At 44.9% G+C, this 144,179-nt stretch overlaps 1 protein-coding gene across 1 annotated transcript; it reads right to left on the bottom strand.

Moving 5' to 3' along the window:
• Positions 1-11,293: 11,293 nt before the first annotated feature.
• On the bottom strand, positions 11,294-97,508 carry LOC141126378 (uncharacterized). Its single transcript, XM_073612327.1, has 5 exons — positions 97,404-97,508; positions 91,245-92,750; positions 18,889-18,990; positions 12,829-13,790; positions 11,294-11,816 (listed from the first exon to the last, which is right to left on the bottom strand). Exons 1-5 carry the CDS (start codon positions 97,506-97,508, stop codon positions 11,294-11,296), a joined length of 3,198 nt encoding a protein of 1,065 aa, XP_073468428.1.
• Positions 97,509-144,179: the final 46,671 nt, after the last annotated feature.

Genomic DNA, 144,179 nt, shown 5'->3' on the forward strand with positions numbered 1-144,179 from the left:
AGTCCGATGTACCTGTTCAGCCTGTTGCGCCAGTACCTGCTGTTCTGCCTGATGTGCCAGCGCCTGTCTTTGCTGTCCAGCCTGAAGTTCCAGCACCTGCTGCCCGGTCTGATGTCTCGGTACCCACTTTCCAGCCTGATGTGCCCACTGTTCAGCCTGATGAGCCTACTTTCCGGTCTGATGTGCCCATCCTCCAGCCTGATATCCTGGTACCTGTCTTCCAGCCTGATGTCGTGATGTTGGTATCTCAGCCTGAGGTTTCGGTGCCCGTGTCTCTGCCTGAAGTTTCGGTGCCCGTGTTTCAGCCTGGAGTTTCGGTGCCTGTGTCTCAGCCTGCTGAATCGGCGCCCGTTACCCGGTCTGCTGAACTGGTGCCCGTTACCCAGTCTGCTAAACCGAAGTCCGTCACTTTGCCTGTCAAGCCAGTATCCGTTATCCGGCTTGCCGAACCAGTGCCCGGTGTCCAGCTCGCTGAGTCGGGGCCTGTTACCTAGCCCACTGGGCTGGGGTCCGTTACCCAGCTTGCTGAGTCGGTGCCTGTAATCCGGCCTGCCCTTACGGTGCTCGCTGTTCGGCCTAATGTTCTGGAGCCTGCTGTCCAGCTCGATGACCCGGAGCCTGCTGTCCAGCTCGATGACCCGGAGCCTGCTGCCCAGCTCGATGACCCGGAGCCTGCTGCCCAGCTCAATGACCCGGAGCCTGCTGCCCAGCTCGATGACCCGGAGCCGGCTGCCCAGCTCGATAACCCGTAGCCGGCTGCCCAGCTCGATGACCCGGAGCCTGCTGCCCAGCTCGGTTTGTTCCTGTCCGCTGCCCAGCTCAATGACTCTGATGTGCCAGCTGTCTGCCTGGATGGGCCTGATGACCAGCCTTCTTCCACCATTCTGCCTGATGCCATAGACTATGGACAATTAAGACTAGTTGGAGATTCCGGAGGCCGCTCCTTTAGGGGGGGGTACTGTCAGGAAAGGATTCATCCGCTGGTAAGATATATCGTTTGGCATGCAGTACTGGGGTCCACCAGCAGGTGTCTCCTGGCAGTGTTGAACTGTCGGGAGAATATTTCCCTGCTGGTGTCATTTCATCTTTTGGCCGCAGTACTGACGTCCACCAGCGGATGGATCCTGGCAGTATGGAGCAGACAACACTCCCTGCGCTCAGGTGTGACTTGAAGTCAATCACAGTCAGTCCTATAAATACCCGGCAAGCCCTCATATGCTTGCCTTGGTATCTCTCTCTTTGAGCCCTGACCTTGTTCACCTGTTACCCGATCCTGAGCCTGCATCTGACCTTGTGCCCGAGCTTATCCTGACCCGATCCCTTCTGTGTTCCTGTACCCTTCAGCCCGATCCATCTCCTCTCTGTCCTGTTGGTTCCCTGTCCCTCATTTACTGATCTTCCTGTGTATGACCTTGGCTTGGCTAAACGTTTATGTCTCTGGTATATCCCTTGTTCTTGCTGACCTGCTGTGTATGACCCTGGCCTGGCTGACATCTGTGATTCCGGTATTGCCCCTTGCTGTAGATATTGTTGTTTGTAGTGGGTTTGTTGTGTTGGTGTTGCACTGTTTGTATTTCCTGAATTATCACCTATTTTAATAAATATCACTATTCACTTACATGTGTTTTGGGTTATCTCTGTGCAGTCCACACAGTCTGGTCTACTAGTCTCCTGACAGATGGCACTGACAGTTGCCAATCTTTGTATCCCTTTTGTTTTTGTGTTCCCAATGGCGGCCTTCTTTTTGCTGGGCGCCGGAGAGAGCACTTTCCTGCCGGCGGCATCCTGGGATCACTCTGGGCGTCCTTTGGCATGCTGCGCATGCGCGAGCTGAGTCTCAACGTTCGCAGAATATTATGACGTCACACGCATTGCGGAGGAAGTGACAGTGGCGGGTTTTCCCTTTCCAGGACGCTGGGGAGACCACGTGGGAAACGCCCATGATGGCGGCTCTGTCCCCCATTACTTCCCATAGGAGGGGGGTGGGTTGGATGGTTGGGAGGGGGGCGGTGCTCTAGGTCTAGGATCTCATTCCCTCCTCCACTCTAGACCAATATATATAAGCTCAGGGGCACCCAGGACCTTTCTCAGATCCCAGGCAGCGACGACCAGGAACAGACTCACATTCCTAATTGTGCTAAAAGTAAGTAATGTCCTTCATATCGATGGGTAGGCACTGAACTTTTGAGCATGTCTAATAGATTTACCCATAATTACTATATATCATTTGTTCTCTAGGTCCCTAAAATCGTTGGTCTATCCTATATTATGCAGGATGTGCGGCTTTTATGCCCTGCTACCTGCATGCTACTATTGATGAATTAATACTACTACCCTCCTCTATTAGGTAATCCTCCTTTGCTCTTCTCCATTTTCCCTTTCCCATCCATACATTCCGTCATTTTTTATAGTCATTCACTTTCACCTTTACTCTTTGTCCAGGATAAGTGATACCTTTTCTAATTCATGATTATTATTATTATATAATTCCACAGTGGCCCTGGGGATTGATTTTTGGGGTCTTGTTCCTGGTTCCCGGCCCCACCTCGCTCTCCCCCCCCCCCTTGGTGGGGCAGCCTCGTGTGGGCCCTTTCATTGGCTTTTTGGATGGCTTGCTTCTGTGTGGTCGTCCGGGGGGTTCTGGTCGTACAGCCAGGATCTTCGAGCAATCTCTGGGCACAGTACCTAGGAGGCGACCTTTACAGCCGTCAGTGGTAAATAGGATCTTATAACTGCACTTGGTGTGTTAATATCATTTTTATTTAAATGTATGCATTTTTACAATCCATTCTTTTTGTAGAGTTCTTTTACTCCTTTCCCTCAGAAGAAGACCTCTACTGTTAATGGTCGAAACGCGTCGGGGTTCACCAGTATGACTGTATATACCTATATCATGCTATGTTGTTTATGTACCTGTACGGTTGTATCACCATGATGTATGTGCAATGGCCTCATCCACAGAGCTCGTGTTTTAACATTTTTTCATGCAATTGTATGATAATACTTTTTCAATAAAATTTATTTCAATTTCAATTTGAATTTTTGTCTGCAACACAAAACCCCATGGGGACATTTCTTTCCAATCTAATTTTTTATCCTCCACTTTATTGGCTCCCTTTGAAGGACTCCTTTGCCTCCCCTCCAACACTATATTTACCAAAAGTATTGGGACACCTGCCTTTACACACACATGAACTTTAATGGCATCCCAGTCTTAGTCCGGAGGGTTCAATATAGAGTTGGCCCACCCTTTACAGCTATAACAGCTTCAATTCTTCTGGGAAGGCTGTCCACAAGGAGTGTGTCTATGGGAATGTTTGACCATTCTTCCAGAAGCGCATTTGTGAGGTCATTCACTGATGTTGGATGAGAAGGCCTGGCTCGCAGTCTCCGCTCAAATTCATCCCAAAAGTGTTCCATCGGGTTGAGGTCAGAAATCTGTGCAGGCTAGTCAAGTTCCTCCACCTCAAACTCGCTCATTCATGTCTTTATGGACCTTGTTTGTGCACTGGTCCCAATCATTTGGTGGAGGTGGGATTATGGTGTCGGGGTTGTTTTTCAGGGGTTGGACTTGGCCCCTTAGTTCCAGTGAAGGGAACTCTTAAGGCGTCAGCATACCAAGACATTTTGGACAATTTCATGCTCCCAACTTTGTGGGAACAGTTTGGGGACGGCCCCTTCCTGTTCCAACATGACTGCCCACCAGTGCACAAAGCAAGGTCCATAAAGACATCCATTACCCCTGATTGGAGATCTCATTGGCACCTAAATGATTTGTTGCTCAGATTTGAACCTACTAAATCTCTTATGGGAAGCACATAAATCAGTCATTAGGGGCCTCCACATTCAAGAAGCATCCAACATCATGAAAGTTCATTTATCATCCCAACTCATTCTCCAACTCCAGATCTCAGAAACTAGATTGCAGGCCCGTCCGGCACTCCTTACATTATAGAAGATTGTATATAGCTAAAGTATGTCGATCTAAGTAAATTTAAAAAACACATTTACCGTGATATTTCTATGACAAAAGTAACATAGTTACATAGTAGGTGAGGTTGAAAAAAGACACAAGTCCATCAAGTCCAACCTATGTGTGTGATTATGTGTCAGTATTACATTACATATCCCTGTATGTTGTGGTCATTCAGGTGCTTATCTAATAGTTTTTTGAAACCATCAATGCTCCCCGCTGAGACCACCGCCTGTGGAAGGGAATTCCACAGCCTTGCCGCTCTTACAGTAAAGAACCCTCTACATAGTTTGAAGTTAAACCTCTTTTCTTCTAATTTTAATGAGTGGCCATGAGTCTTGTTGAACTCCCTTCCATGAAAACGTTTTATTCCTATTGTTGGTTAACAATTCCGGTATTTATGTATTGTAGGGTCACCAGTCCGGTATTTATACATTGAAATCATATCCCCTCTCAAGCGTCTCTTCTTCAGAGAGAATAAGTTCAGTGCTCACAACCTTTCCTCATAACTAAGATCCTCCAGACCCTTTATTAGCTTTGTTGCCCTTCTTTGTACTCTCACCATTTCCAGTACATCCTTCCTGAGGACTGGTGCCCAGAACTGTAACAGAGTGAACTCGCTTTAAACGAAACGACTCAAAGACAAAACCCGCCAGATCACACCACACACCATTAGGGACCATACTGGTTCCTCTCGAGTTCTCCTGTTTACAGAGCTGATCGAAAGTGAAAGTGATTGAAAATTCCACATTTTGAGTTGTCAACAGAACAGGAATAGAGGGGGAATCTTCCAATAGGGACACTAGTTCTGGTGACACGCCGGGATTCCCTCACTTTGCAGGTATTTCCTCTCACTTCCTGTATTGGCAATGGAACAGGAAGTGAAGGGAAATCACCCCAATAGGACACTGAGGACAAAAATTAAAAAATAACTGACAGGGGTTATAACCCTTCCTTACTTTATCCAAAATTTAGAAAAAAAAGTTTTTGACCCTTCTATCATACATGCAAACATCTACATTTTTTTGCTAGAAAATGGCTTAGAACCTGCAAACATTATATATTTTTAAAGAAGAGACCATAGAGAATAAAATGGTGGGTTTTGCGATATTTGAGCAGTTTTTTTTCAATCGCGTTTTATTTGGAACAAATACACTTTAATGAGTTATAATGCAGACAAACACAAAATAATTCCCACATTTCTGGTAAAATACAATAAATGATGTTAAGCTGAGTAAATAGATACCTAACATGTCAGGTTTTATAATTGCACACGCCCATGGAACTGCGCCAAACTGCAGTACCTAAAAATCTCCATAGGAGGCACATTAAAAGCCTTCAGAGGTCACCAGCTTAGAGTTGCACAGGAGGTCTGGAGGGAAATTTATTGCTCCGGCTCTGATGTTCGTGGTGATATCTCTCATGTGTGGTGCGATCGCCGTTCACATGAGAAAAGGGGGCGGGGATGCTTTCATTTTTTTTAAATTATTTTATTTATAACTTTTTTGGCCCAAAATCTGCATTTTTTCACTTGTAAAGCAGAACTCCGGGAAAACATTTTTTCATGTTCTCGTTGCTGATCTCCTACCTTTGCCAACTATTATTATTATTATTATTATTATTATTATACGAGATTTATATAGCGCCAACAGTTTATGCAGCGCTTTACAATGTATAAGGGGGACAACACAATTACAGTACAGTTCAATACAAAAGGTACCGGAGGGCTCGGCTCCTAGAGCTTACATTCTAAAGCAGGGGTCTCAAACTGGCGGCCCTCCAGCTGTTGCGGAACTACAAGTCCCATCATGCTTCTGCCTATGGGAGTCATGCTTGTAACTGTCAGCCTTGCAATGCCTCATGGGAATTGTAGTTCTACAACAGCTGGAGGGCCACCAGTTTGAGACCCCTGTTCTAAAGGGAGGGGGAGGTGGTACAAAAGGTAATATCTGCAAAGAATGATTTGATGGGGGTGGCTCAGGGACAGTTATGTGGGTGTGGGATAGGCTTCCCTGAATAAGTGAGTTTTCAGGGATCTCCTAAAGGTGGACAGGTTAGGGGCTGATCGGATATACTGGGGCAGGGAATTCCAGAGGATAGGAGAGGCTCTGGAGAAGTCCTGAAGACGAGCATGGGAGGAGGTAACAAGGGAGCTAGAGAGCAGGAGGTCCTGGGAGGAGCGGAGGGAACGATTTGGGCGATATCTGCAGATGAGGTTGGTGATGTAGATGGGGCGATGTTGTGAATGGCTTGTATGTTGTGGTTAGCATTTTGAATTTTACACGGTGGGGTAGGGGAAGCCAGTGAAGGGATTGGCAGAGAGGAGCAGCAGTCATGGATCGATTAGTGAGGTGTATTAGTCTAGCAGCAGCATTCATAATAGACTGAAGGGGGGAGGAGCCTGCTTAAGGGTCGGCCATTAAGGAGAGAGTTGCAATAGTCGAGGCGGGAAATAATCAAGGAGTGAATAAGTTGCTTTGTGGTGTCATTAGTCAGGAAGGGTCGAATTTTGGAGATGTTGCGGAGGTTAAGGCGGCAGGATTTAGCCAGTGATTGGATATGGGGGCTGAAGGAGAGGCCAGAGTCAAGGATTACACCCAGGACCCTGGCATGTGTGGAGGGACCAATGGTTGTGTTGTTGATATTAATGGTGAAATCACAGGAGGGGGACCGTGAAGGAGGAAATATAACAAGATCAGTTTTAGAAAGATTAAGTTTGAGGAAGTGGTGTGACATCCATACCGATATGTCATTCAGCAAGTTTGAGATCCGTGAGGAAATAGTGGGGGTGAGTTGGGGAGTGGAGAGATAGATCTGTGTGTCATCGGCATAGAGATGGTATTGGAAGCCATGGGAGGTGATCAACTGGCCCAGGGAAGAGGTATAGAGTGAGAAAAGGAGAGGCCCAAGGACGGAGCCTTGGGGTACCCCAACAGAAAGAGGAAGGGGAGCGGAGGAGATGGAGTTGTAAGTGACACTGAAAGTGCGCTGAGATAGGTAGGAGGAGAACCATGTTCTTCTGAGCTCTGTAGTTCCTCTGCAATAACCTGCTGATCTTGCTGATAAACCGTTATTGCCTGGTGATTTCCTGTTTGTAAGACCGCTGGCTGCTATTCCTCCTGTACTCCCAGCCAGCGGTCTTGTCACTGCCCACCTGTAGTTCTGTAAAGTGGGGAGAGGGACTTGTATTTCCGCCTGGCTCGCTGTAGTGGGTGGAGGGGGTCTCCCCGGTCTGTGCCGCCTATTAAGGTGGTGTCCTCCTCCTTTGCTCCCTGCTCCTCCCTGCTAGCACCGCCCCCCCCATCACCACCGCCCGCCTGCCATCTCTGTCCAGTGCAGAGCGGGGAGAGTTACCACAGATCATCGAGATGACAGAGCGGATCTCGGGCTGACAGTTGTTGTTGGTGAAAACACCTCCCTGTACCAGCATTGGAACAGTGTGCTCTGCGCTGTCTATCACAGTGCTGGTACAGGGAGGCGGGGCTGTATGGCGAGCGGTGATTTCACCAACAACAAATGTCATCCTGAGATCCGCTCTGTCATCCCGATGATCTCTAACTATCCCTGCTCTGCACTGATGAGCACTGATATGCTGCACTGATAAGCTGCACTGATGGCCACTGATAAGCTGCACTGGTGAGACTGCACTGATGGGCACTGATAATCTGCACTGATGAGGCTGCACTGATGAGCACTGATAAGTTGCACTGATGAGCACTGATAAGCTACACTGATGAGGCTGCACTGATAAGGCTGCACTGATGAGCACCGGTAAGATTCACTGATTAGCACTGATACACTGCACTAATAAGGCTGCACTGATGAGCACTGATAAGCTGCACTGATGAGCTGCACTGATAAGCAGTGGACACCATCCACTGCTTTACTGGCACCGTCCTCTGCCAAATATCTGTAGGAGGGGTTTCCACCATCCCTGCAAAGTTTAATTTTTTTACAGTATGTCTTATTTTCAGCTTGATGTGTATTATATGTGACGTTACATATCACAGAGACCGATGTTGTGCTAATATTGAAGTTTATTGAGATTTTCATACATTAGAGGGTTCCACTATTATTGATTAGTAAATTAGAGCTGCACTTTTTTGTTTTTTTTCTCATGATGACATTTACTTGTATCACACACTGATGTAAAGCAGCATGTCCCGGCTCTCTCTGTGGTGCGGATAGGGATGTGCTCCTATACATCATACAAGCACTGATTACTGATAGAAAGATCTCAAAGCTGCATGAGGAGGAGGAATATTTCTAATACTGAATTACAGCAGAGTACAGAGTGTATAATATATCATTATGGGATGTGTGTACAGTTCAGTAATGATTACATAAATCATGTAAGGTAAATATGTTGCTGTGTCTGGAGAGGAGATCACAGACATGCTTTACAGTTATAAGAATTTCCCCTCACTGTCTGTGTTGTGCTCAGCAGTGTGTCTACAGAATGAGGGGCGTGATTTATGGTGAAGTGGGCGTGTTCACATTTACATGTACAGGCCTCGTGTCCCCTCCCACAGTCACTGCAATTTGCAAAGCATGGTGGGAAATGTAGACAGTATAAATAGAGGGGAGAGGATATGATGTCATCACTGTTCTAACAGATCCTCCCGGGCAGAATACAGGAAACATTTTTTGAACTGCAGAGCTGAAAATTCAATTTGACTTTTCTCTTCAATGGTAAAGAATTTCACAACTGTTTAGTGATTTGTATGTGGGGGGAGGGGGGTGTACTAATGGGGGATTTTTTTTTGCCAATCCCGGAGTTCTGCTTTAAAAATACAAAAAGACCTCTGGCAGTAAAGGAGGTAAGGTGAGCTAGATGGGATCACTCTTCTGTGGTCACACTCTAAACATTAGAGCTCCCCCTAGCTGCAGCCTGGTAATAGCATTGCTAGGAGGTCTATTCGTTGAGCTGCTCCATACTTCCCGTCTTTAACCACTTCCCACCCACCATATAGCAAAATGACAGCCAGGAAGTGGTTTCATTATCCTGACTGAGAGTCATGTGACATCCAGCAGGATAAGCCGCGACACACCGAATTCTGACACACCGTAAATCCGATCGAGGTAAAGAGCCTCTGATGGAGACTCTTTACCACGTGATCAGCCGTGTCCAATCACATCTAATCACAGTGTAAACAGGAAAAGCCGTGTATCGCACTGACAGGTGTGAGTAGAGGAGAGCCAATCGGCTGCTCTCCTAACAGGGGGGTCAGCGCTGATTGATTATCAGTGCAGCCCCTCGAAGATGCCCACCCAGGACCACCAGGGATGCCCACCCATGGCCACCAAGTAAGCCTACTAGAGCCCACCAGGGAAGGCAATCATTGCTCATTAGGGATGGCACTTTGTGCCCATTAGTGATGCCTGCCAGCGCCTCTGATCAGTGCTGCCTATCCGTGCCACCCATCAGTGCCACCTCTACGTGCCCTCCAGTGCCACCTATCAGTGCTGTATATCAGTGCTGCATATAAGTGCCACCTCATCAGTGCCAATCAGTGAAAGAGAAAACATATTTATTTACAAACTTTTGTAACAGAAATGAAGAAAAACATTTTTTTTTTATTTCAAAATCAATCGCTCTTTTTTTATTTGTAGTGCAAAAAATAAAAACTGCAGAAGTGATGAAATACCACCAATAGAAAGCTCTATTTGTGGGGAAAAAATGTTGTTTGGGTACAGCATCACACGACCGTGCAATTGTCATTGAAAATGTGAGAGCGCTGAAAGCTGAAAATTGGTCTGGGCAGGAAGGTGGATAAGTGTCCGGGATTGAAGTGGTTAAAAAAAAAACATCTCCTGACATTTAGGGGTCTTCTAGTAAAATCAGCACACAGTACACACATTACACATTGTTAGGCACATAGGTATCCCTTTCAATGCCCCTAGATGTTGTCCCCTTCCCAGCCAGTGTCATTAGTACAGTGACAGTGTGTAGTATTAGCAATGATCTCTGTATTAGTGTCACTGGTGATGTCAGTGTCAGCTAGTCAGAGCAAAATATTACAGCGCACACATGCAAAAAAGACATTTACCTCCAGCAAGACTAGTTTAAAACACCTAGACAGCTTCAAAAAACATTATAAAAAAATATGGGGATTTGGTCACACCATATTGCTATATGGTGCTAAGCTCAGTTACTTGAGTGTCAGCTAGTCAGTTCCCACCCAGCGTCCGCCGCACTATCACAGTCACTGATCACCACCATTACCGGTATAATAAAAAATTCCAGTATATATCCCATACTTTGTAGATGCTATAAAACTTTCACACAAACCTACATATAAAATCTAAATAAATATATTAAAAATTATATATATATACACACACATATATATATCTATATCGATAGATAGATAGATAGATAGATAGATAGATAGATAGATAGATAGATAGATAGATAGATAGATAGATAGATAGATAGATAGATAGATAGATAGATATTTTTATATGTAATTAAAAAAATGTTAAAAAGTTTTGCATAAAAAAGCAATTTCCAGCGCTATTTAGCACAGCCCTAAATTCAAAAAAATATCCTGGTCATAAAGGGGAGGGGAACCTTCCAGAGCTGAAGACGTTAACAAAGTGATTTCCTATGATGGTCAGCTCCCTCTAGTGGCCATAATGAAGTATTTTTCATAAAAGGCTTCACATCAGTAAAAATACAACAATACCGCACTGTGGTCACTAGAGGGAGCCAGTGATCATAGGAAATCACTGTATGAAATAAAATATGGACAACATTCATCACAGCTGGGTGAATTCTTGTCATATTCATTCAACAATTAAAAAAAATGAGAACATTAAGTGATTGCAAAGCTTACATCACATATCAATGAAAGGCAATGACTCCATTTTTATATTTTAATTGTTTTTATTGGAAGTTCTCTTATTGAACAATCAGTTACAAAATACAAAGTGTTACAAATGACAAGTGACATTGTCCATCCTTGTTTAGATAGACATAGCACATTGACATGGAGTGATAAAACACAATATAAGTGGGATATTTGTGAGACAAGTCCTCCCTGTGTACGGGCCAATAATAAAGGACATCCAGGGACTCACACCCCCCTTCACACACTCACCACAAATATATCCCCCTGCTTCTTATATGATGGAGATCAGCCATGGAGTATATCTGAGGTGTATATCAGGGTGTACTTCTTCCCCACATGAGAGCTGTGATGTCCAGCAACATTCATATAGAAGACATTTCCCACACTCAAGGCACTAATACACCTCAAGGGTTGTGTGGGATCCCTGATGTACAGGAAGACAGGACTTCAGTGAGAAACAATTCCCTCACTCAGGACAGGAATATGGCTTCTCCCCCGTGTGAGATCTCTGATGTGTGGAAAGATAGGACTTCCTTGAAAAACATTTCCCGCACTCAGGACAGGAATACGGCTTTTCCCCTGTGTGAGATCTCTGATGTTTGTAAAGATTGGACTTGTCTGAAAAACATTTCCCGCACTCAGGACAAGAATACGGCTTCTCCCCCGTGTGAGATCTCTCATGTGTGGAAAGATTGCACTTGTCTGAAAAACATTTCCCGCACTCAGAACAGGAATACAGCTTATCCCCCGTGTGAGATCTCTGATGTGTGGAAAGATAGGACTTCCTTGAAAAACATTTCCCGCACTCAGGACAGGAATATGGCTTTTCCCCCGTGTGAGATCTCTGATGTGTGGAAAGATAGGACTTCCTTGAAAAACATTTCCCGCACTCAGGACAGGAATATGGCTTTTCCCCCGTGTGAGATTGCTGATGTTTGTAAAGATTGGACTTGTCTGAAAAATATTTCCCGCACTCAGGACAGGAATATCTAACTAAGTTAGAATATTAACTAAGCTAAGCAGGGCAATAACTTCTCCGCAGGATGTGGAAATCTTGCAAAAAGACCTGAACAAATTAATGGGAGGGGCGACTACATGGCAAATGAGGTTCAATGTAGAAAAATGTAAAATAATGCATTTGGGTGTCAAAAATATGAATGCAATCTATACACTGGGGGGAGAACCTCTGGGGGAATCTAGGATGGAAAAGGACCTGGGGGTCCTAGTAGATGATCGGCTCAGCAACGGCATGCAATGCCAAGCTGCTGCTAATAAAGCAAACAGAATATTGGCATGCATTAAAAGGGGGATCAACTGCAGAGATAAAACGATAATTCTCCCGCTCTACAAGACTCTGGTCCGGCCGCACCTGGAGTATGCTGTCCAGTTCTGGGCACCAGTCCTCAGGAGGGACGTACTGGAAATGGAGCGAGTACAAAGAAGGGCAACAAAGCTAATAAAGGGTCTGGAGGATCTTAGTTATGAGGAAAGGTTGTGAGCACTGAACTTATTCTCTCTGGAGAAGAGACGCTTGAGAGGGGATATGATTTCAATTTACAAGTACTGTACTGGTGACCCCACAATAGGGATAAAACTTTTTCGCAGAAGAGAGTTTAATAAGACTCGTGGCCACTCATTGCAATTAGAGGAAAAGAGGTTTAACCTTAAACTACGTAGAGGGTTCTTTACTGTAAGAGCGGCAAGGATGTGGAATTCCCTTCCACAGGCGGTGGTCTCAGCGGGGAGCATTGATAGCTTCAAGAAACTATTAGATAATCACCTGAATGACCGCAATATACAGGGATATGTAATGTAATACTGACACATAATCACACACATAGGTTGGACTTGATGGACTTGTGTCTTTTTTCAACCTCACCTACTATGTAACTATGTAACTATGTAACTATGTAATATGGCTTTTCCCCCATGTGAGATCTCTCATGTGTGGAAAGATTGCACTTGTCTGAAAAACATTTCCCGCACTCGGGACAGGAATACGGCTTCTCCCCCGTGTGAGATCTCTGATGTGTGGAAAGTTCGGACTTCTGTGAAAAACATTTCCCGCACTCAGAACAGGAAAACGGCTTCTCCCCTGTGTGAGATCTCTGATGTGTGGAAAGTTCGGACTTCTGTGAAAAACATTTCCCGCACTCAGAACAGAAATATGGCTTCTCCCCCGTGTGAGATCTCTGATGTGTGGAAAGATAGGACTTGTCTGAAAAACATTTCCCGCACTCAGAACAGGAATACGGTTTTTCCCCCGTGTGAGATCTCTGATGTAAGGAAAGATGAGTCTTCTGTGAAAAACATTTCCCGCACTCAGGACAGGAATATGGCTTCTCCCCCGTGTGAGAGCGTTGATGTGTGGAAAGATCTGACTTCACTGAAAAACATTTTCCGCACTCAGAACAGGGATACGGCTTTTCAGCCGTGTGAGATCTCTGATGTGTGGAAAGATTGGACTTCTGTGAAAAACATTTCCCGCACTCAGAACAGGAATATGGCTTCTCCCCCGTGTGAGATCTCAAATGTGTGGAAAGATGGGACTTGTCTGAAAAATATTTCCGGCACTCAGAACAGGAATACGGCTTTTCAGCCGTGTGAGATCTCTGATGTGTGGAAAGATTGGACTTCTGTGAAAAACATTTCCCGCACTCAGAACAGGAATATGGCTTCTCCCCCGTGTGAGATCTCAAATGTGTGGAAAGATGGGACTTGTCTGAAAAACATTTCCCGCACTCAGAGCAGGAATACGGCTTTTCCCCCGTGTGAGATCTCTGATGTTTTGAAAGATGAGTCTTCTGTGAAAAACATTTCCCGCACTCAGGACAGGAATACGGCTTCTCTCCTGTATGACATCTTGTATGCTCATTAAGCTTTGATTTATAATGGAAACACTTCCCGCACTCAGTACAGGAAAATCTCTTCTCTGTTGGGAGGACGGCACCGTCCCTCACAGTCTGAGGTTCCTCAGGATAAGAGGAAGACGATGGTCCATCTACACTGTGTGGTGCCGGATGGACATTTGAGGTAGTCGGGTTTTCTCCTGGACTATACTGTGTGATGTCCTCATCTTCTACTTTACAGTCTGGAGACAAAGTGAGACAATCCTCTGAGGTTTTCCTCATCTCCCGTCCATCTACTAAAATAGAAATACAAAGATTATTACTAGACATGAGCAGATTGGTTCCCCTAAATCAGGACTCCGCCCACATCAGGCAGCTTTGTCTCTGAGGATCTTACAATTCCCCCTCAAGGTAATTAGTAAATGGGTCCTCTGATCTCCTACCAGTTCATTTCTTTATTCATGGACCTTAGTCAGAGAGTGAGGACACAACGAGAACTGTCTTTTATAGGAGTGACAGTGATGAGGGGATTATAGGATGAGTGTCCCCACCCCCTCTATCACTCATTGCCATCTTCCCAACACAAGAAGTCCTGAACTCCCTGATTTAGTCATGAATAACAGCGGGGCTGAGCCCCACCAGAGGTCAGAGAGTGAGGATGGGGGGAGAACAACCAAGATGAAGACTGGACTGATCCTGAAGACCACCATCATTGGGTTATTGGCTCCTCCCTCATTATCACTTTCTATTTAAGGTTAAAAAGTTTATTATCAACATGTTTAAGTCTGTGCCCCAATCACATCGTCAGATATAAAATCAAACCACTATAATCTGATTCCACCCTGAAATGAAATAAGTAATCAGGAAGCTGCTCACATAATACCCAGATATGAGATATAACAGAATTCCTCCAAAATATGCAGCGCTGGCCCTTTAAATCATATACAAAAAAGTTCCACATGACGTTTCTGTAATGAGTCACAGATGATGTCATCAGAGGCTTGATCACTGATCTAATCCCTGATGTGATGATGTCAGCACGTTGGGCGGAGCATAACACTCTAATGTCATCACGCCCATTGCGGCTGGACCGAGCACCGAGGAGATACACTGTGCATGTCTACTGATGTGTGTGACAGATATTTCTATGTAATAAAGTGAGAGATGTTATAGATCTATACTATATGGAGAGTTCTTCTTGTCTCGGGTCTGAGACTATACAGCGGGGTCAGCAACCTGTAGATCACAACTACGTGACTGGTAGATCTCGGTCTGAGCTTGCTGACCTGCCGATGTCTCCTCTGTAGTGCCACCTCCAGTGCCATGTGGAGTGATACCAACTGCACTCCACCTCTAATCCCGGCTAGTGGTCTCCAGAGTGGTGCCAGCAGCAGAAGGAAGAGATCTTCAGGTCAATGTGAAGCAATACACCGAGCATATTAGTATAAGGCTGCTTTCACAGTGATGTGCTGCTGTTTACCCACACCGTGGGTGCAGTGGAGTGTACCTGCAGCTTTCCTGGGGGAAAGACTTCTTATCTATAGACTTCTTTGATATCCTGTGGGTTTGCTGCACTTAGCCATAGACTTCTATTATATCCTGTGGGTTTGCTGCACTTATACATAGACTTCTATTATATCCTGCGGGTTTGCTGCACTTATACATAGACTTCTATTATATCCTGCGGGTTTGCTGCACTTTCTGAATGCAGGAGATTTGATACGCTTTCAGAAAGTGCCCCACACCTGCGGGATATAATAGAAGTCTACGGCAAAGTACAGCTAACCCAGGAAAGTTGCAGATGCACTGCGTTGCACCTGTGGTGCAGGTAAACTGCAGCACATCAGTGTGAAAGAAGCTCAGAACAGTAAGGGTTCATTTACATTTGTAGTTTGAGGGGTGGTAAAACCCCATAGTAAAAATGTGTTTTTATCACCCCTGCCCCAACCACATCCCCTTTAGCTGCAGTGGCCAGGGGTGTACATGTCATAGCCGCAGCAGGAGTTATATGCATTGTCATGGTTGGTGGGTTTCATGATTGGTGGGTGTCATGGTTGGTGGATGTCATGGATGGTAGGTGTCATGGTTGGTGGATGTCATGGTTGGTGGATGTCATGGTTGGTGGGTGATATGGTTGGTGGGTGACATGGTTGATTGGTGACATGGTTGTCATGGTTGGTGGGTGTCATGGTTGGTGGGTGTCATGGTTGGTGGGCGTCATGGTTGGTGGGTGTCATGGTTGGAATGGTTGGTGGGTGTCATGGTTGGTGGATGTCATGAATGGTAGGTGTCATGGTTGATGGATGTCATGGTTGGTGGGTGACATGGTTGGTGGGTGACATGGTTGATTGGTGTCATGGTTGGTGGGTGACATGGATGTCATGGTTGGTGGGTGTCATGGTTGGTGGGTGTCATTGTTGGTGGCTGCAATGGTTGATGGGTGCATTGGTTGGTGGGTGTCATGGTTGGCATGGTTTGTGGGTGTCATGGTTGGTGGGTGTCATGGTTGGCATGGTTGGTGGGTGTCATGGTTGGTGGGTGTCATGGTTGGCATGGTTGGTGGGTGTCATGGTTGGTGGGTGTCATTGCTGATGGGTGTCGCACCTACCAAGCATAACCCATTCAAGTGAATGAGGCCACTCTGCAAGTGCCCTGCAACCTTGTGCAGTACAGAAAGGAAGGGGTTAAAGCAGGCAGCATTGTTGCTTTCTCATCACCTGCTTTAACCCTTTGGACCTTAGGGTTGGACTTGATGGACTTGTGTCTTTTTTCCTTGTCAAAAGAAGTTTATTGAGTATACAATGTTATAAAGATACATAAAGTAAGTTTACAAGGATCTATAAAGTAAGCTCATTGTTTTACAGTAGGGTTTATATAGGTAAATATCATGAAATTTCAAATATTAAACATTGGGTTCACGTAAACCTAAATTAAAGATATATATCATTTCCTTAGTTACTTTTGTAGGTATTTAAATGATTTATACCTACTATACATATTGTTTACAAGTAGAGTGTATATAGGTCAAATAAATTCTGATAATGAGCTTTAATCGTAAGGTGGAGAAAAGGAAAGAGAAAGAAGAAAAAGGGTAGAAAGGTAGATGTATGGTCCACAAGGTTGTCCCGCTCGTCAGTTTATTATTCTTTTTAGTTCTCTTTGAAGCCTTAGAATGGGTGTCTCTGTAAGTCATTTAATCTGTTACCATGGCAACAGGACAGAGTCATTGAAATTTGACAGGAACTGTTGTTTTATCCAAGGGTGCCAAAGTTTTTCAAATTTTGGAATTTGATTTTGATCGATGGCTACCATCTTAGCATGGGACATTGTATTATTCATTCTGTGAATTGTTTCTGCTAGTACCAATGTAGGAGATTTCCATGCCTTGGCCACTGTTTGTTTTGCAGCCGTTATTAGTTGGATCATAAGTTTGAATTGAGAGAGTGTTAACCATTCCGGTTTTAGATTAAGTAAAGTTAAATATGGATCTGGTTGTATTATTTTTTTAAATATTTTAGATGCAATCACGAAGACTTCCTTCCAGAAGGTTTGGATTACTGGGCACGTCCACCATATGTGTAAATATGTGCCTATTTCTGGGCATCCTCGAAAACAAAGAGCTGAGGTATTAGGTGAATATTTTGCCACTCTAGCGGGTACAAGGTACCAGCGAGTTAGGACTTTATAATTTGTCTCCAGTGCTAAGATGTTGGGTGAAGATGACTTAGATGTGAGCCATATGTTAGACCAGTCCGTGTCTTCTAAAGTTCGTCCCAGGTCCTCCTCCCACCTCTGAATGTAAGAGGGTCTATTAAGATTTGCTACTCCATATAATTGATTATAAAGTGATGAAATTGTACCTTTAGCAAATGGATCTTTTGTACAGATTGATTCAAAAATGGATAATTGGGATAATGGTGTATCCCCTTTAGGAATGGTGTATAGAAATTTTTGATTTGGAGATATCTAAATATCTCAGAGTTTGGTATATATTTTTCTCTAAGCGATGGGAATGAAAGGAATGATTTAGATGCTATGAAGTCATTTGACTTGTGTCTTTTTTCAACCTCACCTACTATGTAACTATATGTAACTATGTAACTATGACCTTACAGAAGCATGAATTTTTGTGGGGCGCATGCAGAGTGCCCTTATTTACTTAAATGGGTTAAAATTGGCAGGCAGTACACTGCTGCTCTTCTGAACGCGATCCAAGTGTATTTAACAGGTGGTGAGGAGGTGATATGTTGCATCCTCACCACCCGACATCCATGATTGCGGTGCAATGCACACTATTGTGACACAGTAGTATGGCAATTAGAGGTTTAAATCAGGTTTGAGGAGGTGACACTGGGCAATACTGTGCCCGGTGATCTTTGACTTTTCCCATGTTGTTCAGGTAGATCTCCTCCTCGTTAAGGTTGCCTACCCCTGCTATACAGACATATCCCTCCACCCGGCACTGCCAGCAAACAACAGAACTAGTAACCCCGGGAGAATTCCTCCGTCAGAGATCTCGCTAGATCCGGGTATGGGACAGAATGTAAGACACATACCTCAGATATCTAAGACAAGCAACACCTATAGAGCAAATCAATATTTTACTGCCAGCTGAACCCCCAGAATCTCCATAAATCCATCCTAGAAACATGAACTGTGTCTGCAGCACAGAGAAGGAAGATTATCCGAGAGAAATACAGGAATACAGGATGACAAACACAGCTCAGGAAAGTGACCAGGGTATTACAGACTGATATAACCCAGTCCCCACCCTACTCTGGACCAATCAGTGAGAAGTATGGGTGGAGAAATGTATTTTGTGTTAATGACCCACCTGTGCTGATCTCTGTAGGAGTGTCCTCCTCTATAAATGTCCCCGTTATTCCATCCTCCTCCATAGACTGCTGATCATCCCTCACATACATCTCTTCTTCTTCTGCTTTAACACCAAATTCTATATCGATTGGATCTCCACTCTAAATCAAGAAAATGAGAGAAAATATCATCTGTAACATATAAGCTGTATTACTGTGACATCACATATATAAAATCCACACATCTCCATCCATGTTCTAGATGCTCCATCCCACCAACATTGTAATAATGATCGATGGTGTAATCTTCCTGTGTGGTATCCCATTAATACAGAGGATGGGAACATCTCTCTGGGGGGTTCATGTGGCTGGATGACTCCACCATGGTGTCCTGGTACACATCTTTGTGTTCTATTAGGAACTTTGACTCCTCCATAACCATCATTCTCCTCTTTTATCTCTTCCTTAACATCAGCTTCAGAATCACTGAGTTTTCCACTCTGAATATATAATAAAAATGACATCAATTATAATGTAGTGAGGTCCCGGGCCCCCTTTGGTCTAATAAGAACCACCAGAGTTAGGCAGAGCTGACATCCTTCTATGCAGAGTATGTTAAGAGGCATGGTGGGTGCAAGATAAGGTAGATTAATGGGCAACAGAGACTTCTTGAATGCAAAGAGATTTATTGTTTCTTGAACAGAACTGTGGGAGAGAGGGTTAGGCCAGGACACCCTTAGTAGTTGTAATGTTAATTGGCAGATTCAGAGACTTCTATAGGTAGACAGCCATGCAGAGAAAGGCATCCAGCAAGACGCCACATCTGCACAAGTAGGGCCACCATCTTCTATGGCAACAGTCTTATAACAGTTTCTAACACGCGTTGTAATGAACTTCTTCACTTCCTCTACAATTTCCCCTTATAATACTTCACTCCACTGAGCTCCCAGTCTCTCTCACTAGACTCGCTGATCCACTGCCACTGGATCCCCTGAGCTCCTCCAATCTTCTTACACAGTATCTTCCTCAAGCGTCACCCCCGCCTCCCTGCTGGGTCCCTAGCTTGGCACTCACAGATACTCCTCAAGTGTCACCCCGCTGGCCGGCTCAGTCCCTGGCTTTACACACAAGGCTTCTCTGCAAGCATCACCATCGCTGGCTGGGTCCCTGGCTTGGAACCTGCTGAAGTTTCCCAATTCTTCACCATCCCCGGTTGGTGAGAATGCTGTTCCAGTACTTGCTTCAGCTACTCACAGTGGTCCCTGGTAATAAGGTGGATGGTCCATTAGTGGTGACAGCTTCCCCTCTACCTCCGTCCATGACTGGTTCTCTGGCCGGCAGAACCGTCACTTCTGGTTGGACTGCAAGCCAGAGTCCCAACCCTTCACTGCTCTCTTGCTTCTGGATAGGCCCTCAGACAGCCTAGCAGCCAGACGTCCCTGAGATAGGCCTCAGGCATTGGCCTAGCAGCCCGGGGCAGCACAACACACATCCACCTAGACAGCCGTCCAGGTGGCACAGAACACCGATCTCTTGACCTAACCCAAATAAATAGGCTCTCCAAGCAGGCCAAGGAATTCAAGAAAATCCCTGCCCATTGGCTGAGACACCTCATCTATTCCTAATTTGTCCTTGCAATGCCCTTTTCTTAAATAATGCCACCGGATACCCGGCCACCTAGTGACAGAAGAGAAAAGTGCAGCAATTCTAGAATTAGGCTGAGATCAATTAACCCCTAACAATTGACCAAGGCAACTATCACTCAGCAAATAAATTTAGGAGCAACCCTGCCTAAACATCAGGGTGCTACATCCTCCCCCTGCCTAGAAAACTACATCTCGGAGTTTGCAGAAAAAAAAAAAAAAATTTGAGCCATCAAGCCTGAGAATGAATGTCCTGGCAAAAACTGGGATGGGTGGCGAAACAAGGAAAGGAATAATAATAACAGTAATACAAGGGGCGTACCACATGAAATAAACATATGTAACACATACATAAGCTATTGGTAGTTCTCAAAAGGCAGATAAATATCAGACATTATGTACAATTTATGTGTGGTATACCACCCAAACAACTGAGGGAATTCTGCGAACAGGCAAAAGTCTATGGGACCCAACAATCAAAAATCGAAAGTGCTCATTTTAAATGCTTATATGTAAGTTATTGTCATAAAAAGTGTTTGGACACCCGGGTCCTACCCCAGGGGACATGTAACAATGCAAAAAAAGTTTTTTTTTTCAGGAGCAGTGATTTTAATAATGCTTAAAGTGATACAATTAAAATGAAATATTCCTTAAAATATTGTTCCTGGGTGGTGTCCTTAGTCTGCCTTTAAAGTAGCGCATCTTTCCCGTGTTTATAACAGTACCACAGCAAAATGACATTTCTAAAGAAAAAAATTTCATTTAAAATTGCTTGCGACTGTAATGTATTGTCGGGTCCCAGCAATATACATAAAAATCATCCCCCCCAGTCCATTAACAGGCCCTTTTTGTCTGGTATGAATATTAAAGGAACCCTGCACCAAAATTTAAAAAAAAAAATGTGTGGGGGACCCCCAAAATCCAAACCAGGCCCTTCAGGTCTGGTATGGATTTTAAGGAGAACCCTGCGCCAAAATTAAAAAAAGAAAAATGAAGTGGGGATGCCCCCAAAATCCATACCAGACCCTTATCCGAGTATGCAACCTGAGAGGCCACAGGAAAAAGGGGGCAAGAGAGCGCCCCCCTTCTGAACAATACCAGGCCACATGCCCTTAACATGGGAGGGTGCTTTGGGGTCCTCCCCAAAAGCACCTAGTTGTGGGGGTCTGCCCAGTGGTTGTGGGGGTCTGTGGGCGGGGGGCTAATCAGAATCTGAAAGCACCCTTTAACAAGGGGACCCCAAGATTCCGCGCCCCCTATGTGAATGGGTATCAGGTACATTGTACCCCTACACATTCACCAAAAAAGTGTCAAAAAAGGAAAAATGACAGTAAACAGTTTTGGACAATTCCTTTATTAAACAAAAAAAAAAAGTCCCATGATGTAGATCCATCTTCATTCACAGCGCCGACGACCAGAGAAAAAAAAACGGAAAAACTTTGCCTCGATGGGAGGCTCCCGCCGACTGCAGCCTTTTTGCATTGACAGCTGTTATATAGCTGAGGGCGGAGCCACCCGGCGACATAAGCGGGTGACCATGCCCCCTTCTGACGTGATGTGATGTCACGTAATGTCAGAGGTGGGCAGGGTCGCCTGTTCATGTCACCGGGTGTCCCCACCCTCAGCATTATAACAGCTGTTATCACAAAAGGGCTGCAGTCGCGGGGACGCCTCCCATGGAGGTGGAGTTTTTTCATTTTACGTTTTTCTCAGGTTGTTGGCGCTGTGATTGAATGTTACCCTATGGTATGTGGAGATTTCCCACACTGCCCTGGGCTGGAAGGTGCCTTAACCTGGCCACTAGGCCTTCCCACACCTAAGAGCTCACACCTCTGTTGTACATAGTTGCATGTGGAATAATGTGTTCATTAGTTCTAATTTTGCCAATGAAAGCAGCCACACTCATGAGGGTTTTTACCGGTTGAATTGGATATACCTTAGATATCAACTCATTCTCTTCACTATCAAACCCCAAAAGTGTTTGATTTCTTTCAGGAGAGGAGAGGGTCTGGATCCTACCCGTGATGGGGAACTTGTCTTGCTCCTCATTTGTGGATAGCTGGTCCCTATTGTCTGGTGGGTCTGTGACCATGGTGCATTCTCGATCCTCCTGTGGCTCTGCGATTTCTCCCATCGCCACAGGAAAAGTAGAATTAGGACCCATATCTTCACCTCCCAAGTACTCTTCATATTCCTCTGTGTCCCCAATTTCATAGACACAAGTAGGTGCCGTAGCATTAGCATGTTCACATTTGCTAGCCACAGCTGCCTGTCCTTTAAGACTTGAAATTGTTTGTAGCAACTGTGACTCTGTGTGTGATCTATAAATGTTCCTTTCTTAAAATAAACCTTTGAGATTTTTATCTTTTTTGGTTGTTTTAAATTGTTCTTCATAGGCCCAAGACGATCCTTGTAATCTAGCATCACAGGCAAATTCATTGCTCTTATGTTTAAGAGTATAAATTGCTACAAACTTTTCTAGACAGGACATGGCTGCCATTTTCAACAAATAATATGCACAATTTGTAAGCTAGATTAAGTTAAATGTTCCCCTGCACTATACAGTCACTTTGAGATTAGCGTATAGAAGGAGGGAAAAAAACAATAAACAGAAACTCAAATAGAATAAAATTCAGAAAATACGGTAAAGTGGAGAAAAAAAAAAAAAATATTGTTCCTATTGTCCCCCGGGTCTATTGTTTTGCGGGTGTAGGCTCAGACAAGGTAAACTACAGGCTATTGTGAGTAGATTTGGTGTGTCTCCAGTAATCTAAAAGATTGTTTTTTTTTGAGAGTTAATATATATATATATATAATCTACTCACAATATCCTGTAGTTTACCTTGTCTGATGAGCCTACACCCGCAAAACAATAGACCCGGGGGACAATAGGAACAATAGTAAGGCCACTAGGATCAAATAGGGTGGGTAGCCCTCTAGGTTTACAATAGAAAGGTAAACACAGCCGTGTTTACACCAATGTTAAACCAAATCCAGTTTAAAAAAAAAATGAATCTACCACAAACTCAGATTATCAAATTTTTGGTAGGGTTTATCCTTAAAAAAATGTCAAGGTATAATCCAGTATGCTGAATGCACCTTATACCCTATAAAAATAATCTTTCTCAGATATTAGCTTCAGCATTCAGCAACAAGACTTCCACAGTTTTGTACTTTAACTGACAACAATGAGAATATTACTGCTTGTAAATTCCCACAGCTAAAACAAACAAACTACTCTCTTGTAGCTATTTTCACTGTCCTACACACAAATATTATGCCTTTAGTGGACACACCATTTAAATTAAAACAGAAATCTGTTGAACCTTTTCAACAAAACCAAGACCACGCTCAATCGGTGTCTTTCCCATGAAACCCATGTACTCACCATACAGCACACTCAAACACTGGTTAGAGAGAGCAATGAAGCTTGGTGAGCACAAAAGAAACATAAAAAACAAAAGAACATTTTCCCGCCAAGTTACTTCCTCCCCATTACATTGACCGGTTATAATGGTACTTCCAAAGAACTTTTTCAACGAAAATTATGGGATATTAAGCAAAACAAAATATGTGGTGTATCCTCCCTCCTTTTTAGAGTTCATCTAATACCCACTAATAAAACAAACATTTACCTATTTTTTTCCCTAGATAAAATTACGTAACAGGTGACCCCGCCCCCCTCTGACATCATGGGGAATGCCACAGGGAAGTCCCCGTGCGTCAGAGGGGGCGGGATCACCAGTTGGCCCCGCCATCCATTATTGAAGAAGTGTCAGAAGACGAGAAGCGTGACACAGCGGGAGCCTCCCATCTTGGATGTGGAGCGGCCCGAGAACGAAGAAGGGAAGAAGACGCTGCGGAGGAAGAAGCCGGACGAGAACACCGGAGCAAAAAGCAGAGGATCGGAGGAAGAACCAGAGGGAGAAGAAGATGGAGGAAGAAACCAAAGGAAGATAGAAGAAAGAAGATGGAAAGAAGACTTTAAATAAAGGAATTGTCAAAAACTGTTGGTCATTTTTAAGATTTTTGACACTTTTTTGTGAAATGGTAGGGGTACTTTTGTACCCCATTACCATTTCACACAGGGGGGCAGGATCTGGGGGTTCCCTTGTTAAAGGGGTTCTTCCAGATTCCGATAAGCCCCCCGCCCACAGACCCCCACAACCACCGGGCAAGGGTTGTGGGGATGAGGCCCTTGTCCCCATCAACATGGGGACAAGGTGCTTTGAGGGCATTTGGCCTGGTACGGTTCAGAGGGGGGTGCTCTCTCGTCCCCCCCTCTTTTCCTGCGGTCTGCCAGGTTGCGTGCTCGGATAATGGTCTGGTATGGATTTTTTGGGGGACCCCACGCTATTTTTTTTTAAAAATTTTGGCGCGGGGTTCCCCTTAAAATCCATACCAGACCTAAAGGGCCTGGTATGGAATTTAGGGGGACCCCCACGCCATTTTTTAAAAAAATTTTGGTTCGGGGTTTCCCTGTGGGGAAATCCCATGCAGTTTTTATCAATGAAATTTTATGTTTATTGTCGGACCGGAAATTCATTAATAGCCGCGGGTAGTTTTAAATGATTTTTTCCTTTGAAATGTCATTTTGCTGTCAGACTGTTCTAAACACAGGAAACATGCGCCCCTTTACAGGCATACTATAGACACCCCCCAGGCACGAAATTTAAAGGAATATTACACTTTTATTGTTTCACTTTAAGCAATATTAAAATCACTGCTCCCGAAAAAACGGCTGTTTTTAAAACTTAATTTTGCATTGATCCATGTCCCCTGGGGCAGGACCCAGGTCCCCAAACACTTTTTAGGACAATACAATGCAAATTAGCCTTGAAAATTAGCACTTTTGATTTTGAGCGTTTGAGTCCCATAGACTTCAATGGGGGTTCTAACGTCCGTGCAAAGTTTTGGTCCGTTCGCAAGTTCTGGTGCAAACTGAACAGGGGGATGTTTGGCTCATCTCTAGTTGGCATAGCGTGACTTCTGTTTGGTTAGCTTTCCAATACCTTGCCTAAGCCAACCCCCTTGAATGCAAATCCTAGTGATTATTCTGAGCAGGAGGATGTTGCCGGGAAGTTAAGAATTGATTCCGGGGTGGGCCCCCTTTTGCATATCCCAGCATGAGATGCTTTGAAGTGAGTTTGTCTAACAATGAGGTAGGAAACCCATTGTTTGTACACAAAAGCCTAGGCCCGACTTGTCTCAAGCTATATGTGAAGATTAATACATTCTGGCCTGCATGGATACAGGCTAAATGTAATAGATTCTTAATTACAATATTTTACAGCTATTAATGGAGATTTCACATAAACTCATAAGGCAACATGAAGATGAATGGACATCGCAGAACACTTTTTATTTTTTAATAAAGGAATTGTCCCGAACTGTCTGTCATTTTTACTTTTTTTACACTTTTTTGGTGAATGGGTAGGGGTACAATGTACCCGATACCCATTCACATAGGGGGGGCCGGGATCTGGGGGTCCCCTTGTTAAAGGAGGCTTCCAGATTTCGATAAGCTCCCCGCCTGCAGACCCCCACAATCAGCGAGCAAGGGTTGTGGGGATGAGGCCCTTGTCCCCATCACCCTTCCCATGTTTAGGACATGTGGCCTGGTATGGTTCAGGAGGGGGTCTCTGTTGTTCCACCCTCTTTTGCTGTGGCCTGCCAGGTTGCGTGCTTGGATAGGGGTCTGGTATGGACTTTAGGGGGGACCTCAACGACATTTTTTAAAAAATTTTGGCTCGGGATTCTCCTTAACCACTTGACGACCGCCTCACGCCGATGTACGTTGGCAAGGCGGCACGGACAGGCAAAATCACGTACATGTACGTGATTTGCCTTCCGCGGGTGGGGGGTCCGATCGGACCCCCCGGTGCCCGAGGCGGTCGTCTTTTGTTCCCCGGTGATCGGAGGTGAGGGGGAGGCCATCCGTTCGTGGCCCCCCCTCGCGATCGCCGCCGGCCAATGGGAACATTCCTTTACTGCTGTATGCTGAACAGCAGCAAAGGAAATGATGTCATCTCTCCTCGGCTCGGTAGTTTCCGTTCCAGCGCCGAGGAGAGAAGACATCACTGTGAGTGAAAACACACTACACAACACAGTAGAACATGCCAGGCACACAAAACACCCCGATCCCCCCCCGATCACCCCCCAATCACCCCCCCCGTCACAAACTGACACCAAGCAGGTTTTTTTTTTTTTTTTTTTTTTCTGATTACTGTATTGGTGTCAGTTTGTGACAGTTACAGTGTTAGGTCAGTTACTGTTAGCCCCCTTTAGGTCTAGGGTACCCCCTAACACCCCCTAATAAAGTTTTAACCCCTTGATCACCCCCCGTCACCAGTGTCGCTAAGCGATCATTTTTCTGATCGCTGTATTAGTGTCGCTGGTGACACTAGTTAGGGACGTAAATATTTAGGTTCGCCGTCAGCGTTTTATAGCGACAGGGACCCCCATATACTACCGAATAAATGTTTTAACCCCTTGATTGCCCCCTAGTTAACCCTTTCACCACTGATCACCGTATAAGTGTTACGGTTGACGCTGGTTAGTACGTTTATTTTTTATAGTGTCAGGGCACCCGCCGTTTATTACCGAATAAAGGTTTAGCCCCCTGATCGCCCGGCGGTGATATGCGTCGCCCCAGGCAGCATCAGATTAGCGCCAGTACTGCTAACACCCACGCACGCAGCATACGCCTCCCTTAGTGGTATAGTATCTGATTGGATCAATATCTGATCCGATCAGATCTATACTAGCGTCCCCAGCAGTTTAGGGTTCCCAAAAACGCAGTGTTAGCGGGATCAGCCCAGATACCTGCTAGCACCTGCGTTTTGCCCCTCCGCCCAGCCCACCCAAGTGCAGTATCGATCGATCACTGTCACTTACAAAACACTAAACGCATAACTGCAGCGTTCGCAGAGTCAGGCCTGATCCCTGCGATCGCTAACAGTTTTTTTGGTAGCATTTTGGTGAACTGGCAAGCAAGCACCAGCCCCAGGCAGCGTCAGGTTGGCGCCAGTAGCGCTAACACCCACGCACGCACCGTACACCTCCCTTAGTGGTATAGTATCTGATCGGATCAATATCTGATCCGATCAGATCTATACTGGCGTCCCCAGCAGTTTAGGGTTCCCAAAAACGCAGTGTTAGCGGGATCAGCCCAGATACCTGCTAGCACCTGCGTTTTGCCCCTCCGCCCAGCCCAGCCCACCCAAGTGCAGTATCGATCGATCACTGACACTTACAAAACACTAAACGCATAACTGCAGCGTTCGCAGAGTCAGGCCTGATCCCTACAATCGCTAACAGTTTTTTTGGTAGTATTTTGGTGAACTGGCAAGCACCAGCCCCAAGCAGCGTCAGGTTAGCGCCAGTACCGCTAACACCCACGCACGCAGCATACGCCTCCCTTAGTGGTATAGTATCTGAACGGATCAATATCTGATCCGATCAGATCTATACTGGCGTCCCCAGCAGTTTAGGGTTCCCAAAAACGCAGTGTTAGCAGGATCAGCCCAGATACCTGCTAGCACCTGCATTTTCCCCCTCCGCCCGGCCCAGCTCAGCCCACCCAAGTGCAGTATTGATCGATCACTGTCACTTACAAAACACTAAACTAAACTGCAGCGTTCGCAGAGTCAGGCCTGATCCCTGCGATCGCTAACAGTTTTTTTGGTAGCTTTTTATTGAACTGGCAAGCGCCAGCGGCCTAGTACACCCCGGTCGTAGTCAAACCAGCACTGCAGTAACACTTGGTGACGTGGCGAATCCCATAAGTGCAGTTCAAGCTGGTGAGGTGGCAAGCACAAGTAGTGTCCCGCTGCCACCAAAAAGACAAACACAGGCCCGTCGTGCCCATAATGCCCTTCCTGCTGCATTCGCCAATCCTAATTGGGAACCCACCACTTCTGCAGCGCCCGTACTTCCCCCATTCACATCCCCAACCAAATGCAGTCGGCTGCATGAGAGGCATTTTCTTTATGTCCTCCCGAGTACCCCTACCCAACGAACCCCCCAAAAAAGATGTTGTGTCTGCAGCAAGCGCGGATATAGGCGTGACACCCGCTATTATTGTCCCTCCTGTCCTGACAATCCTGGTCTTTGCATTGGTGAATGTTTTGAACGCTACCATTCACTAGTTGAGTATTAGCGTAGGGTACAGCATTGCACAGACTAGGACACACTTTCACAGGGTCTCCCAAGATGCCATCACATTTTGAGAGACCCGAACCTGGAACCGGTTACAGTTATAAAAGTTACAGTTATAAAAAAAAGTATTAAAAAAAAGTAAAAAAACAAAAAAATATATAAAATAAAAAAAAATAGTTGTCGTTTCATTGTTCTCTCTCTATTCTCTCTATTGTTCTGCTCTTTTTTTACTGTATTATATTCTGCAATGTTTTATTGTTATTATGTTTTATCATGTTTGCTTTTCAGGTATGCAATTTTTTATACTTTACCGTTTACTGTGCTTTATTGTTAACCATTTTTTTGTCTTCAGGTACAGCATTCACGACTTTGAGTGGTTATACCAGAATGATGCCTGCAGGTTTAGGTATCATCTTGGTATCATTCTTTTCAGCCAGCGGTCAGCTTTCATGTAAAAGCAATCCTAGCGGCTAATTAGCCTTTAGACTGCTTTTACAAGCCGTGGGAGGGAATGCCACCCCCCACTGTCTTCCGTGTTTTTCTCTGGCTCTCCTGTCTCAACAGGGAACCTGAGAATGCAGCCGGTGGTTCCGTCAGCTGACCATAGAGCTGATCAGAGACCAGAGTGGCTCCAAACATCTCTATGACCTAAGAAACCGGAAGCTACGAGCATTTTATGACTTAGATTTCGCCGGTTGTAAATAGCGCCATTGGGAAATTGGGGAAGCATTTTATCACACCGATCTTGGTGTGGTCAGATGCTTTGAGGGCAGAGGAGAGATCTAGTGTCTAATAGACCCCAATTTTTTCAAAAAAGAGTACCTGTCACTACCTATTGCTATCATAGGGGATATTTACATTCCCCGAGATAACAATAAAAATGATTAGAAAAAAAAAAATGAAAGGAACAGTTTAAAAATAAGATAAAAAAGCAAAAAAATAATAAAGAAAAAAAAAAAAAAAAAAAGCACCCCTTTCGCCCCCTGCTCTCGCGCTAAGGCGAACGCAAGCGGCGGTCTGTCGTCAAACGTAAACAGCAATTGCACCATGCATGTGAGGTATCACCGCGAAGGTCAGATCGAGGGCAGTAATTTTTGCAGTAGACCTCCTCTGTAAATCTAAAGTGGTAACCTGTAAAGGCTTTTAAAGGCTTTTAAAAATGTATTTATTTTGTTGCCACTGCACGTTTGTGCGCAATTTTAAAGCATGTCATGTTTGGTATCCATGTACTCGGCCTAAGATCATCTTTTTTATTTCATCAAACATTTGGGCAATATAGTGTGTTTTAGTGCATTAAAATTTAAAAAAGTGTGTTTTTTCCCAAAAAAATGCGTTTGAAAAATCGCTGCGCAAATACTGTGTGAAAAAAAAATGAAACACCCACCATTTTAATCTGTAGGGCATTTGCTTTAAAAAAATATATAATGTTTGGGGGTTCAAAGTAATTTTTTTGCAAAAAAAAATAACGTTTTCATGTAAACAATAAGTGTCAGAAAGGGCTTTGTCTTCAAGTGGTTAGAAGAGTGGGTGATGTGTGACATAAGCTTCTAAATGTTGTGCATAAAATGCCAGGACAGTTCAAAACTCCCCCAAATGACCCCATTTTGGAAAGTAGACACCCCAAGCTATTTGCTGAGAGGCATGTCGAGTCCATGGAATATTTTATATTGCGACACAAGTTGCGGGAAAGAGACAATTTTTTTTTTTTGTTTGTTTTTTTGCACAAAGTTGTCACTAAATGATATATTGCTCAAACATGCCATGGGAATATGTGAAATTACACCCCAAAATACATTCTGCTGCTTCTCCTGAGTACGGGGATACCACATGTGTGAGACTTTTTGGGAGCCTAGTCGCGTACGGGACCCCGAAAACCAAGCACCGCCTTCAGGCTTTCTAAGGGCGTGAATTTTTGATTTCACTCTTCACTGCCTATCACAGTTTCGGAGGCCATGGAAAGCCCAGGTGGCACAAACCCCCCCAAATGACCCCATTTTGGAAAGTAGACACCCCAAGCTATTTGCTGAGAGGTATAGTGAGTATTTTGCAGACCTCACTTTTTGTCACAAAGTTTTGAAAATTGAAAAAAGAAAAAAAAAATGTTTTTTCTTGTCTTTCTTCATTTTCAAAAACAAATGAGAGCTGCAAAATACTCACCATGCCTCTCAGCAAATAGCTTGGGGTGTCTACTTTCCAAAATGGGGTCATTTGGGGGGGTTTGTGCCACCTGGGCATTCCATGGCCTCCGAAACTGTGATAGGCAGTGAAGAGTGAAATCAAAAATTTTCACCCTTAGAAATCCTGAAGGCGGTGATTGGATTTTGGGGCCTCGTACGCGGCTAGGCTCCCAAAAAGTCCCACACATGTGGTATCCCCATACTCAGGAGAAGCAGCTAAATGTATTTTGGGGTGCAATTCCACATATGCCCATGGCCTGTGTGAGCAATATATCATTTAGTGACAACTTTGTGCAAAAAAAAAAAAAGTGTCACTTTCCCGCAACTTGTGCCAAAATATAAAATATTCCAATGACTCAATATGCCTCTCAGCAAATAGCTTGGGGTGTCTACTTTCCAAAATGGGGTCATTTGGGGGGGTTTTGTGCCACCTGGGCATTCCATGGCCTCCGAAACTGTGATAGGCAGTGAAGAGTGAAATCAAAAATTTACACCCTTAGAAATCCTGAAGGCGGTGCTTGGTTTTCGGGGCCCCGTACGCGGCTAGGCTCCCAAAAAGTCCCACACATGTGGTATCCCCATACTCAGGAGAAGCAGCTGAATGTATTTTGGGGTGCAATTCCACATAGGCCCATGGGCTGTGTGAGCAATATATCGTTTAGTGACAACTTTTTGTAAAGATTTTTTTTTTTTTTTTGTCATTATTCAATCACTTGGGACAAAAAAAATAAATATTCAATGGGCTCAACATGCCTCTTAGCAATTTCCTTGGGGTGTCTACTTTCCAAAATGGGGTCATTTAGGGGGGGGGTTGTACTGCCCTGCCATTTTAGCACCTCAAGAAATGACATAGGCAGTCATAAACTAAAAGCTGTGTAAATTCCAGAAAATGTACCCTAGTTTGTAGACGCTATAACTTTTGCGCAAACCAATAAATATACGCTTATTGACATTTTTTTTACCAAAGACATGTGGCCGAATACATTTTGGCCTAAATGTATGACTAAAATTTAGTTTATTGGATTTTTTTTATAACAAAAAGTAGAAAATATCATTTTTTTTCAAAATTTTCGGTCTTTTTCCGTTTATAGCGCAAAAAATAAAAACTGCAGAGGTGATCAAATACCATCAAAAGAAAGCTCTATTTGTGGGAAGAAAAGGACGCAAATTTTGTTTGGGTACAGCATTGCATGACCGCGCAATTAGCAGTTAAAGCGACGCAGTGCCAAATTGGAAAAAGACCTCTGGTCCTTAGGCAGCATAATGGTCCGGGGCTCAAGTGGTTAATATCCATACCAGACCCAAAGAACCTGGTAATGGACTAATTGACCCATGCCATTTTTTTCAATGATATTTATGTATATTGCTGGGATCCGACAATACATTACAGCCGCGAGCAATTTTAAATGACATTTTTTCCTTTACAAATTTTTTTTGCTGCTCTCATTCATAAAACTATGTACGGCTGCTATGTAAGCAGCCTTCCATAGTGTGGGGCGTGGACTCAGCCCCCTGAGCCATGATTGGCCAAAGGCACCCTGTCTTTGGCCAATCATGGCTCTCAAAGGAGAGCGTGCTGTGATTGGCCAAAGCATGCAGGTCATTCAGCAGACGCCAATGCACTGCGAACTCACAGTGCATTGATGGTCCCGCTGTTCATTATGGGCCATTCCACGGGCGCTTGAATTTCCCGCAAACACCCCAAAATTATATAAATTCGGCAAACAGGCGAACATCGGGCTCATCCCTATTCCCGTCAGCCTGTGTGTACCCAGCTAAAGGCTCCATGCACACTGAAGCTCATAAACGGACATTTTGGGGAGTTTGGGCATTTTTTTTAACAGCCTATAAACTCCCCTCTATGTTATCCTATGTGTCCATGCACACATGGACGTTTTTGGACATTTATCAGCAATGGAGTTCATGGGCTGTTGTCTGAACGCCCTAAAATTGCATTCAGGAGCTGTTTTTCTGACCACAAAAAACGCTTAAAAATGTTAAACACCCATAAACGTTGATAAACTTCGAGAAACGCTCAAAAACTTGTCTCGCCAGTGTTTAACGTTTTTGATTCATTGAAAGAAAATATAAATAAATAAACATTTCTTAAAAAACACTAAAAAAAGCTAACGTGAAAAAAATGCTAAAAAAGCTAATAAACGCTATTGCAAAAACGTTAAAAAAAGTTGAAAGACTCGCTGCAAAGCTACTTGCATTTTTATAATGTTATTTTACCGTCCAGTGTGCACGGAGCCCAAGGCTGGACATACATTATACAATTATTTATTATGAGGTTTGAGTAAGCGCTGACTTAGCGTGAAACGCACCACCTTTCATGTTCCTGTCATACCTGGGATGTGATTTTATTGCTTCAATAAAGATACCAAGGAGTGCAACAATATTGTGGATTTTGCATGTTACTGATACATTATACAATTTTCTTGTACAACTTTCCTCCAGATTTACCAAAACCATATAATATGAGGTGATACTCAAACACTTTCAGTTTGTATGCAGTCAGGCCGGCCCTTGCACTACATAGGTAAAGGTTATCTAAAGAAATTGAACAAGAAAATTGTATAATGTGTGGCCAGCTTAATGGTTGGGGATCAGTCTAGTAATCAGCACACACTTCTGGGGTTCCTCAGACTCCCCTACAAGCTAGAATCCTTGTGTTACTCCCTCTTCCCACTATCCATGTACACCCCACACCAGACACACAACATGGGGGCCGGAGGGAAGTGGGGTGAACAGGGAGGTAGCTGGGGGGAGAGGGAAGTAGACGGGGAAGTTGGAGGAGAGGGAAGTAGACGGGGAGGTGGGGAGAGAGGGAAGTAGACAGGAAAGTGGGGGGAGAAGGAAGAAGATGAGGAAGCGGGGGAGAGGGAAGTAGACGGGGAAGTGGGGGGAGAGGGAAGTAGATGGGGAAGTGGGGGGAGAGGGAAGTAGACGGGGAAGTGGGGGGAGAGGGAAGTAAACGGGGGGTGGGGGGAGAGGGAAGTAGACGGTGAAGTTGGGGGAGAGGGAAATAGATGGGGAAATAGGGGTAGAGGGAAGTAGACGGGGAGGTGGGGGGAGAAAGGGGTAAATGGGGAGGTGGGGGAGAGGGAAGTAGATGGGGAAGTGGGGGGAGAGGGAAGTAGACGGGGAAGTGGAGGGAGAGGGAAGTAGATGGGGAAGTGGGGGGAGAGGGAAGTAGACGGGGAAGTGGGGGGAGAGGGAAGTAGAGGGGGAAGTGGAGGGAGAGGGAAGTAGAGGGGGAAGTGGGGGGAGAGGGAAGTAGAGGGGTAAGTGGGGGGAGAGGGAAGTAGAGGGGGAAGTGGGGGGAGAGGGAAGTAGAGGGGGAAGTGGGGGGAGAGGGAAATAGAGGGGGAGGTGGGGGGAGAGGGAAGTAGATGGGGAAGTGGGGGGAGAGGGGAGTAGATGGGGAAGTGGGGGGAGAGGGGAGTAGATGGGGAGGTGGGGGGAGAGGAAAGTAAACTGGGAAGTGGGGGGAGAGGGAAGTAGATGGGGAAGTGGGGGAGAGGGATGTAGATGGGGAGGTGGGGGAGAGGGATGTAGATGGGGAGGTGGGGGAGAGGGAAGAAGATGAGGAAGTGGGGGAGAGGGAAGTAGACGGGGAGGTGGGGGAGAGGGAAGTAGACAGGGAAGTGGGGGGAGAGGGAAGTAGACAGGGAGGTGGGGGGAGAGGGAATGTGTGGCCAGCTTAATGGTTGGGGATCAGTCTAGTAATCAGTACACACTTCTGGGGTTCCTCAGGCTCCCCTACAAGCTAATATCCTTGTGTTACTCCCTCTTCCCACTATCCATGTACACCCCACACCAGACACACATCATGGGGGCCGGAGGGAAGTGGGAGGCAGCTAGGGGGGAGAGGGAAGTAGACGGGGAAGTAGACAGGAAAGTGGGGGAGAAGGAAGTAGATGAGGAAGTGGGGGAGAGGGAAGTAGATGGAGAAGTGGGGGGAGAGGGAAGTAGATGGGGAAGTGGGGGGAGAGGGAAGTAGACGGGGAAGTGGAGGGAGAGGGAAGTAGATGGGGAAGTGGGGGAGAGGGAAGTAGATGGGGAAGGGGGGAGAGGGAAGTAGAGGGGGAAGTGGGGGAGAGGGAAGTAGAGGGGGAGATGGGGGGAGAGGGAAGTAGATGGGGAAGTGGGGGGAGAGGGAAGTAGACGGGGAAGTGGGGGGAGAGGGAGGTAGACAGGGAGGTGGGGGGAGAGGGATGTAGACAGGGAGGTGGGGGAGAGGGAAGTAGATGGAGAAGTTGGGGAAGAGGGAAGTAGACGGGGAGGTGGGGAGAGAGGAAAGTAGATGGGGAAGTGGGGGGAGAGGCAAGTAGATGGGGAGGTGGAGGGAGAGGGAAGTAGACGGGGAGGTGCGGGGAGAGTGAAGTAGATGGGGAAGTGGGGGGAGAGGGAAGTAGACGGGGAGGTGGGGGGAGAGGGAAGTAGATGGTAAAGTGGGGGGAGAGGGAAGTAGACATGGAGGTGGGGGGGAGGGAAGTAGACGGGGAGGTGGGGGAGAGGGAAGTAGACGGGGAAGTGGGGGGGAGAGGGAAGTAGACGGGGAAGTGGGGGGAGAGGGAAGTAGACAGGGAGGTGGGGGAGAGGGAAGTAGATGGGGAAGTCGGGGGAGAGTGAAGTAGACGGGGAGGTGGGGGGAGAGGAAAGTAGATGGGGAAGTGGGGGGAGAGGCAAGTAGATGGGGAGGTGGGGGGAGAGGGAAGTAGACAGGGAAGTGGGGGTAGAGGGAAGTAGACGGGGAGGTGGGGGTAGAGGGAAGTAGACGGGGAGGTGGGGGGAGAGTGAAGTAGATGGGGAAGTGAGGGGAGAGGGAAGTAGACGGGGAGGTGGGGGGAGAGGGAAGTAGATGGTAAAGTGGGGGAGAGGGAAGTAGATGGTAAAGTGGGGGGAGAAGGAAGTAGACATGGAGGTGGGGGAGAGGGAAGTAGAGGGGGAGGTGGGGGGAGAGGCAAGTAGAGGGGGAAGTGGGGGGAGAGGGAAGTAGATGGGGAAGTGGGGAGGAGGGAAGTAGACGGGGAAGTGGGGGGAGAGGGAGGTAGACAGGGAGGTGGGGGGAGAGGGAAGTAGACAGGGAGGTGGGGGAGAGGGAAGTAGATGGGGAAGTGGGGGGAGAGGGAAGTAGACGGGGAGGTGGGGGGAGAGGAAAGTAGATGGGGAAGTGGGGGGAGAGGGAAGTAGATGGGGAGGTGCGGGGAGAGGGAAGTAGATGGGGAAGTGGGGGGAGAGGGAAGTAGACGGGCAAGTGGGGGTAAAGGGAAGTAGACGGGGAGGTGGGCGGAGAGGGAAATAGATGGCGAAGTGGGGGGAGAGGGAAGTAGACGGGGAGGTGGGGGAGAGGGAAGTAGACGGGGAGGTGGATCTGCTCTTAAGTCAGTAATAGCTGAGGCAAATTAATTTTTAATGTCTGCTGCAAATTTTGTCATTTCTGAGAAGTGCAGCGGGTGATCAGGGTGCTCTGAGTCCCTTCCCATACCTTCTGAGGCTGACATAGAGTCCTCACTGTTTGTTACCTCATGCTCCAGTGGCGCCATCTTGGCAGCAGCACGTCCCCTTGTCCTCTGAGATTGTGGCTCAAATTTCTGCGGAATGCCGCCGGGTCTCGGGGTGGATTTCGATCTGTGTTGTCTGTGGCTTGTGAGCAAGCTGTCTCTTCTGCCCATCGCCGATTTTATCAGTGCTGGAAGGGGTTTCTGAATCACGGAGGTGCAGAGCTCAGCTAAACAGCTTCCATTCCCCTCAAGATCCAAGCCACGCCCCCTCCCATAGACTTTTAAAGGGTGTTCCTCCACTTTCAAATTTGCGAACACCCCAAATTTTTTCGCTATTTGGCAAACAGGCAAACACCCGATGTTCGAGTCAAACTTACGTTTGACTCGAACATCGGGCTCATCTCTATTGGAAACCACCAACCTCACCAGCCATCAGAAATGTGATTCACACCTTAAATGAAGATTCTCAACATGAATACTCCTTTGCCAAAGCACATTTATCGCAAGATAAGTTCTCATATCATTGGCATTCTTGGCTGCATCACCCGCTTTGTGCCCTACAACTTTACCATACAGATCATTACCTCACAATATCCTCTTTAATATCCCACCAACCCACGGGATCCACGCCTTCTCCATCTGACTACATTTTTATTTCCTGACCTACCTACTATTTGATATTGTTATATTACTTTATGTGCTGTATACTATGTTGGCCTTTTGTTTGCCAAAACCATCTGTGGACAAATAATACACATAATTATCTCATGTCTTCTTTACCCTGGTAATATCCTATACCGTACCAGCACCCCTCCCCCTCCTTTTCCAACATCAATTCCGATCCCACCCCTTTCTCCTCTATCCTCCTTCTTCACTCCTTTTTTTTGTATAATGGTTACTTTATTATACAATTTGAATTTTTGTTCAATGTCTCTAGAAAACCTACAACAAAGAAATATTTGAAAAAAAAGGGGCCCACAGATATCCTGCTCCCCCTACATGAACAAGTAATGGGACCCATAGTACTGTATGCCTGGTTACTCATTTACAACAAAGTCCAAACAGCAACCACCCCCCCCTCAAAAAAATGTAATAAAAATAAAAATCCATAATAATAATGGCATCCAGCTAAGTAGATCCCTTTGACATGCCACAGAAAAACACGCAGACCAACCAGACTATCTGTTCCCCACAGAATCTCACTACAAATGACATTTCCCAAACTGGCAGCTGAAAGTAGAGTAAGGGGCTCCCAGGTGATGTTATTCACTAAACTGACTAAATATCACTACTTCACCCCTAAATCACATATTCCTGACCACCTGTGTCCTAGAACCCAGTGACACTGTGCTGTGCGGTATTATTGGTTGCTCGGATGCAGATATTTGTGCCACCTACATCTCAGAACCAATGACATCATCGATTGCTAGGATGCAGGTTGGCAGTTTGAACAGCATGATTGGTTGCTAGGACAGTGGTGGCTCCAGTATCCATAGCCACCAAACTGGAAGTTGTCATTTACCCGCAGTAGAGATATCACCACTAAGTGAATGAGTTCTGACTGCAGCAGAAGTTTCATGGGTGGGAGATCAGAATGGACAAACTGGTCAATACATCAACCTTCTAAAACTTAGAGAATGTAAAAGGAAGAGCGGACCTCCCAGATCTGAGACACAGAAACCTGATGATCAAAAGTCCAAGAAGTGATCACTACTCTAGTGGTGTGGGCTGTAATGGGAGGAGGAGGAACTTTATCACACAACTCATAGACCTGCAAAACAATCTACTGAATCCACTAAGAACCAATCAAATCACTTAGTAATAGCGGATCTGGAATATGGAGAACCTTTTTTTAGCTTCTGGAATAACAAACAGGAAATCCATCTGTGTTAAAAAACATTGGCCAAGAGGTGACCCCCGACCATCCCACCACATCCATACAAGCACTATTGTAATGTACAACACAATATATAGAGTAGAGAGGTCAGCACAATACTATAGTCATAGTGCCCCTTATACTGCTGGTCAGGGGGGACAAATGATTTGGGTCTGTGGTCAGCGGGATTGGGGTACAGGGATGTGGGGGGTAGACATGGGAGCCGTCAAAAAATGTGTTTTGTTTCGTACTAAAAAAATTTGTATTTCGTAATTCGTGTCCGAAATTCAATTCGGATTCGTACGAAATACAAATTTTCATTAGATTCATAATCTTTTCATTATGATGAATTTATCATTATGAGGGGTTCTCACCATCCCTGTGCTGAGTTCCCGGGTCTGTATACCTGTTGTGCCCATTATGAGGGGTTCCCACCATCCCTGTGTTGAGTTCCCGGGTCTGTACACCCGCTGTGTCCATTATGAGGGGTTCCCACCATCCCTGTGCTGTGTTGACTTCCTGGGGTTTTAACTTTTAAGTTTGTTAACTTTTCATAACAATTACAAATGTTCTTTATGAATTTGGATCCGAAATTCATAAACAAAATTTTGTATTTCATACAGAATTCATATGCATAAAAATTTGTATTTCAGATTCGTACAAAACTAATCACACATGTCTAGTGGGGGGTCGGACAACACACGGGGGATCACCTTCTGTTGTATATCCACAGAAATCACCCAGCACGCTGGCAGATTGTCAGGAGAACCCCAAGTTCCCAGCCCAGACAGGGGTAACAGCTGTATAACAGCACACACACTCTATTATCCCACCACTGCCACACACATGACAAGGATGGAAGACCACGGGAACTAGAAAACCAGGAGAGGACCTTGTATGGTGGAGGAGGGAAGGAGAGGGAGATTATTGTGATAGACTTGGCACAGCCTGCAATACCTCTGACCACCACTAGAGGGAGACTCCACACATATCTAGCTGGCTGACCACACACAGGCAGATACAAATCTTACATACAATCTGGTGCACTATGAGGGTTGGGGATCAGTCTAGTAATCAGCACACACTTCTGGGGTTCCTCAGGCTCCCCTACAAGCTATTATCTTCGTGTTACTCCCTCTTCCCACTATCCATGTACACCCCACACCAGACACACAACATGGGGGCAGTGAGGGGACAGGGTAGGGGATGGGGAAGTGGGGGGATAAATGTCCATTATTATTATTATAAATAGAGAGACAGGAGGCACTGGTGCTGAGTGGTTGGATGGGGCGTAAGTGAGGGACCAGAAGTGTAAAAAGGGGGCAATAATGGGGCAGTGAGGTGGGAAGGGGGGCAATGTGGGGGACAGGGGGTGCACAGGAGAAAGTGAGGGACAAGTGGACAATGGAGAGGACGCACAGTAAACTGGGAGGCAGTGAGGAAACAAGGAGCTAGATAGGAAGGAAGTAGGGGGATGGGAAGGTAGTGGTGCTCAGAGCGAGATGAATACCTGACTGATGGTTTCCTGGTCTCGAGGTTGATGTGGAGCTCCTCTGATGAGTCTTCTATGGTTGGGGTCTTCTCGGATGGTCCCTCTCGTCTCCTCTGATGAGTCTTCTATGGTTGGGGTCCTCTCGGATGGCCCCTCTTGGCTCCTCTGATGAGTCTTCTATGGTTGGGGTCCTCTCGGATGGCCCCTCTTGGCTCCTCTGATGAGTCTTCTATGGTTGGGGTCCTCTCGGATAGTCCCTCTTGGCTCCTCTGATGAGTCTTCTATGGTTGGGGTCCTCTCGGATGGTCCCTCTTGGCTCCTCTGATGAGTCTTCTCTGGTTGGATGATGCCTGACTCTTCCCAGCACAGTGACTGGACATGAAGTGGGAAAATCTCTCCCAACTCTCGGCTTCTCTTCCTCCTGCTCACAAGTGTCCACAATCAGGGGAAAGTTCTCCTCCGTGTCACCGATGGAAGATGGAGGCTTCTTGTCCTGGCTCGAGAGGTGTGAGGGACGTTCTGTGTCTGCACTACGGATCTAGAAAGACTCCTCCAATCACATTGTGAGCCAGCTTCCTCACAGGGGGCCCCTCCCCCACAGATGCCCCGGGGCCATGCTGACTAAAAAAACAGTGCGGGGAGGGGATTCACAAAGAGGACCCCTCCCTCCATTCTCTGGGATGACACAATAGAATCTCATTCCAGATTGGTCATATGAAGAAGGTTTGTTGGATGCAGGCCACCCCAAGGCCGGGTCCTTCAATGCCGCCCCCCCTCCCCCACACATACCACCATTCTCGTCTTTTATCAATGACTGCTACAATAGATCAATTAAAAACATATCTCCACACACGAGAAATACCACCAAAAGAAAGCTCTATTTGTGGGAAAAAAAAGGACGTCAATTTTGTCTGGGAGCCACGTCGCACGACCGCAATTGTCAGTTAAAGCGCCGCAGTGCCGAATCGAAAAATGTGCTCTGATCTTCGGCCAGCAAAATGGTCCGGGGCTTAAGTGGTTGATAATTGAATAGTGACTAAAAAAGAATTTGCCAGCAAGTTGCTGTATCACTGTCATGAATGATATTTGCTGCCATATGAACAAACACTAACCTGGTCCTGGAAGTTTGTCTGGCGCAGTGGCGGCTCAAAACTCGCAGCCCTCGTGGGCAGGGGGAGGCTCAGGAGGAGACCTGGACTGGAGAAGTTGGGCTGCTGGCAGTGTGCTCTCCTGTAGCGGCTGCGGGACTCACTGGCACTGACTGGGCAGTGGGCACAGGCTGGATCCTGGTGACTCGTCGCTCTGGTGTGCCTGGCTGGTCCCTCTCCCTCTCTGCTGCTGGCCAATGGCGGAGATGGAGAGAGAGGAGGTGGGTGGAGTCGTCTCAGAGTCGGAGGTGCTCTGCTCAGCCATAGGGTGCACTGCCCACGTGTCAGCCGATGTCACTGGTTGGTAGACGCAGGGCAGCCCTAGCCTAGCAACCAGTTCTGCTGCAGATGAGTGTAACTATATCAGAGTGGCGGAGGCGGACCGTTTTATTTTCTTTTCATTCCGGGATACTGTATTTTCCCGGAAACGAAGGTGCCCGGGACACGGGACAAAGATCATAATTAAGGGACAATCCGGGAAGTCGCCGCAGGAGCGGCACCGGCCCTGCACCACTGCCACCCCGAGGCCTGGACTTGTGAGAAATCCGGCCCTGGTTGGATGTTCTTCTGGTTAGTGGAGGGAAATCAATGTTGATTATTGAGTGCAGTCAGGAGAAGATTGGGAGGAGCAGGATGGGGGATTTTTCTCCAAGGAATGAATTTCTAGCAGTGAATGTGATTTTCATTCAGTAAATTCCATTTATTCCAAAATGAGATGATAAAAGGAAATGAAATGTTGAACTCCTTCTGATTGCCATTCATCAATCCATGGAATGTAGTGAGAAGATTTCTCCAAATTCTCCTTCAATAATCTCCTAGTGTATGAGGAGCTTTCCCTTTCTTGTGTCCTCTTCCTTCCTCCCCTGATCACACTGGTGTCTTCAGAGAGATCCGGAGCTGAGCTCTCACATCTCTCAGGACTCTCATATTGCACACACCGGGGGATCACCTCATACACTTCATCTTCTACATGTGCTGGACGCCATGACACTCATTTCTTGGGGAAAACTTTCTCCGGAGATCTTGGAGGAGATGAAAGGAATGTTGTACGACGCATGTGTGAGACGAGGCACATGACATCACACAATCCATCTTCTGCATGCGCGGTATAACCTACATTTTCATAATGGTGGTGTGGGGGAGGGAACACAGGTGGGACAATATGGAGTCACTATGGGGGAGGGGCAGTACAGGGAAGTAGGTGACAAGCGACATATTGGGGGGATTCTGGAATAGAACACACAAGCCTAAAGCTGACCACACACTATACAATCTGCTTTAGAATTTCCAATACTATGTAATAGGAGGACACACCCAAACCTTCCATTCAGTGTGTATGGGATCGGGCAGATCCTTGTACTATGTAGATGATGGAAGATGGAAAGGAGATTGTACAATCAGATTGTATAGTGTGTGGTCACCTTTAGGGCTCATTCACACCAACAGTTACTCTGGACATACACGAGGAGATTTATAAATGATCGTCTGTATGAACATTGACACCAAAGTCTCCTCAGTACCTCCAATGATGAATGTTGTTCTCATTACTTGGAAACAATCGAGTGTTTGGAATGATTGGACTTTCCTGAATGAAATCTCATTCACTGCTAGAAATTTCTTCATTCCAGAAACATTTTCCATCCGACTCCTTCCAATTTCCTCATCACCGCCATCACACACTTCCATTTCCCTCCACTAACCATAAGAGAATGGAGGGAAGGATCTTCCAATGAAAAGATTGGAAGGAGATTGTACGAGTGTATGGGCAGCTGAACAAGGCGATGTTCCCGATGTTCTATGGCTTCCGTCACATCAAAGAAAACAATGTGAGATTGTATTGTTTGTGCTGATCGTTCCCACACCTTGTATAATATTACAAAGAGCCTATAGAATTCTATAGAAGAGAGCCTAACACCTCATTACACCGCACAACAGCGCCCCCACACTGCACACCAGAGAACACTCATTATACACACAATACCATGGGCTGTGTGCTGTGACTGAGCCCCAATGTTACCACCCCCCTCCCCCTCTACTGGAATTGTCCAATCCTGTCCTCTAATATTAGTGAGAGTGTCTGTACTTCTCATTACATGTAACCGCCCCTCCCCCATACACACCCCAACCCACTTCTCACCCCTCCCCCATACACAGCCCTCCCCAACTTATCACCCCTCCCCATACACATCCCTCCCCAACTTCTCACCCCTCCAACATACACATCCCTCCCTGACTTCTCACCCCTCCCCCCATACACATCCTTCCCTGACTTCTCACCCCTCCCCCATACACAGCCCTCCCCACCTTCTCACCCCTGCCACATACACATCCCTCCCCGATTTCTCACCCCTCCCCCATACACATCCCTCCCTGACTTCTCACCCCTCCCCCATACACAGCCCTCCCCACCTTCTCACCCCTCCCCCATACAGAGCCCTCCCCGACTTCTCACCCCCTGCCACATACACAGCCCTCCCCACCTTCTCACCCCTCCCCCATACACATCCCTCCCTGACTTCTCACCCCTCCCCCATACACATCCCTCCCTAACTTCTCACCCCTCCCCCATAAACATCCCTCCCCAACTTCTCACCCCTCCCCCCATACACAGCCCTCCCCAGAACAAAAAGTTCTCACAACTTGTATAATTTCAGATATACTTATAGACCAGATACTTCCTAAATATAGAACCATTTATCCAACTGTCCATCCAGAGCCTCTGGTTTATATACCGGATACATCCTAAATATAGAACCATTTATCCAACTGTCCATCCAGAGCCTCTGGTTTATAGACCAGATACATCCTAAATATAGAGCCATTTATCCAACTGTCCATCCAGAGCCTCTGGTTTATCTCTGACACATCCGGTGTACACAGTTGGTTGCTCCCTGTGTGCAGTGGTTGGGGGTTAGTAGAAATATGGCTCATCCACGTGTTTTTACTGTTCCCTTAGTTTCAAATGTAAATGAGCTATTTTTGCAACCTTCTACAGCCTGTGTCCCCTTCCCCTACACCGCCATTTTGAAAATGTAGGTTATACCGCGCATGCAGAAGATGGAGCGTGTGATATCATGTGCCTCAGCTCACACATGCGTCCTACAACATTCCTTTCATCTCCTCCAAGATCTCCAGGAGAAAGTTTTATCCAAGAAATGAGTGTCATGGCGTCCAGCACATGTAGAAGATGAAGTGTATGAGGTGATCCCCCGGTGTGTGCAATATGAGAGTCCTGAGAGATGTGAGAGCTCAGCTCCGGATCTCTCTGAAGACACCAGTGTGATCAGGGGAGGAAGGAAGAGGACACAAGAAAGGGAAAGCTCCTCATACACTAGGAGATTATTGAAGGAGAATTTGGAGAAATCTTCTCACTACATTCCATGGATTGATGAATGGCGATCAGAAGGAGTTCAACATTTCATTTCCTTTTATCATCTCATTTTGGAATGAATGGAATTTACTGAATGAAAATCACATTCACTGCTAGAAATTCATTCCTTGGAGAAAAATCCCCCATCCTGCTCCTCCCCATGAGATTCTATTGTGTCATCTCAGAGTATGGAGGGAGGGGTCCTCTTTGTCATTCCCCCCTCCCTTGCACTGTTTGTAATCAGTGTGGCCCTAAGGCATCTGTGAGGGAGGGGCCCCCTGTGAGGAAGCTGGCTCACAATGTGATTGGAGTCTTCCCACATCTGTAGTGCAGACACAGAACATCCCTCACGTCTCTCAGCAAGGACAAGAAGCCTCCATCTTCCATTGGGGACACGGAGGAGAACTTTCCCCTGATTGTGGACACTTGTGAGCAGAAGGAAGCCGAGAGGGACCATCCGAGAGGACCCCAACCATAGAAGACTCATCAGAGGAGCCAAGAGGGACCACCTGAGAGGACCCCAACCATAGAAGACTCATCAGAGGAGCCAAGAGGGACCATCCGAGAGGACCCCAACTATAGAAGACTCATCAGAGGAGCCAAGAGAGACCATCTGAGAGGACCCCAACCATAGAAGACTCATCAGAGGAGCCAAGAGGGACCATCTGAGAGGACCCCAACTATAGAAGACTCATCAGAGGAGCCAAGAGGGACCATCTGAGAGGACCCCAACCATAGAAGACTCATCAGAGGAGCCAAGAGGGACCATCCGAGAGGACCCCAACCATAGAAGACTCATCAGAGGAGCTCCACATCAACTTTCAGAACAGGACACCATCAAACAGGTATTGATCTCCCACTGAGCACCACTAACTCCCCATCCCCCTGGTTCCTCCCTGTCCAGGTCCTTGTTTCCCCCATGTTTCCCAGTTTCCCCCGTATCCACCCCCTGTCCCTCACTTTCTACTGTGCACCCCTCTTTCCCTCGTATTGCCCCCTTCCCATCTCAATGTCCCCCTGTCCCCTTATTGCCCTCTTACCACACTTCTGGTTCCCCAATTACCTTCCTGTCCCCCCAGTACCCCTCGTCCAACCACTGAGCACCAGTGCCTCTTGTAACTCTATGGAGCACCTCTGCCCCCTGACAACAAATAATGGGCATTTATCCCCCCACTTAACCATATCCTCCCCTGTCCCCTCAGTGCCCCCCATGTTGTGTGTCTGGTGTGGGGTGTACATGGATAGTGGGAAGAGGGAGTAACACAAGGATTCTAGCTTGTAGGGGAGTCTGAGGAACCTCAGAAGTGTGTGCTGATTATTAGACTGATCCCCAACCCTCATAGTGCACCAGATCGTATGTAAGATTTGTGTCTGCCTGTGTGTGGTCAGCCAGCTAGATATGGGTGGAGTCTCCCTCTAGTATTGATCAGAGGTATTGCAGGCTGTGCCAAGTCTATCACAATAATCTCCCTCTCCTTCCCTCCTCCACCATACAAGGTCCTCTCCTGGTTTTCTAGTTCCCGTGGTCTTCCATCCTTGTCATGTGTGTGGCAGTGGTGGGATAATAGAGTGTGTGTGCTGTTATACAGCTGTTACCCCTGTCTGGGCTGGGAACTTGGGGTTCTCCTGACAATCTGCCAGCGTGCTGGGTGATTTCTGTGGATATTCAACAAATGGAGGTACCTTGTGTGTTGTCCGACCCCCCACATTCCTGTACCCCGATACTAAATGCCCCTCTACTCTATATATTGTGTTGTACATTACAATAGTGCTGACCCCTCTACTCTATATATTGTGTTGTACATTACAATAGTGCTGACCTCTCTACTCTATATATTGTGTTGTACATTACAATAGTAGATCTCTCTCCATTGTGTGGATGTGGTGGGATGGTCGGGGGTCACCTCTCGGCCAATGTTTTTTTACACAGATGGATTTCCTGTTTGTTATTCCAGAGGCTAAAAAAAGGTTCTCCATATTCCAGATCCGCTATTACTAAGTGATTTGATTGGTTCTTAGTGGATTCAGTGGATTGTTTTGCAGGTCTATGAGTTGTGTGATAAAGTTCCTCCTTCTCCCATTACAGCCCATACCACTAGAGTAGTGATCACTTCTTGGACTTTTCATCATCAGGTTTCTGTGTCTCAGATCTGGGAGGTCCGCTCTTCCTTTTACATTCTCTATGTTTTAGAAGATTGATGTATTGACCAGTTTGTCCATTCTGATCTCCCACCCATGAAACCTCTGCTGCAGTCAGAACTCATTCATTTAGTGGTGATATCTCTACTGCGGATAAATAACAACTTCCCGTTTGGTGGCTATGGATGCTGGAGCCACCACTGTCCTAGCAACCAATCATGCTGTGCGAATTGCCCACTTGCATCCTAGCAACCGATGATGTCATTGGTTCTGAGATGTAGGTCGCACAAATATCTGCATCCGAGCAACCAATAATACCGCACAGCACAGTGTCACTGGGTTCTAGGACACAGGTGGTCAGGAATATGTGATTTAGGGGTGAAGTAGTGATATTTAGTCAGTTTAGTAAATAACATCACCTGGGAGCCCCTTACTCTACTTTCAGCTGCCAGTTTGGGAAATGTCATTTGTAGTGAGATTCTGTGGGGAACAGATAGTCTGGTTGGTCTGCGTGTTTTTCTGTGGCATGTCAAAGGGATCTACTTAGCTGGATGCCATTATTATTATAGATTTTTATTTTATGTACCCCACTGCTCGTTCATGTAGGGGGTGCAGGATATCTGGGGGTCCCGTTTTTTTTTAAATATTTATTTGTTGTAGGTTTTCTAGAGACATTGAACAATAATTGAAATTGTATAATAAAGTAACCATTATACAAAAAATGGAGAGAAGAAGGGGGATAGAGGAGAAAGGGGTGGGGTGGGAATTAATGTAGGAAAAGTATGGGGGAGGGGGAGGGGTGCTGGTACGGTATAGGATATTACCAGGGTAAAGAAGACATGAGATAATTATGTGTATTATTTGTCCACAGATGGTTTTGGCAAACAAAAGGCCAACATAGTATACAGCAGATAAAGTAATATAACAATATCAAATAGTAGGTAGGTCAGGAAATAAAAATGTAGTCAGATGGAGAAGGCGTGGATCTCGTGGGTTGGTGGGATATTAAAGAGGATATTGTGAGGTAATGATCTGTATGGTAAAGTTGTAGGGCACAAAGCGGGTGATGCAGCCAAGAATGCCAATGATATGAGAACTTATCTTGCGATAAATGTGCTTTGACAAAGGAGTATTCATGTTGAGCATCTTCATTTAAGGTGTGAATCACATTTCTGATGGCTGGTGAGGTTGTTGGTTTCCAATAGGGATGAGCCCGATGTTCGAGTCAAACATAAATTTGGCTCGAACATCGGGTGTTCGCCTGTTCGCCAAATAATGAAAAAAGTTGGGGTGTTCGCAAATTTTAAAGTGGTGGAACACCCTTTAAAAGTCTATGGGAGGGGGTGTGGCTTGGAGCTCGAGGGGAATGGAAGCTGTTTAGCTGAGCTCTGCACCTCCGTGACTCAGAAACCCCTTCTAGCACTGATAAAATCGGCGATGGGCAGAAGAGACAGCTTGCTCACAAGCCACAGACAACACAGATCGCAATCCACCCCGAGACCCGGCGGCATTCCGGAGAAATTTGAGACACAATCTCAGAGGACAAGGGGACATCCTGCTGCCAAGATGGCGCTGCTGGAGCACGAGGTAACAAACAGTGAGGACTCTATGTCGGCCTCAGAGGATATGGGAAGGGACTCAGAGCACCCTGATCACCCGCTGCGCTTCTCAGAAATGACAAAATTTGCAGCAGACATTAAAAATTAATTTTCCTCAGCTATTACTGAGAGATCGCAGTGCATTGGCAGCTGCTGATTGGCCAAAGCATGCACCTTACCTGCATGCTTTGACCAATAACAGCACGCTCTTCTGTGAGAGCCATGATTGGCCAAAGGCAGGGTGCCATTGGCCAATCATGGTTCAGGGGGCTGAGTCCACGCCCCACACTATGGAAGGCTGCTTACATAGCGGCCGTACATAGTTTTATGAATGAGAGCAGCAATAAAACTGTTGTAAAGGAAATAATGTCACTTAAAACTGCTCGCGGCTGTAATGTATTGTCGAATCCCGGCAATATACATACAAATCATTGAAAAAAATGGCATGGGTCCCCCAGATCCTTTTGGTCTGGTATGGATATTAAGAAGAACTCTGCACCAAAATTTTAAAAAAATGGCGTGGGGGTCCCCCTAAAATCTATACCACAACCTGGCAGGCCGCAGGAAAAGGGGGGGAACAAGAGAGCCCCCATCCTGAACTGTAATAGGGCACATGTCCTAAACATGGGGAGGGTGATGGGAACAAGGGCCTCATCCATACAACCCTTGCCCACTGATTGTGGGGGTCTGCAGGTGGGGGGCTCATCGGAATCTGGAAGCTCCCTTTAACATGGGGCCCTCAGATCCCGGCCCCCCTATGTGAATGGGTATCGGGTACATTGTACCTCTACCCATTCGTCAAAAAAGTAAAAATGACAAGAGACAGTTTGGGACAATTCCTTTATTAAAAAATAAAAAGTGTCCTGCGATGTCCATTCATCTTCAAGCACAGTGCTGACAACCCGAGAAAAAAAAAAACATAAAATGAAAAAACTCCGCCTCCATGGGAGGCATCCCCATGACTTCAGCCTTTTTGCGATGACAGCTGTTATATAGCTGAGGGCGGAGACACCCGGTGACGTCAACGGGTGACCCTGCCTGCCTTTGGCATTACGTGACGTCACATCACGTCAGAAGGGGGCGTTGTCACCCGCTTATGTCACCAGGTGGCCCCATCTTCAGCTATATACCAGCTGTAAGTGCAAAAAGGCTGCAGTCGGCGGGATCCTCCGATCGAGGCAGAGTTTTTCCATTTTTTTTCCCTCAGGTCGTTGACGCTGTGATCAAAGATATATCTACATCGCGGGACTTTTTTTTGTTTAGTAAAATAATTGTCCAAAACTGTCTACTGTCATTTTTCCTTTTTTGACACGTTTTGGTGAATGTGTAGGGGTACAATATACCCGATACCCATTCACGTAGGGGGGCACGGAATCTGGGGGTCCCCTTGTTAAAGCTTGCTTTCAGATTCTGATAAGCCCCCCACCCGCAGACCCCCACAACCAGTTCAGGAGGGGTTGCTCTCTCGCCCCCCTTTTTCCTGTGGGCTGCCAGGTTGCGTGCTCGGATAAGGGTCTGGTATGGTTTTTGGGTGGACCCCCGCGTCATTTTTTTTATTTTGGTGCGGAGTTCTCCTTAAAATCCATACCAGATCTGAAGGGCCTGGTATGGATTTTGGGGTGCCCCCCCACGCAATTTTTTTTTTTAATTTTGGTGCAGGGTTCCCTTAATATTCATACCAGACCCAAAGGGCCTGGTAATGGATGGGGGGGGGATTTTATGTATATTGATGGGACCCGACAATACATTACAGCCGCAAGCAATTTTAATCACTTGCCGACCAGCCGCCACAGTTGTACTGCGGCAGAATGGCCCGGCTGGCAAAACAATGTTATGTAATGTCGCTTCGCGCTGTGGACACTAGGGTACGTAATGGGTGACCCTCTCTGACATCAAGGGGAATGCCACAGGGATGTCCCCGTCAAGTCCCTGTGCATCAGAGGGGGACGGGGTCACCGGGTGGCCCTGCCCTCCGTTATTTAAGAACCGTCAGAAGAGGAGAAGCATCACACAGCGGGAGCCTCCCATCCAATCGTGGATGTGGAGTGGCCCAAGAAAAGAAGATGAAGAGAAGAAGATGAAGAGAAGACACCGCAGTGGAAGATGCTGGATGAGAATACCTGAGGAAGAACCAAGAACCAGAAGAAGAAGAAGATGGAGGAAGAATCTGAAGAAAGATAAAAGATAGAAGAAAGAAGAAAGAAGATTGAAAGAAGAAGCATTTAAAAAAAGGAATTGTCAAAAACTGTCTCTTGTCATTTTTAACATTTTTTAAAGTTTTTTTGTGAAATGGTAGGGGTACTTTTGTACCCCCTTACCATTTCACACAGGGGGGGCCAGGATCTGGGGGTCCCCTTGTTAAAGGGGGCTTCCAGATTCTGATAAGCCCCCCTGCCCGCAGACCCCCACAACCAGCGGCCAAGGGTTGTGGGGATGAGGCCCTTGTCCTCATCAACATGGGGACAAGGTGCTTTAGGGGGGACCCCAAGGCACCCTCCCAATGTTGAGGGCGTGTGGCCTGGTACGTTCAGGAGGGGGGTGCTCTAACATCCCCCCTCTTTTCCTGCGGCCTGCCAGGTTGCGTGCTCGTTTTTTTTTTTAATTTTGGCACAGGGTTCCCCTTAAAATCCATACCAGACCTAAAGGGCCTGGTATTGAATTTAGGGGGACCCCCACAACAGTATTTTTTTTAATTTTGGTTTCGGGGTTCCCCTGTGGGGAATTCCCATGCCGTTTTTATCAATTAACTTCTATGTGTATTGTCGGACCGGCAATTCATTAATAGCCGCGAGTAGTTTTAAATTACTTTTTTCCTTTGAAATGTCATTTTGCTGTCAGACTGTTCTAAACACGGGAAACATGCGCTCCTTTACAGGCATACTATAGACACCCCCAAGGTACGAAATTTAAAGGAATATTACACTTTTATTGTTTCACTTTAAGCATTATTAAAATCCCTGCTCCCAAAAAAACGGCCATTTTTAAAACTTTTTTTTTGCATTGATACATGTCCCCTGGAGCAGGACCAAGGTCCCCAAACACTTTTTATGACAATACCATGCATATAAGCCTTTAAAATTAGCACTTTTTATTTAGAATGTTCGCGTCCCATAGACTTCAATGGGGTTCTAACGTTCGTGCAAAGTTTTGGTCTGTTCGCAACTTCTGGTGTGAACCGAACCGGGGGGCTCATCCTTAGCAGGGAGAAAAGATTTATGGGAATAGTGTCCTATAGGGTAGTGGAGGCAGGACTAAACCCACACGTTGCTGCCATGGAGTCTATCAGGAAAGGAAAATTACAGTAAGTATTTTGATAGGAATTGTCCATTTTTTTGCATTAATACATGTCCCCTTGGGCAGGACCGGGTCCCCAAACACTTCTTATGACAATAATAACTTGCATATAAGCATTTAAAATGAGCACTTTCGATTTTTCATGTTCCTGTCCCATAGACTTTTGCCTGTTTGCAAGTTCTGGTGAGAACCGAACTGGGGGGTTTTTGGCTCATCCCTAATGGTAACTATTCATTCTCTTTTATTATTGTATATATTAGATAGATAGTTAGGATATAAGGCATAATGTCTGATATTTATCTGCCTTGTGTGAACTACCATTCATTTATGTATATGTTACATATGTTTATTTCATGTGGTACGCCCCTTGTATTACTGTTATTATTATTCCTTTCCTTGTTTCCCCACCCATCCCAGTTTTTGCCAGGACATTCGCTCTCAGGCTTGAGGGCTCAAATTATTATTTTTTTCTGCAAACTACGAGATGTAGTTTCCTAGGCGGGGGGGATGTAGCACCCTGATGTTTAGGCAGGGTTGCTCCTAAATGTATCCATCCTCAATCTGTATTCACTGGGATTCCACACAGGAAGGTCTCACCATCCCTCATTATTACAAGGTTGGTGGGATGGAGCATCTAGAACATGGATGGGGATGTGTGGATTTTATATATGTGATGTCACAGTAATAAAGCTGATATGTTACAGATGATATTTTCTCTCATTTTCTTGATTTAGAGTGGAGATCCAACCGATATAGAATTTGAAGTTAAAGCAGAAGAAAAAGAGATGTATGTGAGGGATGATCAGCAGTCTATGGAGGAGGATGGAATAACGGGGACATTTATAGAGGAGGACACTACTACAGAGATCAGCACAGGTGGGTCATTAACACGAAATACATTCCTCCACCCATACTGCTCACTGATTGGTCCAGAGTAGGGTGGGGACTGGGTGATATCAGCCTGTAATCCCCTGGTCACTTTCCTGAGCTGTGTTCGTCATCCTGTATTCCTCTCGGATAATCTTCCTTCTCTGTGCTGCAGACACAGTTCATGTATCTAGGATGGATTTATGGAGAATCTGGGGGTTCAGCTCGCAGTAAAATATTGATTTTCTCTATAGGTGTTGCTTGTCTTAGACATCTGAGGTATGTGTCTTACATTCTGTCCCATACCCGGATCTAGCGAGATCTCTGACAGAGGAATTCTCCCGGGGTTACTAGTTCTGTTGTTTGCTGGCAGTGCCGGGTGGAGGGATATGTCTGTATAGCAGAGGTAGGCAACCTTAATGAGGAGGAGATCTACCTGAACAACATGGGAACAGTATTGCCCTGTGTTATCTCCTCAAACCTGATTTAACCTCTAATTGCCATACTACTGTGTCCCAATAGTGTGCATTGCACCGCAATCATGGGTGTAAATCAGGTGGTGAGGAGGCAACATATCACTTCCTCACCACCTGTCAAACACACACTTGGATCGCTTTTCAGAAGAGCAGCAGTGTACCGCCTGCCAATTTTAACCCATTTAAGTAGATAAGGGCACTTTGCATGCGCCCCACAACTTCATGCTTCTGTAAGGTCCAAGGGGTTAAAGCAGGTGGTGAGAAAGCAACAATGCTGCCTGCTTTAACCCCTTCTTTTCTGTACTGCACAAGGTATCAGGGCACTTGCAGAGTGGCCTCATTCACTTGAATGGGTTATGCTTGGTATGTGACACACCTATCAACCATGACACCCACCAACCATGTCACCCACCAACTATACCAACCATGACACCCACCAACCATGTCACCCACCAACCATGTCACCCACCAACCATGTCACCCACCAACCATGACACCCACCAACCATGACACCCACCAACCATGTCACCCACCAACCATGTCACCCACCAACCATGTCACCCACCAACCATGACATCCACCAACCATGACAATGCATATAACTCCTGCTGCAGCTACGACATGTGTACACCACTGGCCACTGCAGCTAAAGGGGATGTGGTTGGGGCAGGGGTGATAAAAACACATTTTTACTATGGGGTTTTACCACCCCACAAACAAATGTAAATGAACCCTTACTGTTCTGAGCCCCTATAAGGCTGTTTTCACACTGATGTGCTGCAGTTTACCTGCCCCACAGGTACAGCTCAGTAAATCTGCAATTTTCCTGGGTTAGCTGCACTTTGTCATAGACTTCTATTATATCCTGCAGGTGTGGGGCAATTTCTGAAAGCGTATCAAATCTCCTGCATTCAGAAAGTGCAGCAAACCCGCAGGATATAATAGAAGTCTATGGATAAGTGCAGCAAACCCGCAGGATATAATAGAAGTCTATGGATAAGTGCAGCAAACCCGCAGGATATAATAGAAGTCTATGGATAAGAGCAGCAAACCCCCAGGAAAGCTGCAGGTACACTGCACTGCACCCACGGTGTGGGTAAACAGCAGCACATCACTGTGAAAGCAGCCTTATATTAATATGCTTGGTGTATTGCTTCACATTGACCTGAAGATCTCTTCCTTCTGCTGCTGGCACCACTCTGGAGACCACTAGCTGGGATTAGAGGTGGAGTGCAGTTGGTATCACGCCGCATGGCACTGGAGGTGGCACTACAGAGGAGACATCGGAGGATCAGCAAGCTCAGACCGAGATCTACCAATCACGTAGTCATGATCTACAGGTTGCTGACCCCGCTGTATAGTCTCAGACCCGAGACAAGAAGAACTCTCCACATAGTATAGATCTATAACATCTCTCACTTTATTACATAGAAATATCTGTCACACACATCGGTAGACATGCACAGTGTATCTCCTCGGTGCTCGGTCCAGCCGCAATGGGCGTGATGATGTTAGATTGCTATGCTCCGCCCAACATGCTGACATCATCACATCATTGATTGGATCAGTGATCAAGCCCCTGATGACCTCATCTGTGGTGTGGTTTTTGTATATGATTTAAAGGGCCACTGCTGCATATTTTGGAGGAATTCTGTCATACCTCATATCTGGGTATTATGTGAGCAGCTTCCTGATTACTTATTTCATTTCAGGGTGGAATGAGATTATAGTGGTTTGATTTTATATCTGATGATGTGATTGGAGCATAGACGTTTACATGTTGATAATAATGTGATAACATCCTCAAACTTTGGAACCTTAAACAGAAAGTGATAATGAGGGAGGAGCCAATAACCCAATGATGGTGGTCTTCAGGATCAGTCCAGTCTTCATCTTGGTTGTTCTCCCCCCATCCTCACTCTCTGACCTCTGGTGGGGCTCAGCCCCGCTGTTATTCATGACTAAATTAGGGAGTTCAGGACTTCTTGTGTTGGGAAGATGGCAATGAGTGATAGAGGGGGTGGGGACACTCTTCCTATAATCCCCTCATCACTGTCACTCCTATAAAAGACAGTTCTCGTTGTGTCCTCACTCTCTGACTAAGGTCCATGAATAAAGAAATGAACTGGTAGGAGATCAGAGGACCCATTTACTAGTTACCTTGAGGGGGGAATTGTAAGATCCTCAGAGACAAAGCTGCCTGATGTGGGCGGAGTCCTGGTTTAGGGGAACCAATCAGCTCATGTCTAGTAATAATCTTTGTATTTCTATTTTAGTAGATGGACGGGAGATGAGGAAAACCTCAGAGGATTGTCTCACTTTGTCTCCAGACTGTGAAGTAGAAGATGAGGACATCACACAGTATAGTCCAGGAGAAAACCCAACTACCTCAAATGTCCATCCGGCACCACACAGTGTAGATGGACCATCGTCTTCCTCTTATCCTGAGGAACCTCAGACTGTGAGGGACGGGGCCGTCCTTCCAACAGAGAAGAGATTTTCCTGTACTGAGTGCGGGAAATGTTTCCATTATAAATCCAGGCTTAATGAGCATACAAGATCTCATACAGGAGAGAAGCCGTATTCTTGTCCTGAGTGCGGGAAATGTTTTTCACAGAAGTCCTATCTTTCCAGACATCAGAGATTTCACACGGGGGAAAAGCCGTATTCCTGCTCTGAGTGCGGGAAATGTTTTTCAGAAAAGTCCAATCTTTCCACACATCAGAGATCTCACACGGGGGAGAAGCCGTATTCCTGTTCTGAGTGCGGGAAATGTTTTTCATATAAATTCTATCTTTCCAGACATCAGAGATCTCATACAGGGGAGAAGCTGTATTCCTGTCCTGACTGCGGGAAATGTTTTTCAAGGAAGTACCATCTTTCCACACATCAGAGATCTCACACGTTGGAAAAGCCGTATTCCTGTCCTGAGTGCGGGAAACGTTTTTCAGACAAGTCCAATCTTTCCACACATCAGAGATCTCACACGGGGGAGAAGCCGTATTCCTGTTCTGAGTGCGGGAAATGTTTTTCACAGAAGTCCCATCTTTCCACACATCAGAGATCTCACACGTTGGAAAAGCCGTATTCCTGTCCTGAGTGTGGGAAATATTTTTCAGACATGTCTAATCTTTCCACACATCAGAGATCTCACACAGGGGAGAAGCCGTATTCCTGTTCGGAGTGCGGGAAATGTTTTTCAAGAAAGTACCTTCTTTCCACACATCAGAGATCTCACACGGGGGAAAAGCCATATTCCTGTTCTGAGTGCGGGAAATGTTTTTCACAGAAGTCCCATCTTTCCATACATCAGAGATCTCACACAGGGGAAAAGCCGTATTCCTGTCCTGAGTGCGGGAAATGTTTTTCAAGAAAGCACCATCTTTCCATACATGAGAGATCTCACATGGGGGAAAAGCCGTATTCCTGTCCTGAGTGCGGGAAATGTTTTTCAAAGAAGTCCTATCTTTCCACACATCAGAGATCTCACACGGGGGAGAAGCCATATTCCTGTCCTGAGTGAGGGAATTGTTCCTCACTGAAGTCTGGTCTTCCTGTACATCAGGGATCCCACACAACCCTCGAGGTGTATTAGTGACTTGAGTGTGGGAAATGTCTTCTATATGAATGTTGCTGGACATCACAGCTCTCATGTGGGGAAGAAGCACACCCTGATATACACCTCAGATATACTCCATGGCTGATCTCCATCATATAAGAAGGGGGATATATTTGTGGTGAGTGTGTGAAGGGGGGTGTGAGTCCCTGGATGTCCTTTATTATTGGCCCGTACACAGGGAGGACTTGTCTCACAAATATCCCACTTATATTGTGTTTTATCACTCCATGTCAATGTGCTATGTCTATCTAAACAAGGATGGACAATGTCACTTGTCATTTGTAACACTTTGTATTTTGTAACTGATTGTTCAATAAGAGCCCTTGCACACTGGGGCGGGGGGCGGCGTCGGCGGTAAAACGCCGCTATTATTAGCGGCGTTTTACCGCCGGTATTAGGCCGCTAGCGGGGGGGTTTTACCCCCCGCTAGCGGCCGAGAAGGGGTTAAATACCACCGCAAAGCGCCTCTGCAGAGGCGCATTGCCGGCGGTATAGCCGCGCCCTCCCATTGATTTCAATGGGCAGGAGCGGTAAAGGAGCGGTATACACACCGCTCCTTCACTGCTCCGAAGATGCTGCTGGCAGGACTTTTTTTACCGTCCTGCCAGCGCATCACTCCAGTGTGCAAGCCCTCGGGGCTTGCACACTGGAATGCAAGGAGCGGCACTTTTGGGTCGGTTTGCAGGCGCTATTATTAGCGCAATAGGGCCTGCAAACCGCCCCAGTGTGCAAGGGCTCTAAGAGAACTTCCAATAAAAACGATTAAAATAGAAAAATGGAGTCATTGCCTTTCATTGATATGTGATGTAAGCTTTGCAAACACTTAGTGTTCTCATTTTTTTTAAATTGTTGAATGAATATGACAAGAATTCACCCAGCTGTGATGAATGTTGTCCATATTTTATTTCATACAGTGATTTCCTATGATCACTGGCTCCCTCTAGTGACCACAGTGCGGTATTGTTGTATTTTTACTAATGTGAAGCCTTTTACGAAAAATACTTCATTATGGCCACTAGAGGGAGCTGACCATCATAGGAAATCACTTTGTTAACCACTTCAGCTCTGGAAGGTTCCCCCCCCCCTTCATGACCAGGATATTTTTTCAAATTTAGGGCTGTACTAAATAGAGCTGAAAATTGTGTGGTTATGCAAAACTTTTTAACATTTTTCTTATTACATAATATATATATATATATATATATATATATATATATATATATATATATATATATATATATATATATATATATATATATATGTGTGTGTGTGTATATGTATGTATATATATATGTATATATATATATATATATATATATATATATATATATGATATATATATATATATGATATATACTGGAATTTTTTTTTTATTATCATTATTATACCGGTAATGGTGGTGATCAGTGACTTTTAGTGGGACTGTGATAGGGCGGTGTACAATCTGACAATAACTGACGCTGGGTGGGAACTGACTAGCTGACACTGACATCACCAGTGACACTAATACAGAGATCAGTGATAATACTATACACTGTCACTGTACTAATGACACTTGCTGGGAAGGGGATAACATCTAGGGGCAATGAAAGGGATACCTATGTGCCTAACAATGTGTAATGTGTGTACTGTGTGCTGATTTTACTAGGAGACCCCTAAATGTCAGGAGATGGTTTTTTTTAACCTCTTCAATCCCAGACACTTATACACCTTCCTGCCCAGACCAATTTTCAGCTTTAGCGCTCTCACATTTTCTTTTTTTTTTTTTATACTTCAAGTTTTATTCAATTTTTAACAGTTACAAAAAGGTAACAAAAAGATTATTACAAAGATACATCTTCAAGCTATGGTATGTATACACTTAGGTGCGTATTTAGAACATGCAAAAAAAAAAAAAAAAAATGTGTTGCATATAGGTGCTGATAAAGGAGCTATAACATGCAAATATTTGGACTTAGATAGGTAATAACCTAGATGAGAGGAAAAAAAAAAAAAAACAAAAAAAAAAACAACGCTATCGATTGTAGATTTAACTTAAACCTTGTTCTTGCTATCTACAAGGAGTGGGGCCAGCAGACAGTCACACACTTGGTTATAGTTTACTACTTGGGGAAACTGGGCGCATAATGCTGAGATGTGTGGATTGCCTACTTATTAATGAGGAATAAAGAGTATAACGGAGTTGTGAGATTTTTGTGAGTAAAGGCGGAATCAGTCCAGCTGTACACTTCTAGGGTCGTTGATCCATAAAGTCCAATTCTTGAAAAATTTTTCAGTGGTGAGATGGGCTTTGGAGAAGCCGTATTCCATTTTGAAGTTTTCGTTTAGGATTATGATCACTTCCTTGATGTCAGGAGAATGAATACTTTTCCATTTCCTTGCAATTGCCAATCTTGCAGCGATGAGGATGTGGGTGGCCACTGTTTGGAATTTCTTGGGCCATGTGGGAATCATCAGACCCAGGAGAAGGTCAATGGGAGATAGATTATTTGTTGTGAGTGTTAATGATTGGAGCATTTTTAGTACTTGGTTCCAAAAGACTTTGAGGTGTGGGCACTCCCACCAAATATGGAGTAGAGTTCCTGTAAGACTGCAATTTCTCCAGCATAAGTGGGATGTTTTGGGGTGCATCTTGGCAATTCTGGTGGGAGTATAGTACCAGTGTTGAAAGAGCTTTTGTAAAGATTCCCAATGCGTGGTGCAGTGAGAGAGTTTAGATGGTAAGGATAAAGCCTTGTGCCATTGATTAGATGGAGGGGCTGAAGGAACGTGTTTAGACCACTGCAAGATTTGGGTTTGAATTGATTTCTGAGCAGGTTGAGAGAGCAAGCCATAAATATATGATATTCCCTTACGTATGCTTTTAGTGGAGGCAAGATATTGTATCATGGGAGATAAAATCTCGTCTTGTGTTATCCAATGTGTTTTATTGAGGAGAGATCTGATCCTGAGGTATATATGGAAAGTTCTTGGTGAGAGACCGTAGGTAGTTTGAAGGTCGTTGAATGGGATTAGACCGGACTCATTGAAGAGTTGACCAATGGTGTGAATACCTGCGTCAATCCATGTACATAGCTGAAGATCAGGTAGAATTATTGAGCAAGCTTTGAGTGGGATGAATTGTAGTATGGATTGAGGTAACCCCTGTAGCATTTGAGGAATAGATGTCCATACTCTTAGGGAGGCCGTTATTGTGTCCATAGGAAAGCGTCTGGGGTTTGGGGCAAGAAGCGAAGCACAGAGGTATAGTTTGGGATCTTTGGTTAGCATTGCTGATTCTATTTGTGTCCAATTGGAGGGAGTGGATGGATACCACCATAATTTCAGTTGTTCTAGCATGACTGCTTTGTAGTATAGGCTAACGTTAGGGGCTCCCAATCCCCCCATTCGTGCTGGAGTCAATAACTTGTGGTGTTTTATCCTGGCCCGTTTGTGTTGCCAAATAAAGGAGTTGATGAGAGATTGGAGATGTCGTAGTTGCGTTGAAAGGAATGGCACTGGTAGCGTGCGGAAGACATAGAGAATATGTGGGAGCATGAACATTTTAGCTAATGCAATTCTACCCGCCCATGATACAAAGGGATGAAGTATATCGTTAGAAATTCTTTTAAGCTTTTCTACCAGGTCTATCAAATTTGTGCGTAGCAGATTTTTGCTAGGTGAGGTCAAGTGGATTCCTAAATAGGTTAAAGATGAGTCTTTTGACCAGGAGAATGAGGAGTATTTTGAAATGTGTTGTATGGTTGGTTTATCTAGGCCTAGCGCCAGCATAAAGGATTTGTTATGGTTTACTTTGTATAAAGATATTGCACTGAATTGGTCGAGGATATATTGAATCTTGGTCAGGGAGCATTTTGGGTCAGTGACGGCGATTATTACGTCGTCCGCGTAAAGACCAATTTTGTGTTCAGTGGTACCAATGTTGATACCTTTAATTTGGGAGTCAGAGCGAATCTTTTGGGCCAGGGGTTCCATGATCATGGCAAAAATTAAGGGTGACAGTGGGCAGCCCTGCCTTGTACCATTCGTAATGTTGAAGGAGTTGGACAATACGCCCGAAGTCCACACTTTGGCACTTGGGGAAGTGTATAGGCCGAGTATGGCATATACGAGTGTGCCCGATATGCCAAACTTGCGTAAGACCGCCTCCATGTAAGTCCATTGTACCCTATCGAATGCCTTCTCTGCATCCAAAGAAAGGAGCAGAGAAGGCATTCGGTTATGTTCCACCCATTGTATGATGTCGACAAATTGTCGGGTCCCGTCTGATGCTTGTCTCCCCGGTATGAAACCGACTTGATCTATATGTATCAATTGATTCATAACCTTCTAGAGTCGGAGAGCTAATATTTTTGCATACAGTTTTGTGTCCGTATTTAGTAAGGAAATGGGCCTGTAATTCCCTGGGGTGTCAGTTGGTTTACCAGATTTAGGGAGAGTTACTATCAGGGCTTCGAGGCATTCTTTTGGGATTTTCCCTGTAGAGGCATATTGATTAAATGTGGTGCATAAGTGGGGAGAGAGGATGTCGTTGAAGTGCTTGTAATACTCATTGGAGAACCCATCTGGTCCTGGGGCTTTGTGTAGTGGAAGGGATTTGATGGCGTTAAAGACTTCTGCTTGTGTGAATGGGGTGGACAGCTCGGTTACTTGTGTGGGAGTTAGTGAGGGAAGTTGTATGGACGAGAGAAAGTCTTCTATTTCTTCGGTACCTAGTCTGGAGGTGGATCTCTGCTCTTGCAAATTGTATAATTGTGTATAGAAGGACGCAAACGTGTTAGCTATGTCCAATGGATTGGACATGCGCACTCCTTTTGAGTTCAGAAGGTAGGGGATTTTTGTACGCGTTTGTTGACGTTTAACTTGTCTGGCCAGGAAGGCTCCAGATTTGTTGCTAAAGGAGTATGAATTTAATTTTAAGCGTTTGACATAGTAGTCAAATTTGTTGTGTAATAGTTCACTTATTTTGAGTCTGTAGTCTCTAATTGCATCAAAAGTTGTCCGATTGGGTGAATTTTTGTTTGTTAATTCTAAGGCCTTTAGTTTTTGTAGCAGTGACTCAATTTCCGCTAAGCGTCTTCTGCATTCTTGGGCACCAAATTTGATGAGTAGACCCCGCAGAAAAGCCTTATGGGCTAACCATACCATAGATTGATCTTCAACAGATGCACAGTTAATTTTAAAGAAATTCTCAATCTCGGATTTTATTTCATTTTCATACTTTGGATTGGTTATGAGGGATGAGTTCAGTCTCCATAGAGAACGATTAGTTGGACAGGTTTGGGGGAATATTCTCAAGGAAATTGGAGCGTGGTCTGACCACGTGATGAGACCTATATTTGATTCTGAGGTTGCCAATAGTGCTTTTTTGTTTGTGAGGAAAAGGTCAATCCGAGAATAAGAATTCCCTGGGTGAGAATAAAATGTATAGTCGCGTTCAACATCGTGCATGCACCTCCAGGGATCGTATAAATCTTCGCTATCTATGAATGAGGAGAGAGCAGATGCCCTCCTTCTATCTGAGTTGGTAGAATCCAGTGTGGGGTTGGGGGTGTCATTAAAGTCACCACAGATGATTAACGTGTTACTCTTGTAGGGTTCTAGAATATTTTTGAGTTTTTTGTAGAATTTTTTTTGTGAGGTGTTGGGTACATAAACATTCACCAGGGTCATGATGTGATTATCAATAGTGGCGACTAAAATTATAAATCTGCCTTCGTCATCAGTGACTACGTGGTGTAGGGTAAAAGAGACCTTGGCGCTAATGGCTATCATTACCCCACTTTTTTTTTTGTTGTTGTTGGAAAGGAAGTAATGGGAGTATTTTTTGTGTGTACAAGATGGGGCGTTGGTGTTTGAGAAATGCGTCTCTTGCACACATAGTATGTCTGCATGTTGGGAGCATGCTTCTTTCCAAAGAAGATTTCTCTTAAAGGGGGAATTAAGCCCTTTGGCGTTTATAGATGTGACCTTGAGTGTCATAATTGTATGTGTTAGAGGTTGGTTTGCAGGAATTGAGCGCGACTATAATCTTGTATACAGCTGGCTTTTATAAAGAATGGCTATTGGACAGTAGTAAAAATTGAGAGTTATAACAAACAACTTAATAGCTCTTAGTAACTGAAAGAAAGTAAAACAACCGTTGCAACTCAGCGTGTGACAAATACAGATTATGGAATATCGTTAGAGATATTGCACACTGTTAGAAATAAGAACAAAAGAAAAACAATGTAAACAGTTCTCAGATAGTGTATTGAGTGAAAAATTATAAGTAAGCGCTTGACTAAGTGTGCACGGCACACTATAAAGTGGTGGGAGGTGGAGATTAATAAATCGCCCAAGCAGGATATATCTGAGCTGGGGACTAGTAGATCTAAGGTAGCATTAGGTTTTATCCGCCTTGTTTGGTTGGCGTTGAGCAGGAGGATTCGGAGGTGCATCCTGCTTGTGTGGTCGGTGAGACGTCGCGGGGATGGGTAGTAGGCCCCAGTTTGTTAGTTTCTTATATCCATCTTTAGGTGATAGAATTGGGATTGTTTTTTGCTGGTATGTGACCAGAAGCTTGGTGGGGTATCCCCAACGATAGATAATGTTATGCTCTTGTAGGATTGAGGTGACCGGAGTGTATGCTCTACGTAGTTCCATAGTAGCTGGTGACAAATCCACAAAAAGGGCTATTTTAGAATAGGGTGCCGGTAAGGGTTTGAGATTCCTTGCCGTGTAAAGGATTTGTTCCTTTATGTGGAAAAAATGGATTCTGGCTAGGACATCTCTGGGAATCTCCGCTGGCAGGTGATCTGGTTTTGCGATTCTGTGTGCACGATCGATGAGTAGGTCGTGAGGAGAGAGATTAGGAAGCAGGGTGAGAAAGAGCTGCTGTAGGTATTTTGTGAGCTCATTGGGTGGCACTGACTCGGGGATCCCTCTGAATTTTATATTATTTCTTCTGGACCTGTCCTCAAGGTCTGCCAGCTTCAGTTTAATTTTTTGGATCTCATCCGTGTGATGAACGTGCGCATCGAGAAGCTCATTATGAGCTTTACTCATTTCAGATATATGTTCCTCAGTGGTGTCAGCTCTGTCTTCTAGACAGTCAAGCCTGTCATGTGCTTGTGATAAAGATAGCTGCAGCTCCCTGTGTAAATCTTTTTGTAGAGTGAGTAGCATCGACTTTAGCATGCTTTCTGACACTGGGTTGTCAGTTACAGGGATATTTGCTAAGGAGGATGGGAGTGTGGAGCTGAGAGAGGTGGATTCTGAGGAGTTCCCATGGTGTTTTTTAGCCTGTGGAGTTTTGGTGGGTGAGTTGCGGGAGAAGAGGCAAGTCTCTTACCTCTGTCCTGCTGTGCCTCAGATGGATCTGATGCTAGAGGGGGGAGACTATCCATGTCTTCTGTGTCCCTCGATCCTGTTAGCACTGCTCCTTGTTGGCGGTGTGGCTGAGCGTTGCTTGTATGGCCGTGCTGTGCGGCTGGGAACGGAGAGCGGCCGGCGCCATCTTGCTTGTGTCTCTGTTCCATGAGGCCGAAATATTCAGTCAGGCGGCGGGGTTGTGGCGGCGGATTACGCCTCCCTGACATGCCGGTTCATGTCCTGTTGTTCTCCCCTCGCTACTCGGGGAGAGGGGAGAAGCTTGTAGCTGTGTGTTGCTGTATATCCCAGCTATGGAGCGGAGCTCGTGATTCAAGCTTCCATCCCGCTCCGCGGCTAGCCACGCCCCCCGCGCTCTCACATTTTCAATGACAATTGCGCGGTCATGTGACGCTGTACCCAAACAACATTTTTTTCCCCACAAATAGAGCTTTGTTTTTATGGTATTTTATCACTTCTGCAGTTTTTATTTTTTGCACTACAAATAAAAAAAGAGCGATAATTTTGAAAAAAAAGTTTTTCTTCGTTTCTGTTACAAAAGTTTTTAAATAAATAAGTTTTCTCCTTCACTGATGGGCACTGATGAGGTGGCACTGACAGGCAGCACTGATGGGCACTGATATACAGCACTCATAGGTGGCACTGATAGGCAGCACTAATAGGTGGCACTGATAGGTGGCACTGGAGGGCACGTAGAGGCGGCACTGATGGGTGGCACGGATAGGCAGACTGATCAGAGGCGCTGGCAGGCATCACTAACGGGCACAAAGTGCCATCCCTAATGAGCAATGATTGCCATCCCTGGTGGGCTCTAGTAGGCTTACTTGGTGGCGATGGGTGGGCATCCCTGGTGGTCCTGGGTGGGCATCTTGGAGGGGCTGCACTGATAATCAATCAGCGCTGACCCCCCTGTTAGGAGAGCAGCCAATTGGCTCTCCTCTACTCACACCTGTCAGTGTGATACACGGCTTTTCCTGTTTACACTGTGATTAGATGTGATTGGACACGGCTGATCACATGGTAAAGAGTCTCCATCAGAGGCTCTTTACCTCGATCGGAGATGCGGTGTGTCAGAATTCAGTGTCGCGGCTTATCCTGCTGGATGTCACATGACGCTCAGTCTGGATAATGAAACCACTTCCTGGCTGTCATTTTGCTATATGGTGGGTGGGAAGTGGTTAAAGACGGGAAGTATGGAGCAGCTCAATGAATAGACCTCCTAGCAATGCTATTACCAGGCTGCAGCTAGGGGGAGCTCTAATGTTTAGAGTGTGACTACAGAAGAGTGATCCCATCTAGCTCACCTTACCTCCTTTACTGCCAGAGGTCTTTTTGCATTTTTAAAGCAGAACTCCGGAATTGGCAAAAAAAAATCCCCCATTAGTACACCCCCTCCCCCCACACACACACAAAACACTAAACAGTTATTACATTTGTGAAATTCTTTACCATTGAAGAGAAAAGTCAAATTGAATTTTCAGCTCTGTAGTTCAAAAAATGTTTCCTGTATTCTGCCCGGGAGGATCTGTTAGAACAGTGATGACATCATATCCTCTCCCCTCTCTTTACACTGTCATTGAACTACATTTCCCATCATGCTTTGCAAATTGCAGTGAATGTGGGAGGGGACACGAGGCCTGTACATGTAAATGTGAACACGCCCACTTCACCATAAAGCACGCCCCTCATTCTGTAGACACACTGCTGAGCACAACACAGACAGTGAGGGGAAATTCTTATAACTGTAAAGCATGTCTGTGATCTCCTCTCCAGACACAGCAACATATTTCCCTTACATGATTTATGTAATCATTACTGAACTGTACACACATCCCATAATGATATATTATACACTCTGTACTCTGCTGTAATTCTGTATTAGAAATATTCCTCCTCCTCATGCAGCTTTGAGATCTTTCTATCAGTAATCAGTGCTTGTATGATGTATAGGAGCACATCCCTATCCACACCACAGAGAGAGCCGGGACATGCTGCTTTACATCAGTGTGTGATACAAGTAAATGTCACCAAGAGAAAAAAAAACAAAAATGTGCAGCTCTAATTTACTAATCAATAATGGTGGAACCCTCTAATGTATGAAAATCTCAATAAACTTCAATATTAGCACAATATCAGTCTCTGTGACATGTAACGTCACATATAATACACATCAAGCTGAAAATAAGACATACTGTAAAAAAATTAAACTTTGCAGGGATGGTGGAAACCCCTCCTACAGATATTTGGCAGAGGACGGTGTCAGTAAAGCAGTGGATGGTGTCCACTGCTTATCAGTGTAGCCTCATCAGTGCCTCCTTATCAGTGCAGCGTATCAGTGATAATCAGTGCCGCCTTATCAGTGCAGCTTATCAGTGCCTCCTCATCAGTGCAACTAATCAGTGCTCATCAGTGCAGCCTCATAAGTGCCCACCAGTGCAGTTTATCAGTGCCCATTAGTGTGGTCTCACCAGTGCAGTCTATCAGTGCGGTCTCATTCGTGCAGATACAAAAATAGTGTAGCGCTGTGTGTACAAACTTTTACAAAATCTCGTCTCGTCACAGCTTCAGACTTCCCCAAACGGTCCAACGGGCCAGGTGGATGTTTTAAATACCATGAGAGAAATAAAGCTCACATGGCATGATATCGTTTAAAAACATCAATTTTTCAGTCCACCCCTCACGATCACCGCAACTGACCTTTTTTGAACTGTTTTGAGATCTCCTATCATGTGAGTGCTTTCTTTATTATTTAAATAAATTGATGTTTTTAAACGATATCATGCCATGTGAGCTTTATTTCTCTCATGGTATTTAAAACATCCACCTGGCCCGTTGGACCGTTTGGGGAAGTCTGAAGCTGTGACAAGACCCCTCCCCATTTGAAGCTAAGGACATCTGACGACTTACCTTGCCAGACCTGGTGGTCATTCAAGCCTTCTTAGACTTGTAAGACGTATGTCTTTTCAAGTCACCTGATTCCGGTAAGCCTCTCTTGATGCTTCGGTGATGGTCCCACCACAGACCTAGACCCTCCATCCTTCTGTGGTTATTTATCTATCCATCTGCCAGAAGTGATTAATTTTGTTTACGAGGAAGCTTGGGAGTTCCATTTCTCAATATTCAATCCTCATAAACTTTCGGTGGTGGCTTCCTATTTTTCACTTGGAATCCAATTGTCAACCTTCATGGACTATATTAGTTGACTGATTGGTCAATTATATATGATTTTTCTCTAATTTACCACACTGCTTTTTTTTTTATTATTATTGGTTTATTATATTCACTGTATCTCCATTAATTTGAGGCACTTAGTATATTATTGTTTTTTATGCTCACTTCATTTTATATGCTATTTTGAAGTACTCGGTTGATTATCTAGACCTGTAAGGGTTGGCTAGAATTTAACTCACTATTTTGTAAAAGTTTGTACACACAGCGCTACACTATTTTTGTATCTGTTCGTCCCAACCTATGTCTAGAGGTGTGTTAGCTGCTAACTGTGTAACATTCTCTTCAACACTTTCTGGCGCAGTGCTGTACTCATCCCCCCATCGGTCTCACATGTGCAACTCATTAGTGCCCATCCGTGCGGTCTCACCAGTGCAGCTTATCAGTGCTCATCAGTGCAGCCGTGTCAGTGCCCATCAGTGCGGCTTATCAGTGCAGCTTATTGGTGCAGCTTACCGGTGCAGCTTATCAGTGCTCATCAGTGCAGCTTATCAGTGCTCATCAGTGCAGAGCAGAGATAGTTAGAGATCATCGGGATGACAGAGCGGATCTCGGGCTGACTTTTGTTGTTGGTGAAATCACCGCTCGCCGTAAACCCCCGCCTCCCTGTACCGGCATTGTGATAGACAGCGCAGAGCACACTGTTCCAATGACGATACAGGGAGGTGTTTTCACCAACAACAACTGTCAGCCCGAGATCCGCTCTGTCATCCCGATGATCTGTGGTAACTCTCCCCGCTCTGCACTGGAGAGAGATGGCAGGCGGTGGTGATGGGGGGGACCCCCACACACTCCCTCCTCCCCCACACACTCCCCCCTCCCCCACACACTCCCCCCTCCCCCACACACTCCCCGCTCCCCCATACACTCCCCCCTCCCCCACACCCTCTCCCACACACTCCCCCCTCCCCCACACACTCCCCCCTCCCCCATACACTCCCCCCTCCCCCACACACTCCCCCCCTCCCCCACACACTCCCCCCTCCCCCATACACTCCCCCCTCCCCCACACACTCCCCCCTCCCCCACACACTCCCCCCTCCCCCATACACTCCCCCCTCCCCCACACACTCCCCTCCTCCCCCATTCACTCACTATCTCGTCTGATTCTCCTGTCACCTCACTGCATCACCTGCAATACAAATACTGCTAAACTTTGCTTCCTAGGAGACTTTTCTCAGGAAAAAAACAATCAGCTCCCCTCCTCTCTTCCTCTGCCCAGCCTGTCAGGAGCTTCAGTGAGCTCCGCCTCCCGATTCTCTCAGGACTCTGCACTGGTGATTGGAGGGGGGGAGGTGGAGTCAGAGATACCAGAGACTGTGCAGGAGACTGGAGGAGGGGGGGAGACAGAAAGGAGCTTTGGATTCCAGCACACACCGCAGGCACAGTGTACTTATATAAAAGCTGTGCCGCTGCTGCTGTCTCACAGTGACAGCTGTGCTGATGGTCCCCCCCTGCCTGAATGGTCTCTTCCTGTTCTGGGATGAATCATGTGCCCGGGTTACAGGCAGTACAAAACCCGGGCACATGATTCAAGACCCGCACTGTCTGGGTGAATCCCGGACAGGTGGCAACCCTAGGGATGGGGGCGTTGCTGGCAGGGAGGAGCAGGGAGCAAAGGAGGAGGACACCACCTTAATAGGCGGCACAGACCGGGGAGACCCCCTCCGCCCACTACAGCGAGCCAGGCAGAAATACAAGTCCCTCAACCCACTTTACAGAACTACAGGTGGGCAGTGACAAGACCGCTGGCTGGGAGTACAGGAGGAATAGCAGCCAGCGGTCTTACAAACAGGAAATCACCAGGCAATAACGGTTTATCAGCAAGATCAGCAGGTTATTGCAGAGGAACTACAGAGCTCAGAAGAACATGGATGGCATAGTTGGTAAAGGTAGGAGATCAGCAACGAGAACATGGAAAAATGTTTTTCCCGGAGTTCTGATTTATAAGTGAAAAAATGCAGATTTTGGGCCCAAAAAATGTTATAAATAAAATAATTAAAAAAAAATGAAAGCATCCCCGCCCCCTTTGCTCATGTGAACGGCGATTGCACCACACATGTGAGATATCACCACGAACATCAGAGCCGGAGCAATAAATTTCCCTCCAGACCTCCTGTGCAACTCTAAGCTGGTGACCTCTGAAGGCTTTTAATGTGCCTCCTATGGAGATTTTTAGGTACTGCAGTTTGGCGCAGTTCCATGGGCGTGTGCAATTATAAAACCTGACATGTTAGGTATCTATTTACTCAGCTTAACATCATTTATTGTATTTTACCAGAAATGTGGGAATTATTTTGTGTTTGTCTGCACTAAAACTCATTAAAGTGTATTTGTTCCAAATAAAATGTGATTAAAAAAATCTGCTCAAATATCGTGTGACATAAAAATATGCAAAACCCACCATTTTATTCTCTATGGTCTCTTCTTTAAAAATATACAATGTTTGCAGGTTCTAAGCCATTTTCTAGCAAAAAAAATGTAGATGTTTGCAAGTATGATAGAAGGGTCAAAAACTTTTTTTTAAATTTTGGGTAAAGTAAGGAAGGGTTATAACCCTTGTCAGTTTTTTTATTTTTGTCCTCAGTGTCCCATTGGGATGATTTCCCTTCACTTCCTTTTCCATTGCCAAAACAGGAAGTGAGAGGAAATACCTCCAAAGTGAGGGAATCCCGGCGTGTCACCAGAACTAGTGTCCCCATTGGAAGATTCCCCCTCTATTCCTGTTCTGTTGACAACTCAGAATGTGGAATTTTCAATCACTTTCACTTTCGATCAGCTCTGTAAACAGGAGAAATCGAGAGGAACCCGTATGATCCCTAATGGTGTGTGGTGTGACCTGGCGGGTTTCGTCTTTGAGTCCTTTTGCTTAAATCGAGTTCTCTCTGTTACTTTTGTCATAGAAATATCACGGTACTTTATAGATCCTTGTAAACTTACTTTATGTATCTTTATAACATTGTATACTCGATAAACTTCTTTTGACAAGGAAATATCACGGTAAATGTGTTTTTTAAATTGACATACTTTAGCTTTAACTTTATATACAATTTTCTATAATGTAAGGAGTGCCGGATGGGCCTGCAATCTAGTTTCTGAGATCTGGAGTTGGAGAATGAGTTGGGATGATAAATCAACTTTCATGATGGTGGATGCTTTTTGAATGTGGAGGCCCCTAATGACTGATTTATGTGCCTCCCATAAGAGATTTAGTAGGTTCAAATCTGAGCCACAAATCATTTAGGTGCCAATGAGATCTCCAAACAGGGGTAATGGATGTCTTTATGGACCTTGCTTTGTGCACTGGTGAGCAGTCATGTTGGAACAGGAAGGGGCCGTCCCCAAACTGTTCCTACAAAGTTGGGAGCATGAAATTGTCTAAAATATCTTGGTATGCTGACGCCTTAAGAGTTCCCTTCACTGGAACTAAGGGGACAAGCCCAACCCCTGAAAAACAACCCCAAACCATAATCCCCCTCCCTCCACACCATAATCCCCCCTCCACCAAATGATTTGAACCAGTGCACAAAGCAAGGTCCATAAAGACATGGATGAGCAAGTTTGGGGTGGAGGAACTTGGCTGGCCTGCACAGAGTCCTGACCTCAACCCAACCTGATAGAACACTCAGTGCCTGACCTCAAATGTGCTTCTGGAAGAATGTTCAAACATTCCCATAGACACACTCCTAAACCTTGTAGACGGCCTTCCCAGAAGAGTTGAAGCTGTTATAGCTGCAAAGGGTGGAGCCAACTCAATATTGAACCCTATGGACTAAGAATAAAGTTTGTGTGTGTGTAAAGGCAGGCGTCCCAATACTTTTGGTAAATGTAGTGTAGGAGGGGAGACAAAGGAGTCCTTCAAAGGGAGCCAATCAAGTGGAGGATAAAAAAATTAGATTGGAAAGAAATGTCCCCATGGGGTTTTGTGTTGCAGACAAAAATTCAAATTGAAATAGAAAAATATGTGAATTTTATTGAAAAAGTATTATCATACAATTGCATGAAAAAATGTTAAAACACGAGCTCTGTGGATTAGGCCATTGCACATACATCATGGTGATACAACCGTACAGGTACATAAACAACATCGCATGATATAGGTATATACAGTCATACTGGTGAACTCCAACGCGTTTCGACCATTAACAGTAGAAATCTTCTGGGGGAAAGGAGTAAAAGAACTCTACAAAAAGAATGTATTGTAAAAATGCATACATTTAAACACCAATCTAAGTGCGGCCTCTTGTGGGCCCTTTCATTGGCTTTTTGGATGGCCTGCTTCTGTGTGGTCGTCCGGGGGGTTCTGGTCGCACAGCCGGGATCTTCGAGCAATCTCTGGGCACAGTACCTAGGAGGCGACCTTTACAGCTGTCAGTGGTAAATAGGATCTTATAACTGCACTTGGTGTGTTAATATCATTTTACATTGATGTTTACATGTATGCATTTTTACAATCCATTCTTTTTGTAGAGTTCTTTTACTCCTTTCCCTCAGAAGAAGACCTCTACTGTTAATGGTCGAAACGCGTTGGGTTTCACCAGTATGACTATATATACCTATATCATGCTATGTTGTTTATGTACCTGTACGGTTGTATCACCAGGATGTATGTGCAATGGCCTCATCCACAGAGCTCGTGTTCTAACATTTTTTCATGAAATTGTATGATAATACTTTTTCAATAAAATTCACATATTTTTCTATTTCAATTAGAATTTTTTTCTACAACACAAAACCCCATGGGGACATTTCTTTCCAATCAAATTTTTTATCCTCCACTTGATTTGCTCCCTTTGAAGGACTCTTTTGCCTCCCCTCCTACACTATATTTACCAAAATTATTGGGACGCCTGCCTTTACACACACATGAACTTTAATGGCTTCCCAGTCTTAGTCCATAGGGTTCAATATTGAGTTGGCTCCGCCCTTTGCAGCTATAACAGCTTCAACTCTTCTGGGAAGGCCGTCCACAAGGTTTAGGAGTGTGTCTATGGGAAGCTTTGACCATTCTTCCAGAAGCGCATTTGTGAGGTCATTCACTAATGTTGGATGAGAAGTCCTGGCACCTAAATGATTTGTGGCTCAGATTTGAACCTACTAAATCTCTTATGGGAAGCACATAAATCAGTCATTAGGGGCCTCCACATTCAAGAAGCATCCACCATCATGAAAGTTGATTTATCATCCCAACTCATTCTCCAACTCCAGATCTCAGAAACTAGATTGCAGGCCCATCCGGCACTCCTTACATTATAGACAATTGTATATAGCTAAAGTATGTAGATCTAAGTCAATTAAAAAAAAAAACACATTTACTGTGATATTTCTGTGAAAAAAGTAACAGAGCGAACTCACTTTACGTGAAACGACTCAAAGACGAAACCCGCCAGGTCACACAACACACCATTACGGATCATACTGGATCCTCCCGATTTCTCCTGTTTACAGAGCTGATCGAAAGTGAAAGTGATTGAAAATTCCACACTTTGAGTTGTTAACAGAACAGGAATAGAGGGGGAATCTTCCAATGGGGACACTAGTTCTGGTGACACACAGGAAGTGAAGGGAAATCACCCCAATAGGACACTGAGGACAAAAATAAAAAAAACTGACAGGGGTTATAACCCTTACTTACTTTATCCAAAATTTAAAAAAAAAAGTTTTTGACCCTTCTATCATACATCCAGAAAACATCTACATTTTTTTGCGAGAAAATGGCTTAGAACCTGCAAACATTATATATTTTTAAAGAAGAGACCATAGAGAATAAAATGGTGGGTTTTGCATATTTTTATGTCACAGGATATTTGAGCAGTTTTTTTCACATCACATTTTATTTGGAACAAATACACTTTAATGAGTTTTAGTGCAGACAAACACAAAATAATTCCCACATTTCTGGTAAAATACAATAAATGATGTTAAGCTGAGTAAATAGATACCTAACATGTCAGGTTTTATAATTGCACACGCCCATGGAACTGCGCCAAACTGCAGTACCTAAAAATCTCCATAGGAGGCACATTAAAAGCCTTCAGAGGTCACCAGCTTAGAGTTGCACAGGAGGTCTGGAGGGAAATTTATTGCTCCGGCTCTGATGTTCGTGGTGATATCTCACATGTGTGGTGCGATCGCCGTTCACATGAGCAAAGGGGGCGGGGATGCTTTAATCTTTTTTTTTTTTTTTTTTAATTTATAACCTTTTTTGGCCCAAAATCTGCATTTTTTCACTTATAAAGCAGAACTCCGGGAAAAACATTTTTCCATGTTCTCGTTGCTGATCTCCGACCTTTACCAACTATGCCGTCCATGTTCTTCTGAGCTCTGTAGTTCCTCTGCAATAACCTGCTGATCTTGCTGATAAACCGTTATTGCCTGGTGATTTCCTGTTTGTAAGACCGCTGGCTGCTATTCCTCCTGTACTCCCAGCCAGCGGTCTTGTCACTGCCCACCTGTAGTTCTGTAAAGTGGGGAGAGGGACTTGTATTTCCGCCTGGATCGCTGTAGTGGGCGGAGGTTGCACTGATGAGCACTGATAAGCTGCACTGATGAGGCTGCACTGATGATAACTGATATGCTGCACTATTAAGGCAGCACTAATGAGCACTGATAAGCTGCACTGATGAGCTGCACTGATAAGCAGTGGACACCATCCACTGCTTTACTGACACCGTCCTCTGCCAAATATCTGTAGGAGGGGTTTCCACCATCCCTGCAAAGTTTGCAGAAATGTTTTATGTCTTATTTTCAGCTTGATGTGTATTATATGTGACGTTACATTTCACAGAGACCGATATTGTGCTATAATTGAAGTTTATTGAGATTTTCGTACATTAGAGGGTTCCACCATTATTGATTAGTAAATTAGAGCTGCACTTTTTTGTTTTTTTTCTGATGATGACATTTACTTGTATCACACGCTGATGTAAAGCAGCATGTCCCGGCTCTCTCTGTGGTGCGGATAGGGATGTGCTCCTATACATCATACAAGCACTGATTACTGATAGAAAGATCTCAAAGCTGCATGAGGAGGAGGAATATTTCTAATACTGAATTACAGCAGAATACAGAGTGTATAATTTTTTTTTTTTTTTTTTTTCCATGAAAGTTTTTATTGTGAACAAAGTATCATTACACAGTTTTTACAAACAATAGGGAGTTAGACAACATGAACATTATTGATATGACTTTACTCACTGAAGCACAGCGAGTCAGATATGTTTATCAGAAAATTAAACAAACAAATACAGGAACAAAACAACCTCAAACTCGAGGTCTACCCCGTCATCAGAGATCTGGAACTGTATAATGCAGGAAGGCCACTTTAATTATAGCTCCAAGGGTAAGGGGCTAGTTATAGAAGTGTCAGTAGGCATTGAAATATAAATCTGTTTGTTTATTCCTGAGCACGTATGGAAGTGTTGGGTTTCTAAGGTGGGGTGTATCCGTATGGGGGGGGCAGTCTCATCAGTTTTTTTAGTTGTGAGGAGTAAATGGAAAGTCATACACATGAGCTGGAGTAGTCATGGGGATAAATACGTGGTTATCGTCGTCTGGGCGGGTGGGGTAGGGGCGTGGGAAAGACATAAAGGGGAGGGGGACTTAGAGAAAGAGCAAAAAACAAACATGGGGAAGGGAGGGGGGCCCTGAGGTATCCCCTCCCCGGTCTCCACCGAGCTTCAAGGGTATGAAGGGTTTCGTGGGAAGATCCCTGTCTGAAGGGGTCTCCCCTCGGGATCTGCATTAGGGCAAGAGTGGAAAAGTCAGCGGGTCTTATTGACTAAGTATGTTTCTAAGAAGAGTTACATGGGGTATCTCAGTCAGCCATTGGAGGATTTGGGACGGTTTAGCCCCATGATGGAGGTATATGTCTCTGTGGTGCAGAAGTGGGTCCAACAGGCCCATGTTCGCGAGTATTTCGATGGTGAATCTCTTGCAATGTGGATTAGTTCCTCCATTTCAGCCACCCTGCCCACACGGGTAAGCCATTCAGATATAGTTGGAGTGAGGGGAGATCCCCAGTGGGCTGAGATGCATAGTTTGGCTGCATTGATCATACGTACCCCCAAAGATTTCCTGTATGAGTGGACTGAAGTGGAGGAATGGTGGAGAATAAGCCTAGCTGGTGTATAATCCAGAGGGTATGTGGTCACTTGAGAGGTAATGTCATGTACCTGTGTCCAGAAAGTCTGGAGAAGTGGGCAGGGCCACCAGATGTGTAAGAATGTACCTGTTTCATTAGAGCATCTCCAACATTTGTTTGGCGTGTCTGGGTTAAATTTATTTAGTAATTCAGGTGTACGGTATCACCGGGATAGGGTTTTGTAGTTATTCTCCTGTGTCATGACATTGAGGGAGCCTTTGTGCGCTATTGTGAAAATGCATTCCCAGTTCTCTTCTGTTAGGTCTATTTGAAGCTCCCTTTCCCAAACCTGGCATGCTTTGGTGTCCTTAGGGGAAGTCGAGGCATAAAGCATAGAGTGAATGTTCGCAATCATATGTTGTTGCGGTGTAGTTTGGGAGCATAGGTTTTCAAATGGGGTTAGATCTCGGGATAGAGATGTGATTCGGTTTATTGTTGTAAGAAAATTACGAATCTGGAAGTAATTCTATAGAGGGGGAGGTTCGCCCCCTAGGTTTGTTGGGAGTGAAGTACAGTCTAGAAATTTACCATCCTGAAAGAAGTGTTGGGCTAATATGTTTTTGTGTGGCCAAGTATCCTTGAGGAAGTGGTTGGAGTAAAGGCTGGATTAAGTCGAATACGTGTAAGGGGCCCCGGGTTAGAGGAAAGTTGGAGTTTCTTACATACCTCTCTGAAGCTACTGAGGGTGGCTTCTATAAGGGGATGTTCTTTTAGGGTTCTTGGAATATGGCAAGGGAGAATCCAGGGGGTGTTTCTGATGGACAGGTGGGAAAAAGAGCCTTCTAGCCTCACCCAATCTTTAACCCCCTTGTGTACTGACCAGTCTACAATTCTTCCCAGATGGCAAGCTCGGGAGTAATTTCGAAGGTCTGGGAGACCAATACCCCCTTTGGTTTTGGGTTTCGAGAGTTGGGCGAAACTTATGCTTGGGCGCTTATGTTTCCATAGAAACTTCAGGGATTGCTGTTTGGGTGTCTGAAAGAAAGCTGCGGGGAGTTTGATGGGGATTGTTTGTAGCAGGTATAGGATATGGGGGAGGATATTCATCTTCAGGATGGCCGCACGACCGAACCATGAGAAATGGGGTTTATCCCATGTGCGCAGGTCATCTGAGATTGTGCGAATCAATGGGATGAAGTTTTTTGTATATAGGTCCGATAAGTGTGTAGTCAATTGGATTCCCAGATATGTGATGGCGTTCTGTTTCCATACGAAGGGGAAATTGTTTTGGCATTGGGAGACTAGGTCTTTCAGGAGAGATATATTGAGAGTATGGGATTTTGAGAAGTTGATCTTTACTTTGGATATTTGTCGGAATAAGTCAAAATCTCTAAGCAGGTTTGGGATCAAGGTCAGTGGGTCATGTAAGAATAGCAGGATGTCATCGGCGAAAGCCGCTAGCTTGTATGTATGTCCTGCTATGGGTATGCCCTTAATGTTCTTGTTCGATCGTAGGCAACGTAGTAGGGGTTCTAGGGTTAAAATAAAAAGGATAGGGGATAATGGGCATCCTTGCCTCGTTCCATTCCGGATAGAGAAGGCGTCTGACAGGTGGCCGTTGACTTTGACTTTTGCTGTTGGTGTGGTGTATAGAGACATAATCAAGTTGAACATTCAATTCTGTAGTCCTAAGTGGCGCAAGACAGCCCTCAGGTAGTCCCAAGCCAGCCTGTCAAACGTCCTCTCAGCATCCAGGGATAGAAAGAAGCCTCCTTGTTTTTGGTGGTTAGCCAATGGTGTAAGTTGATTGCCTTAATGGTGTTGTCCCTGGCCTCTCTGCCAGGGACAAATCCTACTTGGTCTTTCCCTATTATTGAGGGTAGGAGGGGAAGGAGACAGTTTGCTAGAATTTTGGCAAATAATTTGAGATCTACATTGAGTAGGGAAATTGGTCTGTAACTGGCGACTGATGTGGCGTCCTTCCCCTCCTTCGGTATGACCGTGATATGCGCTTCTAGTAATCTGTGGAATGGTAAATGTTGTTGAGGTAAGGGAGTTAAATACCTTAAGGAACGGGGCTGAGGGTATATCTACGAATGTTTTGAAATAGGGTGCTGAAAAGCCATCTGGGCCCGGGCTTTTGCCCGTTTTTAGTTGTTTAATCGCTCTCTTGAGTTCATCCTCGGATATGGGGTTGTCTAGTTCGCGGGCATCTTCCCGGGGTATGGGTTTGGGGCTGTACTTTTTGAGGAAATCTGTGATAAGGGCTTTTCTAGGATTTTGGCCTACAGGTGCTTCGGGTTGGTGGGGAATATTGTAAAGTTCTGTGTAAAAGCGTTCGAATTGAGACGCTAAGCCGAACTCAAGTTGCCTAAGGGGTCTTTTATGGTGTGGACGTTAGTGTTAGCTTTCTTAGTTTGGATAGCCCTGGCTAATAGTCTCCCGCATTTGTTTCCCTGTTTATAAAAGAGTTTTTGATTTAACATAAATTTGCGTCGGGTTTTGCGGTTGAGAACTTCCAGGAGAAGTTTCCTAGTTTGTGTAAGTTCCAGGTATGTGTCTTGTGTCTGTGACTGCTTATGAATTAGTTCTAGTCTCCTTATTTTGTTGGTTAGTTCCCGTATTGTTGTCTGTTGTGCTTTTTTCCGACTGGCCTTAAGTGTTAGAAATTCCCCTCGGATGACACACTTGTGTGCCTCCCAAAGGGTGAGAGGTGCTGTCTCGGAGTTGTCATTCTCCAGGAAGTAGTTACTTAGGCTGGTGCGGATGTGGTTGATATCACTTTCTGAAGTGAGGAGTGATGAATCTAGTCGCCAAATATTCGTGACCAAATTCCTCTCTGGGAAAGTTAGGGGGAGGGTTATCGGGTGGTGATCTGAAAGAAGTAGGGGTTCAATGGTAGCAGATTTTAGGAAGGGAAGATCTTTTTGGGAGAGAAAGAGGTAATCTAACCTGGAATACCTGTTATGAGGTGCAGAGAAGAAGGAATAATCTTTCTCATTCGGGTGTAGGGTACGCCATGTATCGTGTAGAAGGAGTTCTTGCATTTGTATCTTGATTTGTCTTAGTGCTCTGTAAGGCAGGGTAGTGGACCCCAATGAGGAGTCTAGGATGGGCTGAAGTGTCACAATAAATCGCCCCAAGGATTGTAGTCCCTGATTGGAAGCCTGCAAGGATGGTTGCGATAGAGCGGAAGAAACTGACCTGGGCAGTGTTGGGGCTGTATGTTTGCTAGAGTGACCGTCCGATTATGGATAACGCCCTTTAGAAATAGGTAGCGGCCCTCTGGGTCTACGAGGGAATCTGTCAGTTTCCATGGGAGGTTTTTAGATAGCAAAATCGATACCCCCTTCGTTTTGGCTAGTGAGTTAGTGGCATGGAAGGATGTTGGGTACATACGGCTTGCGAGTTTAGGGGTGTTGTTCATGCGGAAGTGAGTTTCTTGCAGAAACACCACATCTGCTTTCAATTTACTCATCATGTTGAGGATTTGACTTCGCTTCTCAGGGATGTTTAGCTCTTTAACATTTTGAGAGACCACTTTAAGTGTGGTGTGTTGCGGACTAGAATGAAGGGAAGCCATGGTATTTGGGTATTATCGAGTTAATGGATTAGGCACGAGGTGGAGCTGCCTTTTACAAACGTGACCGATGTGGGTAGGTGGAGTCTGTGGAGGATTGTATGCCCTTGATGAGTTCTTAGTCGTTACGGTGGGGAATGCTACAGTGGAGACCAGGGGAGGCGAGACCCAGGTAAAGAGAAAGGGGGGAGAGAGAGGGTATGGGAAGGGGTTGAGAGAAAGATGGAAGGAGGTTAGTCGTGTGGGGGTTTTTAGCGAGGGGTAGGATATACTTACCGGAGGTAAAAGTAGTCCAGCTACCTTACCCTGTTGGAGGTTGTAACGTCCGGTATGGGTCAACTAGGATAGTCACTGTCCCGTTGTGTGGAGGAGTGGAAAGTGTCCGGAGGTAGGTTTGTAGGATGTCTGGTCCATGGGAGGTCATCATAGGTCTACTCAACTTGTGGAGAGGGAGCCTGCTTTCATGGCAAAGGAGAGAGAAGTAGTGAGAGATCTCAGATCAATGTTGTGGTATCATAAACAGTCAACATTATAGACAATAGAAACAGTAAACTTTAGACTATGTACAGAGAGGATGTCGCGCTATGCTAATAAACTCGGGGAGGTCACCATCCTGAGAGCAAGTATTATGGAACAGGAAGAGTTGCAGGACTATGCCATATATAAACGTATCTTAATAAGTCAGACTCAGTGTAATATATAATCTCGTATTTGGCTATGAGGATTTGTGAGAGCGTTAGGAGCGTGAGGGAGAGCAGCTTCGTAAAGGCTAGTTCGACATAATTTAGAGGGGTAATTTGGCTACGGGGAAGGGGAGTGTGGAATCATTGAGGTTTAAGTCTGTGAACTGGTCAAGATATGGACAGTTCAGAGGGATAAGACAAAACCTCACGTCAGGTGGTTGTGTTTTCTAATAGTGGCCTATAGCTGCTAATGGTAATAATCATCAATGAGTTAGGTACATAGTGGCATCTTATGAGTATACAGTTGTTAGGACATAACTCAGCGGTGTTAGCCCTAGGGTTGTTAGCTCAAAAGTACCTGTCCACCATTAGGAGGTTCGTCCCACATGGAGGTCTCTGATGTGGGTACAGCCTGTGATGGTGTGCTGTTCAAGGAGAGAGATATTTTCCATGTGGGACGTGCCCCCCTTTTACAGACATATATAGCAGGTAAATTAGCAAAAATATATTCAAGAAGGAAATACAAATAAGGAAAAAAGAGAACCATATATGCAAATCGGAACAGAGTGGGATACTGTTGGTTAAGAACCTAGCTTATGCTTGTCTCGGGTACTCGTTCCGTCATATTGGTGCAGCTTCTTTGGTCTGAAGAGGGTACCTGGGCATGTGGGGGGGTTAGGGATGGGAGGGAAGGGGGGGAGAGGAGGGGGAGGGGAGAAAGGGGACCCAAGGGGGGTTAATAACATCAGAGGAGGGCTCCATTTGGATGATGGGGATCTGTCCCAAGCTGTCATTCATAGGCTGAATGCGGGCTGACGGTTGAATAGGGGTATTGGTGGATCGTATGGTAGCCTGTTATTTGTTCAGTTAATGTTCCAATGGTGTTGGATTCAGCTTAGTTATACTTCTTAGGGGCACGATGCTTTGGAATCTGTGGGGGTCTGTGGAAGAGGGTCATTTCTCCTGAGAGGATGTTTTGTTGTTGAGCTTGTATGGAGGGAGAATGCATGGGGTCCTCAGGGATTTCTACAATTGTAGAGATGCAATAATGTCCATCCATATATGGGGGGGCAGGTCCGAGTCATGTGTTAAATAGGCCATTTCAGTTCAGATTTGAGGCGCCGGTCAGCTTATTATCCTGTCCTGGTTAGATGGGGCCGGGGCTTGGGATGGGGAGGCGACCTGAAAAAGACGGCAACTCTGAATATGAGTTGTGCTATCATCGTGGGTTTGAAGGGAAATCATTGAAACTTATCTGGCCTGGCCCGCCTGTGGGCAGGGGATGCTGTTGGACTTTGTCGATCTCTATCCCGCTGATCCCTTTGAGGAAGTGGTCTTGAGGAGGATGATCTGCGCCTTCTGATGTGGAAATCATCTCTTACCGGTATAGCTTCCATAGAGCTGGTTCTTTGGAGCTGGGGGGGGGTATGGAAGGCTCTATACCAGAGTGTATAATATATCATTATGAGATGTGTGTGCAGTTCAGCAATGATTACATAAATCATGTAAGGGAAATATGTTGCTGTGTCTGGAGAGGAGATCACAGACATGTGTAGCACTGGTAGATTTATGATCTACCATCTGATAGGTAAATTTAGTGAATTGCTCGTTAGGGGAGTTAGATTTGCCTCTGTTCCAGCTTGGCTGACGTTGCATGTGGTTCCACACTGAGCCGGTGGGTGTCGCTGTTACCATTGGCTGGTGTTGGAAGGGCAAAGTGTCGAAGCGTATGGATGCTCCTCTGTCCCGGAGACAACTCGGTGGAGGTGGTCCTCTGAGTTGCATTCTGGGAGAGGGTATTTATGGGACAGACGCCATATTTTAGGGTTCGTTTTACAGCCACCTGCTGGCCCTCCTGGCTGACAGGTATGCGTTAGAGTGCTACCTCGTGGTCCTCCGTTCCGGAGGCCCACACCGCTGGGGCGCGTGGGTGGGCCCAGAAGCCTGTCTGGGGCCTACCACAGCAGCCGAGGAATGGTCCTGGGCTGTCTATCCAGAGTGAAGAAGCTGGACAACCGAGAAGATCCCAGGGGAGGACCCGTCGTGGAAGGATCATGCAGAGTGCTGATCTGGAGAGGGGCCTGGTGACTCGGTTGGAGGACGTATCCTAAAGTAGTTCTACAGCATAGTACTGCCAGGTTGGCTTAGAGGTCCAAGTACTGTGTCTGACATTCACTGCAAAAATTAATACATCCTGTGGCAGAAGATCGTACAGGTTTATTTCAAGCAAGTCTGTGGCAGAGACTTTTGTTCGTGCTATGTACTGGCTGCTAGGCTAATGAGAGAGGCCTATCCAGGCGAGCAAAGATTGTGTCCCACAAGGGGATTGCATCCAATTACAATATCCAACTTTAAAGGACGTTCTCAGAATCCTAAAGAAAGATATTTAAGCTTCCCTGCAGCTTCCCTCCTGCCTCTTTCCTGCTACTTCCTTCGTTACTTGGTTCAATAAAACATTGGAAACGTACTCAGGTGTGGTTGCTTAAATCGTCCAGAGGTAAACTCAACGGAAACCTAGACTCGGTGCTGGTGAAACAGGGGTGTCGAGAGTGAAGGTAACAAGCCCGCTTAAACCAGCAGCTCCACCGAGAGTTAGTGCTACACATGCTTTACAGTTATAAGAATTTCCCCTCACTGTCTGTGTTGTGCTCAGCAGTGTGTCTACAAAATGAGGGGCGTGATTTATGGTAAAGTGGGCGTGTTCACATTTACATGTACAGGCCTCGTGTCCCCTCCCACATTCACTGCAATTTGCAAAGCATGATGGGAAATGTAGTTCAATGACAGTGTAAAGAGAGGGGAGAGGATATGATGTCATCACTGTTCTAACAGATCCTCCCGGGCAGAATACAGGATACATTTTTTGAACTGCAGAGCTGAAAATTCAATTTGACTTTTCTCTTCAATGGTAAAGAATTTCACAAATGTAATAACTGTTTAGTGTTTTGTGTGTGTGGGGGAAGGGGGGTGCACTAATGGGGAATTTTTTTTTTGCCAATCCCGGAGTTCTGCTTTAAAAATGCAAAAAGACCTCTGGCAGTAAAGGAGGTAAGGTGAGCTAGATGGGATCACTCTTCTGTGGTCACACTCTAAACATTAGAGCTCCCCCTAGCTGCAGCCTGGTAATAACATTGCTAGGAGGTCTATTCATTGAGCTGCTCCATACTTCCCGTCTTTAACCACTTCCCACCCACCATATAGCAAAATGACAGCCAGGAAGTGGTTTCATTATCCTGACTGAGCGTCATGTGACATCCAGCAGGATAAGCCGCGACACACCGAATTCTGACACACCGCATCTCCGATCGAGGTAAAGAACCTCTGATGGAGACTCTTTACCACGTGATCAGCTTTGTCCAATCACATCTAATCACGGTGTAAACAGGAAAAGCCGTGTATCACACTGACAGGCGTGAGTAGAGGAGAGCCAATTGGCTGCTCTCCTAACAGGGGGGTCTGCACTGATTGTTTATCAGTGCAGCCCCTCGAAGATGCCCACCCAGGACCACCAGCGATGCCCACCCATCGCCACCAAGTAAACCTACTAGAGCCCACCAGGGATGGCAATCATTGCTCATTAGGGGTGGCACTCTGTGCCCATCAGTGATGCCTGCCAGCGCCTCTGATCAGTGCTACCTATTCGTACCGCCCATCAGTGCCGCCTCTACGTGCCCTCCAGTGCCACCTATCAGTGCTGTATATCAGTGCTGTATATCAGTGCCACCTATCAGTGCTGTATATCAGTGCCACCTATCAGTGCTGTATATCAGTGCCACCTATCAGTGCTGTATATCAGTTCCGCCGATACGTGCCCTCCAGTGCCACCTATGAGTGCCCATCAGTGCTGCCTGTCAGTGCCACCTCATCAGTGCCCATCAGTGAAGGAAAAAACTTATTTATTTACAAACTTTTGTAACAGAAACAAAGAAAAAATTTTTTTTTCTTTTCAAAATTATCGGTCTTTTTTTATTTGTAGTGCAAAAAATAAAAACTGCAGAAGTGATGAAATACCACCAAAAGAAAGCTCTATTTGTAGGAAAAAAATGCTGTTTGGGTACAGTGTCGTACGACTGCGCAATTGTCATTGAAAATGTGAGAGCGCTGAAAGCTGAAAATTGGTCTGGGCAGGAAGGTGTATAAGTGTCCGGGATTGAAGTGGTTAAAAAAACATCTCCTGACATTTAGGGGTCTTCTAGTAAAATCAGCACACAGTACACACATTACACATTGTTAGGCACATAGGTATCCCTTTCATTGCCCCTAGATGTTATCCCCTTCCCAGCCAGTGTCAATCGTACAGTGACAGTGTATAGTATTCTAAAAAACAATGGAAAGTGGCGCTTAATCAAATCAATTAAATATGTAAAACAACTAGATATAAATGGAAATTCAGTGACGGAAAATCCAATAAATACTCATGTCTACATCATTAATCTTCCATTACATTGAGTGACTAAGATAAACGTAAATCAAAGTTACTTCAAAAAATGGATCCAAACAGCTAACTCCCAAAAACGACTAATAATGAAGCCTCACAGACGGAGAGTAAGGCTATGTTTCCACTATTGCGTCCCCAAAGTCGCGCGATTTACACTGCGACTTTACAATGCGATTTATGTTGCGATTTGATGCAACTTTTAAAACGACTTTGATGTTCTGCGATTTAGCCAGAGTGATGTAATTCCTTATCCTGCTTAGTTACTTCCCCTTCCTGTCTTCCACACTCACGTATATCAATGTAGGAAGTGATGTATTTGGGAGGAGCAGAGATCATGTGCTTCCGTAGACTTCCGTGGAAGTCGCAACAAAGTCGCGGTGTCAGACATGTACATGCGACTGCATTGCGACTTAATACCTTTCTATGGAGAACAAGTCGCACCGAAGACGGAACAAAGTAGTACAAGAACCTTTTTTGGAGACGCTGCGACTTGAGTCGCACTAATGAGAACGGGGACCATTGAAATACATGGGTTTTGACTTGTCATGCGACTTGACATGTGTCAAGTCGCAAAATAAGTCGCACTAGTGGAAACAGAGCCTTAGTGTATCCGGAAGAGAATCTAGCGATACATTTTCTATAAATGCATCAAAAAAAAATGCCTAACGTGATTTATGACATAATTATGTGAATAAATAAATCAAAAGCCGATGAATACCACCTTACAATGATCAGATGTATAAACAGTAATGTGCAAAAATTGTGCAGATTGAGAACGTGTAAAAAGTTAATTAAAGTATAAAAGTAAATATATATATATAACATGTAATCACATCATTCCACAATTGTCAAATGTGAAAAAAATAAACTAATAGGTAATTAAGGTCCAGTAATGCGTGTTTCAAATAGTGAAACTAGAGTGCCATACAGATGAAGTCCCATATACAATACAATCCAAATTGTGACAATCTCAATAAAAATATGTGAAGGAAATAGTTCATCAAAAGATTCCCAGTGCCATCAATTCATTAAGGGTTTAGATAAAGTGTATTCCCCCAGCCTCTCACCTCAGGGCTGAGCAATTGTGATCATTTTCATATTAACAAGTGAGAAAATAGTTCATCAAAAGATTCCCAGTGCCAAAAATCAATTCAGGGTGTACATAAGGTGTAGTTCCCCCAGCCTCTCACCTCAGGGCTGATCGATAACAGCCTTATAAATAAATCATGACAATCCCATCCGATCCACGCTCTCCTAATCAGTGGTTTCCTTAGGGGTCTCCTGTCTATAACAACCTCCGCTCTCAGGACGCCCCAGTTAGACAGTGTAGATCATGAAAGAAAAGGGGAGGACGTACTCCATAGTGTAGTAGTTCAAATCAATACATTTATTAAAATATCCACTTACAAAGAAATACTCTATCTTCTGCTAGTGATACAGCTGCCTCCCAAATCCGGCCGTGATCGGGAAGTTAACTCGTTCCATGTAACTGTGAAGATATAAAATATATGAGCCATATCTTTCTATGTATCCAGAGTTCCTCTTCAACATGAATTTGTATTTCTTATTATTTTTCATTAAATGTTTCTGAATTCTTTTGGTATTGCAACACATGTAGCTGACCAGTTGACATTAAATGTTCTGCCAATGACATGACACAATTCTCGGAAAAGATGTGATATGGAAAGATGTTGATACGGAAAGTCCCTGTCTAAAAGTCAAATTATTATTCCTTTTTTGTCAAAAATACTTGTCACTTAAAAATTAGCCAGGTCAAGATGACCCAAAAAGCTGGCCTAAAGTTGAAATATTTAGTGAAATGCGTACGTGTGATGTATAACTTTGGGCTTTTGCCCGACATAGACTACAATCTTAAGTTTTGCTATAAAAGTCTGTACCACTCTGTAACCTGTATCACTATTAGAGATGAGCTTCGAGTTCGAGTCGAACTCATGTTTGACTCAAACATCGGCTGTTCGCAAGTTCGCCGAACAGTGAACAATTTGGGATGTTCGTGGCAAATTCGAAAGCCGCGGAACACCCTTTAAAAGTCTATGGGAGAAATCAAAAGTGCTAATTTTAAAGGCTTATATGCATGGTATTGTCATAAAAAGTGTTTGGGGACCCGGGTCCTGCCCCAGGGGACATGGATCAATGCAAAAAAAAAGTTTTAAAAACAAAAGTTTTCTCAGGAGCAGTGATTTTAATAATGCTTAAAGTCAAACAATAAAAGTGTAATATCCCTTTAAATTTCATACCTGGGGGGTGTCCATAGTATGCCTGTAAAGGGGCACATGTTTCCCATGTTTAGAACAGTCTGACAGCAAAATGACATTTCAAAGGAAAAAAAGTCATTTAAAACTACTCGCGGCTATTAATGAATTGCCGACAATACACATAAAAGTTCATTGATAAAACGGCATGGGAATTCCCCACAGGGGAACCCTGAACCAAAATTAATTAAAAAAAATGACTTGGGGTCCCCCTAAATTCCATACCAGACCCTTCAGGTCTGGTATGGATTTTAAGGGGAACCCCGGCCAAAATTTAAAAAAAAAAAACGGCGTGGGGTCCCCCTAAAAATCCATACTAGACCCTTATCTGAGCACGCAACCTGGCAGGCCACAGGAAAAGAGGGAGGATGAGAGAGTGGCCCCCCTCCTGAACCGTACCAGGCCACATGCCCTCAACATTGGGAGGGTGCTTTGGGGTAGCCCCCCAAAACATCTTGTCCCCATGTTGATGAGGACAAGGGCCTCATCCCCACAACCCTGGCCGGTGGTTGTGGGGGTCTGCGGGCGGGGGGCTTATCGGAATCTGGAAGCCCCCTTTAACAAGGGGACCCCCAGATCCCGGCCCCCCCTGTGTGAAATGGTAGGGGTACAAAAGTACCCCTACTATTTCATTAAGAAACTGTCAAAAATGTTAAAAATCACAAGAGACAGTTTTTGACAATTCCTTTATTTAAATGCTTCTTCTTTCTTTTTTCTTCTATCTTCTATCTTCCTTCATCTTCTTCTTCTGGCTCTTCTGGTTCTTCCTCCGGTGTTCTCGTCCAGCATCTCCTCCGCAGCGTCTTCTATCTTCTTCTCCTCGGGCCGCTCCGCACCCATGGCATGGGGGGAGGCTCCTGCTCTTCTCTTCATCTTCCTATCTTCTTCATCTTCTTCTCTTCTTCATCTTCTTTTCGGGCCGCTCCGCATCCATGCTGGCATTAAGGGAGGCTCCCGCTGTGTGACGTGTCTCCTCTTCTGACAGTTCTTAAATAATGAGGGGGGCACCCGGAGACCCCGCCCCCCTCTGATGCATGGGACATGACAGGACTTCCCTGTGGCATTCCCCGTGACGTCACAGGGAAGTCCCGTCAAGTCACCGTGTGTCAGAGGGGGCGGGGTCACCGGTTGGCACCGCCCCCGTTATTTAAGAATCGTCAGAAGAGGAGACGCGTCACACAGTGGGAGCCTCCCTCCATGCCAGCATGGGTGCGGAGCGGCCCGGAGAAGAAGATGAAGAAGAGAAGAAGATGAAGAAGAGAAGAAGATGAAGAGAAGAGCGTGAGCCTCCCCCCATGCCATGGGTGCGGAGCGGCCCGAGGAGAAGGAGATAGAAGATGCCGCAGAGGAGATGCTGGACGAGAACACCAGAGGAAGAACCAGAAGAGCCAGAAGAACCAGAAGAAGAAGATACTTTACCCCCTTACCATTTCACACAGGGGGGGCCAGGATCTGGGGGTCCCCTTGTTAAAGGGGGCTTCCAGATTCCGATAAGCCCCCCGCCCGCAGACCCCCACAACCACCGGCCAGGGTTGTGGGGATGAGGCCCTTGTCCTCATCAACATGGGGACAAGGTTTTTTGGGGGGCTACCCCAAAGCACCCTCCCAATGTTGAGGGCATGTGGCCTGGTACGGTTCAGGAGGGGGGCGCTTTCTCACCCCCCCTCTTTTCCTGCGGCCTGCCAGGTTGCATGCTCGGATAAGGGTCTGGTATGGATTTTTGGGGGGACCCCACGCCATTTTTTTTTATTATTTTGGCGCGGGGTTCCCGTTAAAATCCATATCAGACCTGAAGGGTGTGGTATGGAATTAAGGGGGACCCCACATCATTTTTTTTTTATTTCGGCCGGGGTTCCCCTTAATATCCATACCAAACCTGAAGGGCCTGGTATGGAATTTAGGGGGACCCCCACATCATTTTTTTTTAAATTTTGGTTCGGGGTTCCCCTGTGGGGAATTCCCATGCTGTTTTTATCAATGAACTTTTATGTGTATTGTCGGACCGGCAATTCATTAATAGCCGCAAGTAGTTTTAAATGACTTTTTTTCTTTGAAATGTCATTTTGCTGTCAGACTGTTCTAAACATGGGAAACATGCGCCCCTTTACAGGCATACTATAGACACCCCCCCAGCTATGAAATTTAAAGGGATATTACACTTTTATTGTTTGACTTTAAGCATTATTAAAATCACTGCTCCTGAAAAAACGTCCGTTTTTAAAACTTTTTTTTGCATTGATCCATGTCCCCTGGGGCAGGACCCAGGTCCCCAAACACTTTTTATGACAATAACTTGCATATAAGCCTTTAAAATGAGCACTTTTGATTATTCATGTTCATGTCCCATAGACTTTAATGGTGTTTGCGTGTTCGAACAAACTTTTTTCCTGTTCGCATGTTCTGGTGCGAACCGAACAGGGGGTGTTCAGCTCATCCCTAATCACTATCGATCCAGAGATGTGATCCGCTGTATGTACAATGCATATTCTGAAGTAAACATACATGAGATGAATGCAGCTCTTCTGGCGTTGATGTCCTTTACTTCAAGGTTCAACTTGACATAACCCGCCTCTCTTCTCTGACGCGTTGCGTGAGTGTCACATCACTTTCTCAAAGGGTATAGAGACGGGTATGGCGGGGATGACTCATATAGCCAGAGGGTTACCATGGTAACCCCTGCTCTGCATACACTCAGCATAGCAATGAATGGCGCTCAGCATATAACATATAGCAGCATACAAGAACAGATAATGTTTTAGCATTTAGGAGAAAAATATATAAAAACTGTTTAAATGGGAAAAAAATGTTCTAAATAATGTATTAAAAAATCGGAGAAGGAAATAAAAATATAAAATTGATACACGCCCTCTAGTGGGCAGCCAAAATAATGCAAACAACCACATAAATGGATTTCTTACTCTTTACATTCAAACTGCCATCTAGTGGACAAATAGAATATTCCTGAGACCTGGCAGCATATAAAATCAACAGCAAGAAAATTATCATGTGTATAGCAGATAATTAGAATTAATTCTACGCAAATATTTCTAGCTTATTAGATGATTAGAATTAATTCTATGCAAATATTTCTAGCGTATTAGATAAATATTTTAACTTACAAAAGTGAATAAAAATATTTATAGCTTACTAAAAAAATACACAAAATACAAAATACAACCACTTTTCTAAAAAGCTACCTCAGAGCCAGGTACATAGAGGTTCAGATCGAACATCTATGTCATATAATATAGTAATAGAAATTCATATAACATCCAATAAAAAAAAACTCTAAAATGTGTTCATTAATTAACAAAAAGGACAATAAAAATGATAGTTTCAATGAAAAAAGGAGAGGGTGAAGAAATTACTAGTAATGGAAAGTAGTGGAGTTAAGGTTGCATAATAAAGTTCAATAATTGGAAATGAAGCAATTTAGATCGAATTCCACATTATGCCCTGATGGCGCCAATGTACGAAGCTCATGGCTCCAACGCTGATCCAACCCTGAGGTGAGAGGCTGGGGGAACTACACCTTATGTACACCCTGAATTGATTTTTGGCACTGGGAATCTTTTGATGAACTATTTTCTCACTTGTTAATATTAAAATGATCACAATTGCTCAGCCCTGAGGTGAGAGACTGGGGGAATATACTTTATCTACACCCTTAATGAATTGATGGCACTGGGAATCTTTTGATGAACTATTTCCTTCACATGTTTTTATTGAGATCGTCACAATTTGGATTGTATTGTATATGGGACTTCATCTGTATAGCACTCTAGTTTCACTATTTGAAACACGCATTACTGGACCTTAATTACCTGTTGGTTTATTTTTTCACATTTGACAATTGTGGCATGATGTGATTACATGTTATATATATATTTACTTTTATGCTTTAATTAACTTTTTACAATTGCTCAATCTGCACAATTTTTGCACATTACTGTTTATACATCTGATTATTGTAAGGTGGTATTCATCGGCTTTTGATTGATTTATTCACATAATTATGTCATAAATCACGTTAGGCATTTTTATTTGATGCATTTATAGAAAATTTATTGCTAGATTCTCTTCCGGATACACTTACTCTCCGTCTGTGAGGCTCCATTATTAGTCGTTTTTGGGAGTTAGCTGTTTGGATCCATTTTTTGCAGTAACTTTGATTTACGTTTATCTTAGTCACTCAATGTAATGGAAGATTAATGATGTAGACATGAGTATTTATTGGATTTTCTGTCACTGAATTTCCATTTATATTTAGTTGTTTTACATATTTAATTGATTTGATTAAGCGCCACTTTCCATTGTTTGTTAGAGTTCCTTTATTGGTGTGGGAACACCTTTATGGTGGCAGCTATATCAGTTATTTGTTGCTTGCTTATATTATTGGTCTGAGGTTTGTGGTTTACGCATTAGTACTTGACATTATCAGTGTATAGTATTATCACTGATCTCTGTATTAGTGTCACTGGTGATGTCAGTGTCAGCTAGTCAGTTCCCACCCAGCTTCAACCGCACTATCACAGTCCCACTATAAGTCACCGATCACCACCATTACCGGTATAATAATTAAAAAAAATTCCAGTATATATCCCATAGTTTGTAGATGCTATAAAACTTTCACACAAACCAATTAATATACATTTTTGGGATTTTTTTTATTACCAAAGACAAGTAGCAGAATACATTTTGGCCAAAATTTATGAAAAAATTAGATTTTTTTAAAATATTTAATATGTATTATAGCAGAAAGTAAAACAAAAAAAATCAACATTTTTTATTTATATAAAATATAAATAAATAAATATATTAAAAATTGTATTATATATATATATTTTATGTAATAAAAAAATGTTAAAAAGATTTGCATAAAAAAGCAATTTCCAGCGCTATTTAGCACAGCCCTAAATTCGAAAAAAATGGCCTGTTCATGAGGGGGGATGGGAACCTTCCAGAGCTGAAGTGGTTAACAAAGGGATTTCATATGATGGTCAGCTCCCTCTAGTGGCCATAATGAAGTCTTTTTCGTAAAAGGCTTCACATTAGTGAAAATACAATACCGCACTATGGCCACTAGAGGGAGCCAATGGTCATAGGAAATCAATGTATAAGATAAAATATAGACAACATTCCTCACAGCTGGGTGAATTTCTGTCATATTCATTCAACAATTTAAAAAAAAATGAGAACACTAAGTGATTGCAAAGCTTACATCACATATCAATGAAAGGCAATGACTCCATTTTTATATTTTAATCGTTTTTATTGGAAGTTCTCTTATTGAACAATCAGTTACAAAATACAAAGTGTTACAAATGACAAGTGACATTGTCCATCCTTGTTTAGATAGACATAGCACATTGACATGGAGTGATAAAACACAATATAAGTGGGATATTTGTGAGACAAGTCCTCCCTGTGTACGGGCCAATAATAAAGGACATCCAGGGACTCACACCCCCCTTCACACACTCACCACAAATATATCCCCCTGCTTCTTATATGATGGAGATCAACCATGGAGTATATCTGAGGTGTATATCAGGGTGTAATTCTTCCCCACATGAGAGCTGTGATGTCCAGCAACATTCATATAGAAGACATTTCCCACACTCAAGTCACTAATACACCTCAAGGGTTGTGTGGGATCCCTGATGTACAGGAAGACAGGACTTCAGTGAGGAACAATTCCCTCACTCAGGACAGGAATACGGCTTCTCCTCTGTGTGAGATCTCTGATGTGTGGAAAGATAGGACTTCTTTGAAAAACATTTCCCGCACTCAGGACAGGAATATGGCTTCTCCCCTGTGTGAGATCTTAGATGTGTGGAAAGATAGGACTTCCTTGAAAAACATTTTCCACACTCAGGACAGGAATATGGCTTCTCGCCTGTGTGAGATCTCTGATGTGTGGAAAGATAGGACTTCCTTGAAAAACATTTTCCACACTCAGGACAGGAATATGGCTTCTCCCCTGTGTGAGATCTCTCATGTGTGGAAAGATCGGATTTCCTAGATAAACATGTCCTGCACTCAGGACAGGAATACGGCTTCTCCCCTGTGTGAGATCTCTGATGTGTGGAAAGATTGGACTTGTCTGAAAAACATTTCCCGCACTCAGAACAGGAATATGGCTTCTCCCCCGTGTGAGATCTCTGATGTATGGAAAGATGGGACTTCCTTGAAAAACATTTCCCGCACTCAGGACAGGAATATGGCTTTTCCCCCGTGTGAGATCTCTGATGTTTGTAAAGACTGGACATCTGTGAAAAAAAAATTCCGCACTCAGGACAGGAATATGGCTTCTCCCCCGTGTGAGTTCTCTGATGTTTGTAAAGACTGGACGTCTGTGAAAAACGTTTCCCACACTCAGAACAGGAATATGGCTTCTCCCCTGTGTGAGATCTCTGATGTGTGGAAAGAATGGACTTGTCTGAAAAACATTTCCCGCACTCAGAACAGGAATACGGCTTTTCCCCCGTGTGAGATCTCTGATGTATGGAAAGATTGGACTTGTCTGAAAAACATTTCCCGCACTCAGAACAGGAATACGGCTTTTCCCCTGTGTGAAATCTCTGATGTGTGGAAAGATTAGACTTCTGTGAAAAACATTTCCCGCACTCAGAACAAGAATATGGCTTCTCCCCCGTGTGAGATCTCTGATGTGTGGAAAGATAAGACTTGTCTGAAAAACATTTCCCACACTCAGGACAGGAATATGGCTTCTCCCCCGTGTGATATCTCTGATGTGTGGAAAGATAGGACTTCTGAGAAAAACATTTCCCACACTCAGGACAGGAATACGGCTTCTCCCCTGTGTGAGATCTCTGATGTGTGGAAAGATAAGACTTGTCTGAAAAACATTTCCCGCACTCAGAACAGGAATACGGCTTTTCCTCCGTGTGAGATCTCTGATGTTTGGAAAGATGGGACTTCTGTGAAAAACATTTCCCGCACTCAGAACAGGAATACGGCTTCTCCCCTGTGTGAGATCTCTGATGTAAGGAAAGATAAGACTTGTCTGAAAAACATTTCCTGCACTCAGGACAGGAATACTGTTTTTCCGCCATGTGAGATCTCTGATGTTTGGAAAGATTGGACTTCTGTGAAAAACATTTCCCGCACTCAGGACAAGAATACGGCTTCTCTCCTGTATGAGATCTTGTATGCTCATTAAGCTTGGATTTATAATGGAAACACTTCCCGCACTCAGTACAGGAAAATCTCTTCTCTGTTGGAAGGACGACCCCGTCCCTCACAGTCTGAGGTTCCTCAGGATAAGAGGAATACGATGGTCCATCTACACTGTGTGGTGTCGGATGGACATTTGAGGTAGTCGGGTTTTCTCCTGGACTATACTGTGTGATGTCCTCATCTTCTACTTTACAGTCTGGAGACAAAGTGAGACAATCCTCTGAGGTTTTCCTCATCTCCCATCCATCTACTAAAATAGAAATACAAAGATTATTACTAGAAATGAGCAGATTGGGTCCCCTAAACCAGGACTCCGCCCACATCAGGCAGCTTTGTCTCTGAGGATCTTACAATTCCTCCCTCAAGGTAACTAGTAAATGGGTCCTCTGATCTCCTACCAGTTCATTTCTTTATTCATGGACCTTAGTCAGAGAGTGAGGACACAACGAGAACTGTCTTTTATAGGAGTGACAGTGATGAGGGGATTATAGGACGAGTGTCCCCACCCCCTCTATCACTCATTGTCATCTTCCCAACACAAGAAGTCCTGAACTCCCTGATTTAGTCATGAATAACAGCGGGGCTGAGCTCCACCAGAGGTCAGAGAGTGAGGATGGGAGGAGAACAACCAAGATGAAGACTGGACTGATCCTGAAGACCACCATCATTGGGTTATTGACTCCTCCCTCATTATCACTTTCTGTTTAAGGTTCCAAAGTTTGAGGATGTTATCACATTATTATCAACATGTAAAAGTCTGTGCTCCAATCACATCATCAGATATAAAATCAAACCACTATAATCTCATTCCACCCTGAAATGAAATAAGTAATCAGGAAGCTGCTCACATAATACCCAGATATGAGATATAACAGAATTCCTCCAAAATATGCAGCGCTGGCCCTTTAAATCATATACAAAAAACACACCACAGATGAGGTCATCAGGAGCTTGATCACTGATCCAATCCCTGATGTGATGATGTCAGTACATTTGGCGGAGCATAGCAATCTAACGTCATCACGCCCATTGCGGCAACAGAAGGAAGAGATCTTCAGGTCAAGGTGAAGCAATACACTGAGCATATTAGTATAAGGCTGCTTTCACAGTGATGTGCTGCGGTTTACCCACACCACGGGTGCAGTGCAGTGTACCTGCAGCTTTCCTGCGTGTTTTATGTACTTATCCATAGACTTCTATTATATCCTGCGGGTTTGGTGCACTTATACATAGACTTCTATTATATCCTGCGGGTTTGCTGCTCTTATACATAGACTTCTATTATATCCTGTTGGTTTGCTGTACTTTCTGAATGCAGGAGATTTGAGACGCTTTCAGAAAGTTCCCCACACCTGCGGGATATAATAGAAGTCTACGGCAAAGTACAGCTAACCCAGGAAAGTTGCAGATGCACTGCATTGCACCTGTGGTGCAGGTAAACTGCAGCACATCAGTGTGAAAGAAGCTCAGAACAGTAAGGGTTCATTTACATTTGTAGTTTGAGGGGTGGTAAAACCCCATAGTAAAAATGTGTTTTATCACCCCTGTCTCAACCACATCCCCTTTAGCTGCAGTGGCCAGGGGTGTACATATGTCGTAGCTGTAGCAGGAGTTATATGCATTGTCATGGTTGGTGGATGTCATGATTTGTGTATGTCATGGTTGGTGGGTGTCATGGTTGGTGGGTGTTATATTTGGTGGGTGTCATATTTGGTGGGTGTCATAGTTGGTGGGTGTCATGGTTGGTGGGTGTCATGGTTGGTGGGTGATATGGTTGGTGGGTGACATGGTTGGTGGGTGATATGGTTGGTGGGTGACATGGCTGATTGGTGTCATGGCTGGTGGGTGACATGGTTGTTATGATTGGTGTATGTCATGGTTGGTGGGTGTCATATTTGGTGGGTGTCATGGCTGGTGGGTGTCATATTTGGTGGGTGTCATGGCTGGTGGGTGTCATATTTGGTGGGTGTCATGGTTGGTGGGTGTCATAGTTGGTGGGTGTCATGGTTGGTGGGTGATATGGTTGGTGGGTGACAAGGTTGGTGGGTGACATGGTTGATTGGTGTCATGGTTGGTGGATAACATGGTTGTCATGGTTGGTGGGTGTCATGGTTGGTGGGTGTCATGGTTGGCATAGTTGGTGGGTGTCATGGTTGGTGGGTGACATGGTTGGTGGGTGCATTGGTTGGTGGGTGTCATGGTTGGCATGGTTGGTGGGTGTCATGTTTGGCATGGTTGGTGGGTGTCATGGTTGGTGGGTGTCATGGTTGATGGGTGTCATGTTTGGTGGGTGTCATGTTTGGTGGGTGTCGCACCTGCCAAGCAAAACCTATTCAAGTGAATGATGCCACTCTGCAAGTGCCCTGCAACCTTGTGCAGTACCGAAAAGAAGGGGTTAAATCAGGCAGCATTGTTGCTCTCTCATCACCTGCTTTAACCCTTTGGACCTTACAGAAGCATGAAGTTGTGGGGCGCATGCAGAGTGCCCTTATTTACTTAAATGGGTTAAAATTGGCAGGCGGTACACTGCTGCTCTTCTGAAAAGCGATCCATGTGTGTGTTGACAGGTGGTGAGGAGGTGATATGTTGCCTCCTCACCACCTGATTTACACCCATGATTGCGGTGCAATGCACACTATTGTGACTCAGTAGTATGGCAATTAGAGGTTAAATCAGGTTTGAGGAGGTGACACTGGGCAATACTGTGCCTGGTGATCTTTGACTTCTCCTATGTTGTTCAGGTAGATCTCCTCCTCGTTAAGGTTGCCTACCTCTGCTATACAGACATATCCCTCCACCCGGCACTGCCAGCAAACAACAGAACTAGTAACCCCGGGAGAATTCCTCTGTCAGAGATCTCGCTAGATCCGGGTATGGGACAGAATGTAAGACACATACCTCAGATGTCTAACACAAGCAACACCTATAGAGAAAATCAATATTTTACTGCCAGCTGAACCCCCAGAATCTCCATAAATCCATCCTAGATACATATGTGTAAAAAAGAGTGCAGCACTGGATAAATAACGTAAGCAAACTTGTTTGTGAATATTACCAAAAATGCAAATGAATAATGCAATAAAAAATATATATAATAAACCTGTGATCTAAAATGAATAATAAAAAAAATAATATATATATATATATATATATATATATATATATATATATATATATATATATATATATATATATATATATATATATATATATATATATATCAACAAAAATTGCTTCCTTTCAGCGGGTAATCATCATCTGTCATGAAAAGGAACTTCCTCACAGATATCCGGGTAACACTCCAAACTGCTCACCTCTAGATTGATGGATAGGTATTGGCAGAGTGAACCATATGCATTCACTATCGATCCAATCAGGAGACCGCTACCAGCAGCGGTGAATGTCCAATAAAACAAAGAAGAATGGCTCCAATGGTGCAAAGTGATAAAACTTTCCTTTATTTAAAATTGACATAAGGCATCCATAAGAACAAAGTCAAATCCTTGCAAGGATATTTAAAAAAAGGCTCCACTTCGTATCAGAACGGTTCACGCATACACAGTACGTGTGTGCGTCTTTACCCTGGGTAAAAGTTTTATCACTCTGCACCATTGGAGCCATTCTTCTTTGTTTTATTGGACATTTACCGCTGCTGGTAGCGGTCTCCTGATTGGATCGATAGTGAATGCATATGGTTCACTCTGCCAATACCTATCCATCAATCTAGAGGTGAGCAGTTTGGAGTATTACCCGGATATCTGTGAGGAAGTTCCTTTTCATGACAGATGATGATTACCCGCTGAAAAGAAGCACCTAGGATTTCGATATTGGTGTCCTCATGACTTTTTAAAAAGGCTGTCTGGTAAGCCTTTAATCTTTTCAAGGTGACGGGCGTTTGTTGCGGTGGAAGTCACATATATATTCTGCAACAAAGTCACTTTCATCATTTTTTATTATTTATGGACACTTAATTTTTTGCTATATATATATTTATTCATTTTTGATCACAGGTTTATTATATATATTTTTTATTGCATTATTCATTTGCATTTTTTTTAATATTCACAAACAAGTTTGCTTACGTTATTTATCCAGCGCTGCACTCTTTTTTACATATATTTTATTGGTGCCCCCTATCAGGGTTATATTGTCCAGCTGCAGGTTACCTTTTCACAGGTTGTTTCATTTATTTATCATTTAACACATGTTCACCTAGCGCAAATTTTTCTTTAGAATCATCCTAGATACATGAACTGTGTCTGCAGCACAGAGAAGGAAGATTATCCGAGAGAAATACAATAATACAGGATGGGGAAAACAGCTCAGGAAAGTGAACAGGGTATTAAAGGCTGATATCACCCAGTCCCCACCCTACTCTGGACCAATCAGTGAGCAGTATGGGTGGAGGAAGTGTTAATGACCCACCTGTTCTGATCTCTGTAGGAGTGTCCTCCTCTATAAATGTCCCCGTTATTCCATCCTCCTCCATAGACTGCTGATCATCCCTCACATACATCTCTTCTTCTTCTGCTTTAACCTCAAATTCTATATCGGTTGGATCTCCACTCTAAATAAGGAAAATGAGAGAAAATATAATCTGCAAGATATAAGCTTTATTACTGTGACATCACATATATAAAATCCACACATCCCCATCCATGTTCTAGATGCTCCATCCCACCAACATTGTAATAATGATTGATGGTGTGATCTTCCTGTGTGAAATCCCGTGAATACAGAGGACAGGAACATCTCTCTGGGGGGTTCATGTAGCTGGATGACTCCACCATGGTGTCCTGGTACACATCTTTGTGTTCTTTTAGGAACTCTGACTCCTCCATAACCCAATCCTCATCATCCTCCTCTTTTATCTCTTCTTTAACATCAGCTTCAGAATCACTGAGGTTTCCACTCTGAATATATAATAAAAATGACATCAATTATAATGTAGTAAGGTCCCGGGCCCGCTTTGTTCTAATGAGAACCACCAGAGTTAGGCAGAGCTGACATCCTTCTATGCAGAGTGCATTACGAGGCATGGTGGGTGCAAGATAAGGTAGATTAATGGGCGCCAGAGACTTCTTGAATGCAAAGAGATTTATTGTTTCTTGAACAGAACTGTGGGAGAGAGGGTTAGGCCAGGACACCCTTAGTAGTTGCAATGTTAATTGGCAGATACAGAGACTTCTATAGGTAGACAGCCATGCAGGGAAAGGCATCCAGCAAGACACCACATCTGCACAAGTATGGCCACCATCTTCTATGGCAACAGTCTTATAACAGTTTCTAACACGCAATGTAATGAACTTCTTCACTTCCTCTACAATTTCCCCTTATAGTTTTTCACTCCACTGACCTCCCAGTCTCTCTCACTAGACTTGCTGATCCACTGCCACTGGATCCCCTGAGCTCTTTCAATCTTCTCACACAGTATCTTCCTCAAGCATCACCCCCGCCTCCCTGCTGGGTCCCTAACTTGGCACTCACAGATACTCCTCAAGTGTCACCCCGCTGGCCGGTCAGTCCCTGGCTTGGCACCTGCTGAAGTTTCCCAATTCTTCACCGTCCCTGGTTGGTGAGAATGATACTCTGGTAATTGCTTCAGCTACTCACAGTGGTCCCTGGTAATAAGGTGGATGGTCCATTAGTGGCGACAGCCTCCCCTCTACCTCCGTCCACTACTGGTTCTCCAGCCGGCAGAACCATCACTTCTGGTTGGACTCCAAACCTTCACTGCTCTCTTGCTTCTGGATAGGCCCTCAGACAGCCTATCAGCCAAATGTCCCTGGGATAGGCCTCAGGCATTGGCCTAGCAGCCCGGGGCCGCACAACATACATCCACCCATACAGCTGTCCAGGTGGCAGAGAACACCATTCACCTGACCTCACCCAAATAAATAGGCTCTCCCAGCAGGCCAAGGGATTCAAGAAAATCCCTGCCCATTGGCTGAGACACCCCATCTATTCCTAATTTTTCCTTGCAATGCCCGTGTCTTATCTAATGTCACCAGATACCCGACCTAGTGCCAGAAGTGAGAAGTGCAGCAATTTCAGAATTAGGGTGAAATCAATTGACCCCTAACAATTGGCCAAGGCAACTATCACTCGGCACATAAATGTAGGACAACCCTTCCTAAACATCAGGGTTCTACATCCTCCCCCTGCCTAGGAAACTACATCTCGTAGTTTGCATAAAAAAATAATAATTTGAGCCCTCAAGCCTGAGAGCGAATGTCCTGGCAAAAACTGGGATGGGTGGGGAAACAAGGAAAGGAATAATAATAACAGTAATACAAGGGGCGTACCACATGAAATAAACATATGTAACACATACATAAGCTATTGGTAGTTCTCAAAAGGCAGATAAATATCAGACATTATGTACAATTTATGTGTGGTATACCACCCAAACAATTGAAGGATTTTTTACAAACAGGCAAAAGTCTATAGGACCCGAAAATGAAAAATCAAAAGTGCTCATTTTAAAGGCTTATATGTAAGTTATTGTCATAAAAAGTGTTTGGGGACCCAGGTCCTGCCCCAGGGGACATGTAACAATGCAAAAAAAGGTTTTTTTTTTCAGGAGCAGTGATTTTAATAATGCTTAAAGTAAAACAATTAAAATGAAATATTCCATTAAATATTGTGCCTGGGGGGTGTCCTTAGTCTGCCTGTAAAGTAGCGCATCTTTCCCATGTTTATAACAGTACTACAGCAAAATGACATTTCTAAAGGAAAAAATGTAATCTAAAATTGCTTGTGACTGTAATGTATTTTTGGGACCCAACAATATACATAAAAATCACCCCCCCCCCAGTCCATTACCAGGCCCTTTGGGTCTGGTATGAATATTAAGGGAACCCTGCACCAAAATTTAAAAAAAAAATGCGTGGGGGACCCTCCAAAATCCAAACCAGGCCCTTCAGGTCTGGTATGGATTTTAAGGAGAACCCTGCGCCAAAATTAAAAAAAAAGAAAAATGAAGTGGGGATGCCCCCAAAATCCATACCAGACCCTTATCTGAGCATGCAACATAGGACATAGGCCCAATGCGATCCTTGTAATCTAGCCAGTGGCGGCCCGTCCATTTTATTACTGGCCCTTTAAAAAAAAAAAAGGAAAAAAAGGTCCTTAAGTGCACTGTGTTCGGACGGCAGACACAGTGTGACGCCGGACACAGTGCACTTATGAGAAGCGCCACGTCTATGCAATCACGAGATTGCATACGTGGCACTGCATTTGTGGGCGTTTAGCCCGCCTTGTGGCATTTTCTGAAGCGCCGAGTAGCTTCCGCCCGGCCATAGTAATAGATACTACAGGCGCTGGGCAGAAGCTACTTGGCGCTTCAGATTTGATTGACATCTGCCCTGAGTTAGATGTCACTTCCTGCTTCTCTCTCTCATTGCGCCCGAGAGAGGAAACAGGAAGAATGCTGCTGCCAGTGTGAAGGATACACCGCAGGAGACCCAAGGTAAGTACCGCTGTGTGGATAATGGGGGTTTGAAGTGACAGAGGCTACATTTGGGGGGACAGAAGCTACATTTGGGGGGGACAGAGGCTGCATGTGGGGGGGGCAGAGGCTGTATTGGGGGGGACAGGCAGCATTTTGGGGGGATAGAGGCTGTGTTTGGGGGGACAGAGGCGGCATTTGGGGGGGACAGAGGCTGCATTTTGGGGGGATAGAGGCTGCATTTGGGGGGGCAGAGGCTGCATTTGGGGGGGGACAGAGGCTTCATTTGGGGGGACAGAGGCTGTATTTGGGGGGGCAGAGGCTGCATTTTGGGGGGACAGAGGCTGCATTGGGGGGGCAAAGGCTGGATTTGGGGGGCAGAGGCTGTATTTTCAGGGGGGCAGAGGCTGCATTTGGGGGGGACAGAGGCTTCATTGGGGGGGACACAGGCATGCTGCATTTAATGGGACACAGGCATGCTGCATTTGGGGGGGGCAGAGGCTGCATTTGGGGGGGACAGAGGCTGCATTTTGGGGGGACAGAGGCTGAATTGGGGGGCAGAGGCTGCATTTGGGGGGGCAGAGGCTGCATTTGGGGGGGACAGAGGCTGTATTGGGGGACAGGCAGCATTTTGGGGGATAGAGGCTGTATTTGGGGGGGACAGAGGCTGCATTTGGGGGGACAGAGGCTGCATTGGGGGAACAGAGGCTGCATTTAAGGGGGGGCAGAGGCTGCATTTAAGGGGGGGCAGAGGCTGCATTTGGGGAGACAGAGGTTGCATTTGGGGGGACAGAGGCTGCATTTTATGTGACAGAGGCTGCATTTGATGTGACACAGGCTGCATGTAAGGAGGAACTCCGCTGGGGGCACCTGATGTAAGGACAGACTGCTTGGGATGCCTGATGGCATCTGGTTGTAGGCGACGTGGCTAGTGACACACTCGGGGCTTCCACTGATTCTGCATTATGGTGAGTTGAATGATTTAATTTTATATTACAAAGTAATAATAGAAATAATGCGCTTCAATCAACCTGACACCATAACAACCATGGTGCCGGGATGATTGAAGTGCTAACACCAGGTGTTTGGAGTATCTTTATCTGCTGATTGCTAAACTTTCTTGGGGGGGACAGAGGCTGCATTGGGGGGGACAGAGGCTGCATTTTGGGGGGATAGAGGCTGCATTGGGGGGGGACAGAGGCTGCATTTTGGGGGACAGAGGCTGTATTTGGGGGGGCAGAGGCTGCATTTTGGGGGGGGCAGAGGCTGCATTTGAGGGGGCAAAGGCTGCATTTTGGGGGGGCAGAGGCTGTATTTTCGGGGGGGCAGAGGCTGCATTTGGGGGGGACAGAGGCTTCATTGGGGGGACACAGGCATGCTGCATTTAGTGGGACACAGGCATGCTGCATTTAATGGGACACAGGCATGCTGCATTTGGGGGGGCAGAGGCTGCATTTGGGGGACAGAGGCTGAATTTGGGGGGCAGAGGCTGCATCTGGGGGGACAGAGGCTGCATTTGGGGGGACAGAGGCTGTATTTGGGGGGGCAGAGGCTGCATTTTGGGGGGGCAGAGGCTGCATTTGGGGGGGCAAAGGCTGCATTTTGGGGGGCAGAGGCTGTATTTTCGGGGGGGCAGAGGCTGCATTTGGGGGGGACAGAGGCTTCATTGGGGGGACACAGGCATGCTGCATTTAATGGGACACAGGCATGCTGCATTGGGGGGGGCAGAGGCTGCTTTTGGGGGTGACAGAGGCTGCATTTTGCGGGGGCAGAGGCTGCATTTGGGGGACAGAGGCTGAATTTGGGGGGGCAGAGGCTGCATTTGGGGGGGCAGAGGCTGCATTTTGGGGGGACAGAGGCTGTATTGGGGGGACAGGCAGCATTTTGGGGGATAGAGGCTGTATTTGGGGGGGACAGAGGCTGTATTGGGGGACAGGCAGCATTTTGGGGGACAGAGGCTGCATTTGGGGGGGACAGAGGCTGCATTGGGGGGACAGAGGCTGCATTTAAGGGGGGACAGAGGCTGCATTTAAGGGGGGTGCAGAGGCTGCATTGGGGGGGACAGAGGCTGCATTTAGGGGGGGACAGAGGCTGCATTTAAGGGGGGGGCAGAGGCTGCATTTGGGGAGACAGAGGTTGCATTTGGGGGACAGAGGCTGCATTTTATGTGACAGAGGCTGCATTTGATGTGACACAGGCTGCATGTAAGGAGAGACTCCGCTGGGGGCACCTGATGTAAGGACAGACTGCTGGGGACGCCTGATGGCATCTGGTTGTAGGCGACGTGGCTAGTGACACACTCGGGGCTCCCACTGATTCTGCATTATGGTGAGTTGAATAATTTAATTTTATATTACAAAGTAATAATAGAAATAATGCGCTTCAATCATCCTGACACCATAACAACCATGGTGCCGGGATGATTGAAGTGCTAACACCAGGTGTTTGGAGTATCTTTATCTGCTGATTGCTAAACTTTCTAGAATACACATTTCTATTGTTGTGTAGGATCTGGGTCTGCTGTCCCTCTCTCCCTCTCCCTCCATCCCTCGTTCATCTCAGATGCTAACCACACCACCTTAGAGCCATGCCCACTATTTCGCTGAATCCACGCCCATTTTCACCAAGTGGGAGGGGTCAAAAAGGAAGGGCGGGGTCTGGTGCCCCCCCATCCTAAAACTTCACCAGCCGCCACTGAATCTAGCATCACAGGCAAATTCATTGCTCTTATGTTTAAGAGTATAAACTGCTACAAACTTTTCTAGACAGGACATGGCTGCCATTATCAACAAATAATATGCACAATTTGTAAGCTAGATTAAATTAAATGTTCCCCTGTACTATACAGTCACTTTGAGATTAGCGTATAGAAGGAGGTTAAAAAAAAAAAAACTATAAAAACAGAAACTCGGGAGCGTGGCCTGGACGGAGACCGTGATGGCAGCATAAGCTAAGAGCTCCTGCGATCCGGGGACAGATCTCAGCTTGAAGGGGAGCCCACACCTCGACATCAGCATGAGCAGATCCACCCGGAGCTCCTCAACATCTCGTACCACAAGGGACTCAGGTACGCAACTCAGTAGGAACATCCCTGACATATTCCGTACCCAAAAACTGTCCGCACACGCGGTCTCGCAGGCCCAAGCGCCGGCCTCGCCTACTGAAACGCCCGACATGCAGACCATGGGTACCCCTACAACTGACACCGGGCGAACACACATGCTCAATCTGTTCGACCTGGAAAAAGTAGCGTCGGATATTAAAAACACGGTGACAGCAGCTATTGCTGACCTGAAATCGGACATGCAGGCGATTGCACACCGCATTGATACGGTAGAACAAACAACCCTGACTCACGCAGCGGCCATTCGCCAGGTTCAATCTGCCTATGATTCACAACTCTCCCAAATGTTTGACCTCCACAGGCATGTGGAGGACCTCCATAACCGTGGCCGCCGGCACAACATAAGAGTAAGAGGGATACCTGAAAGTGTTGATCCAAATTCAGTACAGCAAACGTTATGTGCACTATTCAATGATTTAATAGGAAGACCTGCAGACTCACCTATTGATATGGAAAGGGCCCACCGTGCTCTACGCCCACAGCCCAGGGAAAACAAACCACCTAGAGATATTGTGTGTTGTCTGGTGAACTTTCCCCTTAAGGAGGAAATTCTGCGGAAAGCCAGGGAAAGAGGACGAGTAATTTTTAACGGGGCTGATATAAAACTATTCCAGGACTTGTCACAGATTACGCTACAAAACAGAAGAGCCCTAAGACCTTTATTGGATGCACTACGCACTAGGAACATTCAATATCGCTGGAAATTCCCCTTTGCCTTATCTGCGTCCACCAGGGGACGCTCTGCTATTCTTCGCACACCAGATGATCTGAAGAATTTCTGCGATCAGCTCGATCTCCCACGGATCGAACTTCCGGAATGGTATGACCTCTTCTTCCCCTCGGAACCATGGCACCTGGTTTCTCTTAATCCATCCCCGAAGGCACCACGCCAGAGATCACGTAGACGCAAGGCAGGATCGACATCTCCGAAAGCACACTCATCCCGTCGAGATCTCTACCAACGAAGTCCCGCTCGTACACCGCCGCCCCCCCCGGGACGCAACCATCTGGAGGATTGACTGTACCCACTCAGCCATGTCGTAACATCAGTGAGTTTTTGAATTAACCCCCGATGCACATCGCCCCCCCACTTTGTGCTGTGTAATATGCTACGCACCAGGAATGCAACCACTTGACATTCTCCGGCACCTTTCACCCCCACCCGATTCGTCCCTCTCCAGCCTCACCTTTCTGTTACACGCAGTGACTCCCCCACATCTCACAAGCCCGACAAGCCTACATCTGGAAAATAACACTCAGGAATCGAAGTACCAGATCCATAATTTTTTCCATGGAGACTCCCGTCATCTCAAACGGGTTCTTTTTCTCCTCCCCCCCCCTTTTTTTTTTTTTTGCTTTATTTGTGTTTATCCTACCATATTTTATAGGGCTTTAAATACCCTCTTCGAGGGTCAAAGAACAGCAGATCTTGCCTATTTTTTTCCATAACTGCCCATACGCCAAAATCACCCTGCCTTAACATTTTAAAGAACAAAATACGATCTGCCTTTCTTCTTTCACTGTAAGATATGGACATGTACTATCTCCTCACTCATAACTGTAGGTAAAGCATGTACGCTATTAACGGTCAGACACAATGCATAAAGAATGATATCCTTATTGAAAACGAATATATGTATTTTGCGAAGGCAGACTTTCGGCTATGCTGATCATCAGGGACGTTGTTCTTGCCCGACCCGAGGTGCCCCTCCTGGGGGTTCCACCCTCTTACTTCAATTCTAATCACCTCCTGCACAGCCTGCCCATAAGGTGGGAAGGAGAGACCCCATTAATCCAGACGTCCCTGGTCTTCAGTAAGCAAACCACCTATCTCGGGAGTTAGAACACATACAATGTACCTTATCAGACTACTGAGGCTCCCGAGGGGGGCATTGAACAAGCAATAGCCTTGCAATCACATTACTGCACATTTTGACCCTTCAGTCTAAATGTGGATAATTATCTTACCCTCCCTCCCCCCCCCTTCCCTTCCCCCTCCTTCCTTTCCCCCCTCTCTCCCTTTACCCCTCCTTCCTGACCTCCCCATCCATCCCTCCCCTCTCCCCCCTTGTCCCTCTCATTATCTCTCCTCACGTGAATTGCCATTTTAGTTTTTCTCTCAAGATAGTGACTAGCTTTTCGTTTAGCAGGAAATGTTTAAGTTAGTTAACTCTCCCACAGTGTGCATCGGATTGTTTTTGTTTTTGTTTGTACTCTTGTATTTGTTTTGGGGGTTTATACTGTTATTTTCTTCCCCTTATTTGATACGCTTATTACATGGCTGAAATAGTAAGGTATACAGTCCATAGGCTATACCTCCTTTTATGTTTATGTTTTTCTAAAAAATGCTAATTGTTCCTATTTTTGGGATCCTTTACTATGATCCCGGTGGTTCTATAGTATAGTAAAATGTTAAGTGGGCTCCCCACAAAACCACAGTTTACATTTCTTCTCCTAAGCGGAATAGCGGGTCTGTCCCCCGGCCCGCACCCGATCTAAGGTCCCTGTCTCTTTTCACTCCCCCACACAGCGAGTCCCTCAGGACACCAGCTGATACTCCAGGACTTTTTTTCCCCTAGGTGAGGCAGATTTTCAAGCCTCACCTCTGGTGTGTTTTTTGCTCGGCTCTTTTCTTCTCTCTTACCCTCCCCTGTACTACCGTCCCCTCCCTCCCTCTCTTTCTCTCCTCCCCATCTTCTATTCCCATTTTTCTTTCCTTTCCACTCCTACACCCCAGACTCACTCCCGCTTTATTACTCCTCACTCCCCCTCTCCCCTTTTTCTTTTTCTTTCCCTCCCCTTTTTCTTTTCTTCCTCTTCACTAATTCTCTTTCTCTCCTGCTCTGCCCCTAGGCTCCGGGGTTTGACGGGCCCCGCCCCCGCCCCCTCCTTGACGGCCCTCACACATTGTCTACCACTCCTTACCGCATTACACTTTGGTAGGGCTTGATCCCCAAGCACAAACAGAGTGCAACCATGCAATCGAAACCGTTAACCGAATTGTCTTTGACGCTAAAATGTATATCCCTAAATGTAAAAGGTCTTAACCTTCCTGAGAAACGCTCCCAGGTCTTGACATCACTTTCTAAACACAAAGCTCATTTTATTTTTTTGCAAGAGACCCACTTCCGCTCCAATACACAATACCTAAACTCGCCAATCACATATATCGATCAGCTCACCATGCCACCAACCCAGATGCCAAAACGAAAGGCGTCTCAATATTAATCTCCAAACATGCAAACTTTCTTCTTTCAGACTCATTGATTGACCCGGCAGGCAGATATATCTTCCTCAAAGGGAAGTACGCAAACAAACCAATAACATTGGCAAACGTTTACTGCTCCAATGAACACCAAGTTTCCTTCCTAAGAGATACCTGTGATCGTCTGGCGTCCTTCCAGGAGGGCCTAGTTCTCCTTGGAGGAGATTTTAACGTTCCCCTGAACCCACTATTAGATTCTTCCTCAGGCTCATCTGCCCTACCATACAGAGCTCTACATCAGATCAAAACCCAATTACAAAACCTGACCCTTCACGATACATGGCGCACATTATCACCCACAGTAAAAGATTACACATTTTTCTCTGCACCGCATCAAAAGTATTCTAGAATCGACTATTTTTTCCTCTCCCAATCCGACCTTCCATTTTTAAAACAATCTACGATAGAACCGATGTTCCTATCAGACCACCACCCCATTACGGTTACACTGTCCTTTCTCGAAACTCAACCACAAACTAAAACGTGGCGATTTAACCCTTCACTCCTCGGGATCCGGTTTCCCTAGACCACATACGCACGTGCATCCTCAACTATTTTGCTGAGAATTTGTCACCTGAAATCTCCCTTTGGGAGGCTCACAAGTGTGTGGTCCGGGGAGAGCTGATTGCTCTGGCAGCTAAAACCAAAAAATTAAACCAAGAACTTGTTAATTCTCTCATCGAAACAATTAGATCCCTAGAAAGAACACACAAACGAACGCAAGCAGTTGCTACTTTACAAGAGCTATCTCACGCACGCGCTCTTCTTAAAATAGAATTAGACAAACGCTCTGACAGGCGTTACATCCTCGGCCAGAAGATCTTTTACGAGCAAGGGAACAAATGCGGCCGTTTGCTGGCACGCTCGGTCCAATCTGCTAAAACCTCCACCAGAATACACCACATACGCAATTCCAAGGGAGATCTTCTGATCAGGAATGACGAAATCGCTAGGGAATTTGAGACTTTTTACTCAAAATTATACAACCTCCATCCTGAACAAATGTCTCAGAATGTCCAGAAAGCCCGCTCTGATCTCATTAAATCTTTTCTCTCCAGATATAGCCCCAAGCCAATATCTCTCCAACTTAAGCTAGAACTTGACAAACCCATATCTTTAACTGAAATAGAAGTGGCAACTAAACAAATGAAGCTTGGCAAAAGTCCTGGCCCTGACGGTTACACTCTCCAATACTATAAAACATTTGCTGACATTCTCTTCCCTACACTCCTGACTACATTCAATGCATTAGCTGATGCCCAATTTGATCCTTCTAGAATGTTAGTGGCCCACATCTCTTTCATACCCAAAGAGGGTAAAGACCCATCATCAGTTGCGAACTACAGGCCAATATCCCTACTACACGTGGACATCAAATTGTATGCAAAAATCCTTGCTAATAGACTACTCCCCTTAATACCAAATCTTGTATCTCTCGACCAGGTAGGGTTCGTCCCGGGTAGAGAAGCCCGAGATAATGTAATCCGCACATTAAACTTATACCACTGGATATCTACCACTAAAACCCAGGGATTCCTCCTTTCTCTTGACGCCGAGAAGGCGTTTGACAGGGTGGCCTGGGACTATATGCGCGAAACTCTTTCAGCGATTGGAATTGGAGATCGTTTGCTCGCCTCCATTATGGCATTGTATTCTGGCCCGTCCGCTGCAGTTAGAGTTAACGGTCTCCTGTCAGACGCCTTCCCTGTCAGGAATGGCACACGCCAGGGCTGCCCTCTGTCACCACTTCTTTATATTCTCACCTTAGAACCCTTCCTCAATAAACTAAGAAACAATCCTGATATTCAGGGCATTGTGGTAAAAGGGAGAGAGTACAAGGTAGCGGCATTTGCCGATGACATTTTGCTCTCATTACAAGCACCCCGTGTCTCGCTTCCAAATCTTCTACATGAGATTGACCTTTTTAGCAAAATATCCAACTTAAAAATCAATCACACCAAATCACAGGCCCTGAATGTCTCGCTTTCCCCCCAAGAAGTGACTAGTTGTCAAGAATCCTTTCCGTTTCAATGGCATAAAAACGCCCTCACCTACCTAGGGATACAGATCCCACCCCACTTATCAAACCTATACGTATTGAATTTCCAGGTAGCCCTCCTTAAAGCCCAAAATTTTCTTAAAGAATGGAAGACGTTAAATGTTTCCTGGTTTGGGCGAGCAGCCCTGATCAAAATGCTTATCTTACCGCGCCTACTATATCTAATACAAGCAATACCAATAGCTCTGCCAACTAACTTTTTTTCAACATACCAAAAAATTTGCTCGACATTTTTATGGAGAGATTCTCCCCCCCGCATTAGATACTCTAGACTCACCTTACCTAAATCCAGGGGTGGAATAGGATTGCCGGATCTGGGCAAATATTATAGCGCATGCCACCTTACGAGGATAGCGGATTGGAATATCCACACCCTCAAGAAATCCTGGATTGCCCTGGAAAATGCCGTATCACATCTTTCTTTACACTTACTCCCGTGGTTATCCCCTAAACACTGGCCACAATCAATAATGACACATCCACTAATCTATCCGTCCCTATTAGAATTCAGAAAGGCCTCACTCAAGGGAAATTTAGCCTCAATCCCAGGCCCCTTAACTTCGTTAAGAGGAAACCCTGCTTTCTCCCCAGGTTCCCACACCAACTTCCTGCAGAAAGAATGGCCACATGAAGATGTCCTAGTTATGCATTTCTATCAGGATGGGAAAATCATGTCCCTAGAAAAACTCATAGAAATATCCAAAACGTCAGCATTTTCCTTCTGGACCTATAGACAAATCAGACACTTCCTGGAAACTCACATCAATCAAACTCATGGGGTTAAGCAGCTCACTCAGTTTGAAACCCTATGTCACCGCAAAATCCCACAAAGACACCTCATCTCTCTTTTGTATACTTTGCTAAATGAATCCTTGATACCTAACATTTCACCCTCACAGATTTCATGGAATAGGGACCTATCGACACCCTTAACAAATGAGGAATGGAATAAGGTCCATGAATACATACACAAGGGCTCATTGAATGTTACTACTCAAGAGAATGGGTATAAGATAGCTACCAGGTGGTATAGAACCCCCTCAAGACTCCACAAATTTACGCTCTCTATTCCCAACACTTGCTGGCGATGCGGAGTGGAAGTGGGTACTATGCTCCATGTATGGTGGGACTGCGCAATCCTCCAACCCTTTTGGAAGGAGGTTCACAAATTACCACATTTACTCTCGATTTTACCCCAGCCCAATTTCTTTTACACCATACATCCTTACCCAAACAAAGCTACTTCAAATCTTTAGCGATGCATCTAGTTAATGCTGCTAGACTATGCGTCCCAAAACATTGGCAATCGACTTCCGTTCCATCAATCGGTGAATGGTTTGCAAGAATTTCCAAAACAAAAGACATGGAAGAGCTTATTCATGTTTCTCAGGATAGGGTTCAGAAGTTCACGGTTACATGGTCCTGTTGGATACATTTCACGACCACTGAGGGATACCGCCAGTATCTCCCAAGGATCCCCCTACAAACATAGTTACTTCCAACCAGGAGGGCTGTCCCTGTCCTTGCCTTCCCCTCTGGTCCTGGGGGGGGGGCGGACTCGGTTGCACCCCGGAGCCATTCTTTTCTGCTTCCATCAGTCTCACCCCCACCTACTATCCTCTTTATTCCCCTTTCACTTTTACATACACCTTACTTCTCACATTCTCCCCCTCCCTTTTCTTTCCTATCTCTTTCTACTCTCATTGACCCATGATTCACTCTGGATTCCCATATCCATCTTCCTGGTGGGCTATCCATTCTCCCTATCCGTCACCTCTCCCTTAATATACCCTTTCTCATTTGCCCACCCCTTTCTCTTCCTTTTGAGTATTACATCCCCCCTTTTTTTTTTCTCCTTCCTTTTTCCTCCTCTTCTTCCCCTCTTCTCCTTCCTCTTTCCTCCTCTTCCTCCTTTCTAGATCATTCTACTTTCCTCTCCTCTGTCAGCAGCCCTTGTATAATTGTCTCATTTTTTTACACTCCAAGATGAGGGTCTCCACTTGTTGAATGTGAGACTTTGCAACACTCAACACTTGTGCCCGGGGGGGTCCCGACTTTCTTTGAGCCCTAAACTGGGATTGGCCTGGTGCTCAATTCCCCCCTTAATACTCACCGAAAGATGATGTGAGTGGGGGGAAGTTTGTACTGTAATTAAGCACCCTGTCGTGAGGTTCCATGTTTTTGCTCCCAACATTACCTTAAATAACCCTCCCGACCAACCTTTTACTAGCATTATTGCTGGAGGACTTATGAATACAATGTTAATTGTTCTTTAAGCTATGTGACGATTGTACAAGACTGTATGTACGATTTCTGTTTGTGACATACTTATTCTATACAATAAAATCTTTATGAAAAAAAAAAAAAAACAGAAACTCAAATAGAATAAAATTCAGAAAATACAGTAAAGTGGAGAAAAATAAATAAATAAATATATATAGAGGGCTACCCACCCTATTTGATCCTGGTGGCCTTACTATTGTTCCCATTGCCCCCCGGGTCTATTGTTTTGCAGGTGTAGGCTCAGACAAGGTAAACTACAGGATATTGTGAGTAGATTTGGTGTGTCTCCAGTAATCTAAAAGGTTGTTTTTTTTGAGCGTTAAAATATATATATAACAATGGACCCGGGGGGCAATGGGAACAATAGTAAGGCCACCAGGATCAAATAGGGTGGGTAGCCCTCTAGGTTTACAATAGAAAGGTAAACACAGCCGTGTTTACACCAATGTTAAACCAAATTCAGTTTAAAAAAAAAATGAATCTACCACAAACTCCGATTATCACATTTTTGGTAGGGTTTATCCTTAAAAAAAAATGTCAAGGTATAATCCAGTATGCTGAATGCACCTTATACCCTATAATAATAATCTTTCTCAGATATTAGCTTCAGCATTCAGCAACAAGACTTCCACAGTTTTGTACTTTATCTGACAACAATGAGAATATTACTGCTTGTAAATTCCCACAGCTAAAACAAACAAACTACTCTCTTGTAGCTATTTTCACTGTCCTACACACAAATATTATGCCTTTAGTGGACACACCATTTAAATTAAAACAGAAATCTGTTGAACCTTTTCAATAGAACCAAGACCACGCTCAATCGGTGTCTTTCCAATGAAACCCATGTACTCACCATACAGCACACTCAAACACTGGTTAGAGAGAGCAATGAAGCTGGGTGAGTAGAGATAAGCTTCGTGTTCGAGTCGAACATCATGTGTTCGGTCATTCGCCGAATTATGAACAATATGGGCCTTTGGCGCCAAATTCGAGTGGCGCGTCATAGCCCATAATTCACTGCGGCATCGCAGTGCATTGCTGGCTGATGATTGGCCAAGCATGCACTATGACCCGCATGCTTGGCCAATCAGAGCGCCGTCTGAACAGAGAGCCGTAATTGGCCAAAGCCAGGGAGGCTTTGGCCAATTACGGCTCAGGGGGTTTAGTACATGCCCCACACTATATAAGGCCGCCTGCACTGTGTAGTGTGTTCCGGCGTTCAGATAGAGATTGAGAGAGAGAGAGAGAGAGACAGACAGACAGTGTCATTTGATTTAAGTTAGATAGAGTAGGTCGAGTCAGTTAGCTGCATTTACAGGGTATTTTGTATATATATGCATACTAGGTGTTGTATATATATATATATATATATATATATATATATATATAAGTATTTCCAGCTACTGTACTGTGTACCCTGCACAGTCTCACCTACAGTATAGCTACCTGCAGCCAGCTGCCTGTGTAGGCTCATTGAAGTATTTCCAGCTACTGTACTCCTCTCAATGATCATGTTGAGAGCTTGTAAGAACATTTTTGGTTCTGGGCACCGCCACCAGTGGCTAAGGCCCAATTTTTCAGCCCCTGTTCAACAGGGGCGTGTCATTACAATTTTTGATGCAATTCTTTGCAGCAGGGCTCGTTCCTGAGCTCCAACTAGAGTATCTGTGAGGGGTTGCAGTGTTGTGGCACCAGCACCAGTGCCTAAGGCTCAATGTTTCATCCCCAGTTCAACAGGGGCGTGTAATTACAATTCTTGATCTAATATTTCACAGCAGGGCCCTGTGAGGGCTTACAGTGTTGTGGCCACAACAATACCTAAGGCTCAAATTTCTGCTGAGTATATAGGGCAGGCCCCTACTTTCAAACATCCAACTTACAAACTACTCCTACTTGCAAACGGAAGGTGACAACAGGAAGTGAGATGAAATCTACCCCTAGGAAGGGAAATTCTCTGCTGTAAGAGTTAATATGGAAAAACGTGTCTCCTCTCCATTGATGCTTTATCACCAATCCTCGTTTCACTAAAAACCCCAAATTTTCAAAAAACTTTTGTCATTGGGACAGAAAGTGAGGTTCAATCTTCTGAAAAGGAGCACAGACAGCAAAACATGAGTGTCTGTGCTCACAGTGGTGTGGGTGTCACAGGGGTGATAACCCTTCCCTATGTTTTCCAAAAAAGCTTAAAATAGATTTTTTGGCTGGAGCTAAACACGTTAAAAATGTACCAGTTCAAAATAACAAACAGATTCTACTTAACAACAAACCTACAGTCCCTGTCTTGTTTGCACCGCCTGTATACTGCTGTTCAGAGTATATAGGGCCTGTGGGTCCCACACCTTTCCTTTTTTAATATGGGTGCAGGGTTCCCCTTAATATCCATACAAGACCCAAAGGGCCTGGTAATAGACTTGGGGGTACCCATGCCGTTTGTCTCACTGATTTTCATTCATATTGCCAGGACCCGACATGACATTAAAGCCGCAAGCAGTTTTAAATGACTTTTATTCCTTTAAAAATGACATTTGGTGCAGGGACTGTTCTAAGCACGGGAAACATGCGGCACTTTACAGGCATACTATAGACACCCCCCAGGTACGATATTTAAAGGAATATTTCACTTTTTTTTACTTTAAGCATCATTAAAATCACTGCTCCCGAAAAAACGGCCTGTTTTAAAACTTTTTTGCATTGATACATGTCCCCTGGGGCAGGACCCGGGTCCCCAAACCCTTTTTAGGACAATACCATGCAAATTAGCCTTTAAAATGACTTTTTGAACGTTCGAGTCCCATAGACATCAATGGGGTTCTAATGTTCGTGCAAATTTTCGGTCCGTTCGCAGGTTCTGGTGCGAACCGAACCGGGGGGTGTTCGGCTCATCCCTTTTAGTGAGCACAAAAGAAACATAATGACTATACATCTATGACTTTCCTACAGACTAAATAATATACACCAATTTGGGTTTTTTTCACCAAAGAAATGGAGCAGAATACATTTTGTCCTAAATATATAAAGAAAGATTATTTATATGCAATTGTACAAATAATAGGCTGCGCTGCTAATAAATGAACGTGATCACGATGAGTACAACCAACTAAGTGTTGATTAAACATAAGTAAAATAATTGTGATAATTAAACGTGAGCAAAATAGTAAAAAATATTCAATACCTGAAAGATATAAATCACATGCATGAAGGTGATTAAAGTCCCTATGGGTGCAGAAACTCGATGGATAGAGGGAGAAAGACACCCTTTCTTCAAGTGGTGGATAACATGCAGAAAAAAACTGTCACTCTAGGAAGCGTGGTGTTGTATGGAATTCCTCCACCTCAAGTAAATGAGCCCCTTACCAGATCCAAAGATCTCCTGTCAAGGAGATCAAACACGCAAGTGGCTGTGTCCCCCAGCCACTGGGTCTCTGTCAGGATATGTGTCACAAGCCACCTCTCCGGGAAATCAGCCTAATGATGATGTTACCGCTCCCAATCCATGAATGTAACATAAAGAAAAATATTCCATAGCGTAATACAGTTAAAAACTACTTTATTAAATAAAAGAAAAGCACTTACAAAATGTGCAGTGTATGTTCGCCTCTAAAATCACAAATGCGCCGGCCGGCTTCAGTTGCTGCCCGTTCCTTCCGGGTACAGCGTGGTGTGGTGGTGACGTCAGCACGCCGCTCCTCCCTACGCCGTTTCGACAAATCTGTCGTCTTCCTGGGGTACGGGCGGCGTGCTAACACACCACCTATATGAGAACTCAAAGACAAGGGAACGCCCCCCTCTGAGATCAGGGCATCCGAGGCCATCGCCGCCAACTTTAAAGAGGGCAATCGGGACCTATGTATTATTACTGAGAGTGTAATCACAGTCAGGGCAGAGGAGAAAAGACCAAATAAGCCTATACACTCTATTGTTGCCCATAGCTTATAAGCCACAATGATACCCTGAATACCAAAGGAACTCTAAGATTCAGACTGGATTATACCACATCTGAAAGTAATGAATCATGTAAAGCATAAAAAATGGAAAATGAATAAAAAAAGTTTTAAGAAGAAAATATCAGATCATCAGCATATAAGGGTGTCCTAGTGGCCTAATGCTGTCATTGACTAAGCTAGAAATTAGTAATTTAATCCTTAAAAGCCCTGATGACCTAATGGTATTAATATAGCCTCCGGCCACAAAAAAACTAGTGATTTAACCCTTAAGGTTCAAAAGCTACTAGCATAGAGTGACCCATTTGATCATAGTGAAAAACACCATAGGCAAGGAGGTCACACCATCCCTGTCAATATTAACTATATGCTGCTGTCTATCCGTGTGGGAATGCAACATGAGATTCAAGAAGAAATTGATATTAGGATACCGTATGGAACCCAAATATGAATAGATATAAAAATTTATATTTTATACAAATGAATCTCAATTATACTTAAAAATTCATTATCGAAGGATAAAAAAATTGTCAAAAAAGAGGGAATTCCCTTTAAAGGTAAAAAGCGTCACTTACATAATTTTTACAAATAATGCCTCATTGCGAAAGCCCAAAAACAAATTAGTGGACCTTTTTTCCTATTGAATGGACCAAACTTCTTGATGAAGTATAGCCCAAGTATCTTACTCCCTCGTGATCAGGAATGTTTTTTTCCTATAAGGATATCAGGGATATCCAACCAATGTGTCAACTGTGTCACAGACTAGAATTGACTCACCCACCTCCGGACACCATGATCTCAGACCAAGGCCACAAAATGACATATTTAACCATTATCAATGAAAGCGTTCACATCGGTATCAATATTCAAACCATGGGGGGTGTAACACTGGACGCGATGGATCCAAGTCATTTCCAATCTGGATAATTCTCTGACCAAGGATCCACCCCTCCAGTGAGCACTATACCTGTCTATCCCCAAAAATAAAGTATTAGCAGGGTTCCTATTGTGATGTAACGCATAATGTTTTGATACCGAATGGTATTGATATCCGTTCTTAATATTAGTGATATGCTCTCCTAAGCGGACCTGCATGGGGCGTTTGGTGCGGCCTATATACTGCAACCCACAAGGGCATTGCAATAAATACAACACCCCTTTAGTGCTACATGTGACAAAAGGCTCAATTTTATGGACCCTAGAAGTGCTGAAGGATACGAAAGACTCTGTTTTCCTCTGTTTACTCTTATTAAGTGAACATATCTGGCACCTTCGACATTGATGATAGCCAGATAGATTCTGGAAAAAGGATATCTTTTGAGTGGGCGGGTCAACTACATTAGGGGCAATTTTGTCCCGTAACGAAGGGACCCCCCTAAAGACAATTTGTGGTTTGATGGGCAAAATTGTCTTGATGACCCTATCATTTTCTAAAAGGTGCCAGTGTTTTCGCAAGATCCTTGTGATCTGATAATGTTGAGTGGAAAAGCCCGTGATGAACGGTAATGATGGTCCCCCTAAGTTGTCTCTGGGGGCCTCATTCAGCAGGGAGGCTCTATCAATGGTTTCCACTTGTTGCTTAGTTTTGACTAGGAGTTCCTTATCGTATCCTTTTTCCTCCAATCGTTTGGATATGATATCAGCCTGTGTCCTGTAGTCTCTGATGTCAGTGCAATTGCGCCTCATTCTAGTGAACTGGCTCTTCGGAATGGATTTAAGCCACGGATCATGGTGGCAACTCCCAATGGGAATGAAAGAGTTGCGATCCGTTTTCTTAAAAAAAGAAGTTGTTGTAAACATATCGCCTTCCTTAGAGATAGTAAGATCAAGAAAGTTGATCCTCTCATAGCTGTTTTCATGGACAAACCTTATCCCCCTGTTGTTGTCATTAATTACAGAGAAGAAGTCCTCAAGCTGGGAGATGGATCCATCCCATAGGAGGAGGACATCATCTATATACCTGGCCCAAAACTTGAGGTGAGGACTCCGGTCTTAATAGATGACGTCCTCCTCCCACTTGGCCATAAATAGGTTGGCCAGACTGGGGGCATACTTTGCCCCCATGGCCACGCCACGTTGTTGGCGATAAAACTGATGACTAAACCAAAAATAATTATGGCCAGCTGCGTATTCAAGTAATTCCACAAGGTATGCCTGTTGTTGTTCATGTAGGGTGGAAAGTTTCTTCAGATAGTATTCCACCGCTGCCACTCCCAAATGGTGAGGGATGATGGTGTATAGGGATGTGACATCCGCAGTCACCAATAATGTCTGATCATTAGACCTCTGTTCAGTTAGTAAATTGATTATGTGTCGAGTATCTTTCACATATGAGGGCATCTTATGCACCAATGGTTGAAGGAAGTGATCTATGTACTTGCCCACCCGGGACGTGATGGAATCAATTCCACTGACAATGGGACGTCCCAGGGGGCAAGTCAAGCTTTTATGAATCTTGGGTAGGCAATACAAAATGGGAATTCGCGGGGCTTTTGGAATGAGAAAAAGTTTTTCCTTCTCATTTAAAATGCCCAATCTGAAACCTTTATCGACTAAAGGTATTAATGCCTTCTTATAATCCCGAGTAGGGTTGCCAGGTAATCGGACATAAGTATCCTGATCCCCTAGGATATTCTGTATTTCCAAAAGGTATGCATCTCTGTCTAAAATGACAATACCCCCGCCCTTATCTGCTGGGCGGATCACTATGTTTTTTTCTATTACAAAGCGAATCCAGCCCTTCCTCAAGGGTCTTATCCATACGTGGGTTCGGATTTCTTATAAGTTCCAAGTCCCGAATGAGGACGTCCCTAAATACCCTCAATGAAGGAGCCAGAGTTCCAGGGGGGTTGAACGTTGAAGCGTTAGATAACCCTGAATGTTGGATTTGTTGCTGTTCAATTGTAGTATGGATGGTTTGATTGATCGCAAAGTGCCGTTTGATATTTATCCTGCGAACAAATCTATGTATGTCCATGTAAGTTTGAAATTTATTTAACTTCTTAGGAGGTGCGAATTTCAAACCCTTACTTAACAAAGAAGTCTCAGCGACAGTAAGGGTTTGAGAACTTAGATTGAAGATCCCATCACTATTTACTTCTTTGATTTTTTTTGACTGTGCTCTCCTCCCCCCTCTGGTTCCTCTTTGTTTTCCACCGGCCTTTTGACCCCTTGATTTGGCCTGGGAAAACCCCAATTTTGTTGTGAATGGTTTGCCCCTTTCAAGTTGTTAGAATGTTCACCGGAGGGACCTGGTCTCACGAGTTCATAATCACGACTGTGATTGGCGGAATTGTCAGATCTCTGTTCAGTAGGGCCTTCCCTATCACTCAAGGGAAAAAAACGATTCTGGGTGTCGATTCTATAGTCATAGCCATAATCATTATCCCTTTCAGAGTATGTACGGTCCCTATGACAATATTCATAATCATAATGCCTGATAGGGCCGTAATCATGATATGGCATTCTATCGGTTTCCCTTCTAGGGTACTGATGTTCCCTTCCCTGATCGCGGAAGGAGCCCCTATAATGTGGAGAGCCATATTCATAATGGCCGTTCCTTCTTGGTGGTAGAGGGGTGTTATCCCCTATGGGTTTCTTGGGATGTCCTCCTCTAGACATACCCATCCTCCTTTGTGGGGATTGGTAGGAGACCCTCCTCCCTTTTTTATCACTCCTGATATTATTTAATTGTTTTTTTGAAGTCTGTTGGGTTTGATACATTTTAGGCAATTGTTGTGATGTTATGGGAGTTGCATCTGGGCGTGCCTCTCCCTGGGTAATGGCCTCCATACGGGGGTCAGAATGGGCCGTTTGTTCAACCACCATTTTTTTCTGCCACTCAAAAACCAGGCTAGCTTGATAGTCATCATAATCCCGATTATATTTTTTGCGTTTTTTGATTTTTTGTTCCCTCTCCTCTTTATCAAGGGTTTTTATCAGGGAACTGGTCCTTTCTTTGTATTCTTCACCGTCTTTATAGGGAAGGAGATTGTCTTTGAGGGTCTTGATTTCCAAATCCAATCTCGTGAGCTTCTCCTTTTTGCGAGTTACCAAGAACTGGAGGAAATCAATGCCAGCACTGTTAAAATACCGGAACCATTCCTCAAGTTCTGTCTCTCCTTTCTGTGGGCAGACCTCCCACCTCAAGCTCCTAGGGACCATTTTTAAACGGATATAGGTTTCTAAGAACGCTATATCCCACTGTGTATGGATTTCCGAGACCATAAGATTTTTTAGTCTCATGAAGAGGCCTCCCAGATCCCTATCCCCATCCTTATAGGTTTCGAAGACCCCATCTGTATTAACTGTCTTCGATGCCCTATAATCAAAGATATCCATGTTTATATAAGCTAATCTCCTCCACCAAGAAAATCAAAAGTACTAATATTAAGAGTATAATATTTTTTTGGGAGGTTGATATATGGACAATTCTTTGACCAAATAAATTGGAAAAGAAATTAAGTGCAAAAAGCAGTGTATCAGGTTTAGACGTGATACACAATGCAAGTGATAACAAGTGACTTTAATGTCATAATATACCAATGTGAATGAGTGAGCGCTCTTGAAAAATGCGTTCAGGGATTGCTGCTGTAAGTGTGTGTCTCAATAAACAACTGTATAACCATAAAGAAAAATACTGCACTATCCCTTTAAGTGAAAATATTCCACAAAGCAAAAAAAAAAAAAAAAAGGAACAAAATTTTTACCACAAAATGCTGCTGCAACCTTAAATGCGAGACAACCCCCACCTTACTAACTGTACAAATAATAGGCTGCGCTGCTAATAAATGAACGTGATCACGATGAGTACAACCAACTAAGTGTTGATTAAACATAAGTAAAATAATTGTGATAATTAAACGTGTGCAAAATAGTAAAAAATATTCAATACCTGAAAGATATAAATCACATGCATGAAGGTGAATAAGAGTACAGTGATCACAACAATTGAGTCCGTATAATCAAAAGTCAAAACTAAGCAACAAGTGGAAACCATTGATAGAGCCTCCCTGCTGAATGATGCCCCCAGAGACAACTTAGGGGGACCATCATTACCGTTCATCACGGGCTTTTCCACTCAACATTATCAGATCACAAGGATCTTGCGAAAACACTGGCACCTTTTAGAAAATGATAGGGTCATCAAGACAATTTTGCCCATCAAACCACAAATTGTCTTTAGGGGGGTCCCTTCGTTACGGGACAAAATTGCCCCTAATGTAGTTGACCCGCCCACTCAAAAGATATCCTCTGGCTATCATCTATCAATCTATCTGGCTATCATCAATGTCGAAGGTGCCAGATATGTTCACTTAATAAGAGTAAACAGAGGAAAACAGAGTCTTTCGTATCCTTCAGCACTTCTAGGGTCCATAAAATTGAGCCTTTTGTCCCATGTAGCACTAAAGGGGTGTTGTATTTATTGCAATGCCCTTGTGGGTTGCAGTATATAGGCCGCACCAAACGCCCCATGCAGGTCCGCTTAGGAGAGCATATCACTAATATTAAGAACGGATATCAATACCATTCGGTATCAAAACATTATGCGTTACATCACAATAGGAACCCTGCTAATACTTTATTTTTGGTGATAGACAGGTATAGTGCTCACTGGAGGGGTGGATCCTTGGTCAGAGAATTATCCAGATTGGAAATGACTTGGATCCATCGCGTCCAGTGTTACACCCCCCATGGTTTGAATATTGATACCGATGTGAACGCTTTCATTGATAATGGTTAAATATGTCATTTTGTGGCCTTGGTCTGAGATCATGGTGTCCGGAGGTGGGTGAGTCAATTCTAGTCTGTGACACAGTTGACACATTGATTGGATATCCCTGATATCCTTATAGGAAAAAAAGATTCCTGGTCACGAGGGAGTAAGATACTTGGGCTATACTTCATCAAGAAGTTTGGTCCATTCAATAGGAAAAAAGGTCCACTAATTCGTTTTTGGGCTTTCGCAATGAGGCATTATTTGTAAAAATTATGACCATCTCATCAATTCATCAGCACTAGTTTTGGATAGCATAGGATAACTAATACCCCTTTGTATGCTATCTAGATTTGAGTAAGTGACGCTTTTTACCTTTAAAGGGAATTCCCTCTTTTTTGGCAATTTTTTTATCCTTCGATAATGAATTTTTAAGTATAATTGAGATTCATTTGTATAAAATATTATTTTTTATATCTATTCATATTTGGGTTCCATACGGTATCCTAATATCAATTTCTTCTTGAATCTCATGTTGCATTCCCACACGGATAGACAGCAGCATATAGTTAATATTGACAGGGATGGTGTGACCTCCTTGCCTATGGTGTTTTTCACTATGATCAAATGGGTCACTCTATGCTAGTAGTTTTTGAACCTTAAGGGTTAAATCACTAGTTTTTTTGTGGCTGGAGGCTATATTAATACCATTAGGTCATCAGGGCTTTTAAGGGTTAAATTACTAATTTCTAGCTTAGTCAATGACAGCATTAGGCCACTAGGACACCCTTATATGCTGATGATCTGATATTTTCTTCTTAAAACTTTTTTTATTAATTTTCCATTTTTTATGCTTTACATGATTCATTACTTTCAGATGTGGTATAATCCAGTCTGAATCTTAGAGTTCCTTTGGTATTCAGGGTATCATTGTGGCTTATAAGCTATGGGCAACAATAGAGTGTATAGGCTTATTTGGTCTTTTCTCCTCTGCCCTGACTGTGATTACACTCTCAGTAATAATACATAGGTCCCGATTGCCCTCTTTAAAGATGGCGGCGATGGCCTCGGACGCCCTGATCTCAGAGGGGGGCGTTCCCTTGTCTTTGAGTTCTCATATAGGTGGTGTGTCAGCACGCCGCCCGTACCCCAGGAAGACGACAGATTTGTCGAAACGGCGTAGGGAGGAGCGGCGTGCTGACGTCACCACCACACCACGCTGTACCCGGAAGGAACGGGCAGCAACTGAAGCCGGCCGGCGCATTTGTGATTTTAGAGGCGAACATACACTGCACATTTTGTAAGTGCTTTTCTTTTATTTAATAAAGTAGTTTTTAACTGTATTACGCTATGGAATATTTTTCTTTATGTTACATTCATGGATTGGGAGCGGTAACATCATCATTAGGCTGATTTCCCGGAGAGGTGGCTTGTGACACATATCCTGACAGAGACCCAGTGGCTGGGGGACACAGCCACTTGCGTGTTTGATCTCCTTGACAGGAGATCTTTGGATCTGGTAAGGGGCTCATTTACTTGAGGTGGAGGAATTCCATACAACACCACGCTTCCTAGAGTGACAGTTTTTTTCTGCATGTTATCCACCACTTGAAGAAAGGGTGTCTTTCTCCCTCTATCCATCGAGTTTCTGCACCCATAGGGACTTTAATTTTTTGATTATACGGACTCAATTGTTGTGATCACTGTACTCTTATTCACCTTCATGCATGTGATTTATATCTTTCAGGTATTGAATATTTTTTACTATTTTGCTCACGTTTAATTATCACAATTATTTTACTTATGTTTAATCAACACTTAGTTGGTTGTACTCATCGTGATCATGTTCATTTATTAGCAGCGCAGCCTATTATTTGTACAGTTAGTAAGGTGGGGGTTGTCTCGCATTTAAGGTTGCAGCAGCATTTTGTGGTTAAAATTTTGTTCCTTTTTTTTTTTTTTTTTGCTTTGTTTTTTCACTGAACATATATGTGGAATATTTTCACTTAAAGGGATAGCGCAGTATTTTTCTTTATGGTTATACAGTTATTTATATGCAATATTTGGAGCATTCTATTGAGGTCTAGTCACCAATCCTCAGGAAGGATGTGCTGGAACTTGAGAGAGTCCAGAGAATGGCGACCAAGCAAATAAAGGGGCTGGAGGATCTCCGTTACGAGGAAAGACTACAAGTATTAAAATTATTCTCCCTGGAGAAAAGACACTTGAGAGGAGATATGATAGCAATATACAAATACCTCAATGGTGAGCTCAGTATAGGGTGGAAACCTTTCAGTTTCAGGGAGTATAAGTGGACATGGAGCCACTCAATGAGATTGGAGGAGAAGTGGTTTAACCTTAAACTGCGTAGGGGCTTTTGCACTGTCAAGGCAGTTAGGACGTGGAACTCACTTCCACAATCGGTGGTGTATTGATACGGCTGGAAGTATTGATAGCTTCAAAAAACTCTAGATGGGCATCTTAGTGAGCACATTATACAGGGATATGGGATATGATTTTTGGCATAAACACACACACAGGTTGAACTGGATGGACTGGTATCTTCATTCAACCTTACCAACTATGTAACTATGTATATATAACAGAAACAAAAAAGGTGAAGGTGTTAAAGATAAGGGTTTTCAGGGATCACCTAAAGACAGGGTAGAAGATAGTCAGACAGATTTAGGTAGAGGGTTCCAGAGGATGGGAGAGGCTCTGAAGAAGTCCTGGAGGTGAGCATAGGAGATGGTGACGTGAGCGCTAGAGAGAAGGAGGTCTTGTGAGGAATGAAGAGAACGGTTTGGTTGGTATTTTTGGACAAGGTTAGTGATGTAGCTGGGGAAAGAGTTGTGGGGTGCTTTGTAATATGTTGTTAGTATTTTGAATTTTTAATAGACAAAGGATTGTCAAACATGTTGAGTTAAGTTCCCCTGGCATATTGCACCTCCAACAGGTAGGAAAGGTTGTGGGGAAAATTTTGTGTAAAAGAGTGGGGACTGTATACCATCTGGTCAGAATGTTATATCCGGACTCCTGGACAGTGCTGGAAAAGAAGGATTTGTGAGCAAAGAATAGAATATGATCTCTTTCTGTCTGGGTGAATGTGTGACCCAAATCTCTTCCCATTTCAGAAGGATTGGAGTTGTGAAATTTTTGTTTTGTTTGGTAAGGAAGTGATGATATGGAAATTGTGTGACCTGTCGGCTGACTTCATCTTTATTCAAGTCAAGTCAAGTCAAGTTAAGTCAACTCAAGCCTTATTGTCATTCTACTACATGTGAGGACATACTGTAGAATAAAATGTCGTATCTCACAGGGCCACGGTGCGACATACAAATTAAACCTATTTACAAATACATAAAAAACACAGAGAAGAGCTTAAAAAATTAAAAATAACATTTTAAACCTATACACAGATGTGTACTCCCAGGGATTTAGTACTGCTTACTCTCTCCACAGTCAAGCTGTCGATGGTCAGTGGGGGGGTGATCAACAGAATTTCTCCTGAAATCCATCACAACCTCCTTTGTTTTGCTTACATTAAGGAGCGGGTTGTTTGTACTACACCATTTAACCAGTTGTGCCACTTCCTCTCTATAGAGTATTTCATCATTGTTGCTGATGAGACCTACCACAGTTCATCTGAAAACTTGATGATATGGTTGGAGATGAACTTGGCAGTACAGTGGTGGGTCAGCAGTGTGAAGAGCAGTGGGCTGAGCACACATCCTTGTAGGACACACGTGCTCAGTGTGGTAGTGCTCGAGGTTCTGCAGTCAACACAGACTGACTGAGGTCTTCTGGTTAAAAAGTCCAGGATCCAATTACAGAGGGGCAGGTTGAGGCCCGGCGAGTTCAATTTAGTGATAAGTTGCTGGGGAATTATTGTATTAAATGCTGAGCTAAAGTCAATGAACAGAAATGAACAGCATTCTAACATAAGAGTCTTTCTGTTCTAAGTGGGTAAGGGCCAAGTGAAGGGTAGAGGATACTGCATTGTCTGTGGAATGGTTTGGACGGTATGCAAACTGATATGGATCCAGCATGTTTGGAAGACTGGACTTAATGTGATGGACGACTAACCTTTAAAAGCACTTCATCATTATTGAAGTTAGTGCTATGGGACAATAGTCATTCAAACAGGACACAGGTGACTTCTTTGGCACTGGAATTATGGTGGTGGATTTAAGACACATAGGGACAACCGCCTGGCTTAGAGAAATGTTAAAGATATCTGTAAGGACATCTGTCAGCTGTACAGCACAGCCTCTCAGTACACGTCCAGTTATGTCATCAGGGCCAGCAGCCTTCCGTCGGTTGATCCTGAACAGGGTCTTCCTTACATCGGCTGGAGAAAAGCAGAGCACCCGGTCATTTCGGGATATGGATAGTTTTTGTGAAGGTGTTTGGTTCTGCATCTCAAACCATGCATAAAAGTGGTTGAGTGCATCCGGGAGAGAAGTATCATCATCACTGGCCTGTGGCAGGGGCTTGTATGTAGTGATGGTCTGGATGGATTGCCACAGGGCCCATGTGTATCTTTGCTGTTGTTAAAGTGTTTATTGATTTTTTTAGCATATTGTTGTTTTGCCTTCTTGATGCCATGAGACAGATTGGCTCTTGCTGTTTTGAGAGCTGCTTCATCTCCTAATCTGAATACCTCATCTCTGGTCTTTAGCAACCCACTAACCTCTGCTGTCATCTATGGCTTCTGGTTGGCACGTGTGGTGATAACCTTGGTGACTGTCACATCTATGCACTTTTTGATGTAAGCAGTCACTGTTTCAGTGTACTCTTGTAAGTCTATATTATTGTTGTAAGTGGCTGCCTCTTTAACCACTTACGGACTGCCCGCCATCATTATACGACGGCTGTTTGAAGAAGGATATTGTTGTAATGGTAGCAGCTAGCTGCCATAACCCCGGTATCCTCTTCTTAAGCGGGCAATCCGCTACAAGATAAAAGTGGTCTCTGCGGCGGATTCGCCGCAAGATCACTTTTATTGGCGGCAGGAGAGGGTCCCTCCCGCCACGCTCCACTGCCCTCCGCCGCTTACCGGAGCCATCGGCAGTGGCGGAGGCGATCAGGTCCGGTCACTTGCTGAGTATGGAGACGAGTGAAGGGAAGATGGCCCCCACCCGTCTCCTTACCATTGCTGGACCTAAGCGATGTCAAAACGTCACTTCCACCCACAGCTCTTAAAGGGCCATATTTTTTATTAATTCTTTTTTTAAATGACCATTTTTTTTATTGCGTTTTAGTGTAAAATATGAGATGTGAGGTCTTTTTGACCCCAGATCTCATGTTTAAGAGGTCCTGTCATGCTTGTTTTCTATTACAAGGGATATTTTTTCTATTACAAGGGATGTTTACATTTCTTGTAATAGGAATAAAAGTGACAATTTAAAAAAACAAACAAAAAAAAAGTCTAAAAATAAAAATAAAAGGTATAATAAATAAGGAAAAAAAAATGTAAACGTGCCCTGTCCCAACGAGCTTGCGTGCAGAAGCAAACGCATACATGAGTAGCACCCGCATATGAAAACACATGTGAGGTATCGCCACGATCGGTAGAGTGAGAGCAATAATTCTAACCCTAAACCTCCTCTGTAACTCAAAACATGCAACCTGTAGAATTTTTTAAATGTTGCCTATTGAGATTTTTAAGGGTAAACATTTGTCGCCATTCCACGAGCGGGCGCAATTTTGAAGCATGACATGTTGGGTATCAATTTACTCGGCGTAACATTATCTTTCACAATATAAAAAAATTGAGCTAACTTTACCGTTGTTTTATTTTTTAATTAAAAAAAAGTGTATTTTTTCCAAAAAAACTGTGCTTGTAAGACCACTACGCAAATACAGTGTGACAGAAAGTATTGCAATAACTGTCATTTTATTCTCTAGGGTGTTAGAAAAAAAATGTATAATGTTCGGGGGGTTCTAAGTAATTTTCTAGCAAAAAAAATCCTGTTTTTAACCTGTAAACAACAAATCTCAGTAGGAGGCTCGGTCCTTAAGTGGTTAAACATGTTCCAGTCTGTGTGCTGAAAGCAGTCCTGCAGTACTGGGGTAGCATTGTCAGGCCATACTATGATTTGTTTTTTAACTGGTTTCACAAGTGTAAGCAATGGTTTGTATGGTGGAATTAGCATAAGAGAGATGTGATCTGAATACCCAAGGTGGGGGCGGGGTCCAGCCTTGTATGCATTTTTCTCTGTTGTAGAAACAAAGTCCAGTATGTTGGTTCCCCTTGTTGCAAGATTAACATGTTGGTAGAACTTTGGCAAAACTGTCTATAATGAAAAAAGTCACCAGGGGTGTTTGTTTGATGTTCACTGATAGAGCTGTAAAGTTGACGAAACGCGTCCTTAGCGTTTGCACACGGGGGGAATGTAACAATAACAATGGCTGTGAACTCCCTCGGCAGATAAGACACTTCACAAAGATAAACTCTACCAGCGATTCAGGAATTCAGGTCCATTGCAGGAATCCATTGTCACCTGACCTGGCTGTAACACTCATTAAAAAATGTCTCATCAATAATCACATAATCCACTTACCAAATGCAATACCTATATACACCTTGCAGTTTTGAAGTGGTTTATGGGGGTTATGGATGAAGCTGGCAATTCTATTTCTCATAAAAGAGATCCGAGCAGCTGATTGGCCGCTGGATTGGTGTTTCTTGGGTTTACTGTGCTTACTGGAAGCGCCTGGAATATGATCTGACAGTTCGTGTGGCTGGTCACGGAGATGAGGAGAAACCAGATCATCTCTGATCACCTCTATGATCTAGGAGGACCGGAGAGATGTCATGACATCATTTCCAGTCTAGGATGAAGGTAACCATTTTTTTTTTAAAGCAAAAAAGATCACATTTTTTTTTATCTTTTGCTTTCAAAGGTAGACCCCAGTTCTCTCCATGAAGAGGACCTGTCACCCTTTTATTTCTATTAAAAGGGATGATTACTTTATTTATAATAGGAATAAAAGTAATAAAAAAATAAAATAAAAGAACAGTGTAAAAAAAGTAAATTAATTAAAATCAATAATTAAATAAAAAAAAGTTTGCATGCAGAAGTGAACACATTCTTAAGTCGCGCACACAGATGTAAATGCTGTCTGCACCACATGTGAGGTATTGCCGTAAATGTTAGACTGTAGACATGTGCGGTTCGGTTTATAATGAATAGATTTTCGTACGAATTTGTTAGTATTCGTACATTCGGATCAATTCGAACAACCGAATAGCTGAAAGAACCAAAATACGAAAATTACGAAATTACGAATAAGCAAAATAACGAACACATGAAAATACGAACTTACGAACTGACAAACTTACGGAAATATGAAACTTCGAAACAGTAAAAGAAAGAAAATCCCATTGTTCATAATTTCGCATTTTCATTCGTGTGTTCGTAATTTTGTTTGTTCGTCTGTTCGTAATTTTGTTTCTTCGTGTTCTCGAATCGCTCTTTTGAATGGACAGTGTAAGTGTATCTTTATATGTATGTTTGTAATTTCGTATGTTCGTAATTTCATGTTCTTGAATCGTTCTTTCGAATGGGCAGTGTATTAGTGAGTGATGTATCTTACTTAATATCTTTAGCCAATCAGCTTATCCCTTTTGTGAGTCACACGGCATTCCTGAATCTTTTTAGATTCAGTTGAGGAGGAGACAGAGTCCGGTCTGGTGACTGAGGGAGTGGACTGGAGTATGTACAGGACTTATCAGAAAAGCAAGCCTAGGATTATTATTCTTTATTTGCTACGAAAGTGCGAATCAGTGAAAATGGCGATCTCACAAATGTAACAATTACTAAATTACGAGTCGTGTACCGAATAAATGGAAATCATTATCTAACAAAATTAAGAATTTTGAATCAAAGAAAATTAGTCTAACGGAATTACGAATCATTCCGTATCAACGAAAATATAACTGTTACGAAAATACGAATGAGTCTGAATATGAAAACTTGCGTCTTACGAAATTAGGAATCGTTACGAATCAAAGGAAATATATACAAACATAACAATTTTTTCTGTTGTGCACATGTCTATTATGCAGCGTACATACGAGCGGACTTTTCGACCGGACTGGTCCGGCGGACAATCCGATCGTGTATGGGCTTCATCGGACCTTCAGTGGACTTTTCCAGTCGAAAATCTGACGGACTTTAGATTTGAAACATGCTTCGAATCTTTCCGACAGACTCGAGTCCGGTTGAAAAATCCGCTCGTCTGTATGCTAGTCTGACGGATGAAAACCCACGCTAGGGCAGCTATTGGCTACTGGCTATCAACGTCCTTATTTTAGTCCGGTGTACATCATCACGTACGAATCCGTCGGATTTTGGTGTGATCGTGCGTAGGCAAGTCCGTTTGTTCAAAAGTCCATGGAAAGTCTGTCAAAAGTCCGTCGGAAAGTCCTTCGGACCAGTCCGGTTGAAAAGACCGCCCGTGTGTACGCGGCATTAGAGTGAGAGCAATAATTCTAGTGCTAGACCTCCAATGTAACTCTAAACAGGTAACCTTCTGTAAAAAACTTTTAAAGCGTCACCTATGGAGATTTGTAAGTCCCGTAGTTTGTTGCCATTCCACGAGTGTACACAATTTTAAAGTGTGACATGTTAGGAATCTATTTACTTGGCATAACATCATCTTTTATATTTTACCAAAAAAAAAATGTGGTTATATATTTTTTTGCATTAAAATAAAATTAAAGTGCACTTTTTCTCAAACAATTATGGTTAAAAAACCGCTGTGCACATACCATGTGACCAAAAAAATGCAACAACCATCATTTAGGGTCTCTGCTAAAAATATATATGTAATGCTTGGGGGTTCTAAGTAATTTTCTATTAAAAAATACAGATTTTTACAGAAAAGGCCTCGTCAGCAAGTGGTTATACTGATTAGTGGATGTCCGACTTCAGTGGTGGGGGGGGGGCACCTGGATGTGGAATCTGCACTGGATCATACCAGGCCACGTTTTCTCCACATGAGAAGGGTACCCGGACAGAGGCACCCTAGCAAAGTACCATGTCCCCATGTTGACAGGGACAAGGCTTCTTCCCCTAACTCTGGCCCAGTGGTTGTGAGGTTCTGCAGGAGGGGGTTTGTCCAAATTTGGAAGCCCCCTTTAACCACTTGCCGACCAGCCGCTGCAGTTGTACTGCGGCAGAATGGCACGGCTGGGCAAAACGACGTTATGTAACGTCGCTTCGCCCTGTGGCCACTAGGGGCGATCGCCCACAGAGCCGATGCGAGTGCCAGGCAGTCGCAGTCCCCGCCGGGCTCCCACGATCGCTCAGAGCACATGGAGAACCGGGATCTGTGTGTGTAAACACAGTTTATAGTTCTCTGAGGGGAGAAGTGATAGATTGTCTGTTCATACAGAGTATGAACAGCGATCTATCTCATCCCCTACACAGTCCCCTCCCCCCTTCAGTTAGAACACACACTAGGGAACACATTAACCCCTTGATCGCCCCCTAGTGTTAACTCCTTCTTTGCCAGTGATATTTTTACAGTAATCAATGCATTTTTATTGCACTGATCGCTGTAAAAATGTCAATGGTCCCAAAAATGTGTCAAAATTGTCCGACGTGTCCGCCATAATGTCGCAGTCCTGATAAAAATTGCAGATTGCCGCCATTACTAGTAAAAAAAAATTCATCATAAAAAATGCCATAAAACAATGTGCCCTCTTTTGTAGACGCAATAACTTTTGCATAAACCAATCAATATACGCTTATTGCTATTTTTTGTAGAAGAATACATATTGGCCTAAACTGAGGAAAAAAATGTTTTTTTATATATTTTTTGGGGATATTTATTATAGCAAAAAGTTAAAAATATTGCCTTTTTATTTTCAAAATTGACGCTTTTTTTTGTTTATAGCGCAAAAAATAAAAACCGCAGATGTGATAAAAAACCACCAAAAGAAATCTCTATTTGTGGGGAAAAAAAGGATGTCAATTTTGTTTGGGTGCAACATCGAACGACCGCGCACTTAAAGCGACGCAGTGCAGAATCGCAAAAAAAGTGCTCTGGTCAGGAAGGAGGTAAAATCTTCTGGGGCTGAAGCGGTTAAAAAAGGGGCCTCCAGATATCCCGCCCCTACTTGAATGAGTAAGAAGTACATAGTATGCCTGGTTACTTATTTACAACAAAAACACAGAACATCACAAAGTCCAAACAACAGCAAAAGAAAAACCTAAAAAATCCATAATTAATCATGACATCCAGCAATGTAGATCCCTCCAATGTGCCAAAGAAAAACACACTGACCGGTGGGATTATCTGCTCCCGACAGAATCTCACTGCAAAGGACATTTCCCATACAGACAGCTGAAAGTAGAGTAATGGGCTCCCAGGTGACGTCATGGATTAAATGAAATACATTTTAACTTCTTTATCGCTAAATCACATATTCCTGACCACCTGTGTTCTAGAACCCAGTGACACTGGGCTGTGCCGTGTTATTGGTTGCTTGGATGCAGGCATTTACTTTGCTGCCACCTACATCCCAGCAACCAATGACATCATTGGTTGCTAGGATGCAGGTGGTCGGTTCGCACAGCATCATTGGTTGCTAGGACAGTGGTGGCTCCAGCATCCATAGCCACCAAACTGGAAGTTGTCATTTATCCGCAGTAGAGATATCACCACTAAATGAATGAGTTCTGACTGCAGCAGAGGTTTCATGGGTGGGAGATCAGAATGGACAAACTGGTCAATACATCAACCTTCTAAAACTTAGAGAATGTAAAAGGAAGAGCGGACCTCCCAGATCTGAGGCACAGAAACATGATGATGAAGAAGCCCAAGAACTACTCTAGTGGTATGGGCTGTAATGGGAGGAGGAGGAACTTTATCACACAACTCATAGACCTGCAAAACAATCTACTGAATCGACTAAGAACCGATAAAATCCACTTAGTAATAGCAGATCTGGAATATGGAGAACCTTTTTTTGACCTCTGGAATATTAAACAGGGAATCCATCTGCTTACAAAAAAAAACAATTTTCCGAGAGGTGAACCCCGACTGTTCCCACCACATCCAGACAATGGAGAGAGATCTACTCGGGGTGAACTAGTGCCAAACATGGGGGGGGGTATTGCAATCCATCCATTAAGGTGAAAAGCAGAGACCAGTTTGGGTAAAAAAATGAGATCCTTGGTCTGAAAACATCCTTGTGACCTTTTAGTCAAAGTGATGGCCACAAGTAAGGTCACCTTATGGGATAACAATGTAACAAAAATGTCCTAAATAGGTTCAAAATGCAGGTCTTTGTAACACCAACAATACTATCTTTACCTACCACAATTGGAGTGGGGCTGAAGAGGACAAGGAACATGTGAGGTACATTGAATGAAAGTTCAAATTAGTGAATTAGTAGCTGGAGGATGTTGAAGAAGGACAGATAGGGCAGACATGTGACCCCTGATAGTGCTAAGGGTTAAATATTTCTCTACCCCCAACAAACGAAAATAAATAATACTTACTGAAAAGGCTTATGGGAAAACTCCCAAAGTCTCAAACCAACAAAATGAAACCTTCTGCATGCGGTGATAAATCTTGCAGGAAATAGATTTAGGAGCTTTAAAGAGGAGCTCCAGACTCCCCCCAAAAAAATAAAGGCAGCAGCTACAAATACTGTAGCTGCTGACTTTTAATATAAGGACACTTACAGTACCTGTCCAGGGATCCAGCGATGTCCTCACCCAAACCAATTTGTCCATTGGCTTTGGATGCAGGCTCTGCCATCTCAAGTAAGGGACACAGGAAGTGACGCCTTTCGGCTTCACAGCCAGTTTCCAACAGCACACGCGGGAGCCGCTCTGCACGTTGTGAATGATCTCGCAGTCTTCTCGGACCTGTGATGTGTCCCAGAAGACAAAAGAGAGGAGGATGAACTTCCAGCTAAGATCACCACGGCAATCTGAGCTGGAAGTGGCAGCGGGTACCTGCCAAAACCAGGTACCCACTCCCTCTCTCTCCAAAAAAAGTGCCAAATATGTCAGTGGGGGGGGGAGGATGCAAACAAGTGGAACTTCTCTTTTGGGTGGAGGTTCCGCTTTAAGCATGGTTGGGATAACCAATTTTATAATGCCTCTGTCTCTCAGAAATTGGGTTTCAACAGCCAATTCATCAAAGCCAGTGACTGAGAAGCAGGGTGAAAAATCGGACCTTTAGATAACAGATCTGGGCCGTCCAGTGGAGGTCACAGAGCACCGGCTGACAGATAAATGAGGTCAGTGTACCCCACTCTGCAAGGTCAGTCCTAATCTATGACAATGACTGGAATGCTTTCTATCCATTAAAGCCAAGCTCCAGCTTTTCATACACTTTACATAGTTTGGGCCAAGCTGGTCCAATCGCACTATGTCCCTCACCAACATGTGAGGCCGCTGGATGTGCGGTATAAGCTGTATATGGATGAGGCTACATACAGTATATAGCACTGTGTTCCGGGTTTAAGCCGAGACTTCCTGTCTCATACCCGGAACACAGTAGAGTCTATCTGATTGGTGCTCAGCCATTCAGAGAAAGCGATGTGACAAAAGCACCACACTCCACTCCAAAAAAAAATTCTAGAGCTTCTTTGGGATGATTGTTGCGTATAGGGCAGTACATTCCAATGAATGGTCTACCCAATGTATGATGAATGAAAACACTCAAAAACGTAAAAAAAAAACCTCCTCATGCAGGAATGAGAGTTCCCGCAACGCAGAGATGTGAATGTGGTATGACAGCTGAGTGATTCCATCCACTCCCTCCTATGTACTTATATAAAGCTGGCCATACACTATGCAATCTGATTGTAGAATTTCCGTTAGATGTACCATCATCAGATTGTATAGTGTATGGGGATCATTACAGAACCCAGGACATACTTCTCCTGATTTCAATATTACAGCTCTATCCACATCGGGTGTTATCTGATCGCTCAGCTCCTGCACACTCTGCCAAATTGAACGATCTATAACTGTGTATTTAGTGAGAACGGTGATCAGTGATTGCATAGGAAAAACGTGCACCTGATGAGGTGGGTGGAAGGGGGGAGGGTAGGTGATGCAGGGTGTGTCACATCCCAAGGTGTGTCCCTGTGCTGAGTTTTACATCCCTGTGCTGAGTTCCCGGGTCTGTACACCTGCTGTGTCCATTATGAGGGGTTCCCACCATCCCTGTGCTGAGTTCCCGGGTCTGTACACCCGCTGTGCCCATTATGAGGGGTTCTCACCATCCCTGTGCTGAGTTCCCGGGTCTGTACACCTGCTATGTCCATTATGAGGGGTTCCCACCATCCCTGTGCTGAGTTCCCGGGTCTGTACACCTGCTGTGTCCACTATGAGGGGTTCCCACCATCCCTGTGCTGAGTTCCCGGGTCTGTACACCCGCTGTGCCCAGTATGAGGGGTTCCCACCATCCCTGTGCTGAGTTCCTGGGTCTGTACACCTGCTATGTCCATTAGGAGGGGTTCCCACCATCCCTGTGCTGAGTTCCCGGGTCTGTACACCCGCTGTGCCCATTATGAGGGGTTCTCACCATCCCTGTGCTGAGTTCCCGGGTCTGTACACCCGCTGTGCCCATTATGAGGGGTTCCCACCATCCCTGTGCTGAGTTCCCGGGTCTGTACACCCGCTGTGCCCATTATGAGGGGTTCTCACCATCCCTGTGCTGAGTTCCCGGTCTGTACACCCGCTGTGCCCATTATGAGGGGTTCTCACCATCCCTGTGCTGTGCTGACTTCCTGGGGTTTTAACTTTTAGGTTCCTTATCTTTTCGTAACAATTACAAATGTTCTTTATGAATTTGGATCCAAAATTCGTAAACAAAATTTTGTATTTCATACAGAATTCATGTGCATAAAAATTTGTATTTCGGATTCGTACAAAACTAATCACACATGTCTAGTGGGGGGGTCAGACAACACAGGGGGGATCACCTTCTGTTGTATATCCACAGAAATCACCCAGCACCCTGGCAGATTGTCAGGAGAACCCCAAGTTCCCAGCCCAGACAGGGGTAACAGCTGTATAACAGCACACACACTCTATTATCCCACCACTGCCACACACATAACAAGGATGGAAGACCACGGGAACTAGAAAACCAGGAGAGAACCTTGTATGGTGGAGGAGGGAAGGAGAGGGAGATTATTGTGATAGACTTGGCACAGCCTGCAATACCTCTGATCACCACTAGAGGGAGACTCCACACATATCTAGCTGGCTGACCACACACAGGCAGATAGAAATCTTACATACAATCTGGTGCACTATGAGGGTTGGGGATCAGTCTAGTAATCAGCACACACTTCTGGGGTTCCTCAGGCTCCCCTACAAACTAGAATCTTCGTGTTACTCCCTCTTCCCACTATCCATGTACACCCCACACCAGACACACAACATCGGGGCAGTTAGGGGACAGGGGGGCAGTTGGAGGGGATAGGGAAGTAGATGGGGAAGTCGGGGAAAAAGTGCCCATTATTTGTGGTCACTGTGGGGGAGGGGAATGCCTACTGTTATCAGTTGAATAAATAAGTTGGTGATCATTGGGGGGGGCTGTTGGGCATTAGTGCTTAGTAGGAAAAATGCGGCAAGAACGGGGGGGGGGGCGAGGTTATAAATAGAGAGACAGGAGGCACTGGTGCTGAGTGGTTGGACGGGGCATAAGTGAGGGGCCAGAAGTGTAAAAAGGGGGCAATAATGGGGCAGTGAGGTGGGAAGGGGGGCGATGCGGGGGACAGGGGGTGCACAGGAGAAAGTGAGGGACAAGTGGACAATGAAGAGGATGCACAGTAAACTAGGAGGCAGTGAGGAAACAAGGAGCTGGATAGGAAGGCAGTAGGGAGATGGGAAGGTAGTGGTGCTCAGAGCGAGATGAATACCTGTCTGATGGTGTCCTGGTCAGGAGGTGATATGGAGCTCCTCTGATGAGTCTTCTATAGTTGGGGTCCTCTCGGATGGTCCCTCTTGGCTCCTCTGATGAGTCTTCTATGGTTGGATGATGCCTGACTCTTCCCAGCACAGTGGACATGAAGTGGGAAAATCTCTCCCAACTCTCGGCTTCTCTTCCTCCTGCTCACAAGTGTCCACAATCAGGGGAAAGTTCTCCTCCGTGTCCCCGATGGAAGATGGAGGCTTCTTGTCCTGGCTGAGAGGTGTGAGGGACGTTCTGTGTCTGCACTACGGATCTAGAAAGACTCCTCCAATCACATTGTGGGCCAGCTTCCTCACAGGGGGCCCCTCCCCCACAGACCCTCCGGGGCCACACTGACTACAAACACAGTGCGGGGAGGGGGATTCACAATAAAGGACCCCTCCCTCCATTCTCTGGGATGACACAAGAGAATCTCATTCCAGATTGGTCATATGAAGGTTTGTTGGATGTTCTGGTTAGTGGAGGGAAATCAACGTTGATTATTGAGCGCAGTGAGGAGAAGATGGGGAGGAGCAGGATGGGGAATTTTTCTCCAAGGAATTTCTAGCAGCGAATGTGGTTTTAATTCAGTAAATTCCATTCATTCCAAAATGAAAGGAAAATGAAATGTTGAACTCCTTCTGATCGCCATTCATCAATCCATGGAATGTAGTGAGAAGATTTCTCCAAATTCTCCTTCAATAATCTCCTAGTGTATGAGGAGCTTTCCCTTTCTTGTGTCCTCTTCCTTCCTCCCCTGATCACACTGGTGTCTTCAGAGAGATCCGGAGCTGAGCTCTCACATCTCTCAGGACTCTCATATTGCACACACCGGGGGATCACCTCATACACTTCATCTTCTACATGTGCTGGACGCCATGACACTCATTTCTTGGGGAAAATGTTCTCTGGAGATCTTGGAGGGGATGAAAGGAATGTTGTACAATGCATGTGTGAGACGAGGCACATGACATCACACGCTCCATCTTCTGCATGCGCGGTATAAAAAACATATTCATAATGGCGGTGTGGGGGAGGGGACACAGGTGGGACAATATGGAGTCACTATGGGGGAGGGGCCGTACAGGGAAGTAGGTGATAAGGACATATTGGGGGGATTCTGGAATAGAACACACAAGCCTAACGCTGACCACACACTATACAATCTGCTTTAGAATTTCCAAAACAATGTAATAGGAGGACACTCCCAAACCTTCCATTCAGTGTGTATGGGATCGGGCAGATCCTTGTACTATGTAGATGATGGAAGATGGAAAGGAGATTGTACAATCAGATTGAATAGAGTATGGTCACCTTTAGGGCTCATTCACACCAACAGTTACTCTGGACATACACTAGGAGATTTTCAAATGAACGTCTGTATGAACATTGACACCAAAGTCTCCTCAGTACCTCCAATGATGAATGTTGTTCTCATTACTTGGAAACAATCGTGTGTTTGGAATGATTGGACTTTCCTGAATGAAATCTCATTCACTGCTAGAAATTTCTTCATTCCAGAAACATTTTCCATCCGACTCCTTCCAATTTCCTCATCACCGCCATCACACACTTCCATTTCCCTCCACTAACCATAAGAGAATGGAGGGAAGGATCTTCCAATGAAAAGATTGGAAGGAGATTGTACGAGTGTATGGGCAGCTGAACAAGGCCATGTTCCCGATGTTCTATGGCTTCCGTCACATCAAAGAAAACAATGTGAGGTTGTATTGTTTGTGCTGATCGTTCCCACCTTGTATAATATTACAAAGAGCCCATAGAATTCTATAGAAGAGAGCCTAACACCTCATTACACCGCACAACAGCGCCCCCACACCGCACACCAGAGAACACGCATTATACACACAATACCATGGGCTGTGTGCTGTGACTGAGCCCCAATGTTACCACCCCCTCCCCCTCCTGCTCTACCGGAATTGTCCAATCCTGTCCTCTAATATTAGAGAGAGTGTCTGTACTTCTCATTACATGTTACCGCCCCTCCCCCATACACATTCCTCCCCAACTTCTCACCCCTCCCCCATACACAGCCCTCCCCAGAACAAAAAGTTCTCACAACTTGTATAATTTCCCTGTGCACAAAGATTGCAACAGATATACTTATAGACCAGATACTTCCTAAATATAGAACCATTTATCCAACTGGCCATCCAGAGCCTCTGGTTTATAGACCAGATACATCCTATATATAGAGCCATTTATCCAACTGTCCATCCAGAGCCTCTGGTTTATAGACCGGATACATCCTAAATATAGAACCATTTATCCAACTGTCCATCCAGAGCCTCTGGTTTATGAAGTGTATGAGGTGATCCCCCGGTGTGTGCAATATGAGAGTCCTGAGAGATGTAAGAGCTCAGCTCCGGATCTCTCTGAAGACACCAGTGTGATCAGGGGAGGAAGGAAGAGGACACAAGAAAGGGAAAGCTCCTCATACACTAGGAGATTATTGAAGGAAAATTTGGAGAAATCTTCTCATTACATTCCATGGATTGATGAATGGCGATCAGAAGGAGTTCAACATTTCATTTCCTTTTATCATCTCATTTTGGAATGAATGGAATTTACTGAATGAAAATCACATTCACTGCTAGAAATTCATTCCTTGGAGAAAAATCCCCCATCCTGCTCCTGCCCATGAGATTCTATTGTGTCATCTCAGAGTATGGAGGGAGGGGTCCTCTTTGTCATTCCCCCCTCCCTTGCACTGTTTGTAGTCAGTGTGGCCCTAAGGCATCTGTGAGGGAGGGGCGTCTGTAAGGAAGCTGGCTCACAATGTGATTGGAGTCTTCCCACATCTGTAGTGCAGACACAGAACGTCCCTCACACCTCTCAGCCAGGACAAAAAGCCTCCATCTTCCATTGGGGACACAGAGGAGAACTTTCCCCTGATTGTGGACACTTGTGAGCAGGAGGAAGCCAAGAGGGACCATCCAAGAGGACCCCAACCATAGAAGACTCATCAGAGGAGCCAAGAGGGACCATCCGAGAGGACCCCAACTATAGAAGACTCATCAGAGAAGCCAAGAGGGACCACCTGAGAGGACCCCAACCATAGAAGACTCATCAGAGGAGCCAAGAGGGACCATCCGAGAGGACCCCAACCATAGAAGACTCATCAGAGGAGCTCCACATCAACTTTCAGAACAGGACACCATCAAACAGGTATTGATCTCTCACTGAGCACCACTAACTCCCCATCCCCCTGTCCTTCCTAGTCCAGGTCCTTGTTTCCCCCTGCTTCCCAGTTTCCCCTGTATCCACCTCCTGTCCCTCACTTTCTACTGTTCACCCCTCTTTCCCTCGTATTGCCCCCTTCCCATCTCACTGCCCCCCTGTCCCCTTATTGCCCTCTTTCCACACTTCTGTTTCCCCAATTACCTTCCTGCCCTCCCAGTACCCCTCGTCCAACCGCTGAGCACCAGTGCCTCTTGTCTCTCTATGGAGCACCCCTGCCCCCCCCCCCTGTTCTTGCCCCATTTTTTCCTACTAAGCACTAATGCCCAACACCCCCCCCAGTGAACTCCAATTTTTTTTCTTAATCAACTGATAACTGATAATAGCGGGCATCCCCCTTCCCCCACTGACAACAAATAATGGGCATTTATCCCCCCACTTCCCCATCTCCTCCCCTGTCCCCTCACTGCCCCCCTGTGGTGTGTCTGGTGTGGGGTGTACATGGATAGTGGGAAGAGGGAGTAACACAAGGATTCTAGCTTGTAGGGGAGTCTGAGGAACCCCAGAAGTGTGTGCTGATAACTAAACTGATCCCCAACCATTAAGCTGGCCACACATTATACAATTTTCTTGTTCAATTCCTTTTAGATAACCTTTTACCTATGTAGTGTAAGGGCCGGCCTGACTGCATACAAACTGAAAGTGTTTGAGTATCACCTCATATTATATGGTTTTGGTAAATCTGGAGGAAAGTTGTACAAGGATATAATGTATGTCCAGTCTTAAGCCGGGTATAAACAGGCCGAATGTCGGGGGACATTGGCTGGTTAAAAAATAAAAATGAGGTGCATCTCCCTGTCAGGAGACAACATCTCAGTGGGGGAGATCACTATACTAACCTCATACAGCGGCTCTGACCGGAGCTGACAAGTTTTTTTCTTAACCCGCTGGGTTAAATGGAAAAAAACTAATAGTAAGTATCAGGCTTTGGAGTTCACCAGATTGTATGTAAGATTAGTATCTGCCTGTGTGTGTTCAGCCAGCTAGATATGGGTGGAGTCTCCCTCTAGTGGTGATCAGAGGTATTGCAGGCTGTCCCGTCTATCACAATAATCTCCCTCTCCTTCCCTCCTCTGCCATACAAGGTCCCCTCCTGGTTTTCTAGTTCCCGTGGTCTTCCATCCTTGTCATGTGTGTGGCAGTGGTGGGATAGTAGAGTGTGTGTGCTGTTATACAGCTGTTACCCCTGTCTGGGCTGGGAACTTGGGGTTCTCCTGACAATCTGCCAGCGTGCTGGGTGATTTCTGTGGATATACAACAAATGGAGGTACCTTGTGTGTTGTCTGACCCCTCACATTCCTGTACCCCGATACTAAATGCCCCTCTACTCTATATATTGTGTTGTACATTATAATAGTGCTGACCTCTCTACTCTATATATTGTGTTGTACATTATAATAGTGCTGACCTCTCTACTCTATATATTGTGTTGTACATTATAATAGTGCTGACCTCTCTACTCTATATATTGTGTTGTACATTACAATAGTAGATCTCTCTCCATTGTGTGGATGTGGTGGGAATGGTCGGGGGTCACCTCTCGGCCAATGTTTTTTTACACAGATGAATTTCCTTTTTGTTATTCCAGAGGCTAAAAAAAGGTTCTCCATATTCCAGATCCGCTATTACTAAGTGATTTGATTGGTTCTTAGTGGATTCAGTAGATTGTTTTGCAGGTCTATGAGTTGTGTGATAAAGTTCCTCCTCCTCCCATTACAGCCCACACCACTAGAGTAGTGATCACTTCTTGGACATTTCATCATCAGGATTCTGTGTCTCAGATCTGGGAGGTCCGCTCTTCCTTTTACATTCTCTAAGTTTTAGAAGGTTGATGTATTGACCAGTTTGTCCATTCTGATCTCCCACCCATGAAACCTCTGCTGCAGTCAGAACTCATTCATTTAGTGGTGATATCTCTACTGCGGATAAATGACAGCTTCCAGTTTGGTGGCCATGGATACTGGAGCCACCACTGTCCTAGCAACCAATCATGCTGTGCGAACTGCCAACCTGCATCCTAGCAACCGATGATGTCATTGGTTCTGAGATGTAGGTGGCACAAATATCTGCATCCGAGCAACCAATAATACCGCACAGCACAGTGTCACTGGGTTCTAGGACACAAGTGGTCAGGAATATGTGATTTAGGGGTGAAGTAGTGATATTTAGTCAGTTTAGTGAATAACATCACCTGGGAGCCCCTTACTCTACTTCCAGCTGCCAGTTTGGGAAATGTAATTTTCAGTGAGATTCTGTAGGGAACAGGTAGTCTGGTTGGTCTGCGTGTTTTTCTGTGGCATGTCAAAGGGATCTACATTGCTGGATACCATTATTATTATGGATTTTTATTTTTTGTTACATTTTTTTTTGGGGGGGGTGGTTGCTGTTTGGACTTTGTCGTTGTGTTTTTGTTGTAAATGAGTAACCAGGCATACAGTACTATGTACCCCATTACTCGTTCATGTAGGGGGAGCAGGATATCTGGGGGCCCCCTTTTTTTAAAAAATATTTCTTTGTTCTAGGTTTTCTAGAGACATTGAACAATAATTCAAATTGTATAATAAAGTAACCATTATACAAAAAAAAGGAGAGAAGAAGGGGGATAGAGGAGAAAGGGGTGGGGTCGGAATTGATGTTGGAAAAGGAGGGGGAGGGGTGTTGGTACGGTATAGGATATTACCAGGGTAAAGAAGACATGAGATAATTATGTGTATTATTTGTCCACAGATGGGTTTGGCAAACAAAAGGCCAACATAGTATACAGCAGATAAAGTAATATAACAATATCAAATAGTAGGTAGGTCAGGAAATAAAAATGTAGTCAGATGGAGAAGGCGTGGATCCCGTGGGTTGGTGGGATATTAAAGAGGATATTGTGAGGTAATGATCTGTATGGTAAAGTTGTAGGGCACAAAGCGGGTGATGCAGCCAAGAATGCCAATGATATGAGAACTTATCTTGCTATAAATGTGCTTTGGCAAAGAAGTATTCATGTTGAGCATCTTCATTTAGAGTGTGAATCACATTTCTGATGGCTGGTGAGGTTGGTGGTTTCCAATAGGAATGAGCCCGATGTTCGAGTCAAACGTAAGTTTGACTCGAACATCGGGTGTTTGCATGTTCGCCAAATAGCAAAAAATTTGGGGTGTTCACAAATTTGAAAGCCGCGGAACACCCTTTAAAAGTCTATGGGAGGGGGCGTGGCTTGGAGCTTGAGGGGAATGGAAGCTGTTTAGCTGAGCTCTGCACCTCCGTGACTCAGAAACCCCTTCCAGCACTGATAAAATTGGCGATGGGCAGAAGAGACAGCTTGCTCACAAGTCACAGACAACACAGATCGCAATCCACCCCGAGACCCGGCGGCATTCCAGGGAGAAATTTGAGCCACAATCTCAGAGGACAAGGGGATGTCCTGCTGCCAAGATGGCGCCACTGGAGCACGAGGTAACAAACAGTGAGGACTCTATGTCAGCCTCTGAAGATATGGGAAGGGACTCAGAGCACCCTGATCACCCGCTGCACTTCTCAGAAATGACAAAATTCGCAGCAGACATAAAAAATTAATTTGCCTTAGCTATTACTGACTTAAGAGCAGATCCACCTCCCCGTCTACTTCCCTCTCCCCCCACCCCCCATCTACTTCCCTCTCCCCCCACTTCCCCATCTACTTCTCTCTCCCCCCACCTCCCATCTACTTCCCTCTCCCCCCACTTCCCCAGCTACTTCCCTCTCCCCCCACTTCCCCATCTACTTCCCTCTCCCCCCACTTCCCCATCTACTTCCCTCTCCCTGAACTTCCTTGTCTACTTCCCTCTCCCTCCACCTCCCCGTCTACTTCCCTCTCCCCCCACTTCCCCGTCTACTTCCCTCTCCGCCCACCTCCCTGTCTACTTCCCTCTCCCCCCACTTCCCCGTCTACTCCCCTCTCCCCCCACTTACCCGTCTACTTCCCTCTCTGCTCACCTCCCTGTCTACTTCCCTCTCCCCCCACTTCCCTGTCTACTTCCCTCTCCCCCCACTTCCCCATCTACTTCCCTCTCCCCACACTTCCTCATCTACTTCCCTCTCCCCCACCTCCCCATCTACTTCCCACTCCCCACCTCCCCGTCTACTTCCCTCTCCCCCCACCCCCCATCTACTTCACTCTCCCCCCACTTCCCCGTCTACTTCCCTCTCCCCCCACCTCCCCGTCTACTTCCCTCTCCCCCGACCTCCCTGTCTACTTCCCTCTCCCCCACCTCCCCATCTACTTCCCTCTCCCCCCACTTTACCATCCACTTCCCTCTCCCCCACCTCCCCATCTACATCCCTCTCCCCCCTACTTCCCCATCTACTTCCCTCTCCCCCACCTCCCCATCTACTTGCCTCTCCCCCACCTCCCTGTCTACTTCCCTCTCCCCCCACTTCCCCATCTACCTCCCTCTCCCCCCACTTCCCCATCTACTTCCCTCTCCCCCCTCTTCCTCATCTACTTCCCTCTCCCCCCACCTCCCCATCTACTTGCCTCTCCCCCCACCTCCCTGTCTACTTCCCTCTCCCCCCACTTCCCCATCTACCTCCCTCTCCCCCCACTTCCCCGTCTACTTCCCTCTCCCCCCACTTCCCCATCTACTTCCCTCTCTCCCAACTTCCTCCTGTACTTCCCTCTCCCCCACCTCCCCATCTACTTCCCTCTCCCCCACCTCCCCGTCTACATCCCTCTCCCCCCTACTTCCCCATCTACTTCCCTCTCCCCCACCTCCCCATCTACTTGCCTCTCCCCCCACCTCCCTGTCTACTTCCCTCTCCCCCCACCTCCCCGTCTACTTCCCTCTCCCCCCATTTCCCCGTCTACTTCCCTCTCCGCCCACCTCCCTGTCTACTTCCCTCTCCCCCCACTTCCCCGTCTACTCCCCTCTCCCCCCACTTACCCGTCTACTTCCCTCTCTGCTCACCTCCCTGTCTACTTCCCTCTCCCCCCACTTCCCTGTCTACTTCCCTCTCCCCCCACTTCCCCATCTACTTCCCTCTCCCCCCACTTCCCCGTCTACTTCCCTCTCCCCCCACTTCCCCATCTAGTTCCCTCTCCGCTCACCTCCCTGTCTACTTCCCTCTCCCCCCACTTCCCTGTCTACTTCCCTCTCCCACCACTTCCCCATCTACTTCCCTCTCCCCGAACTTCCTCGTCTACTTCCCTCTCCCCCTCCTCCCCATCTACTTCCCACTCTACACCTCCCCGTCTACTTCCCTCTCCCCCCACCTCCCCATCTACTTCCCTCTCCCCCCACTTCCCCGTCTACTTGCCTCTCCCCCTACCTCCCTATCTACTTCCCTCTCCCCCGACCTCCCTGTCTACTTCCCTCTCCCCCACCTCCCCATCTACATCCCTCTCCCCCCACTTCCCCATCTACTTTCCTCTCCCCCCACCTCCCTGTCTACTTCC

The sequence above is a fragment of the Aquarana catesbeiana genome, linkage group LG02, assembly GCF_042186555.1.
Source record: "Aquarana catesbeiana isolate 2022-GZ linkage group LG02, ASM4218655v1, whole genome shotgun sequence".
Lineage (NCBI taxonomy): Eukaryota > Metazoa > Chordata > Amphibia > Anura > Ranidae > Aquarana > Aquarana catesbeiana.

Coding starts and splice junctions, on each gene's coding strand:
- LOC141126378 (XM_073612327.1), bottom strand. CDS start 97,508: ATGGTGGAGTCATCCAGCTACATGAACCCCCCAGAGAGATGTTCCTGT. Junction 92,751..97,403: donor CCATCAATCATTATTACAAT/GTTGGTGGGATG, acceptor CCAACAGAGAAG/AGATTTTCCTGTACTGAGTG. Junction 18,991..91,244: donor ATCAGAGATCTCACACAGAG/GAGAAGCCGTAT, acceptor TTATATATTCAG/AGTGGAAAACTCAGTGATTC.